This window comes from Ammospiza nelsoni, chromosome 2 (assembly GCF_027579445.1).
Source record: "Ammospiza nelsoni isolate bAmmNel1 chromosome 2, bAmmNel1.pri, whole genome shotgun sequence".
Classification (NCBI taxonomy): domain Eukaryota; kingdom Metazoa; phylum Chordata; class Aves; order Passeriformes; family Passerellidae; genus Ammospiza; species Ammospiza nelsoni.
In genome coordinates, this window is record NC_080634.1 from 86,310,552 (window position 1) to 86,413,922 (window position 103,371).

Sequence of the window (103,371 nt, forward strand, 5' to 3'; positions counted from 1 at the left end):
CCTTTACAAGTTCTGGGATCATCCAAATTCCCAAGATGAGAATGAGTGGTTTCGCTGGATTATCTTGGCAGCTCGCAGAGGCAGGCTTTGGTTGCCTCCCAGGTATCACATCCACACCATAAGTCTGCAGTACAGCCTGCACATCCAGGCCAGGTCATCAGAGCAACCACATCAAATTCAAGGGAATGTTCCAGGCTTACATTGAATAGCCAAAGACATTTGTCAATTTCTCCCCCAGTCGTTTGGGATTTATGGTGCAAAGAAAACATTCCACAAGTGATATACACAAGTTATAACTGAGAAACATTTCTTTTAGGGCAGAAACATAAATGCAGAGATGATGGTGCTCAGAACTACCGTGCAGCCCCTTTAGCCCTTGGACCACGTTACTATCAACAAAAAAGCACACTTAGTTATTTGATAAGACTCTACAAACAGTAGATGTTTCCTAATTAATGGGGACACCAATCTCCTTCCTTGGCCCTGTCTTTCCCTCATCCCAGCCACAAGCAGACTATATGTGGAGAGGGAATTAGAACCACCAGTCAGAAAGTCACAACAAGGAAGTCTGTTGCTGGTATCTGTTGCCAGATGCCTTTAGGGAAGAAGAAATCCTGGTCCTGAATAACAACAACCAGTCCAACACTTACTGCTTCTTCCTAGTGCTGGCTTTTCTTCCCTTCTGTCTCACTTTTACTGCCTTTTCCCCTTGTTTTACCTCCTGCTTGCTTTTCAGCTGAGGGATTTGGGCTCCATTTCACCCAAGCTTTCTTTAGCTACAGTTCAAGCCTGCCTGGGGCCACCTGCTCAGTCACTCCAGCCCTTAAGCCAGCCCACAGTGGTGTTGTTGGCTGCTCAGCTTTGACTCTGCTGCTGCCGGGGCCATTGCAGGCAGGAGGGTCACTGCTGCCTGCAACAGCCACACTGCAATGCCATCTTTCTTGAAGGCTGCCAGCTGCAGAGCCAGTCAGAGCAGGAGGGACACCACGGGATCAGCTGTGCAGCTAGCACAGCGCCTCTCCCTCCACCTTCTCATTCTTCCTTCCTCCCTGCTGTAGCCCAGGGAGCAGCTGCCCTGCGCCAGCGAGGCACCTCACAGCACCGGCCTGTGGGAGCAGGGGGAACTACAGCAGAAGGTCAGGAAAACCCACGTGAAGGGGACACGAGCCCAGGAACGCAGCGCTGGCCCCGCTCTGTCCTTTGCAGGCCAGTGGGAGTTCAGCTGCCACGTCTGCGGGTACAAGAACGGGATCAGACGGGAGGCCTGGCTACGGCCCTTCCTCTGTCACTCACTCTGTCCCACCAGGGACAACCAGCCATACTACAGCATAAGCAAATACATTGAAAAGGGAGGCCAGGGCAGCACATGGTCTGTTACATTTGCTCAGCTAGGCAGAAACAAAAGCCAGGCTTGCACTATTTCCTATACAGAGCAAATTAGTGCTCAGCGACTCTTTTTTGGGAGGCTGAAGGGGAAGGGTTTTCCTGGATACTTAACTTGTTAAAGTATTGCCAAATCGGCAGAAATAATTTACTCCTGATGGACACAGTACTGATGAGTTTTACAACCTGCCAGACACAGAGGGTAAAGCCCTGAATAAATCACAACAAATGAAAATATTGTTAGCAGTTTCATAATTTAATGAAAAAGTACTTGTAAAAAGGGGACATCTGAAAAAGACCGAGTCCATCTTGGAAAATTGAATATATATATATTTATATATATAAAACAAAATGCAAAAACACAACAAAAAATTGACAAATAAGGTTAAGAGGTAATACTTCAAACAGTTAGCCACCGAATGCACAATAAAAACTAGCAAATGCACTTTGGGGACAATACTTGAGAACTACATAACCAAGGGCTCCTTCATATGTCTATTAAAATCATGTAAAAATTAGCAAAACCATTGCCCAGACTGGAAACAACTGAATTGATAACGCCAGAAGAGCAGAAACGCTGAGTTTTGCTGAAGCACCATTTTCCCTCTCTTCTGTCATATGCTTCCAGCCACAAAATAACATGAACACTTTGCTGACCTCCCAGATAAGTGTTCCCAATAAAAGCTTCATAAAATTTCATGGCCAGTGAGAGAGGATTACTAATAAATATTGAAGGAGAACTAAGAGAATCAGAACCAGAATACAAATGAACAGACATTTGTTTACTTATTCTGAATGACCCATGGCTTAGAACACAAAGCATTTCCCATAAAAATAAAATATGTGGAAACCTAAATTGCTACTGCATATTTACACCAAAAGAAATAATTTTGAAGATACAGCTCTAGAAAGATCAATTACACAAATATACATAAAATCAAGAAGTAAAAAAAAAAAAAAAATTAAAAAAAAATAAGATGCATGAAGCAAACAGAGCAGATTGGCCAAGTATACTTTTTTAAAAATGATTTCACTTCTGAAGAGTCCTCCAGCCCCTGACCTGCTAGTCCTATTGCAACTAGGGAGATTTCAAAGTTAGTTTAAAACAAATCTGAAAATGTCGTTGCCATTTCCCAACCTAAAAGCAATAAATTAAAACTATGAAGCTAAACCGAGCTGCTGTTCAGATTCTGCATAGTCATCTTCACGCTGTGAGGGAACACCTTTTTGTTTATAGACAAAACTGAACCCTCAACAGAGCTGTACAACGTGCCCTACATAACCTGTGGGTTGTTTCAGCCAGTGATGTGGGGACAGAGGATGTGGAGGATGTGTTTATGAAATGTACAGCATTACAGACAAAAATAGTGCAGTAGCTTTGTTGATCAACACAACACCATCTGTAAAACAAGTTAGTTTGCATTCAAACAGAAATCCCCTGTCTTTGAAACAAACAGAAAGGGATTCATTCCCTTCCCTTCTCGACTCCTCAGTCAGTACTGGCTGAAATTTAATCACTATTTAATAACTGCTGATTTTAAAGGACATACAAAAAATGTGTTAGACTGGGAAACAGCAACTGATCCAGAGGTTGAAAAGCAGCATAATAAAAATAGTAGATTTTCAGGAATTAAAAAAAAACATCTTTAATTAAACCATCATACTCTAAATGATGACTGGCTAAAATTTTACAGACCTAGATGCCAGAAGACTCCTATGCCTGTGTTCAGGCAACTAGGGTTGAAAATTTGCACCTGAAAAAAAAAATTCAGCTAAAATTATTTCTAATTCAGCTGACTTTAAAAATACCAGGTAAAAACACCTCCGGATATGAAATCTCAGTTTCAAGAGGAACCTGGCATCACCGGTGATTGCCTAAATGTAAGTGTCAAATAGTATTTTTCTTTGAAGTAGTACATCTACTTTTGTAAACACTATCCACAAAATTAGCCATCTGTACTTGTTAGCTGGGTAAAATATTTACAAGTGCATCCCACAACAAGCATCTATGTACAGAGATTAAAAAAACTGAAGTACTAGAAGTTGTATATTTACAAAATAAGCGAATTATTGTGAAGAGAAACACAATCTTCAGCAAAAGCAGGGAATGGGGGGCACGTCTAGAGGTCAGCGAGTTTGGCAGCGAGGGCCAGCGACGCCTGCTTCCGCCCTCTGCAGGGAGCCTGCAAACGGCACTGCAGTTCCAAGCCTCCTGCAGAAGGGGACCAGCACTTAGTAGTCACTTTGGGCCTGATCCAGCAGAGCACACCGGCATGTGCTCGGATAGCTGAGCACAAACGTTCCCGGGGGAAACCAGCAGGGCTATCCACGTGCTTCACTTCCCAACACATCCGCAAGTGCGTTGCTGGATCAAAGCCACACTGCAGGTGCCATAATAACGCACTTTCAGTGTCTCCGTTTGCAGTCTCTTGCAAGACCTTAGAGCAATGCAAGGACTTCTTCTAAACCTGTCCACCACCACCAGACTGCCTCCACACGAACACAGTGCCTTGCACTTAAGCTGGCAAGGGAGAAGCAGTTTCCTGAATTTTTGCACAATTAACTGCTTTGTGCTCTCCCAGATGTTACCCTCTGACAAAACACACAATTTCCACAACTTTGTGGATAACTGAGCTAACCCTGAAAAGACTGCAAACCAATTCACAGTTGAACAAAACTACTCTGATTTCTCTTCCTCCCCCATCCCCTACTGCAGCTCTTCCTAAATAGGTCCTAGACTATTTTCTGGAACCTTCTGATGCTGAGCTTTGCACTGGTACACCGGAATACATAAAGGCTGAATTACCCCGTGGGGGCTTCTAATCACCTCTGTACCGAACTGTGAGATATCATATTCTTTTTGTTTCTATTGTGACAGTCTCTTCCAAAGTCCTTACTTGGGCTTTCTCGCTCTGAGCTACTTCGTCTTAACCTCACTTGTTCTTTGTTTTCATCACTTTCTGCTTCAGAGTCACTCAGCTCTAAGTCAGGACAGTACCCATCGTTGTCCTGGTATGGAGCACCTTCAAGTGTCTGCTTGCTCCACAAGCGATCTTTTGTTGCAAGTCTTCTCGTTGGCTTTTCACAGCACCGGAGATCCTCCGTGGTCCTCACCAGACTGTTGGTAGCCTCTTTAAAGGACCGGCTGAAATGTTCTATGGTGGATTTGCGGAATCCACTCTGGCTGGCCAAGTGAGCCGTGAGCACGGACTCCTGTTCGTAGGACGTCTGGCTGGAGCTGTCTCTCTGGCTCACATCTCCAGCCCTGCCCATCAGACCATTGGATTTGGACACCAGCCTTGAGTTCTCCTGCTGCAGCCGCCCGTTCCCGATGGAAGACTGTCCATGCAGAGCAGCCTGGAACGCTAAAGGCTTCCCGGAAGGCTGGCCCCGGTGAAACTCCATCAGCTGCGTGGGGCCAGAATCCTTCGCCTCGCTCCGCGGCTTGCCGATCCCTGCCAGCAGCCCATTGCTTCTGCTGTCATGCTGATACCTGGCATAAGATTTTGCTTTAATTTCAAACGATTCCTTTGACATTGGCACACTCCGTTTGCTGTAAACAGTGCTGTTGTTGTCAGGAGAAAGCAGTCTGTTGCCAGGCTTCAGCGAGTTATTTTTGCAGTCTCCCAATGCTGATTTGGGCATTTTTAACTTCAGGGTGATCCTGGGAGGTGGGTAGAACAGTGTGTTCTCTAGTGCACTTGTCAGGGTATGGCCTACAGGAGAAAGAGGTGAGGAAGCAGAAGAAAAAGAAAAAAGGCTTTTTTAAAAAGCATAATTTCTTTTGCCATCCATAACAAGTTTATTGTCCATTATATGCTCATGCAACAGTAGGAAGCATTTGCAAATAATTAGCGTGAAATTATTTTAGGACACAAAGGAGAAGTTGGGATAACCAAACTGTTCCAAATTATCCACCGCTTTGGAATTTAGGTAAGCATTTAAATATTCCATTAAAAACAACAATGTGCCCTTTTTACGGGGCTCTAAGCCAGTGAATTGAACCAGTTTTGAGATATGACTGAAGTTGTTCCAACAAAGCTGTAAAAAAGGTTCATATTCAGTTTTGGATGAAGAAAAAACAATGGTTCAAACTGAGTTTCAATTTGGACTTAGTTCAACTCTCTGCTTTGTATTATAAAATTCTCTAAGCTTTAAAAGTCTTTTTACTTCAACATACGAGTTGTTTGTGGTAATACATGCTTACAGCATCCACTGCAAGTATGAAGCTATTATAAAAGTATTAAAAAAACACTTGTACTTGTTAAGATATTAAATAAACTTAGTAGGCATTTCTAATAAAATGCATTTACACAAAAGCAAGGAGCTTCAGACTGCCACTGCTTCCATGAAGTACTAGTCTGATCTAGTTAAAAAAAAAACCCTTATCAGTACTAATGAAACCTATCCATGTTTCAGAGACAGAGAAAAAAAGCAGGAAGATTTCACCCTAAACCAGTGAAGTATGTATCTTGAAAGACCAGAGAGATCTTAATTTCACACAAAAAAAAGCTGCCTTTCCTATTTAAAAAAATCCCAGTAACTACACTGGAATGCATATGCTTTTCCTCTTTCCAAATGCTGTGTTCCTTATTTTAAAATAAGTTGCTGTAAATGCTAAGGGCAAAGTGGGGTTTGGCACCTCAGCATTCCCAAAAAGTTACTAGTCCCTATTAATACCCAGAGTACTTAAACTCTTTTGGCAGGAAGGAGAGCAAATGCAGATGGCATGCTAAGAAATCTGTGCTGCTCATGACGTGCACAAGGCACATGAGAACAGCAGCAATTCCCATCAGTCACTCTTTCTCTTGCCTGAAGGAACCAACTGGTGACAGCCAGCAAAAAAGCCTTCTCAGCTGGAGAAGCAACCAGCAGGGTGGAGCTTGCTGTGGGGAACCAGTGCCACACAGCAGCAGCCCAACAGTGCAAAAACCTAGAGATCACCAGCAGCTCATTTCTGCTATCTGGATGTCACAGTGATAAGCAATAGGCATATACCAGAAACAGCCATAAAATAAAGAAATATTCAAGTAAATACTTTAAGCAATTATGGAGTTCTGCGTTGCTACTTTGATTGACTGTGCACTTGAAGAAAATTCTTAAAGGCATTTTTACATGTTAAAAGCACTGACCAGGAACATAAAGAAAATACACTGCTTTAGTTTAAATACAGGCAGGATTTATAAATATTTTACATTTATATGATTACCTGCAGCAATTTCCTGATTAATGAGTTGGACTTGCAAGTTGAAGACCTGCTCATGTACTTTACTGTGGGACAACTTCAGTTTCTCTCTCCTGCTTACCATGTAGCAGAGATTTCTTACCTACGGAGGAATAACAGGAGACTTAAAAGGCAGTAAGAAAATAAATCCAGACATAGTTTACAAATTGTATCAACAACATTACTTGCAAAATCCCTTGGTAAAGTTCTTGTGAATATTACTGAATGTAGCTAACTATTAAAAAAATGTTCAGCCTGAAAAAGAGAAGGCTCTGGAGAGACCTCACTGCAGTTTTTCCTTATATGAAAAGGGATTGTAAGAAAGACAAAGAGACCAGAACCTCTAGAGACAGAAAAGAAGGCAATGTTTTTGAACTGAAGGAGGGTGAGTTTACACTAGGTGTAAGGAAGACATTGTTCACAGTGAGACACTGCAACAGGTTGCCCAGAGAAGTTGTGGAGGCCCCATCCCTGAAGTGTGGTTGGGGCTTTGAGCAACCTGGTCTCATGGAAGGTGTCCCTGTCCATGGCAAGTGTGTTGGAACTAGAGGCTCTTTAAGGTCCCTTCCAACCCAAACAATTCTGATTCAGTTCCACATAATTCTACTTGTTTGAGCTAATAGCAACATTTCCACCTAAGGTGAAAGATTTAGAAGAGACACTGTAAGTTCTTGATAAACACCTAAAAGTGCTTTCAAAACACAGAAACAGCATAGGGGCTGGATGAAAGGTATCTGCCAAATAAACTTTCCCTAGCACTCACTTCCATCAGTCCAGAACGGGAATTCCTTTACCTAGAAACTAAATTCCAAGATTCCCAAATTTATATTTATCCCAAGATAGAATAGAAAATGTTGTGACACAAGAAGTTCCGAAACTTGGAAACAGGCATTTCAAATTATGAATCCCCTCCACTCAGAATAAGTACATCCATTTCAACAACATTTGATGCAAACTAAACATTTATCAAACGAAAAGCTTGACATGGTCTCTTGAAAAATAAAAAAAAACACCCCCAAATACCAATCCTCCATATTATGGGGTTTATAATTTTTTCTTAAAGTATGCTTCCATATCTAAAGCAGTCCTGGAAAAGATCTGAGACTGATTATGACAGATTAAAGACAACAGTTACACTGACAAGTCCAAATCTTGGCTCCAACAATATTACTGTATGTTCATGTTGTTCTCTCCACAATATTTTTTCCCCTTTTCTCACCACACTATTACCTCTCTTCTGCTTTTACTTCCCCCCTCTCCTCATCACATCTATTTTATTTTATTACCTTTTTTACATTCACTACCTATTTCTAAGCACTTGGAAACTGCAGGTAACCACTACCCAACAGGCCAACCTAACAGGCAGCCTCCAAGTGGTAACAAGCCTTACTCTTCTTTTCTGTTTAATAAAAGTAACATTTTTTTCTAATTTAATCTGTATCACTAACTATTACTACAGTGGGCCAAATAAATGTCTTCATTTTTTTAAACATTTACTCAACTGAAGCTGAAGTCATAGAGTCAATTACCAAGTATGTCCATTGTGCATAGAAATATGCATCTTTAAACACATAAAGGAATAACCTTTAAGCAAGTCAGGAAGCACTGCTTTCACCTTGGATCTTTAATTGGACTGAGAGAGGCAGCTCCTGAAAGTCTCTGCAGCAGGCAGTGCAGCATATAAAAAATAGAGTTGAAGTCCGTACGTTTTTATTTTTTAAATTATTATTTTCAAAATCATCTCCCTTTGAATTCCCCATTTCTTTCATCCACAAAGAAAGACCTTGCTCAACTGCAAATAGTTTTTCAAAACTTTACAAGTTAATGCTTACCCTCTCTAGGTCCTGCCTTAAATGCATGAACATCCTCATGCGAGTATGAATGCTATCTTCTTTTGGCTGCACCAAGCCATTTTCTTCATCCTCCTTGGGAGGAAACAATGGTTTGTTAAAGTTACTTTTTCGCTTTAATTTCCAGTAATTGTAGATAAAGTCTACAGCAAGTTTAGGAAGGCCCAGCTCTGCTGCAACATCCTCCACTTTTACTAGTGAGTAAAACTCTTCTTCCAGCTCTCGGAGCTTTTGGGCTCGCAGGCTCGTTTTCTCACTCTCTGTTTGCTTCTGCTCTGGCACGCTCTTGGGGTGCTCCTCAACATCAGGCAGCGAATTCTGTTTGTTCTTGCTGTGCTTTAGACAGTACGACTTGAACTTGACTTCATCCCCATCATCCAGGATAGTCTTCATCTCCAAGCTATGCTCAAAGGCACAGGTGACATGAAAGGCAGTGATGCAGCTTTTCACGGAGCACTGCAGACAAAACAAAACAAAAAGCCTCAATTGCTAATTACTCAATTACTAACAGTAGCAGCAAACTAGAAAAAAAGGACATAACTACCTCAACCACATGAAAATCCATCCCTACCAAAACCAATTTCCTACATGTTCTTAAAAATATTGATCCCTTTGAAGTTGGTATTACCCAATATAGTATTTTCTTGTTTACAGAGTGTTCAGTAGAAGTTTTCTGTTAATCTTTGATAAACATAATAGTGGCTCTTAAACACCTCAGCCTTATTCAAAAGATAGCAAACCTGACTAATTCTTCTGTCTAGTCAACTAATTTGATAGCAAATGGCTATGAAGAAGCAGACATCTATCCAACAGTCATCTCCATTGTAAAGCATCTCTGAACACAGGAAGAACAAAATGCAAAACCAAAATTGCCCTTCTGACAAATTCATCCCTGCAGAGTCACTATGGGACAAGGACGTACCTGAATGCAAGCACCAGTTTTCAGTTTGCATAAACTACACACTAGAGCCCATCGACTTGGTGGAATGTGAGACACCTTTGTGATTGGCTCCATCCTTTCTGGGCAAGCAATACTAACCTGTAAAGAAAAAAAGCAGTGCAGAAACCAGTTATCAAAGAGAAAAACACCCAACCCAATCTCTCCATTTATATCAGAAGAAGAAAGCTATCCATTCATTTCTCTTCCAGCAAGATGTCCATGTACTCATACTTCTCAGAAAGGGACCCCAAAAGATCCCACATGCAGACAACAGTGTGGAATACTATCAGTTTAACCTGGTGACTCAAAGCTGCAATCATTCAAAACATTTGAGGCATCTACAGCATGCCTTTGTTATGAACCAATGTCCTGATTCCAGCCAGGACAGGGTTAATTTTTGCAGTAGCCAAGAGGAAGCATGGCTACGACCCAGAGGTTATTCTACCAGCTCACATCATTTTCTGAGAGTGGGGAGAAGGGCTCTCTTCTGCTCAGGTAAGTGTGGTGTGAAGCCAGTGGTCGGGTAGTGCTGGCTCTATTACTGATATTGTAGCTCTTACAGTCCATTCTTCTTTGTTTTTCTTATTTCACTTGCCGCTTCCAGTAAATTCTTCTTTCCTTGATGCATGATCCTTACCATTTGTGCCTCCAAATCCCCTCTCCAGCCTGGTGCAAGGGAGGGGGGAGTGGTGCATGGTTTGAAGTGCTTCAGTGGGAACACTAAATTGGGGAATACGATTCCTAAACTACCACCAGCTGAGAGACTCCAGCAAGTGTCACTCTAAGTTTATTTATATTCCCTTGTGGTTTTGTTTTTGGTTTTTTTTCCCCCTCTGTGCTGCTTTTACAGGTCTAACTTTAAAAAAATGCCAAAATACAAGCCCCTCAGAACAAAACAGGAACACTTTCCTGAAAAGTTCCTTCTATAAAATCCCTAGATCTGCTACGGTATCTACTTCTGTCAACTCAATATTTGGGACAGAATCAGATCTATCAGTCAGCAGCCAGGAAAAGCCTTGCTTCCCAGCTCTGCCTCTCCACTGAGCACTCCCACTGCAAGAGATAATCCTAATACATTTTCCTAACTATGGACTGTATCAAACATAATTTGAGGAAAAAAACCCAACAAACTTCTCTTATTACAAAGCAGGATATATCATCTTGTGCTAGTTTTCACAGACTTAGTCTCAAAGATAAATTTGTCTCTGGTAGACCAGATTATAGATATTACTAAAAGAAAAGAAAAAACCCCACCCATATATAGACAGAATAGTTCTTCCTATTCTTTGTTATATTAACTTCCTCATATCCATTGTGATAGAAGTTTCTGTTTTCTGTTGTCTACACAGGGAAATGAGGACTCTCCTCATGATGACTTAGAAACCAAAACAGATAAATCTATATCTGTAGACATCCCTAAGCCCATCCTGACAGGATTTATCCAAGCACAGAAACAAAAACTTGGCCAGCTCTGAATGACTAACATGCAGAACTGGGCCAGTATGAGAATGGCACATGGCAGAATATTTCAGTGGGATAACTGTCCCAAAAACATCAGTCTCCAAAAGCTTGGATTTTGACACTTCTCCAACACTTTTTGAATTCAGCAGTTGTGTGCCTTGCAGGGCTACCTGGCTGAACCAAAACCACAATGCTGATACAGTACACTTTCTAACAGCAATTCATCTGAATAGAGCAGGCCTCTATTTCCTGTGGTGGGAATATGAGCTTCTTCTCAAAGGGGTCAAGCCTAAGAATTCAAAGAAAGGAGGTTCCTAGGTCATGCTCTGTGGCACAGTGAGGCCAGAAGAAAGCTGATGGCTAAAAAAAGCAGTTAAGGGTGACATTTGAACAACAATTATTTTGTTTTTCTAGAAAATTACTACATTATAGTAATTTCCATAGATTAAATCTACAGTAAGAGACACCCAGGAAAATCTGGGTTGGATGAATTAGTTTAACATGTGATAATTAAACTGGCAACTTTACAAGAGCTGGTAGACAAAGCTGAATTTTTTAGCTTCCCTTTGGAGGTACATCATCAATCATTTGATGCACATATTCATTTTAAAACCTGTTTAATCCCTATGGATGAAAAGCTTTCCTTCAGCAGACCTCCTCAGTGAGGTAGACTTAGCCAAAGATAGCAGTGCTAAGTCACAGTTGCTATGCTCAGAATATTTTTGCTACTCTCTCCTTATCATGCATTGCTTTAAGGATCATTTAAGTAGGTGGAAAGAACAGCTTTGCAAGAGATTACTCAGTTCATCATTTCCACATTAGAAAAAAAAAAGATGACCAATAGCTCATGAATTAATTACATAAATGGACTCAAATAAGATAGTGTTTGTTACAGTACTTCCCTCTCTGATCTGCCAAGTGCAAGCCCACATCTTCTGGAATATATTGAGTGCATGGCATTTCCCAAAGTCCTCATTAGGAAGACACTGAGATGCTTCAGAAGGTTCAGGTTTTAAAGAAGAACAGTCAGGCAATACGTGATGTACTCACGAGACAGACGTGGATAACAATTTAACCTCCTGTGGCCTTCCTTAAATTGGTGGAAAAGTGACAAGACTGTCCCTGGAATGCCTGAGTAGCTCAACAAAATCATGGTCAGTGCTCTTCAGTATCATCAAATGTAGCTTTTTTGCTTCCAAAATGAAAGAAACGTTCATGAACCTGACTTGACCATGCTTAGAACAAGTTGCACAGATATTTCTGAAACAATATTGTACAAAGATTGATTGTTACCACTACACTGAGAGACAAGACTTCCCTTAAGAATCAAGGGATTTCATGAATGTGCCAGGCTGTCTATATTCTTTTCAAAAAGAAACCAGAACCTACAATGACTTTTTTTCTGGAGACTGAGTAATATCAGCTTTCCACTGGGCTTCCCAGCAGGAGCTGGGAATTGACACAGACCTTTTCCCTGCCCCTTTCTGCCCCCTTAAATATTCTCCCTGCTCCTTCCCCAGAGGAGACTCATAAGGTCAGGAAGCATTTATATTGGAAATACTGTTCATTCAGCTTGTAATGCTGACTGTTGATATTACCCCACTTTGTAAAAGCACAAAGAGGCACTTACAGAGTCAGGTGCAATTTATTTACACTGGCCTTGTGCCACCTGCATGTTTCTGCAGAGAGGAGTCAAGGCAAAGTCCGTTTGAACTTTGCTGCTCACAAGGGATCCAGAGAGCAGAAGCCAACCTTTTCATCCCCCAAGAACTCCCATTCCAAGGCAGAAATGATCCATCTGCCATAACATGTAGTCATTTTCTCCATTTCTTCACTTTGCATCAGGTTACATCTTGACTGCTATACTCTGAAGAAGTTCTAGGAGTGGGAGAGAGTGAAGACAGTGGGTTGTTGAAGCCTATTATCATGTTATGCACATGATCAATCACCCTGCTGTCCTCTGCTTCCCTGCTAACTGTGCCACCAGCAGCTGCTCCAGTACACAAGGATCAGGGGTTGGGAAGGGCAGCCCAGTGGCTTGAGCACAGCCACTCACTACAGCTGCTCAGGACAGTAAATTTTATCTTTGCTCTACAGCCAGGGAGGTGTTATCACTTTCTGCTTCAGCTAACACCACAACGACTGGCAGAGGACATATCTATAATAGGTTATTTAAGGCAGAGAAACACCTTGAATTTCAAAACACTCAGTACAGGTTTTCTGGTATCAATGTTTCCTTTTTTGATTTTTTTTTTATTTAGAAGAACACCTTTTAAAAAAACATGAAATAGACCACATATTTACACTAAAGGAAAGTAAAGGCAGAAGAAAAAGAGGATATAAACCCATGAGCACTCTTTGGAAAGTAAAAACCTTCAACTGTCCCAATCAGTCAAGGGAGTGAAAAGAAAGCCTTTAAACAGCATTAACTCCCAAGGAAGGCAGGGAAGAAGAAAGATTTTAAGACAGTGCTGAATGAATTAATGCAGGAGAATACCTGGCACAATTGACTGCCACAATGCTAGACTACACTTGGTGACTCATGGAGCGTCTCTGAACCTTTTGCCACAAGACACAAATGTTTATAGCCCCTTCCTCCCTGCTTTCTGCCTTGATTCACTTTGTTAGGACCTCAAGAGGAAATTCCAGTGACTTATAATTAATGTTTCTTAAAGGGAGTTCCAGCATGCTAGTACCTTGGAAGAAAAAAATAATAGATACATGAGAATGCACACTCTCCCCTAAAGCATCCATGCCTGGGTCTTCAAACTCTTTCTTGCCCCCTGCAGCACATAAGGCCCCTCCAAACAGGAACTGAGCTACTGGGCTTGTGTGTAGTCACAGGTAAAGCAATTCAGTTAGCAGAGAAGCCAGGAAAACTCTTTGTAAATCTCTACTAAATCTCTACTAAAATGGTAGCTCAGCTCCTGTTTGGAGGGGCCTTATGTGCTGCAGGGGGCAAGAAAGAGTTTGAAGACCCAGGCATGGATGCTTTAGGGGAGAATGTGTATTCACCTGTACACAAGCCCAAGAGAATGGATCCAAGAGGCATTTCCCATGCCTAGAGACATGTACCATCTCTTCACAATGCCTGACACACTTGGCATTGGTGCAGAGAGGAGGTGTCCAAAACCTGGAATCACTGAATGGGCTGTGGAAACAGCTGGATTCAAGCTCTCCCACCCTGGGTGTCCCCCAGTAGCTTCACTTCCTCAGCCAGAGGAGCAGAGCCTGGACAGGCAAAAAGCCAGGGTGTGCTTCCTGCTCAGCCATCACCACCTTCCCAAACCTCACTGTTCCTTTTCTGCAGATGAGAACAGCAAGGCAACCACATGTAGAATGGACCTCTTAGAAGAAACAGTCAGCTCAGAGCCAGGAGAGGTTCCAGGCAAGACACTTCATAAGCACAAGAGGAGAATTGATTTAAAAAAAAAAAAAAAAATTTTGGTTTTTTTCTCAACTGCTTACTCCTTGAAAGTGAAAGCAATGACAGAAACTACAAATAGGCCTGAAAGGACAAGTGCAGCTGCAAAGATCATCTCCTTAAGAAGCAGATATATGTGCCTGAGACAACTAAGAATTACACACTATATCCAGTTGCTAAGTCAAAATAAACCAAACCAAAATCTTAACATCTTCCTCAAAGTTGTGCACACATCAGACCTGTCTGCACAGAAAATACTGTATGCTTGATTTTATGGTGCTGACAGATCTGGCTACTGTCTCACATTAAACCACCCACCATAATAGATTTGTGAATCTTACCAGAAATAAAACATAAATATCCCAAGTGCAAAATTAAACACAAACTCCATCTATACCTAAGTGAACTTTCTGTTTTACAGAACTACACTGTGATGCTAAAGTTGATTCAAAATGGAGGAGGAAGCATAAAACTTCATTATGAAACTCTCCATATATGTTATGCACAGATATATCAAAAAAGCCTTTATAAATAAAGTGTATATAACATGGAGATAAAAATTCTCATCTCCCTACCATTCAGAAAAATTCTAATTCAAAGAAACTTTAAATACAAACTGCAGCATACATCCTATACAAATAATGCAGTGCAGGCGACCTTTAAGCAAACAAACATAACTCTGAAAAAAGTGGAGGTACTCATGCAAATTACACATGAATCCAAGCACACAAATTCACAAAAAAATATGAGACAGTGAAGCTGCAGTTGAAGATACAGCTTATATAAGTTGCCCTTTCTAGCAGGTCACAGATACCATAATGACACCAAGAAGTGATTGCTGAGTAAATGCAGGTGACAAAGTGACTCATTAGTAGAACATAATCTGGACTCTTTCCCACACTTCACAAACTGAGCAGCCCTATCAAAATAAAGTCCAGTATTATGCCAAAGACCTTAAATCATGAGAATGCAAGAAGGCAGAGGATGGAAGAGGAAGACAGGAGAGAACTTAGGGTTTTACCTCTGGAATCCAAAGAGCACAGCTCACATGTGCCCACTTGGTCCCTGTCCTGGTAGCTTTCATGGCACCTCCTCTTTTAGGACAGAGGAGGCACTGAGGATGTATTCCCAGGACACAGGTACGACACAGCCAGCTCCCTTCAGGTACTTTTAAGATTCCATAGCAAGCCTTGGAGAAAAACAGATATTGGAATCATTGTGCTGAAATTATTTCACACACAAGCATTCATATTCACACAGAGCAAAGCTTTCAAAAAGTAAAGGCACTACCAGCCTTCACTTAATCTGTGATTTCTTTACCTTAAAATGAGTCAATTAATCCAAGAGAGAAACAGCCTCAAAAGCAAGTTTTTACATCTGTTTATAAAACATATCCACTGGGACTGCACAACAGCACTGGTGTTACAAACCTTTACCTTTGACTTTAGTGACTTTTAAACACTTACTTTTTAAACACTTACTTACTTTTAAACACTTTACTTCTGAAGTAAACAACATGGATATTCCTTTAAATTAGCTTCTGTACCTAATACTTTCTAAAATTACCACTTCCTTCTGCTAAAAATGTAATACTCTAACATAATTCTATTTAGGGATAGGGATATGAGCACTGCATTTTCTGCAATGTTTGTGTTTACAGTTCTGTGAACTTTTTTTCTTTAAATATTTATATAACATTGCAACAAAAATTACTGCATACACTGGAAGTATAAGATGCTGGGTTTTAGAGTTATTTCCCAAGTACTGCGCTTAACCACATGGAAAATTAAAAATTTCTAAAGTTTTGCTAGGTTTGAGAATTAAAATAAAAAAGGAAAATAGTTTAGTTTCCAATTCAAACTCCTCGTGGTTCTTAATGGAGCCAATGGTGGATCCTGACGTATATATACAACCCTCCTACCTCCATGGAGCTGAGTTATCTGAAATCACTGGCTGCCACCAAGGCCTAATTTCACTCAACCACTCCAAATAAAAGTTTTATCAAAAGGGTGGATATCACAGGAAATCTCATAATTTCTAACACTATCTCTAGTAATGATAACATTAAAAGACTCAACAGGATCAGTAGTTGCAACCATTCTTTCAGATTAAATCTAGTATAAAATTCCCATACTTGCCTTCCCAAACTTTTGCTTGTAAGATTTCAGTATTTAATATTAAACAATATCATAAAACACTGCACATTTATGTCAAGCTTGTAGGGAGGGGGACTTCGCTGAATTAAATGCAGCAAGACTGACTAACCTAAATTTTTTTTTTATGTTACAACTCCCGTAAAAGCCCAACAGGGGGAGCTGCAATCCAAATTTTACAAGTGTTCTTTTCCTCCTCTGTGGCATATTTCCACCTGAATTCTTTCTGTTACTATAGCAGAAGTGGCATTAAATCTAAGATCATATCTAGGGTGTTGGAAATGGACTGAAACTATTTGCTAATTTTAACTGATCAGCAAAGGATGCCTAGACTACTAAAACAGTAATTTCACTACATGTCTGAGCCAGCACAACTGGGGTACCACGAAGGAAGAATTTTCTCACACTCTTCCTCCCCTCCACCTCCAAACTTGTGATGACAAACTGACCTGAGGCTATTTGTTGAACCAAAGTTGATCCAGATTAAAAATGAAACAAGTTGTTGCTATATTTAGGATTCACTCTAGCCCAGACACACTCTCCAGTTTGTTTCAAGCAGATCCAGCACAGGGAAGTGTGAGGGGCAAGGAGGCAGGAGACCATCAACTCAAGCTCAGGTGTCAGGAGACAACCATGAGCCCTTTACTGCAAATCCATCATTACTTCTTAACAGGCACAAGCAAGGACTGAAGCAGGCAGCCCAGCTGCCAGCCATATTCCTGTCACTGCCACCTTACTGCCAGCTCAGGCTCACAGGCTGCTTCACAGGGGGACTCAGGTCAGGAAAGCAGCCAGGCTGGAAGCCAGCCCACTGTGAGCAGGGAGGTGACAGGTCTTTTTTCAGACAGATATGTTTTCCAAATATTACTTGTAGCCAGTACAAAAATGCATTTAAAAAAAAAAAACGAACTTTCTTGGTCTCTTTTCAATTTGTAGCAAAATTCCCTTCCAGAATAGGATGCACAGAACCACAGGATTCATACCCCTTTTCTGATTATAAGGATACCTTTACCTGACTATGCTGAGCTCAGGCAGTGTAAAGTCTTGACTACATCTGAAACACTATAAACATGAGCACCATTCAGACTGAGACCATGGTTTTTGCAGGTGCTGATGGCTCCTGAAAAAGCTCACTCTATTAACTTTCTACATATGGTTCCAGATGGCTAAATTTGGACAGTCTATGTCTGACTACATAAGTAGTCAGTAAAAGAAAAAAAAAAACTCTGAAACAAATGATCTTCAGATTTCTCCTAAACAGGCAAGCCAGTATTTCCTGTCCTGTTTATCTTCAAAAGCAGATTTAGTAATAGGGGGAACAATTATTTACAGTCACAGAGGAAATACTTGCATGTCCCAAAAACATACTTTGCATTCCTGCTAGACTGTAGCTGTCCACTTATTAACTTTGCTAGGCCACTTAATCTACTGTAATTGTTTTAGTCCAAAATTTCACCTCAGTATTGCACCATCCTTCGTATGTAGAAAACCACCAAGCCCTCCACTTAGCATTTAACATCCATTCAAATTCCACATTTGCCTGGGTAAACAAACCACAGGAGAGTGTCACCGTTTCTGCAGGCACTAACCTGATGGACACAGATGTTACATTTGTCACAGAACACCATGTCATTGCCATCCTCGCTGTCCGGGGACCGGCACACGTCGCAGATGACGTCCTCGTCGTACTCGATGCCCAGCCCCTCTTCGGTCTCGATGGCGTGATTCATGTTCTCATGGCAGTGCCGCTCCAGCACTTCAATTGTCTTCTCCATCGTGTTCTCATCCAGGAGCCCACAGCCTGCAACACACAAAGGGAAGGGCAATTAGAGGACAGTCAGATGCCTCTGAGTCAGAGATGCAGGAAGAGAAAAAACACAACTTCTAGCAACTAATGCAGTAGACACGGCATCTAAAAATAAAATAAAAAACACAAGATTTTTCACTCACAGACTAATTATAACATTGTTTTATAAATACAAGCAGAACTACTACTTGAGTAAAAATTTTACACAAACCACAAGGCTGCACCTGGAAGAAAACACTGCATCATAAAAGACGGCAGTTGCTGTAACTGCTGGCTGCTCTCACACAACCCTTCCTGCATCTCCATAATTTTACTAAACACTAATGAAATCCAAAAATCACACACTGTGTTCTTCTGAAGACTAATGCTCTAGGAAACAAAACTTATCAAGAATACTTCATATCTTATAATGAAAGTTGCACCACCCAGTACCTCTAAGTCCATTGTGATGGATGACATGATCAAAATATGATGATTATGAAAAATGGTTTTATGTTTCTGATATTTTTTTTAAAACAAATAAAATAGTAGATAAATATACTGTTGCAATCCATACTATCTGTTCATGTGAACACTACACACACTATATGTACTCACCACTAATCAAACTTAGCATAAGCGGGATCACTTTATAAGTATTTGCTATGAGATTGGCCCTCAGCTTGCAGCTTCAGGACATGCACTGCATTAGAAACCCCATGATGTTCACAGCTACAAGACATCTCCACATTGCATCTCATCAAAATCCTTGCTCAAAAATGATCACAATGTTCACAGCTTTTGATTTACTCACGCCTTCAAATGTTGGGATACTCACATAACATTAATTGCAGAGGCTAATATTTTAACTAAGGCTACTTAGGTTAAAATATTGTGATTTCTTGTTACAAACAATAAACAGGGAGAGTTAAAGTGTTCTCTCCCATGCTCTAATACTTTCTCATTGCCTGAATTAAATGAATTACCAAATCATGCAGGTAGGAAGGGTCCTACAGAGGGCTTCAGCCTCTGCCTGGCTTCAAGCAGAGTCAACAGGAAATCCAAAAAGGCTGCTGCTTAAGAGATGCATGTAGTCACATCTTGAAAATCTCCATGGATGGAGGAGATCTGCCCCCTTGAAAAGCTAACAGCTTTTGCTCACAGCATTCCTGCATGCCTGGGAAGTTTTTGTCCTTGCTTCTACTTACATGCATCCTTTGGCACTGGAGCTCAGTCATGAGCTCCCTACTTCACCAAAGCAGTCTCCCAGCACATCTACTCATTTTCCTGAAAGCATAGTTGGAACTTTCTTGTGCTTAGAGGACAGTGCTCTTGAAGTTCTGCTAGCTCTTTTCAGTAATTCCACCCTTCAGAGCTGCCTCCCAGATCCCACCCAGTTACCTAAGTAGAAACATGCTGTCCTGAAGCCCAGGACCAGAAAAACTACTTCCCCTCCTCAGTTCTCTCTGGATCTCAGTCACCACTATTTCATTGCTGTTACAGAAAATGCTGCCGTTGATTAGCACTTCTCTATTGGTACTTCTTATTTTGTTAGCAGCCAATTCAGGAGATGCTAACCCGTCCTTGCTAAAGGACCTACAATCACACATGGAAGAATACCAGCCACACAGGCTATTCCACCACAATTCAGTTATTCCAATGATAATTCCAGTATTATTTTCCATAGCTCACTCCTGCTCATAGACCTCTATACCCACAACTTACATGGCAAAAGAAAGTTTACTTAGCTGATTTTGAATGGGCTAACGTGTGAAACTTAGTTACACTGTTGAGAACCCAGCATGCAAGTTCCTCAAAACTCTGAATTTGTAGATATGTTCCAAGTTCAAGAAATGGAAACATCTGCTTTCCCTACATAAAATCTTTAACTTTTGAAGTCCTAGAATTAATTCCACCTGGTGTAGGCTTTTTCTCTCCTGGCTCAGTCTGCAGAAGTTGCTGATGATTTTGGACATCAAGAAAATTTTAGGTACAACAGATAAAAAATAAAACATTAACAGATCAAGAAACTAATTACTTTTTTAGCTCCTGTTTCTCTTAGTATTTCCATTCAATTCTCATTCAGCAATCTTTCAGAGACCTTACACAGAAATACTAGTCAACAGCAAAAAACCTAAACAGCAAAAATTAAGCACAGCTTTTAAAATGAGAACATGTTGTGGAATTACCCATTTCTGTAAGCTCTTCATTTAGCTCCTGGAGCCAAAAGATGTCCATGTCATCCAAGTCATAGCGACACATAGATTCTGCTAGCTCCAAAATGTTGATGTAACCTGGCTCTGTGGGCTCTTGGCTGGAACAGTGGATGTATTTCCTGGGTCGTGTATACAGTACTTCTTTTACCTTTTCTGCTACAACCCTGTGAGTGAAAAGAAAAAAAAAATACTTACAGCTTTCTAAGACCCATCCTTGAAAGACATAAAATATTTGCTGTAAGTGCAAAGAAAGCTGGGGTTTCACAGATTTTAAACCAGCCAGTAAGTATAGTCAGCCTAGGGAGACAGGATTCTCAAAATGTCATTTTTTCACCCAAAACGTTCCAAGGTTTACTACACATACAGAACCCTATTTAAAATGTAAGCCTGTCCATATGACTTCAATTTAACAAATGCTACTGCTATGACAAAGCAACTGTTTCTCAAAACCACAGAAAGTATTATGCACAAAACCAATACAATCTTTGTCCTATATTCTTCCTAAATGACATAAGGAAATCTTGCCAACTGATGTCCTCAAAACACCAGCTTTTTCATGAAAGCTTACTGTAGTAATTCTACTGTAGTGTGTATGTGTGTGTGGGAAAAATCCTTGCTCTTCATTTGGGATACTCAGTCAACCCTTTTTTTGTAAATGACAACTTATCCACATTACAAATATATTACTTTTGTTATGCAATAAACATTATGATGCCAAGCAAAAATGTAAAGGGGAAAAGTCATCCAAGAAGCAACAGAGAAAAAGATTTGTGTTCCTTCTGTTGTTTCTTTCAAATATTTTCAGAGATAAAACTCTGTATTTAATTGGTTTGATTTTGGAATGGAAAGAATAATCTGAACTAGATAAAGTTCAATCTTTCTCTGAATTCAATGCAAAAAGCCCTACATGTGGAAGGAAGCCAGAGAGATACAGAATGGAACAGTGCCATGCATGAGCAGCTCTACATGCTTTCTGGAGCTCACCCTCCACAGGACAAGGAAAAAATAAAAACTCTAGAAAACAAGGCAGCAAAAAAGGAGGAGGCAGCGGTCAAGCTGTATCCCACATAATTCTAACTGGACAATGTGGATTATCAATGTCAGCACAAACAATGTCCTTCTGCCATTCTTCATCCCCCTTTACCCTGCTCACTTTTTCCTCTAATTCCCTTGTGAGCTTTTCTTTTTTCTGGTCCAATATTTTCCTCTAATATAATACTGCTGGTATGAGCTGCAATATACTTATTTTTAATAACTTAGTAGTGACAATAGCATCAGTAGAAATTAAATTATGCTGACACAGCACTTTCACCAGACAATTAATTTATCTTCATCTTGAAGAGCATGCTGGCATTAACCTTTCTTTGTTGAAACATGCTTTGTTTCCACCAGGAAGGGCTGCAGGACTACAGTGCTATGTTTCCCTAGCCTAAACACAGTGTGAGAGAACAGAAGATTCTTTATCTATCTTCAGAATCTGAGATCACTGAAGTTCTATAATGTTAATAGCCAACTGTGGTGAGAGAAGGCAGAAAAGGTTAAAACATTGAGAATAACCAAAATTAGATTATGTAAACAAATGAATAATTTTATCAGGTATCAGTGATTACTGCATGCCTAGTGCTCTATATCACCATGCAGTGTAGGGAAACCCTTCAAGTAAAATGCATGAAGTATGGGCTTATTTTTAATTTATTCAACTCCCCATGCTGAAATAAAAAACAGCTTTTAATCCATAGCACCATGTGACTGAGCAAAAAAGAGCTCTTTACACTCACAATGTAGATACTGTAACAGCGTGCAGACAGAATGAGATCTGGACTGAAGCACCACAGAAATGCTTTCCAAATTGGCACTTGTGTGGTTTAAGAACATGTCTGAAGGCTGCTACACTGAAGATTTAAACATACCAACAGAGAAAATCTGACTGCACTTAGACAACTCAGTTTTGAGAGACCATCTTCTCTGAGTTGCCATTTTGTAGACATGATCCACGTCTGACCAGCAATACCTGAGAGAAGGCTGCGGAATAGTTTCTGGACTGGCTGGAACCTGAACCCCTTTCTCCCATTCTTGTTTCCACGTGTCTGCAAAGACGTAATACTCATCAGGGTTGACATGGTGAGAGTCTGGCAGTTTCATGGCACTAATGAGATCCTTGCGGAACACCTGCAGGAAACAGAGTGCAAACATGGATTTGAGAGAGAGCATTGTGTTAAACAATGTGGCAGGTATTTTTCTTAGTTACACTGAAACAGTGCATAAGCATTGATAATTTTTTTAAGAGTATCAACACAAATCAATTTGAAACTACCTAGATTATTAATTTTTACTGTATTAGGTACAGTAGGATAAGAAGTTTACACTAATTCAAAACCATGCTGCTGCCCAAAGGCTAACCTTTGGAGTTAGAAGAAGGAAGAAGTTTTTTACAGGCAACCAGAGAGAGGAGAAAGGAAGCCCGCATCTGATTCAAGGCTCCTCACCGTATTTTCAATCAGCTTATTGTCAGCCTGTAGGTTGTACCCCAACTTAGACACAAGGTAGGATATCCTTTTCTTTCACTCAGTTCAGCTACTTTAAACTGTCATAATCATCATGGGTTACAAACAGTTGCCATGGCAAAACTGATGGATAGGCACTTGCTAATTTATTAAAACCACTTTAAGTTTTATTGGTTGGGATCTCTGAGATCGAAGATGAACAGCAGCCTTTGCTGGAAGACAAGACCTGTGTTGCTCTGTGGGTAAGCAGTGATGGACAAAATCCAGCCTCAGCATCTTTCAGCAAACCTATACCATGAAACATCACCCTCAGAGTAAACCATAGCAGCAGATCTTCAGCCATAACACTTGGCTCCAGAGAGTTATGTTTTTTCAAGCATGTAAACATTATTATCAGTCATCTCAAAGCTTACTTAATGTCAATATCTGTCAACTACAGGTGTGGACAATTTAAATAAAGGGCACATTTATCCTCTTTTTTTCCTCCACTGCTACACTGCACCAGCTTAATGATCAGTAAAGCAAAACAGCAACCGTGACTTGGTTTTAGGGAGACATTGCAACTAATTAACTGTATTATTGTAATAAGAAATCTAATCCTCAAAGGGCCATAAAATGAAATGGAAAATATCCCTGCAGTAAGTTGTGACAGGTTGAATTCTCTTCTTACCAATTCAGTTTTATAAACAGAGAGTAATAAACAATCTCAGAGCCCAATATCTCCATGTACCCTTTTCAATTTCACAGTACCAGACTGGTTATGCCTACTGCAAAAATTCTCAGCTGTTCTTGGAAATCATCCAGTAAATATTACTTAAAAGTCTCTGTGCTAAACAGGTATTGAAATAGCTGCTGGTGACTTGGAACATCAGTGTTACTTCATTATGTTCTACAACTGCATCTCATACAGGTGGCCAGGAGAGCAAGCTGACCGAGGGTACTCAAACCCACAGACTCAAGGGTCTTGTATCTGCTAATCATGTGCTACCTGCCTTGGTTCAGAACAGGCTGTTCACTGCTGCCTTCTGTACATAACTCCTCAGGTACATAACAGGCTCCTATTAAAATCTGAATGTCAAGAGTGAAACATTGAGACTGCAAGCATCCTTTTCTTTTCCCCAAGCACTATATGTACACACCAAAATAAAATGTAAAATTATTTATGTTGCTTAAAAGGCATTTTAGTTTTCTGTGCTACAGGTACAGAGCCAGAATTATTAGTAACACTAACAGGGTACAATTCCAAAGAACGCCGGAATGGAAAAGTATGATACAGGAGAAGTGCAATGACTGCTTTAATTACCAGAAAAGATATTTCTCAAATCTTATCTGAGGTAAGTGCTTTACAAACTACCTTTTAAGCCAGTGACAGAATATAAAAGTGAAGTATTTCCTATCAAACTCACTATTTCTTAACCACTAGATGAAAAATGATATTAAAGGCATCCGTATTCTAACTACATTGCTTAGCAGCAAATCTTCTGATCATCCATTATGTATGCAAACTGTACCTCTATTTTTAGAGCACAAACCCCCTGGAGCATGAACTTTTTCTGGGTTTCTTTTGACTGTTGTGAGTACTGACCACACCGTCACCATGCCACAACATTAAGTTCTCTGCTTCAGATTTCTACAGTTTACAGGTACCACTGAAAGTCAATAATTTAATCAATAAAAAGATAACTGTTGAAACCTTAAGAGACTCCAAAACTCAGCTAAGACTTCCTAAGAATTGCCTGTTCATACTTGTGATTAACAGTGCAGTTGAGGATTTCTTGCAGACACTTGGAATCATTACAATCTAGCTCTAGTCATTCTACATTTCTTCACGTGTGGCAAAGCAGGATCTTCCAACAGTAAAATACTCTCAGAGGGCAACGTATGAGAATACTCAATCTGTATTTCTTCCATTGTGGAAGTAAACCAAAACACTCAGGGGACCCAAAGAGAGTTTTCTGACAAATGAAGTAAATTCTACTTCAGCAGTCAGCCTCAAGGCTATGAACTAAGCCATCCGCACAAAGAGCAGCACACATGCCTCCAGGATTTAGACAGCCAGCTTCTCCTCATGTTGAAAAACAAATAAATGCTGCTCCTTTACTAACTGTGTCCACAGAACAACAGCTAGCCTGCTCTACAGCACACACTCTCCCCTCCTGGCAAGAACCACCTGCATTTCCAGTTAGCCCATGAAGCTCAGCTCACCTTTCAATCACCCCAAAGCAGTTCTACTTCTTACCTTATATAAAGCACAACCCCTCACCTTTATTTTAACATCACCTGTGGTATCATATATATTGAAAATACCTGAAATGAGCACACCAAGGCTAGGCTTATAAAACATTCCCATTCAGAAACACCATTCCTCACAACCAGACTCAGCTGGTGCCGAGTGTCTTTAGCACACAACAGAACAAGGCCCTGCAGAGCTGAGCTATAACCAAGTGCAGCTCCCAGAGCCACACAGAAGTGGGAAACTCCCCACCACTCTGAGCATTCCACAGTAGTTACTGTGTGACAGTGGGATTTATTAAAAATAATTTTTAGTAAAGAGAGCGTGAAAGTACAAACGAGTTTTAGCCTTACCATGCAAGACTGCTTAGTCTGAACTTAAAATTTCATTTTGCTGCCAGGAATTTTTGGCTTCAACCACAAGCAGTACAGCACTTTGAGTAAATTACATCAATGAAATGTGTCTGCTTATGTCATCATTGTCTCATAATCTAATCGTTACCATTTCATTGAGAACTTCTATTACATATTTCATGCTTTAGAACTGGGGCCTAAATCTGGAACAAAAGACTTTGTTCTTTACTCATGTTGTGGTTTTAAGCCCAGCTGGAAATTAACTACTCAGCCACTTGATCCCCTGTCTTCCCGCCCAAACCCGGTGGAATAGGGAGTAGAATCAAAGTAAACTTACATGTTGAGATAAGAACAGTTCAATAATTGAAAATTAAGTAAAACACAATAATAATGGTAAATAATACTAACAACAATGATAATAAAAAGGAAAAACTCAAACAAGTGGTGCACAATACAGTTGCTCACTACCCACTGACCAGTGCCACACCCCGCTTCCCAAACCCAGATCAGCTCCCCTTCTGGGTAACTCCCCTAGTTTATGTAACAATTCTAAGATGTGGAATATCCCTTTGGTCAGTTTGGGTCACCTGTCTCAGTTATGCTCTCTCCCAGTCTTTTTGGTTTCATGGTTTATTTTTTATTGCATACCTCCTCCCTGACAGAGCATGAGACACATAAAAGAAGTCCTTGAATTGGGATAAACATAAATTACCAAATAAACAAAGCATCACTGTGTTATCAACACCATATTAATTCCCAATCCAAAACACAGCACTGCAACAGCTACTGAGAAGAAATTAGCTTTACCCTTACTGAAACCAGGACAGGTCAACATTAGTGGCTTGTTCTGCAGTAAAGTCTGCCTGCTTTTGCTGAGGAAATGAGAACCTTCCAGTCAGCTCTGCAGACACACTGCCATCTATAAAGCCTTTAAAAGCTAGATTCTACAAAAAGCCTTGAGAAATATGGACACACTGCTCCTCCAAAGCACTAATGCACGAAGAAACAACAATATCAAAGATATAGTTTGCACATTGTATTTGTTTTTCAGACTTCTGAGTCCTATTTGGAAATTATGTTAGAAGAGTACGTCTGAGAAAAATTAACTTCTCAGAATTTATTTTAAAATGCTTCACCAAAAGCCATCTCTAATTTGAACCCAAACTCATTCTGGAAGCACTCTATGGAAATGCAATATATAATCTTCCTCACTGGACCCTGTTTTGCTTACTCTGAATAAATCAGGCTCTGAAACAAAGAATATGATTTCGCATGAAGTATCCTTATCCATTAAAGATATCAGGGAGAATACAAGTAATGCTGTAGAGAATTACAGTAAAACACTAGCACTGAATACAGAATGGTCTTAACAATAAAATGGCCTTCTACAACCCCCATCTTTGATGAACAATTCAAATATCAGATCTGCACAGACTGCCAGGCACCTTCTGTTCATGACCACTGCAAACTTAAAACCACATTAAGAAAAGAAAAAAATTAGTGAAATACCTTTTCCAATACCCCTTGTAAGCTACTACTGAAGCTGACTGATGCCACTGCTCATTCACCATGTCTTGCCCAAATGCATGTGTGAGGAAAAATAAATGGATTGTGTCATCTCTTAAAAATTAAATGTAAGCCAGTACTACTTCTTGTGACGCTCTCTGCGCCTTCAGGTACTTTGATCAACTGCTTACAGACTCCCAGCACGGGTAAGTCACTTGTCACAGGCACCTAGGCCATGACTGGGAGCCACACCTCCAAGGCCTAAGCACATTATGGGTTAACTGCTCTTGTTACAATCGAAGCCCACTTTATGCTGGATTGCATGGAACTGCTTCAGGCTTCCCCTGCACCCAGCAGAACTCAGCAACTCAGGCTTTTCATCACCTGGGGAGTCAGGAGATGCACTGCTCACAAGCACAGACCTAGGATTTTTTTAAAAAGCAGGAGGGAACTACTATGTCCTGTCTTCCCTGCAGAAGCATATTAGATCTTTTACAGCAAACAGCATGGAATGAGGGCCAGCATCCTTTCTACCAGACAACAGCTAGCATTTTCCTAGATTTTTGGTGTCCCTCCCAACCCATCTTGAAGGCCAAGTTTGAAATTCTTTTGTCAAACACGTGAGTTTATATGAAATGTAAATTACACAAGAGTTTTTCCATCATGTTGAGAGTAAAATAATCTTTCTTTATTCTCCTTGGAAAGCATCTAGTAACTTTTATTCCCATAAGCACTCCCAAGCATTAAGGCTTACTCTACTATTGTAGCTCTCAAATACAGGCCCTTAGCAAACAGACTTCTGAAGCAGCAGATTTACACCTAAAATCACCTCAAAAATAATAAACAAAATTTAAATTCTAATATGACTTATTACAAGTCACACAGTATGTAAGCATACTTTATCTTTGTATGGATGTTTGACAGTATGCACAAAAGACTGCCCATTTATAGGGGATGAAGCACCAAGAACAGAACTTAGTGAGCTTATCCTGGAAAGGGAGAATTCTTCTTTTAATATATTGCTACCTGTGCAGGAAGTTTCTGAACTAAGAAATTTACCTTCTAGAGAAGTGTAGAAACTTAAGGCAGGTTTGCTTTGGGTTTTGGTTGGTTGAGCAATTTTTGGCAGCAAAGAAAATAAAAGGCAACATAAATTTCAAATGGAAATGAAGCTACAATTCCAGGCACATATACCAACTAGACTGAGAAACTTAAAATGTTAAAAATGCTGTGATAGTCAGGAATATGTGTAGAATTAAATTTGTAGTTCCCAAACATCCACACAATTGGGCAAGTAAGGCAGTAAATCCTAATATTAAAACCCCTTACTCTCTAAAACTATCTTAATTATCCAGGGCTTAAGTAAATTAAATATTGTACTTTTCATTTAAGTAGCCATGATTCCTCCAAGCCTCCTTTTACAAGCATGTAAGCATGTATAGGAAATGCCAGGAAATTGGATACTTAATCAATGCTACCTAACATCATGTCTCTGACAGTATCTCATGAGCCAGAAGAATGTGCAAGAACATGTCAAGTTTCCTTCTGGTTGCTAATCAGACATAAGCTTTGGATTTTGGGGTTAATCCTAACAATCAATTTTTAAAGTGGTATTAATTTATACAGATATTTTTAAAAATCTGTACTTGCTATCATCTGTCCAATTCCTTTTTTAATCTTGTTTAATTCTCAGTCTCAACCACTTCCTGTAGCAGATGAGCTTCCCAGCCTAATTGCATGAAAAGGATATCCTTTTAATTGCTACAGATTTTTCAAATTTTGGCCTCATTTTTCAATGCTCATAGCTGCTTTTTCTGTCCAGTTCTTCCATCACAAGGACAGGCAGGACTGAAGCACTCTAGCTCTGCTGTTTCCAACCCGTTCACACTTTACTGTTATGCCTGCTCATTCACTTCAAAGGTAAAACAGCTCAGCTTTTTCACAAGCAAGCTCTTCCACACCTTTCTGCATTTGGGTCACCTCTTCGTAAAGAGTTCAAATAGCCTGAGACAGTATCTCACAGGGGGAAAAAACATCATAGAAGTAACTGATGAGTTTGCATCTCCAGCCTTACGTATTTTTTTTAAAAAAAACAACTAACCCAAGCAGGCTAAAAAGTAGCTCATGGATAGCACATGCTTCCCAGAGGTCTTGAGAAGCCTGTACACATCCCAGATAATTCAGAATTTTTTGAAGTGAGCATGCACATAAAAGTGGCAGTCTCTTATTACACATGGTGCATGCAAAGCAATATAGTTTAACCACATTGCCCATTCAGTCACAGAACAAAATAAAGCACTTTCAAACTGCAAAAAGAGTCCATTTGCTGCCAAGAGTCTAGTCTTACGGGCTGCTTCTCAGGATCAAGACTGCAATTTATGTGGCAGTTAAATGCACTAAAAAGAGTTTCACGTACCCAAGTAATGAATGCAGACCATTTACTTTTGGAAGATAAGCTGCATTTCACATGATAATACAGCTGTCACAATCAGCAATGAGGGATTAAAAATTACTCCTGCTGCGAGATTCAAAACCCTATTTGCAAAGAGCAGTAAAATATTACCATGTTATATGGAAAAGGTTTAAAAAAAAGCACAACGCTAACTTAACCTCTTTGCACTTTCAAGGAGGAGACAGGATTGAAAAAAGATATAGATAAATTTGAGTGTCATAAAGATCTCTTGGGCTTTTTTTTGACCCCACAAGCATAAGGGAAAAGACATGGTCAGTCATACAGGCCAGTCCAGCTAATGCATTTTCCCTGCAAAAATTACTCCCACTACTCTGCCATCATTTTCTGCCTCAGCTTTCATGGAGACAGGAAACTGCCAAGTACAGGCTTCATGCTGAGCCAGACATCCAAATGTCTCCTACCCTGCTGCTCCCACACAGCCTACTGCAGAAGGCTGTGAGTCCCTCCTGCCTATGTTTAAATCCACTGAGGGGCAACACCACAAATGGTATGCAGCCAACATCATCATAAAAGTCTCCAAACCAGTTATGACTTTGAATTACTGGTGTGCCTCTAACCTCAACACAGTTTATTTATTCACAGTAAATGCTAAACTAATTGAGTAACAGAATTTTGAAGTCACCATTGCAGTCGTTTGTGATAGACTGTAATCCAGAAGGTGAGCAGTGAGAAAGAGACACAGCCCTGCTTTTGACGCTACCTACAGAAGCACCATGGCCTGAAGAAGCATCATTACAGGCTTCCCTTGTTCTCACCTTCTTTTCCAAGGAGCAAACTGGAGTAAGTTGAAACCAGGTCCAACCCACTAACATCAATCAATCAATCAATCTCTTCTGGATTGATACAGGCTCTGGAAATGGGCTTTGACATTTGCACTGTAACAAACACCTCTTGGCCTAGCATTAACACCAGACAACCTCGCTCCATTGAGGCCATTCCCAAACCCACCTGGATTCCAAAGCACCTGGAAGGCAACTCAAGCAGTCCTGAGATGCAGCCACTCATCACTTTTTACAGGCAAACTCAGAGGACACCAGCATATTCAGATAAGTCCTGAACTGGACATATACTCACTACTTGCTTATTGGAGAACCAAACCCAAGCTTTTCTTTGGAGAGAACCCAGGTACTCAGGTTGGGCTGGTGATGGTACAGGAAGGGGAAGAAAGCATATATACTCACATGCAATTTATTTGAAAAACCAAGGCTTACTGGCATGAAAAAAAAATTTAATGTATGAAGACCATGAACAAAAACATTCCCAAACAACTATTTATAGCTTTGACCTTCTAGATTTTCTGCATCACTAACTCAAGAAACAGCCTGCTGTCTGGCAAGCAGAGGTGAATGAAAGGAGAGCAATGCCAACTTGTTACAGAGAGGCCTTGCTAAAGAGATACTGTCAGCCTGAAAATTTAAATTTCTATCTAATAAATATTAGATGTGTAGTGAGGTCCCTTTTCAGTATTTGCTTTGCTCCCCTGTCACCACTTGATGCATAAATAACCAATTTCAATGCTCTGCTGGCAAAAGCATTTTGTATACTACACTTCCCAGCATATGCTTTTCAAGGGGTTGGAGGGAGTGCTTGCTTTTAGTGGAATAAAAGCAAAACATAAACAATAGCCAGAAGTCTTATGTACAAGAGGTACAGTACTACTGTCACCTTCCCTTCCATGCCTTTCCAGGAGAACTCAATTAATTTCAGGGATCTTTTAAATGTTGCACTCAGAACACTCTTTCCAAAGAGGGTATGTTCTAAAGTTTGGGATTTCTTTCCTTTTCTTTTCTTCTTTTTTTCCCCCCAGGATTAGAATCTTAAATCAAATATGACAAAGAAATTCCAGAATTACTAGAAGGATTACATTATGAAATAGACTTTGAAATTTCAAGTGTATATTCCAGGTTTTGTTCTTCAAAGTTTCATATTTTAAGCATTAAAGGAATCAACATTTCGCCTTGGAACTGGTAAAAGGCAGCAAAGATTATCTGAAAAGGAGGAACTGAAAATACTGCTCATTTTAATTCCTAGAGGTTATGTAAACAGAAAACTTTTATGCTACATAGCTGGACCACATCTTCATAATTCTTGTTTTAACGTACATGTGCACATAGAGAAAGAATAGAGCAAACTCAGAGAAGGCTGTAATAGGGCAATCCCTATGATGAAGAGATACAAGAATAAAACTGGATGGCTGGGCAGAAAGAAGGGACTAGCACCAACATGTATCTGAAACAGCAACAAGCCTGGCAAAACATGTGCTTCAGCTCCCATTTGCACAGCTTGACTGGTAACAAAGTTAGGCACATATGAGCAACACTTACAAGACCTCAGTAGCCACAAGCTGCTTTAAGATTTAAATTCTTACAGAACCATAATCCTCATAACATCTTAAAGGCAAAAAGCTTAGAGGGTTTTTCTTAACCTTCTTGGTGGCTGCAAATAAAACACTAGGTAGCTAGCTAGTTCTAGCCAATTTTATTTTTTTAACATTTTTGCATTTTCTTTTAGAATTGAGTTTTCTTGAATTGACTTGCAATGAGAATTAAGCTTCCAAAGAAATGACACATGCTGTATCATTTACCTTGTTCTTACCACAGCAAAACCAGAATACAGAAAAGAAGCACAAAGCATACAGAAAAGACAAAGCACAAAGCATACAGAAGCAGCATACAGAAAAGAAGCACAAAGCATATTTGCTGAATAGCTTAAGCTATAGGAGCATGATCTACATATTTCACACAACCTTGCACAGCAGTAACCACTCAGGTAAAAAGCTGCTGGTATAGTAAATTACCTTAAATTCTATAGAAATAAAGTGGGGTTTGCCAGTCTTTTTTCAGCACTCATACTAAAATTCTGAAGGACTCATTCAGAGGCAATATGATAACAAGTAAGGGGAATTAACTACAAGAAATATTTCTCAAATTTGTAGTTGGCATCTGACTTCAGCCCTTAAGAAAGCAAGCATAAAATCTGGAGGAGGCAGCCAACAAATCTTCCACTAGGAGGGTCTACCAATGGAATGGTCGACAGGAGGGTTTTGGGCACTGGATTGTGCAAAAATGTCAATTTATTAAATAGGTCAGTACAGGTCCAGCGACAGTGGTAAGTGTTGAGGTTCTAACAGGTGGAGATGGCAGAGTACACAAAAAAGCTACATCGACAGTAAAAGGCAAGAGTAACAAAGTAGCAAACACTGCATGTACATATCCTACCCACTTGAGTGTCCCACTGTTTCATCCTGAAGCAGACATCCTTCCCAAACACATACATATTAGCCACTTTTCTACTCCTAAAACCATAACAGCTTTTCCCAATTTCAAAATGATATTAAAATTCCAGGGAAAGAACAAAGTACATATTACCATCTGCAAATGCCATAAGTCATTTTGGACCATCACACATCAGAGCTCCTATAATAATCACACAGTGAGGAAAATGAGGGTTCACAAAGAATTTGACAGGTGACAAAAGGACTCACCAGCAATAGATCCAGAGCTCACTTCCTTCAAGGCTTAGAAACATGAAAACTGCATGAAAGAAAACTACCAGTGACCAACCCAGTTCTTACCTCAGCAGGCTTCTTTTGTTCATTTGCTGGTGTTTTTGACTTGCTCCTGTATTTTGAACAAGAAGAAAAGGAAGTGGAAGGACCTGTTAAAAAAAAAAAGAAGAAATAAAAAAGGATCATTATAGCTCGGTTCAATTCATTTATTTTCCCATGAAACACAAGGCTCCCATGAAACTCCAATCTCTTGAATTATAATTTTTGACAAGATGTGGGCAAAAAAAAACCTGTTAGGCAGTCTGTAGGCTTAATTTCAGCTCTTCCTGTTCCACTCGTTCTTTATAAAACCACAGCACACCAAGTTTATGGGTACACTCTGCTCTGCCCAACACAAGCATGAGTAAACAGAAACAAGCAGACAGACTGCTTTCTTTCATTTAGTTCCCTTCAAACAAAGTGGAAGGAAGAGTAAAACAGAGCTTGAAAATGCTCAAAAAAAAAAAACCCTAAAGAAAAAAACAATGATACTAAAATGTGCCAACAAGAGATGCAAAAAACCCATAGTGCGATATCTGAGATGTTTCTGGGAAAATGTTATTTTAGCAGAGGATACATCAATGACTTGCAGTGAACATGACAATGAATCATTATTATGTACAGAGCTACTAGATAGGCACAGATTTATAAGCTACAAACAAGACCCTGTCACACAGGGTTGTTCTGTTTTGGGTTTCTGGCAGATAAAATGGGAAGATATTCAGGTAGATGTCTGCCAAGGAACACTTAAAGTGTAACTTTACTAAATTGTTGAACAGAGAAAAATGGAATAGATCAAGAACCAGTATGAGATAACATAGCAATCAATGTACTGATTATACTTCTAACACATTAATGCTCAAGAAGCTTGCCACCCCCAACTATTTTAATGTTGAAGCTCTGCATACCATGAGACAATAGGGTTATTTTTAGAAAAATAATCACAGAATAGAACCCTGGGCAGTAAAATTTCTTTTGATTTACAGATTTCTTCTTGCCAACTATAAATGAGAAAGATATACAAGTTTCTCTTGGAATTCTAAGTATACTCAGAACTCCCCTTATAAGATCCTTTGCCTTATTCTCCTCCTATAACATGATTCAGAAGACCAAAGACCACAAATGCAAAAAAGAAACCCACCAAGAAACATTTTTTTTGAAATTTTAAGAGGTTAAACAGTTTGCCTTCAAACCACAGAGGGAAACCACAAGGGGGTGATAGACCAAAGAAAAAACTAGCAGGTATTACTTACTCTCATTGTCTGAACTGTCACTGGTGCTTAGATGCCTGTGGCGTTTCATCCTGACGCATCCTAAAGAGAAAAAAAAAACAAGTTGATGGCAATTGTTCTACCAGAAAATCACTGGCTGCTGGCTGATGCCAAGTTCTTCTAACTAAAGGCAAAGCTCCTCTGAAGAGGCCTTAGGCAGAGAAACAATCCCAGTCCAGTCACTATGTTTTATTTCTGCAAGCAACTAATAGATCACAGTGCTATTTGTGAAACTGAGCACCCTCAAAACCAGCATGCCTCTGCTGGGCAGAGCCTGCTTTTAATTTTGCAGAAAGAAGTGCAAGCCGCCAGCTGATTCCCGGCAGGGCATGAGCCTGCACTGCTCCACTCAATGTCCCATCTGTTCAGCTGGAGCAAGAGTTGCCATGGCGGCAGGAGCTAGCTGAGAGACAGTGGAGGCCAGGAAATAAGGTGGATGCACAGCAAGGCAGGGATTTAGAAATATAACACACCTTAAAAAAACCTAAACAAACAAACAAAACACAAGGAAACCTTAAGGCATCGATGCAAAGCAAAAGGCAGATTTTAAATAGTGACAATCATAGAAAGCAGTGACTGATGCCATTTAGGTCATCTGATCACCCTTTATTTCACAAGCAACGTGGTTTTCAGAAGTTTGAGAAGTGATCAAGAGTATCACTGAGAAATACTTCAGTGGCACTGCACCAGTTACATAAAAAAAAAAGGTTTTGAACTTTTCGAAATTCAATTTTGAACATGTAATGCTACAGAGAGAGGGGAAGAACTTTCTGCACTTCTACTTAATAAAAGAAAAATCAAAACAGTTATCAGCCATATACTCTAAACAAGTGCCAAGAAAAATCTATCTATATTCTTATTAGTCCTGCCACTCTATAACATTCAATGTTACGTTTGTTAACTAAGGTTCAATAACAGTTTACAATTAATAGCAGTAAATAAAAATCACCCCTATGTTTGTAATGGATTGAATGAGAAAATCAATAAAGAAGTAAAAAGTAATTCTAAAGGAATATACAAGAACTGTTTTTTTTTTTTTTTGCTTCTTTTTAAGCAGAAGATATGCTCAAGTAGGTTGCAGATAGCTGAACCTGAAATGTCTGCAGTACTCTAAGTGCCAGCTTGGCTACACCTGAAGTGTAAACAGCTTCATTGCTTAAACATAACCACATGCCATTAAAAAAAGCAATACAGCTGAATATCCCATTTGATAAGTACTCCACATTAGTTACTGTACAATGGCTCTTGAGATTATCTAAATACCACGGGATAAACAAGATCTCCAGATAAGAGAAGCCTGCCCAAAGGCTTTGAAGAGATTGAAATTGAATTGTTTGCAGCACAAGTGTTTAATTCAGTGGAAAATTTCAGCACTCTTTGTATTTAAGAGAGTGAGTTTACTGAATCTAAATGCAGTGATCACTCCAAGTTTAAATCAATCCTTTCAACCTGTTATACAAAAAGACATTGTCCACACTCCTGAAAGGTGACAAAGGAAGCAATGCTTCCAGTTATCAAGAAAGCAGATACAGAATTTCTGAGTCAGGTATTTACCCTGGGGGAGGAAGAAAAAAAGACACAGGACAAATGTCATTTGCATCATCACTTAAGCAAGGTATAAAGTTCCATTACATAACAAACAATTTCACATTAATTCACCTTCTCACAGCTCAAGCAACATAGGGGAGACAAGGCAGCCATGCTACATGCGCAGACCAGTGTCCAAGAAAACAGCAACATCAAATATTAAATAGTCAAAAGACCACAGGGCTTTGCTTCCAGCAAGCAACATAAGGTAGCTTGTACAGATGAAGAAACTTCCATGAAGCTCTTGGACAAAAGTTGTTTGACATGTAGAAGGCACTTGGGTCAGAAGGACTTGTCTTTTTATATGTTTTGGGGGACACCAGACTTGAAGTTTGCTGCAGAGTACTGAAGGCAGGTGTACAGGACTACTTTCATATTGTCAACTTGTGAAATTAAAAGGCATGGATTTTAATCAAGAGCAAATAAAACTTACTCTCATTTTAGCAAGAAATGGAAGTGCTTGCTACTTGCTTTGGTTTTATGTCCAGGTGAATTTTTGAGCAATTGTTAAAAGGTGTTGCAAGCCTATGGCAGGTGATTCCCATCTCTTACAGGCTATATAAACATGCAGCAATAAAACTTTTTCACTCTGTACTAAGGGCAGCTATCTACAAAGTATAACATGAGCATTCAATTAAAGTAGGTTCAAACATGAGGCCGAGAGAGACAACTACAGGACAGAACACCCAGGAAGCCTGGACTCCTGCCTGGGCAGCTAGGAAGGAAGAGCAGAGATGCCTACACTCCAAAGACAGCTTACATAGAAATGGCAAGTGTAACAAAACCTTTAGAACAGAAAGCTCACCTCTGCCAAAAACTCCATGAGAGTAGAAAAACAAACAAACACACACTAAACAAAAGTAACAAGCTGTTATTTGAGAACTGGGTTTGTAGCAGCTCAGGGAAGAGATTTACACCTCCATGATAACAGACAGAAACAGAAGTAGTAGTCATTGAGGGCAAAAAGCCCAAAATAATAATAGTACCGGATTCCTCATTTTTTCAGCAATATTAACCACATTAACAGTGTATAAAAATCCACAGTTACAACAAATTACAGGTGGGGTGTGTTTGGTAACTCAGGTTATTTAAGTGCCTAATGGGCTACAAGTTCACCCTATGTCCCCACATGATGCAGGAGGACCCAGAGCCTGAGCAGCATTCAGCAGAGACCACCTCTACAGGGGATTTCACTTTTCTGTCTAACAGAGAACTGCTTTGCTGTCCCCTTGTGCACACTGGGACTGCCACACAACTTCCAGCTCACTTCCACCCAAGGCATGAGGGCTCATCAGAAAGGCTCCCTGATAGACGCTTCTATTCCCTAGACACTAGAGAGGGATCCCAAAACATCCATTCCGTGGGAAAGCTCCTGCCTCACTTCACCTGCCTCTGAAGAATGGAGAAGAATCAGAAGCTGCTCAGTTCAGAAATTCAGGGGACACCCCTTCCTCCCCCATAAAAATTGATGTCAACCCTTCCCAGCTTCAGTCCAAAAGCCCCAAAGCAGACTGGCATCCTTCAGTTTGTCCAGGCATTTTGCAAATGGACACGATGAACTTCTTGATTCAACAGACTTAAGTTTTAACATTAACACTTTTTTGCAGTTTCAATGTACAAGCTCAGGGAGTATAAAGCAACTCAAGACTGAAACGTTGTTGCAGAGCAGATGAGACACAGCTCTACCCCCCTCCCCCCAAAATGCCTGGAGAAAATCCTCCTTTCTCAGTCACTAGGTCATGACTCTCACTACCTTACAAAGTCAGTAGGGGTGCTTTGGCTATGGACTTCAAGAGTGCACAGACATTATAGGCAAGCACAGACTACCTCAAAAACGACCATTAAAAATACAAACACAATATATTAAGTGCTTTTGCCCCCTTTTTTTTCGCTTTTAGTCCACAGAGAGACTAACATCTTATTAATCACTTGTATGACAACATATACAAATTCTAAAGATGTCCACCTTCAGGGATCTTCTAAATGAAAACTGAAAAACAGAAGCAGCAGTAAGAAATCATCATGTCACAAGGAAAAAGATGTTCAACTCTCCAGGCAATTACTGCAATGAAACATTTGCTGGCATAATTTTTAACATGAATAACTACTTATTCCTAAACTTGAACCATATTTTACACCTGTTGCACTTCTAACTTGCCAAGCCATGGCTGCACATTTATGCCCAATCTGTTTGAAACAGCTTAAGACATGAACTGCAACTTTAAAAAAGAGAAATCAGCATCACTGCCTGCTGTCACCTTAACAACTGAACACAGGTCAAGATGCCCTGAACCTCTCTGTGTGTTTAAGCAGAAAACAACCCCAGGAAAACCTCAGCCACAGACAGCAGCACTATGCTGCCAGCTTTTCCTGGCTTCCACAAGGCTGCTGTACATATTGGGAATTTTGCCCTGGAGACAGAATCGATGCTTGTATCCATCCAACACATCACTGCACTTTCAAGGAAAGCCAGGAAAAAGCCACCCTGCACACGCCTGGCTGAAATTAAAACATGAATCCCAAGCTAAGAGGAATCAACACCTCAGCCAGCACATGCAACAATCTTAAGACAGTAACACTGGCATTTCCAAAAATCTAAGGGATATGTTTTGTAATTAATGATTTCTAAGTTTTATTTGCTCCTTTTTGCTTATTCACAAGTACTTGCACTGCTAAAGTGAACAAGAAGCAGCCACTTGCCTCCACCACCATTCTCTCCTGCCCCTGAGGAAAATCAATGTAGCACTGACTTAAGGCACTTCCCACTTTTCAAAAGCTAGTTACCACGGATTACTCAAAAAAAAAAAAAAAAATCACTCAAGTAGCACATGTAAGTAGCAGACAGGTAACAAAATTTCAGAGCCTTATCCAAAACAAAAACCCATTTCAAATATCTGTAGAAACAAGACAAACAAATATTTTTTCATTTTCAATTTGCATCAGCATAAACAACTAAATTTACCAAATAAACTATTACCTTTAGCTACTTTTCCTAATGCATTCCTCTGCATAGTTCATCAGTAACAGCAGACAAGGATGAGATATCACAGTCTGCATTTGTACAGCATATTAGGCAAGACATCAGTGACAAGCACACAAAATGAATCCTTACAGAGAGCCAAGATTTCTGAACAAAACAGTATCTCCAAGGAATAGCCGTGCTTCCAGGCTTCAGTTTGCTGCAGACAAAGATTAAACACATCCATACACTACTCAGTACCTGTTCGGACCTATAAAGATGGAAAAGACAGAACCAGAAAATTCAAGAAACTGTAAAGCAAATATATCCTAGACCTGTGAGATTTTACTTCTTCACATCTTAAAATAGCCTGACAAAAATGGAATTGGCCACAACACTATGGAAATTTTCAAGTGGGACAAAAAGTAACCTACTTCATTTTATTAAAAAGAAAAACAGCATCTATGTATGAAAACCAAATGACAGGCTACATGCAAATTTCAGATTAAAATTCTGTACTTACATTTTTACAATATGGCTTGTCTACAAAAAAAAAGGAAAAAAAAAGGCAGTAGGTAGCAATTTCCAAGTCTCCAAAATGTGGTTTATGTAACTGTTAAATTTAGATTAGGAAGCAAATTATCTTGAAAGGTCTCCAGGAAATGTAGTACAGTAAAACCATTTAAATAGGTCAGATTTCATAGTCAACTGCCAGGGAAATTACAAAATATGAATAGAGTTAATGCAATTAATTTGTTAATTTCAAATAACTAGAGGAAGAGAGATCGCTCGTGTTTGGGTTTTTTATTATTATTTTTTAATATCCTATCCAATCTCACAAAAAGGCTATATAAACTGGAAAAAATACTCACTTAGAACCTGATGTAGCAATATTTGCTACACTGAAAAGGTTTGAAAGGTTAAACAAGTCACAGAGGAGGATGATCAGCAAACTAAGTAGCAACCTTAACAATTCTGTGATTGCTTTTTTATTTCACTCTAACCAGAAAATTCTTAAAAATTTGTAGTATACTCCTACTGTACTCAAGAAGTCCATAATAGAGTGACCACATCTACTCTAGTCTCCCCTAACTCTCAAAATAAAATAAGGAATTGTTTTGTGAAGATTGTTCTGGGCTCACCACAAAGTAAAATTTTTCTTGCTACTATTCCATACTAAGTCTCAATTAACATAATAATCTGTAATTCAACAAAGGAGGAATGCACCAGTTTTTAGAAGCAGCAGTACCAGCAACAGCCAATTCCTTTGTCATTAGGCAGTAAGTAATTGTAGCAAGCAAGGAAGTGCCCATTACAGGAATCTGGCTAATAACTTGGGTCTATATGAAATGCAGTAGCAACAAGACAGTCTCAAACTCTGTCTTCCTTGGATGTTGCATCTTTATATAAAGCAATTCGGCAGCTGCCTCAAAGGTACTGAAGGTTTAAAAAGGAAAAGAAAAGAAGTAGTCCAAAATGTCATATTCCAACATGACTTACCCCTTGAAATTGTTAAATTCTGAACTGGACTGAAGTAATCTGATAGACCATAAAACTAGGACAAAGAAACCCCAAATATAATCACATACACACATTCATTGTGGATTATGTGCCAAAAGGGAGCCCTGATATCACTTCACGTGCCCTTCTACCACGATGATCCATCATTCAGTCTAGTGCAAAGTACTTAATGACCATCACTTTGCCTTCCAAGTATAAAAAGAGGGTAAATTATGCTACTTCACATTAATAATGTGCTTTGACAACATGATAAAACACAGCACGCCCCATTACCTTTCCTACCTTGAAAACAGAAGTACAGTTTTTAATTTCTGGTACCACATCCATGCATTGACCCACTGCAAGGGCAGGGGAGCAGATTTACACCAGAGGCCTTCTAAATTGCCTCACACCAAGCAGCTTGTTAAAAACCAGAAATCCTCAGAAGAACAAATCACCAGCAACACGTGCAGTGCCGCCATTACCTCAGCAGAAACTCTCCAAGAGGCTATAAAGATATTACACTGCACCGTCTTCCCAGTGCTTTCCTGACACCCAGCACTGACTGAGCAGCCTTATTTTCATCTTTGAAAATACGTGTTGGCCTGTATACAGAACAGCCAGGTGGGCCAGGCTGACATGGAAATACTTCTGTCAATTAAACATGCAGTTCTAGCATTAGCATCCTTAAGACAATACTGATCTGGGCAGTCCATTAAAAAAAAATAAACCACATCAGACTGTCATTAATTCAATCAAATACACCACTCTGTATGTGGTTCTGAGCTACTCTCTGCTTCAGACCTCATTATCAGTTTTCTACTCCTGAACACAACACTGGTTTTATACAAGCTGTTTATTAAAAGGACTATCATTTTCCTAAAACAGCATCAGAGATTTGGACACACAAAATCATTTCCTTCAAAACATCATACTGCATTTGAATACAAGTCTGCTTTTAATATAAAAGAAAACAACCCCAAATCCCTTCCTTCCCTAGAACCACAACCAGTCTGGTGCTGCCTGGCATCGCCACGCTTACACGCCTGAAGTGTGTCTGTGTGGCTGCAGCCCCATGAACACTTCTCACACCCACCTCCCAGCTCCTCTCACCCTCCTCCTGGCACCGCTCCCAGGCAGAGAAAAGGCAAAAAGAAGGGTCCATCCCTCAGAAAAGGGAGTCACAGCCCTCAGCAGGGTACTCTGCCTGCCCACCCCAGCCAGGTCCATCTCAGGGCTGTAGGTCCCTCCCTGGGGGAGCAAGGAAGTCTCCAGCATGATGCAATGAGGAACAAGTTCCCAAGGGGAAAGTCACAATGGGAAGTGGTGGTGCTTGTTTGATACTGAACAAACAAGCACCACCACCTGCTGAGGTGACCAGCAGGACACTGTAAACAGAAGGATGCCACTACAGCTCTCACTTCCTCTGCTCAGCATCACATAAACTGTCTCTTGTCAGGCTGTTGGAAACAACAGAGCAGCAAATTGATCCCTGAAGGAAATGCCCAGGAGGCAGGGCCAGCTCACATACAGCCCTCTAACTGCACCTGCACCAAGGGCCACGGAAAAGCACCTACCCCAGTTCCTCCAGCTCTGGAAGCTCACCTGCTCGGAAGAGCCCTCATCTGGAGAGACACAGTTTTTGAACATGTTTTATCTGTTTTACAGGGCTTCCTCAGAAGAAACCTCATACCTGACTAAACACTAACATTCAAGAACCAAGGGACAAAAGACGAAAAGTCCACTTACTACACAAAGCTAAGGACAACATTGGCTTTGAAGAAAGACTGATGTGGTGCACTGCTACTAAAATGGACCAGGAGAGGTCATCACGCCCTATGCTAAGCCAGGCAAACAAGGGGCTGGCTGCCCAGGGGGCTCAGTACCCAAAGGCAGCCACGTTCCCTGTATCCATCTGCAAGGAGACTGCAGCCACAGGCACGCCAGGCACTGGTGAGAAACAGGAGCAGCACACGCTTCACCAATATGACTGAGCAGAAAAACCTCCGAGCGCTTAGCTGGGCTTTCTATTTTAAGAACTGGTATGATTCACGTTACCTTGGCTCTAAGTGTTTTTCAGTCTTCACCATATCTACCCTCATGATAAGCTCATATTAAGCAAGCACTAAAAGCCCTGACATTTCAGAGCTGCAGCGCAGAGCAGCCACACATCACGCTGGAGCCTCCAGCATCAGCAAGCAGCTGCATCCAGGTCTCCCAAGTGCGTATTCTGTGACCTTGTCACTCACTGCCCTTCCTGTGCTGATGCACATGTGGAAAAAAACAGAAGAAAAATCCCTGTGATACACTAAGTAATGTTCTGCTGTTGCACAATGATGAAACTGCAGGGACACGGGAGATGGGGACAAAAGAAAGCCCACAGAAGTATCCCCACTTAATTGAAAATTAAGCAATAACCAGTATTAGACTAGTTCAAGTGAAGCTCCACTTTGCCCCATCTGCCTGATGCTGCCAGCAGTTGCCCACTTGTATATTTTTCTTTTAGCTGTACTAATGTATGCTTTCATGACAAAATAGAGTACTAGTATTGCAGCTAGGATCACAGGCAGGAAATACTATCAAAGAAGGAAGGATCTAGAAATGTTTGTGCTATTTGGGATTATGAAAAACAACTTTTCTATTAATAGCATAGGAAACAGTTCTTATATCCTACAAAACACTTGCTTAAAATAATAAGTTAATTTTTTTGTACTTGCTAATAAATATATTAAAGTAGGTTTCACTGTTCTTGCTTTGTTCTTTTCAAATATCCAATAAAAGAATCAACAACAGCAGCCTGCATTAACTATTTTATCGGTTTCAACTAATTTTTTTCTTAGTTATAATGCTTCCAAGAGGCTAACCACTTCACTGCAAAATTTTCCATCACCAACAAAACCTGACAGATTGTAAAAGGCAGAAAACATCAATATGCATCTTTATACCCTACACAAAGAAAGTAAGAACACAAATATTTTCCTGCAGGAAACATTAGGTTGATAATTTCTTTCCTTATCTGACAAGAAATGGTTGTCATTTAAAAGTTGAAATAAATCTGGATGCTAAAGGTTTCCTCAAGTAAAAAGAGTGCATTAAGGGGATCATTGGATAGGAACAATTAAAGGGAATGTTCTGTCACAGCCAGAACTCTAAACAGTATTTGGAGTATTTCAAATCTCTGGTTGAATACTTACATTCTTCTACATTTTCCTTTCACACAACATGCATATATGCAATTGTATTGTTATTTTGGTTCTCCATGTCAAAATATCACAGCATGAGAAAACATTAACTATAAGGTTTTTAAAAATATTTTTTAGATTAGGTTAGTATTTTTTAAAAAATCTTTTGAAGAGATAAAAAAATCTGTCTTAATAACTAATGATTTAAAATTAATTTTAATGTCTGGTTAATTTAATTAATGTTATTGTACTATCTGTAATATACAACACATTAGAGGACACAGAGGGTCTTTTAGTCAAAGACTTAAAATAGATTTATAAAAATAAATACTATTCCAGGTTTCTCTATATCACCAAACTGACATGGGGAAAAAAACATAATGAAAGATGTACTGTGGCCAAATGATGTTTGTCCATTTTTGTGTACAAAGTAGAGGCAGAAACAAGTATTTCTCTCTGCCATAACACGAGCTGCAGCAATGACTAAATAAGTAACAGACTTGTTCACTGGGGCTGATACTACCCCTGAAAAGAGGAAAGGACCATTCTATTTGCCCAAGGTTTCAAAAATGCCACATCTTGTTTGGGGAAGCAGTCAAGAGATGCATCCTGAAAACCATGTAAGGTTCAATTTCTCATCAAATGGTCAAATTGAAGCCAAAGTACTTTCATATTTTTAATGAAGGGACACACTGATTAGGACTGACCATTAACAGTCCTCTAAATGCCTCCTTCCTCTTCTATTCTGTGGAAATAAACAAGATTTAAATAACTAATTCTACAGCTCCTAGCAGAAAACATGTCCTTCTCAGGCTGTGCCGATGCAGGTGGCTTTTCTGGCACAGGAGAAAAGGTGCCAACCCACAAGGTGGATCACAAAGAACATGGGGACTTGAACAGGCGGACTCAAAGCAGAGGAGAACACTCTCCATCTCCTGAGGATAAGGAACTATCCACAGCTGACCTTCCAAAGCTGCCAAGGTGTGAGGAAATGAGTCTGCCCCCAAAGCAGGTCTCTTGTCTGCACTCCTGTACTGGCAAGAATGGAAATGCCTACAAGCCATGGAAGTAGGAAGGTGTTTCACTACATGTTTACTCATATGGTAAGAGCTACAAGATGTTGCAGCTGCTGCAATTGAATCCCATGCTGTGAAGAGCAGTACTAAAATCTCTGCTGAGAAACAGGAAAAGAGGTTCCAACTGAAAGTACAACTATGAAACTGAACAAAACAAACAAAACCACCCTTACAGCAGCATCACTCTTAAGACTCCATGATGTAAGGCAAAACCTGCAGCTGATATGTTTTGTACATGCAACTCCACCTGGTCAGAGAGGTTTTCACAGGCCTGTAAAGAAGCTGCCATCTCTGCAGGCCCTTACCTCACCCAGCTGCAGGACATGGGGCACACTGCAGCTGTACCAGTTACCAGGGGCTCTGCAAAGGAGAGAAGGCACAATCAAGCCTGCACTTGGACTGGGGCAGAATAAAACCATGCCAGACTCTGGCCATCCACCTCCCCAGCTCTGCAACACCACAAGTGACTGGCTGTTCACAGAGAAGCTGTGATATGGCAGCAGATCACAGATGAGGCACATGCAGCTGCTCCCTCAGCCATCCTGCCAGTGAGGCAGAGTGCTGTGGGCCTATCCCAATATTGACTATGGTTTCTGGTTAATACATACACAGCCACAGAACCTGTGAGACACTTCTAGGTCTGAAGAAGATGAAAACACATTAATTGAACGCCTTTAAAAATACAGCACTTGGACATTCCCAAATCACCTGTAGCAAACTACTGTAGGAGGAGAACATCACATTGATGCAAGAGAGGCATCCTTCTGGGAAGGCCCAGGAGCAGCAGCAATAAGCACCAACACAAACCTGTCTGGTTTCATTTGCTACACCCACTCAGTGACACAGAGAAAGCTTTATGGATGAGCAACTCATTGAGGCTAAGTGCAAGGCAGTATCTTCTAGCTCCCTCAACACCATTGGAAAAGTATTTGTAAAATGTGAATCCCCACCTACAGCTCTGAGGAAAGTTTACCATGGCTTTAGGGTAAGAGATGAAACAGACTCTCTGTGGAAGGAGGATACAGAAGAGGGGAGATCTATTTTAAGTGGCAAAGAGAAGCAACAGAATGAAGAGACTACTCACAGCTTCTCATGGCCCAGGAGACAAGGAAAACAAAGTTACAGAAGAAACTTCAAGGGAAAGTAATTAACTGAAGGGAAAAAAATATCATTATGTACAAAATGACCTTGAGAAACTCCATGCTATGGCATATTGCAGAGGTTGAGAAACAAACAGATTGAAGGAAATTAAGCAAAATGGAGAATAAGGACTATTAAACACAATGTCATGTCAATCTGCTGGAAATTCCAAAATCAAAATTTTACAAGAAACAGAGTCAATAGAACTTTATAATGTTGTCTTTCCCGAGGTGTCCACTGCAGATTATTATCAGAGACAGCAACTGGCCTAATTGAGTAAGGTAAATCATCTGAAACCACACATACTCATGATCCATTAAATCCTCTTGTGCTATGGATTTCATTGGTTTTTAATTCACTGCTTCCTAACCTGACCTCTGTGGACTACAGATCAGAGGGGTGTCTATAAGGCCATGATAAATATTGAAATGACTCTGTTTATCAGATAAGATTTTGATTATGATGAGCACAATCACCAGAGATTCTGACACTTGACATACTGTTGCCCTTAAAATTTGTTGATTGCTGTTCACAGAACGATCCTGATCAAAATTATTAAGTAAAAGATTAGATCATTCCCAGTGTGCTTGAGTTGTTGATTTTTAGTTTTTCTTTTTAAAGGAGAAATCAAATAAACAGTTGTACAAATACAGCCTACATCCACCTTAGGGCCCTATCCACTTGGGATTTTCTTTGGGTTCTGCAGAGATTCAATCCCCTTAATAACTACACTTCCAATTCCATGTCTCAAGTTTAAGAATCCACTACGCTTTCATTTTCTTACATTTTTCCAAATCTGGATAACTAACAGGGTTCTCATGTGATTCTTACAGGTTTATTATCTCAAACCTTTCCAAGATACACATCTGAAGTTATTCTGCCTCTCTCCTCCCTCATAGAGAAATAACCCAAAACCTCCAGCCAGCACTGTATTGCTGCACACTTGAATTTTGCAAGCTAAACACTGAAAAACCTACCTAAACTACTTAGAAAAATGTAATCTGCTTAAACCTTTGCCTGTAGAGCCTAAACATGATAGTGATCCATCTCATCTGAGCCATCAATTTCACTGGTGAAATCTATCTGAGGTCATCTTTTCCAACTGCAATGGCAAAGCACAATGCATCACAGCCCTGCTAACAGTACAGAATCAGGTGGGAGGAGAGGCTGATGCTGGTTTTGTGTAGAAAAGAATTGCTAAGCCCTGACCCCTCGAAGACAAAGCGATGGTGCAAGAGTAGTCAAGGCCAAAGCTCTATTTGCAGAAAATCAATGGGTTATGCACAATAGCAGCTGCACTCAGATGTTCACAGCTCAGCTGGAGTCTGTAGAACTGGTCTCTAAATTCAGAGTATTTGACGTTGAAAACTATGAAAAAACTGCCAAAAACAGTCCTGCCCTCCCCCCATTAAAAAAAAAATAAATAAATGGTCATAACAGAAGCAAGCTTTGATCTAAAATTCTTGAAATTGAGATGAGTGAATCCCTTCTCTTTGCCACTCCTTATGATCTTTGGTAGCCAGCCAAATGGCTCAGCTTAGCTTTACTTTCCACATCAGTCCAAAAGTTGAATAAGTAATAAAACTTGCATGAGGAGAGGGCTTTATAATCACATTAGAGACATGCAAGGGAGGCCGGTTACCTCGGTTCACCGGACAGCTTGAACAAGGCTTCATAATGAGGGACAGGTGTTGGCACCAATTAGCAACACTCAGCTCACTGCTGACATTGGCCCCTCAAAGCACTGACTGCACTTTAATCCTCTAAGCCACATAAAAGAAAAGCAGAGTGGGCAGACAAAAAAAAAATTTAAAAATGCCTCTGCAGAGGATTGGAATATTTTTGCTTACTTAAGGGAATAAAATAGAAGAGCCACAAAGCTGCAGAAAGTTCACTATGAAGTATCTTGAGTATAACAAGAATATAAATCTTCTGCACAAGCAGAGTATTTAATTTTAGGAAGGGTATCACCATGTATAGTGTGCATTCATCACAACTATCAGAATTTACATCCAGAAAAGAATCACAGAATAAAAAGGAGTAGAAGCAGCATATGTAAATACTGAGGTAAGATAAAATTATTCCATCTACGCCTACGAGCATTTCAAACATTACGGGATACATAAGACAGATTTTAACTGAGATTATTATGGAGTCCCGCAGGTTGAAATGTTACTGTTAACAGCTTCTTTTATGACTTCCTCCCCTTTAAAAGACTTTATATTCCTTTAAAATTCAGAAAGCTTTCATTCAAAAGGTGATATCTGAAAGTTGAAGGTATATAGATTCAATTTACACATTGTAAACACCAACACACATTTATTTATTTATTTATTTTTAAGTATCAGTTCCTCCCTCACTTACATGCCAGGTCATGAGGTAGATGTTTTCGCTTCAGCTGATGACATCACAAGCTCCTAAAAAAACGAAAGGAGTGCTTTTAGGTAGTAGGAATGACATCAAGCATTTAATGTTTGAGCTACAATTTAATTTTTGGCAAGTAAGTGAAGGTTGTATTAAATTTTTATTGCAGCTTTCCCAAGCAAATGATATGCCCAGAATATAAAGCCTTAAATTCCACAATTCTCTTTTGATATGAGGGAAACTGATATATATCAGTTACATGTGCACCTACTATGATAGAAATGCAATAAGTACAACAGCTAAAAACAAATTTATAAGAATATTTTCAAAGTTGATTTTACCATCCTCTTAATATGAATGAACTTTACTAATACCAACAAAATGAAATTTTGATTAGTATTTTCTCTATCCTGTTTTGGCAATAAAACCACTTCAACAAACACATTCAAATAGATGAAAACTTATTCAGCTGGCTTAAGGTGTTGATTTCTCCTTATACACAGATGCTTTCTTCATTCAAGAGGGTCTTCCATGAACCACGCATGCTTACAAATTCACAGGAGGGCAAACAAAATAAGCATAGAGGGAAAGCTCCATGTGGCTCCTGATTTAATTCCCCACGACATTCCTCCAGACCTCTCCTTGACAATCCCGAATAGCTTAACTTCCCTGGCAGGAATTCTGCTTACTCGCCCTTTTTAATCTAGTCCTGAGCCTTGAGCAATATTAAATATGGGAATAGAAGGCATTTTTCCCTCTACCAACTGCCCACATTCCCCTGCTGCAGGATCATGCACATGTATGTTTTGTGCTCTATTGTAATGCACATGGCAAAGGCATTACAGCTGTCACACCCAACAGATGAGTTGCAGCACTCCTCAGAGATGTCAGCAGCCCGACCAAGGGCTGTCCTGGCACGCAGTCTGCCCCATGCCTCGGAGCAAAAAGTTAACAAAAACAGGACAGCTATGAGCTGTGGAACAAAGTATTACAGAGCAAAAATGCAAGTAAAAACCAAGGAAGCGATAACTGCATAGCCTGTCAGAAGAAAAAGAATTCAAAATGGGGATATGACATGGTTTTTCTAACTGAAATAAGGCTGTTTCTGGCCGAAGTGTCAGCACCATGCTTTAACATCTGCGCTCCTCCACCCATCTGGAGTACAAGAAAAAGATACAACCACCCATCCACTAAGGAGTGGCACAGATCCCATTACTTATTACAACTATTGTTGCTCAACTTAGGCTGTGGCATCAAAAGAAAACATTTCTTTACAATGTGAGGGGGGCAGGGGGGTGGGGAAGAGAGAAGGAACACAATATATTACAGCTCCTGTATGCTGGCTATGCAAGATTTTGAAATTTTGGCTCTACTAATTCTATTTGATTTAAAGTTTCACTTTTGGGCGTTTTTTTTTGTGTTTCTGTGTTTGGTGTTTTGTTGGTTTTTTTTTTAGGGGTTTTCTTTTGTGAGGGGAGGGGGGTGGGCAGCAGAGGTGCTTAGTTGGTTTGGGGGTTTGTTTCTTTTTATTAAATCTTCCTAAGTTCCTCTTCCCATCTTCCTGACATTCTCTGGCTATACCCCACATTAAGCAATTAACTTTGAGCAACACAAGATCTGTAGATCAAAGCAGTACCAGAGCCAAGGTTGTTGAAACATGAATCACACTGTGTGGGTCGGGTTTTTACCTCAGGATAAGCAGACACACTCGGCCACCACTGCCACCACACACACAGCCCAAAGCAATCCACAGGGTCCATGCAGAGGAACCCAGCTCAGGGGCAGCAGGAACACCTGGCACACAGGGAGTGGGGGTCACCAGAGGGGCTCGCTTAAACAGCTGCTCTGCTGGTCCTACCCTGCCTGGTACTCTGCCTCTACCCTCCAGCTAAGGAATGCCAACAGCCTCACCCACAAAACACACTGGAGGAGGGAGGGCAAGTGAAGAAAATATGTAAATAATTATTAAATGGCCGGCTAAGTTTCCAAACATGACTTTGAATGAATTTTTCTTAGGACTTATTTCATTATGGGATAATTCTTTAATGTCCCGATTGAACCCATTTAATCTAAGTTTTCCATAGAAACACAAGCAAAGCCCCGGTTGTGGCAGCTCAAATGGCATCATTAAAATGCAACACAGCCTACAACTTTTAAGTGTGAACAAAACCACAGCTTTTGCCTCTCAGCTGAACCACAAAACTAATATATTTTTGAACTCTTCATTAAAAACACATTTATTTGCTCAGTCAAATGCCAAGACGAACTCTGAAATACTGGAAGGTTCAACTAAAAATTGTTTTCTTTCTCTAATCCTTACAGTATAGTCATAATCTTCAGTCCCAACTTTACTTATTTCATAACCATGAACAAATATACACAATGGGATGAAAAATACAGTTGCCCCCACAAAATACTATTTGCCCCTTCCTTGTTTTAAAAGCTTTAAAAGCTGTCTCAACATATTGATTGAGAAACTCTAAATTAAGTAACCTCAAATTAATGATCAGGGGGTTCTTCCTCAACAGATTATAAAAAATGGAAGAATACCAACCTCCCTGTGAGCAGCAAGTTCAGGAGCAAAGTAAAGAATACACAGAAGATGCTCACCCTCCCTTCCACACAGACTGCCAACATACTGAACTCCTACTCTCCAGATGCATTTGAAAAAGCAATGGGCCAGCAACAGAAACTGTGGCATGAAGAAACAAAAAAAAAAATTATAGGAGCTAAAGGACAGTGTAGACACAGAAAACAAACTTAGAAATGCACAGTAGCTTTTCATAAATACTGCCTGGAAACTAAGCGTCACCAGGGAAAAAAGCATCAGCAAGATTTATTTCTTAAAATACAACTTATAACAACAGAAGGCCACTTGGAACACAGATCTATTTTTGTAGTTATCACTACTGCTATACTATCACTCTCTCTGTAATTTACCACAGTGCTTACCAACAGCCAAGCCACCAAAACAAGAACTGGACCGGTTGAAAATAGAGCTTCGTGCTTTTCTCATCAACCATCCCACACACTGTGCTGCCATTTGCAAAAACAGAGATGGTCACAGAATAAAGATCTGCCAGGGTCCTGAAAAAGGACAGGCAGGTAGGACTGAGAACTCAGACTCTGCATTACAGAGGCTCCTGGGCCTCTCCAGGGGAGCTCCTTCCACGCAGTGTGACCCTTACTGCCAGCAAGTTTGTCCCAGCACTTTAAGCACACCTTTCCCCATGCTGCTCGAGCCTTTACCAGGTCTCTCCTAGCACTGGACCCTGATGATCTCACCTCTTTTTTGTTGACACAGTTTGAACACCAACCTAACTCTCTTTTCAGTAGGTCCTTGTCTTTTCTCCAGACTAAATGAAACCCAGTTTTCTCACCCTCTGTTTATAGCACATGTCTTCTACATTTCTGATGCTTCTAGTTGCTGCTGCCCACCACCCTTTCCCAGGCTGGCACACAAAACCAGTATGAAGTTGTGATATCCTCAACAAAGTTCCCCATCTGAATCCTTCCCTACACAAAAAAAGGCTATTCTCTTTTTACAGAAAAATATCCTTTACGGTCACCTGAGCTGCAGATAACAATCCTACATATAAACTCCAGTGCATTTGCTTTTGCAGCAGCACGACTGTTGTCTCAAGTCTTGGCTGTGAGCAATTATTGCTGCTGGGGCCCACTGCCCCCAGCCTGCAGGCATGCAGCCAAACCTTTATGTCACAGAGCTGCCCCTCCATGCCCTGCTCAGCCCCATCCAACCCCTCCTTCCAGACTCCATCTCCAATCAGTCAAAGTAACTTGGAGTTCAAAGCATCTTCTCAAGTAGACATGCAGCTCCACCCAGCTTGATTCAGGTATTGAATGAACAGAGGCCTCATTCCTTCACCCACATCATTAATTGCAAATATTAATTCACCTGTCTTGTTTGAAACTAATTAGCAATTATCCTCTCAGTTTCTCTCAGCAGCTACAAACATTCCAGTGAGCATTTCTGCTAATCCATGCTTCCTTAGCTAGCTTCTGATGATATGGATTGCCTGATAACTTGCATCATCTACTGTGCAATTCCTACCTCACAAATTACTTTTAAAACTGAATTAGAAAGCTGGTCTTGTGATGTTTCACATCTCCTCCATAAATAATCCCAGGGATATAATACTACTTAGGTGGGAAAGGTATTAGAAAAATTTGTAATTTCCTGGTTTTTTACAGATTGTTTCAGATATCTAGCACATACAGACAGCTCCCCACAGACTACCAGTAAATATCACACAGACCTCTTACAAAAGGCAGGTCAAAAAATTAATACTACCAAGACAGCAAAAGAAATAAAACCAGTAGTCTTTAAGATTATAAATATAGTTTTTAAGGTAATGGTACTCCTTCGCTTATAGTTCTGAAAAAATCATAACAGAACAAGTATCCAAACACCAAAACAGTTCCCATCATATTTAACTGAAGAGCTATTTCCAGGCAATACTTATCCTACAGTGATTAGAGGTAGCAAAGAAAAAGACAGTAAGCTTTAAGAAAAGTCTTGTAAAATCCCTACAAAGTCTTTGAAGCAAACAGTGCTGGATTTCTGCTTGTAATAAACTGATTTGTTGTTTATTCTTCCTCTTCTTCACAAGCTTCTAAACAGTACTGACTACAGTAAGTACTCTTGATTTTAATCCCTCTTCCACATTGGCTTAGCCAACAAAGTAATTCAGTATAAATTTACAATTTCATTGTAAAAATCTAAAGACAGTCCATCTCACCTTAAGGTAGATAGAGACGCTGAAAGCATTTAGTAAAGCCTGCAACTTTCTGGCACCTTCAGTTCTTCCCACTGTCACAAAACTATTTTGTGACACCTTTATGCAGCAACAAGCCTATTCTTAATAACAGCCAGTGATTTAGTAATTCCCAGCAACCAATTAAACTTGCTGGGAAAAAAATTTCCCACAGCAGCTTACCCCACCTTCAGACAAACAATGCAGCAGGATGTCTAGAAGGATAGGTTTCATAAGGCAACTAACAAGTAACATCAAGACATTTTATGAAATGCTCTGAAGTCCTGGGCCCCAGGCAATCAGATGGTGATCCAACACAGCAGCTATTTAGCCTGTGTGCAGTGCCAATCACTCTGCAAAACACTCAAAACATCTTATCGATTACTTGAAAATCATTGTTACACAACATAAGGTACATACACATGCAAAAAACTGAGTCAGGCTGAAAAAACTGCCCTTACAGGGAAAAGCTACTAACAGCAACATAAACAAACACCTACTTTAAGATGCAAAGTTGTTTACATTCTTCATATACAGATTGAAAATTATAATTAGTCAAACAAAAGCCTGCATCTTATGAAGAGATGAAATGAAATGGGATACACTTAAGACAAAACCCAAAAGGTTTAAGCTTGGCATTAAGGAAACATCCTGAGAGTGAGAACTGCTGACCCATGTCCCCAGGGGGAGGATTGGAGGCTGCAGCTCTTGACGTTTAAACAAAGATTGGACAAGAGTCCCGGTTGCTGCGCTGCCAACACAACATGCTCCGTGGAGCTTAGCTCTTCCCAACGCAGCCGGAGGGCAAGGCAACAATACATGGGACTTGGGTAGAAAGAGCTCTGCACAAAGTGGTTTGTGGGGACTGTCTGTGCTGAGGGCTGCACCTCACCATGAGACATGCAGAGCAGCAAGTACTGTGCATCAGGCAGCCACAGAACTCATGTGTACGCTGCGTGCTGGGGAGAGCAAAGCAATCCCAGGCAGCTATTCCACCATTCCATCTCTTCCCTACACCAGAGACTGAGGGATCTATCTATCTATCTATCTATCTATCTATCTATCTATCTATCTATCTATCTATCTATCTATCTATCTATCGGTATCCCTGACAGATGCTGCAGTGTACAGCTGCATGCAAGGACAGCTAGTGCACAGCAGCTCAGATCCCTGCTCCTCTTTTTGGGATGAAATGTTAAGGCAATGTGCTACTTCAGCCTGGTGCAGGATGCATCTCTCAGAAGAAGAGGTATTCCCTGCAGCAGGATGCACCTCAAGGCAGAGGAATGTAGAAGAAAGAATACAAATGCATGAGGCAGAAGGCTGCAGAACAAGATCCATACTGAGATAAAAACATAGGAAACTGGCAGGAGGCCTCCTGATCCACAAAGCCTGGAATGGGGTACAGGCAGAAACAACGGAAGTATTTTGGCACTACCCGCTACCAGAAACTTGAAAACAGGTCTGTGAGCCACAGAGCAGCAAAAACAAGCTATTTATGAGGATCTGGAGCAAAACAAAATGGATGCAGTTCTTGAGGAAGGAGATCATTACATGTCCTGCTGCTAGCCACAGCCACATGCTGGCCAGTTGGATTTCAAGTATCAACCCACCTCATTTGACTTCTACCTCCTGTACTAAACAGATGTGCTCGTGTGCATTTCCTGTAGCCGAGTGATGGCAGTACTGTTCCATGCTATTTTCTGAAGGGTGGTTCAAACAAACATTTCAGAAGCAATAAAATCTAGATGACCTAGAAGCATCTTTTTCCATAGCCAAATTCTATTATTTAATGCAACTATATTTGTACACAGACCTTTAGTGGAAATCTTAAAATAAAAAATAAAACTATTTATGTGCGAGAACTTACAAAGTATGGTAAGATAACAGATGTTATGTTTCTGATGCCACAGCTATGCCACTTCCACACTCTCCACAGCAAGTTCCATGACCCCACCACACACAAAAGAGAGTTACAAATGCTAAAAGCAGTATATGGATCCTCCACACAATGACAATATAAAATATGAAGGGACATATTTAACCTTTGGACTAAAGTAATACCAAACTGTGTACTTCAATGTACTTAAGCTACAGCTCTGGAACAAGAAACAGCAAACACTACAAGGTTTTAACTACCCACCCAGCAAATGGAAAGGTCTTTACAGTGAGATTCAAAGTGCCCAGCATGTTCAGGACAGCCAGTTCACACACCAAATAGGGAATGATGCCAGAACTCTCTCTTCTTACACATTCAACTACTGATTTGCAGTTCTGTAAAGGATACCTTCAGGAATCAGACTTTTCTTCCTCCTCTCCTCATATGTACTCTTCAGCATGCAAGGACAGTTAGTGCACAGCAGCTCAAACCCCTGCTCCTCTTTTGTGGGACGAAATGTTAAGGAGATATGTTACTTCAGCCTGGCACAGGATGCATCTCTCTCTGAAGAGCAGCTATTCCCTGCAGCAGGATGCACCTCAAGACACAAAGTGTCAGCAGTTGCCAAACCTTCAAAAGCTGTCCTTAGTTTTCACCCCATCTTCCCAATCCTCCTCTCCGGTCAACCAAGAGTCTACCCCAGCACTTTCTGCCTTTTGCTCAAAGCCTTTTCCATTGCACAACTCTGCTGCTGCCTACCTACAGCACTCAAGCATCTATGATCATTCCCATCACTTCACCAGAAGACCTCTCTGTACAAGCATTTCTTATCTATGCTGTGATATTTTGCTTCAACCATTTACTTGCAGGATGACCAACCACTAGCTGCTGGGGAGTGTCAGGAGGAACTCGTAGCTCAAACCATCACCCACTTTTACACAACAAATGAGCCTCTGTTCCTATTTTAGTCAATGCAAATAGAAAAAAAAGGAAACTACAAGCAAAAAGATTGAGAATAATTTATGCCTGGATTACAGGAGGAAAGTTATCTCACAACTGGATGACAGCAAGAAAAGATTCTGTCTCCTTTTCTGGATACACTAAGTTGTGATGCTCACCAGTGTACAACATAGGGCTTCAGAAATGCTACAGAGCACACTCTTCTGAGTTTCTTCAAATACTCCAGCTATGTAGAAATTGAGTAAAGAGCAGTGTAGATACTGAATATTCCTGGCCCTTAAGGGGGTCTCAGTGGCCACAGAAAAATAACCCTCATAAACAGCTCACCTCACATAAAACAATTTAGTCAGTATTTAACTGAATGGCAGCTCCCAGAGGAAAAAAAAAAAAGGAGGCAAGAAAAAGGTAACAGTGTTAACTTCACTTGATTATCAAAATGATTTAAAGTACTTTTGACATCCTTTATTAAACCTGGCACATTGGTATTTGTGATTTTTCATAAGGAAAGCCTCTCTGTTCCTTCATGGTCAGACATCAAACCAGCACTTAAACTGTGACCTTCCCCTGCAAAGAAACTGCATAAATAAATAAAGCACCCAAGTTTTGCCCTTAGACCGCAAAAACACAAGGCTGGGAGCACAATCAAATGACAATTAATGAAGCAGCAGACACTAAAACACAGTAAATAAGACTTCATCACCTTCATCCTCTGTGGCTGCAAATCCCATGGCAGCAACCAAATATGCCTCCTTCATTGAAGATGATATTTAATGGTTGGAAAGGGTTGTGTTGGTTTTTTTTTTTTACTGCTATGAAGGAGAAACTTGTGTCAATCCTTTTCCAAAGTCATTCCTACTCAGTTATACAAAACACATGACAAACTCTGAGAAACAAGCAGGGAAACTTAGATCTTGGTGGAGTCAATGGGAATGAAAGCCACTGCCAAAACAAAGCCAGAAATTAGCAAAACATTTATCTGATGAATTTGTGATCCGAATTCCTAAATTACAAAACTGAGCTTATTTCTTTTTAAAATCTTCTGATGCGAATATATTGGGGAAGGGTGGGGGATTGCAAGACCAAGTTGCAAAGCACGAAAACTATTCTTTTTAAAAGCACCCACTGTTAGAACAACTTACTGTCAGAAGGAAAAACCTTTACCAGAATTGTCTAAAATATTTAGACCTTTCTGTTTTCTTGTAGTTTATTAATGTAGGACTTCCACTACACAAATCTGTTGCCTTTACAGAGGCAAAACTTCTGATATTGCTTAGCAAGGGATAAAACTAGATTTGGATAGTTTCCCAGCCACGTCATTATGGATAGGCTTCCACCAGTTCCAAGAAGGACAGCAGGTAACACTGCCCTTCACAATACACTGGCATTAAAAATAAAAAGAGAGAAAACTGGCCTTAATAGATTTGCTCCCTTAGGAGTTTGACATTACTTCTGCTTACCTGAAGCACAAAAACGTCAATAATCCTGCCAGACCCAGAAAGCTCAAAAGCAGAAGTAAACAAAGGAGCTGAGCTTTGTCTCCTTTGAGAATTGCCATCATGCAGTTAAATCCACAATTCTGACTGATTAAATCCCTGTGAACCTATAAGGCACCACAAACAGGCAGAGGTGACATAGAGCACCCTAATGTGACATTAAATCCTCTAAAAGATAGATCTAAAGATGCTTTGTTATGGCCAAAGGAATCTGATACAGGAGTGAAGGTGGCTCAACTTGTCCAGCCCTTGTGCAAAGGCTGACACTAATGCCACTTCAGAATTAGGTGTACATGACCAGTCAGATCATTGTAACAGAGTTACACCAGAGTAACACCTTCAAGCTGTTATGAAAGCTAACTTCTTTGATAGAATGAGCTTAGGATAGATTCCCTGAAATTATTTAAAGGGAGAAAAGAAAAACAGCATTTTGACAAAAAAATTATCTTAGAGTAGCAAATGGTTAAAAAAGGGCTTGATACAAGTAACCAGGATGCATTAAAATGTTTTAAAAGTTACTCCACTAAACCAATGCTTTGCCACTGTCTCACTTTTTCTAGCAGTTCCTCCCAATATAAAAGCAACTTTGTTTTGAAACACTCTCACTATCTGTACCAAAATAAATACAATTGTTGATGTGTGTCTAAGTTCAACATACAGACTTAACTTCCTTAACCAAGCAAAATTTACCTATGTACAGGCATAACACAGAAGGGTTTCTTGTTAAACACTAGCTAAATAGTCATCACACCAATATCAGCATTCACCAGGAAAAAAGTTTAATATCACAAATCCTTCTATTAATGAATTTTTAAAAATACAACTTAAATTTGCAGTGCATGACGCTTTTATACATACACATATGTAAACTCCCACAAATGTACCAGCCACAAAAAAAAAAAAAAAAAAAAAAAAAAACCAAAAAACAAAAAAACTTACAAAAAAACACTGATGAAGGAAAATGCCCCCTTTATCAGACTGAGCAAACTTACACCAAAAAAATCCCCAAACCAACAAGTCTGCCAAAATACTTTCAGGTTGACTGCTAACAATCTGCAAGTCCATACTGTCTGTAGTCTGGTAGAGGAGACAGATTTAATTTTACCTAGATGATTTATAGGGTCTCAAGAAGACTGTGAGACATTCACTGGAAACACTGATTTCTCCAATAATAAGGAAAAAGTTGGAAAGTTAAGTCAAAAAGGAGAGGGCCAAAGGGAGACTACAAAGCCATCAAAGACATGGATGGCTGAGAGAGATAAGAACTACAAATCACATTCAAGTTCTCATCTGCAATTGAGGCTTTAGTTTTTCCCTTAAGTTTCTTCAGACTTTTTTTTCCAATTCTTATCCCATTCATACTTCAAAAATTGACTGATTCAGATGTAGAAGTCAAGCACACAGAAGTGAACACAGAAAAAAAAGTAGTTCAATAATCTTAGAGAATGAAATGGCACCTGCAAAAGCTACTAGATTTCAGTAAATTCATGCACATCCCTGTTTGGTGTTACATATAGAGGCTTCTGCAAATCTAAAACAAGTACAAGAAGATGCCAAACAAAGGATCTAAGACAGCACTTAAGCCAGTTTAATCCATGTAATGGGAGTCACAGGGCTCTGACTGATACTGAGCTGATTGGCAGGAGTGTAAGCTTTCTAAGAACTTATGTCCCACCTTCTCAAGTCTTATGGCATTTACAGAGGAAGAAAAATGAAAGTATCATGCATCAGATCCATATGTATTCAGTTTTAAGCAACAGAGGAAAGACTACTAAGAATATTAAGTACTGAAACAAAGTTTAACATACTCTTTCTTGGAGCTCAGAGCAGAGTCCCATTTTCTACAGTATTATACCACAGCTATTCTGTCCCTGTATAGGTATGCAACCAAAGAAGGCAAGTCAGATCTCCATCAAAACTGCAGAAACACACATGAATGTAACCTGGCCAGTCACCAGCAAAATCTCATTCAGTTGCAAAATCTCATTCATTTTAAGTAAACGCTTTGTACACTAGCTATCTATGTAAGTATTTGGATCAAAAATATGTTTACTACTAACTGCAGCAAACTTAGGCATCTGAAAAATACCTGAATAAAGAACAGATTTCACAATTTTCATAAAATATTACTCGAAATTATAGTATGAATCATTAAAATGTACAAAACTACAAGAATCAAAATGAAACCACTTGAATTTATGGATACCAGTTGCAAAGGGCATACAAAACCATTTTGCATCATTTCTATTTATATAAAAATATGGAATTATTTCTTCCCATGGGCTTTTTCATCTTTTTCTTCTTTGGCCCAAAAAAGTGAAGAAGCACTAACCAAACAAAGTGAAGAAAATTGGTGTCTGTTATACAGACATAATATTTTGAAAAAATATCTTCCTTCCAAGAATCAGTACCATAAGAAGAAGTGAATTTTACTTCCTAGGTATGCCAACAGCCATTACAATACTGTTGTTCATAAACATGTACCTTACATTAGGATCAACTTTTTGGTTCCTCCCTCACTCCTAGCACATTCTGTTGCAGAGCTGCAAGCTCAAATTTGTCAAGCAAAATGCTTCACTTACTTCTTAGGATTGCTCATTTCATGCTACAATGGAAATTATTACATTGTTAACATAAGGAAGACTGCAACTTCATTATCAGGTTTAAGTATCTCTCTTTCAGTTACTTAAATGACAAGCAATTTGATTTTTGTAAAAGAACACAACTGCTCTTGAATTAGGCCCAAGCTGAGGAGATGCTGGAACTCCCCCAAACAAGGTTAAGGATGTCAAAGCATAGCAACAACGCTGACAAGCAGCACCCCTTCCTTTTCCAGTGCTCTGGTCAGCAGTTCTTGAAAAAAAAAAAAGCTACCATAAAAAGCTGTTATGTGCTTGAAATGAGCGTTTTTATCCTCTCTCCTATCAAACAACATCTAACAAGTTTACATTGCACTGCAGAGTAATCACTCGTTATCACTATTTCAGTCACTATTTTCCTGCTGGGAAAAGAGTCTATTAGTATGAAAGCAGGAAGAAGAGCACCACTTTACTACTGCTCTTTCTATCCAAGTATTAATAAAAGTGGGAGAGGTATTAGTCCTACCTCTCTGCTGAGGCTCCTCCTGGCCAGATAATTGCTGAGCCTTACACTTTCCTGTGTGTCCCCAATACACTCACACACTGACTATTTCAGCTCCACAAGGTCCTCGGTTGGCTTGCTTTTCATTAAAGCCAAAGCCTGTACAGGACACAGACACTATTTCCTATGATGAGTCCTCTACAGCCACTTTCATATCAAAGCTTGCAAATTAACACTGAAAAAAATATTTAATAAGTACAAGCAGTTAAAAGCAGAACAAATAAAGAGAATTAAACACAAGGAATCCCACTAGGGACATTTGTTTCCTCCCTTGACAGGGTAGACATTTCTCCTATACACTTTTGTATCCAGCAGCTCAAGATGTCAGGTTTTCTGACTTGTCAGCAGATAGAAAATACTACCTTGTTATTATGCTATACTTGATATGTAGGGGAGGATTTAAACATTTGCACACTATAAGAAATTTTCTCAATACCACCACAGTCTATAGAGGAATCATTATTTAAAAACTGTCTGGTCTGTTAAACCAAGACTTAGATTTTTAAGTATGAACGAAAGCTCATAGTTTAGTTATGGTTTTCAAGGGCTTGTGAATAGCCACGTTACCGTAGCTCTTGTCTAGAACTTGTAGTAAATCCATCATTTATCTACAGATTTAAAGAATTTCAGTCATTCAATATTACATAATAAACTATATAGCATAATTAAAAGACAACACCCAGGCAGAACTTCTATGCAGTTCTCCTCTCATTATTTTGTCATCAACCCAACAGCATATTCCAAAACAAGAACTACCTGAAAATAAAAATCAGCTTGGAGAACTCTTCATAACACAGTCAAACAAAATTACCTAGTTACAATAAATATTCCTGGTCAGTTGTTTCACTTTGCAGCTCCTGGTGTGTGGGGTATCACCCCTCCCTTTGGAGGATCTCAGGCATCCCAGCCTTGACTCACCCACTGCACTACGCTAACTCTCGGAGGCTGTTGGACTTGCTGTGCACCAAAACCACTTGTGCAGGCATGAAACTGCTCTTTAAGACATGAGCAAGAGCCTGAGCCTTTCACCAGCAAAGGCTATCAACAGTCAGGAGCTTTAAGCAGGTAAGACAAACTCTCAGAAAATATTCAGGAGTAACTTTTTAGAGCGAGGTAGGAAAAAAGGAAGAAGGAAGGAAAGTTCTGAGCTGGAGGAAGCTCAGAACAGTAGACTAGCAAAATAATACATAATTCCCCCAAGACTGTGTGACAAGCATATTCAGTTTAGCAACCAGTCAGGCATGTGGCATAAACCTGTTTTTTTAACATCTCCTAGAGCTCTAATTAAAACACAAAGAGACATTAACGACACAATTTGTTATGTTCACCATTCAATTCAATGATGAGGAAGCACAGCTCTTTAAGCTAATGCTGTAACAGGTGTACTTTGAAGAAGAAAAGCACTCCAAAGTTTTCAAACAAAGTTTAACAAGCTAAGGCAAGCATTCCAGTATTTAATCCAGGAGAAAGTTATAACAAATAGCATCAGCAGTCACGAGCTTATCCTCCCACCTTCTCCTGCTTCTCTGAAGAGGGCGACTAAGCAAGTGCCAGTGGAGCCTCCGCAGTCATGCTCACAGCTCAGGGTCCCTTCTATTCCTTTAAATCCAAGCAAAGCCTGCATTATTGCTCTACAAATGCAGGAGCATTCCTTAGCTCCAAGATCACGCATCCCATACTGCTCTAATCCCTAAATTCTTGGTCTCCTATACACTGAAATAAGATATTAAATGTTGGAAGAGTTCAGATGTCATCTAGAAAAGGCTAACTTGGAAGCAAATTAATAAGAAAGAGTGAACAGCCCAGGGAAACAGGGAGGCGCTTGTTAATTACATCAGCATCTTTCCACAGAAAGCAACACCCAGTTTGTCACATTACATTTCTGAAACTTATTTACTAGATACTTTCGTGTAGTCAAAATAAGTTGAAGTATCAATAAAAATAGTACCTATAGACAAAATTTTTAGGGGTTTATCAGACATGCAGCTGTAGCTGAAAAATAGCATTAAAAAAAGTACTTTTAAAGTGACAGGTGTAATTGATCATTTAACATGAATAAATATAAAAGGAATCAATTCTCAAATCAAAACACTATCCTTTTTATTAGCAGCATTAGATTAAAATAAGCTATGTGTTAAAACGTAAAATTTCATACAGTTATCTCACTTTTCAGAGGTGCCATCAAGCCCTCCAGATCTCCAGCATCTCCCACTCCTTTCTGACCCAGCCTCCACCAGCATAAAAACTGCCAGGGCCTTGACATAACATTTTGTACATCAGCTCTTCAAGATGCAAATAGCATCTGTTGGCTTCCATTACATAAATACCCCCGATAAGAGCTATTATTAACTTGTTAGTTTCCATTTTAAGTAAAGTATGTAAAAATTGTATTTATGTCTCCAATTACAAGAAGCCTTGAGCGTTACAGGCACTTCAAATCTTCAGAAAAGAGAAACACCACACAATGTCAGAGGCTCCCCTCTCTGTAGAATTCAAAAGCCCCCGAGCCCCCTTAGCTATAGCTCCCACAAAAATTGTGGGAGTGGAGAGATTAAGCAACATGCGCAAATAGCGAGTTTTGGCTCGGCCCATTTCTGTCCATAATGAAAGAAGTCACCAACTAAAACACAACACTACCATTGATCTAGACAAAACAGTAAATTTTTGGTTATAAATGCACTGAGAGAATTATACCTATACTTAACCAAATGTTAACTTTTACATTTTGGTTGAATACAACATTCTTTGCTATCAAATTACCTGGTATTTTCTGAAGAGTGGTCATAACACTACACCATCAGACCCATTCGAGTAATAGCCCCCCAAAGCACATACTAACTTTTGAAGGAGACTTCTAGGGACTAAAGGAGGAAGATAAACCACAGAAACAGGTGTTTACATGACATTTCCATCCATGGATGATAAAAGATGCACAACAGAAATGGGTGCACATTCCTTCTCCAGATGCATCCCATGTCTTGCCAAGCTAACCAAAAATATGCAGGCACCATGCCCTGCTTCTCACCCACTGGGGCATGATAGTCAGAAATTAATTACAAAGATTAAAATAAGCTACCTAAATAGACCACAAGGAACACTGCAGGAGTGTTTCAAACTCAAGTCAGCTTGTGTAGGGTTTAGTTTCACTTCTCCCCATCAGATCTACCAAATCCAGCCATTTTCACCATGGCCTTGGACACTTGCCAACACACTAGCCAGGAGCTGAGGTCACCAGTCAAGCCATCCCCCAGGCCAGCTGCAGCAAGCTCTTGGGGAAAATGCTCTACAGCATTCACCATGTGGGAGCTACTACAGTGACCACACACACGTCTCTGCCCGTGTGTATATACATATAGAAATGTACAGGTAAAAATAATACTCAATTGTAGCTAAGAAGGCGTCATATAAATTCTTCTCCATAAGTGAATTATCCAGGTCTATTAAAAGTATGTACATATTTTAAAAGTCAAAATTAAAGCCCACAACAATCCCAGGTATCCCAATAAATCCTTAACACAAACTTCCTGATTTTCTGCTGCTGAGAGGAAGTGCACAGAACCACAGAGAAGAAAACAGCTGGGTTTATTCTAAAACGACACTGAGATCTATCTATCCCAGGCTCTTACATCCACAGTGGATTTTCATGGTTTTAATGAGATCCCAAATGAACACGCATCCTTGCCAATAAATGCCACTGCATATGTTCCTACATCAATTCTCTAGCAAACCCTTGTGGGTATCTGCTACGTGTACATAACACAAATATAACAAAAAAAGACCTACAGTCAGACCCAATTCAGAGGAATTTTTGCCACTGGGGGAGGGCGGCTTGCTCTGTAAGAGGAACCTAGAAAGAGGAAACATCAAAGGAGGGACAGGTAACAGAAACAGTTCTGCTATTTTGATTACTTTTACTGCATCTAAAGTCCAACTTTTGCAAATAAACCTTTCGAGTTCTCCTCCTCTCTGCAATAAAACCAGGGCATGTCATGTCTAGTCTGAAAAGAGGTCAGACGTTCAATTAAAAAAGAAAAACAAAACAACACAAACTTTAGATCCTAAAAGTACTAATTTGCTTTTACTTTGAAAAGGTCAGAGACTTCTAATTGCATTTTCTCCCATTGGTAAGTGCAGGTAAAGACTTTTCTGATGTCACCTTAAGGAACTCTGTGGCAAGCTGGAATGTTATACAAACGTGCCTTCATCCAGGTCGACCTTTCCGGCCTAAGGCTCTCACACTTTTCAAGCCAGCTCTCTAACCATCACTAAGATGCAGTCTCACTGTGAAGAGATGAGCAGGTGTGCTCAAGATCCCCTACAGAACAGCCCATAACAAGCACCAACCTGATGTAAAAAGTCAGCTGCTGACCAAGCATCTTGCAAGCATCAGGACAAAATACATTTTTCTTAATCTTTCAGTTTTAGGGCAAAGGCTCTTTTATATTAACAGAGAAGCACAACAGCTTTCAAGTATCTAGTGTGTAGTAATTGAAGGCTTTCTAATCATACATGGATGTTGTCTTCAGCATCCCTTTTCTCCTGAACATGAAAAAAAAACATTGGGCTTTGAAGCACAGTGCAAATTGAGTGATATTTTAATAAAAATACATAGCTGCTCATTATAACAATTGCAAACAATAGCTGAACTCCTCAAGTAACTACAAGTACTTTTTATAAAATAACTCTAATTAAAAGACAGAAAAAAGTGGTGTTTATTTGCCTGGTAACACACATTTTAGGGTGTCCTGTACCAAATTCTCCCATTAATCATCTCATTATTATTTGCAAGTATAAATACTTTTACTACATCCCCAGCCGCTAACCATACCGGTCGCGGTACATCCGTAGAACGAAGCCATGCCTTTGCAGAAACATGAACAGCATTAAAGCGAACAGCATTGAAGGGAGGAAGGTTTGATCTGGAGAAGTGAAGCCGGGACCTTCCCGCTCCTCTGCCTGCAGGCACAGGGGGCACCGGGGGGCCACCCGCCCCCGCCGCTCGGGAAAAAACTTACCTTGGCGGCGCGGCCGGGCGGGCTGCGCTAGCGCTTCATTGTCAAACTCAGTTCTAGCAAGTTCCTCGACATACCGGCGGAGCGGTGCTCGGCGGCGGACAAGCGCCCGGCTGTCTGTCTGTCTGTCTGCCCGCCAGCCACGCCCAGCCGCGCTCCGCAGGGCCCCGCCGGCTCGGGCACCGCCGGGTCGCCGCCTCTCCGGGCTGCTGCGAACAAAAGGGCGCTTGGCCGGAGGTCGCCCGGCCCTTGCCGCCCCCCGCGGGTGCAGCGCCCGCCCGCTCCGGAGCCGCCGTAACTTTTCCCTCCGGACGCGGCCGGGGCCGCAGCGCCCACACCGGACGGGCTGCCCGCCGCGCCATGCCGCCCGCCCGCCCGCCGCCCCCGGCGCGGCAACGCGCGCTCTCCGCCGCTGCCCCACGTACCCGCAGCGCCCGCCGCCTCTCCGCGCTCGCCGCCGCTTCTCCTCCTCCTCCCTCCTGCCCGGCCTTGGCGCCAAACGCCGCCGCCGCAGGCCCGGCGCCTCCCCCGCACAGGCCCGGCGCGGCGGCCCCGGCGCCCGCCCCCCGCCCCGCCTCCATGCGGGCAGCCCGGGCCGCGCTCACCTCCCGCCGCCGGCCCGGCCCGGCGCGCCGCCGTCTCCTCCTCCTGCTCCTGCCCTGCTCGCTGCCGTGGGCGGCCGCGGCCGTCAGGGCTGGCGCTCCCGCCGCGGCGGCGGCTCCTGCTGCGGGTGCTGCTGGTGCCGTCCCGCGCCGGCGCGCATCGCCCCCGCCCGCCCGGGCCCGCGGCCGGCGGCGGCTCCCGCCCTGCGTGCCGGCTGCTCGGCGCGCCCGCAGCCCGGCCCGCTCCTCCTCCGGCGGCGGCGGCCGCACAAGAGCCCTATTGTATTATTGACACTGCTGGGCTCCAGGCCCCGCCTCTTCCCCTTCCCTCCCTGCCCGCGCCGGGCCTTCCTGCCAGCTGCGCCGGCAGAGCCGCCCCCAGCCCGGAGAGCGAGCGGGAAGCACACGGCAGGGAAGGAAGAAGGGCAGCGTGTCTGGTGAAGGTGTGGAGCGCATGTCCTGCGAGGAGCGGCTGAGGGAGCTGGGGGTGTTCAGCCTGCAGAAGAGGAGGCTCAGGGGTGACCTTATCACTTTCTACAACCACGAAAGGAGGCTGTAGCCAGGTGGGGGTCAACATCTTCTCCCAGGCAACCAGCGACAGGACAAGAGGTCATAGTCTAAAACTATGGGCGGGAGTTTTAGGTCGGACATGAGGAAGAATTTTTCCACAGAAAGGGCGATTAGATATTGGAATGGGCTGCCCAGGGAGATAGTGCAGTCACCGTCCCTGGAGATGTTTAAGAAAAGACTGGATGTGGCACTCAGTGTCATGGTCTAGTTGACATGGCAGTGTTTGGTCATGGGTTGGACTCGATGCTCCCAGGGGTCTTTCCAACCTAATTCATTCTGTGGTTCTGTGAAGGGGCTGGAAGGGAAGGTCACAGTCTCAGCCCTTCCAGTGGGTGTCAGGGTCTGAGGGGAGAGAACCATACCTGAAATCAGATGAGAGACAGGAGCTGGCTCCTGCCACTCCCGCGTGTTACTTTGCCAGTTCAGAAGATGAGCCAAGGCACAATGCCTGGTCTGCATCCCTGAAGCCACTGGCTACCAAGACTCAGCTTTGGACTGGGCAGCTGGTGGCAGCGATGGAGGTGGCTAGGCACCTCGCCACATCCCTTTTACCTTCCAGCAACTTCTGAGGGCACAATGCACCCATCTCAGCCCAGTCCAGCATTAAACTGAGATCTCAGTGGCACAATTTGTAAAATAAGGAGCATAAAGTTTATCTTAAGGCAGCTTTTAGCCAGTTATCAGTGTTAATCATTCAGCCTTTGGCATTGAAACAACATTGGATAGAAAGCACAGTAGGAAGCATCAGAATAAAGGAAACAGTGGCAAAAATTCAGCAAACCTCCTCCGTTGTTACACCCCACACCCACACTCATTTCCCATACTGCTATTACCAAGTATCACTTGCGTCAAACCCTCTGGAAACCCCTTTTGCCTTCCTTAGCAGAAGGACTGTTGCAAAGAGTCTTAGCTGGAGATCATCCTTCAGCTGCTGCAGCCCCATTTCTCCATGCACACAGTAACTGAGGCATGGAAGGGCTATGGAAACTCAGCAGAGAAAGAAATGGAACCTGGGGACTCAGATCTGGGGTACAGGCCTTCTCTTGAGGCCAGGCACAGAAAAGAAACAGCAAGATTATAATAAGGAGTACAAAGGAGAAAAAGGAAGAGATAAGCAGCAAGCATGGAAAGGATAGTTTGGCATGCCTGAGCTGCATTTCTACAATGTTTTCTGACAGCAGCTGAAAGATGAAGAGAAACAGATCATAAGAAGAGAGGCACTGTTTCAGCCAAATGTTCCATCTCGCTCAGCCTAGCCTCCCACCTGCTCTACCGAGTCACAGGCACCTCGCACTGACTTCCTCTTGGCCCATGTGGGCATCCACAGTAAGATACTTCCCCTGAGTACTCTCCAAGTACTTAATCACATTTCCCAAGCAGTATGTTGAGCGTTGTTTAGTAACCCTCAGCAAATCACTTCTCCAATACTTGTCCAAGTCAGCTCTCACTGAATTCTTGTGGGCTTCTGACTGTAAATCACTGCTGGCAAGGGCTTCCATGCATCTACTACCTGCTTCAAAATAAAAAAAAAAGTCTTTTTTCTTTGAAATAACTGGTTCATATTCCTGAGTGTAATGTGAGGCATAGCTTTCTACAAATGCAGTTAGACCACAACTAAACAGCAATGCTGACATGTATGACTTCCTTCACACACCAGCAATCACCTCATTTGCCTTCAGTTCATTTACCTGCCAGAAAAGCACTGTGAGCATCTTCAGAAAACCACAATATTGAGTAAAACACCAAGAATGCTGCCCCTACCACTGCCACTTGTGGAATCCTTTATATCAAACCAGGTGGAGCAGGCAGCAGGGCAAGCAATATTAAATTCAAGACAAGAGATTTGAAAACCCAAATGAAGGGAATTCAGAGTGATAAAACCAAGTTCATGTACTAAAGACCTGTTTTCTTATCATAAAAGAAATAAAGTCTGATTGAGTTAAACTGAACAAAAACCATTTTCAAATACCAATATCTTCCATTAGGATTTCAGAGCAATTTATATTTTTTCTGTGTCCATGAAACCTGCTTAGTAGAGTATACTCACACCGCACACACACCCACACATAGTGTTTAAAGTATCCATCATTCTGAAGGACAATAAAGAATGTATATTCCCATCAGTGAAGGAAACATCCCTACAAGAAGTTTCCTGGCAGATTACTTTATATATGAGCGACCTTATCAGGAGCAGATGCATCCCAACCCAGGAAAGGTGTTTAACAGCTATCTTCATTTCCCATGTCTGCAATCACACACACCTCCCTACACTGGCTGTCACATGTCAAGAGAAAATGGCATCCAAGCTTCTAATTCTGTAATAAATCTACAACTGTACATGGTGGGCTCATAGCCAAAAGATAAGTGACATAGGAAAACCCATATCAGAAAGTCTGTGGGGCTACAAATTTCAATAAATGCTTTACATTCATTGTGTATTTCTATAGGAACATCAAGCAAGATGAATAAATAGGAAGCAGATTGTACACTTTTGTTCTTTTTGAAGATGTATGCAACACAATTTCTACATTTGCTCACGAAAGGATGAACTACAGATGCTCTTATGCACCTAGAGAATATAAGGAATTTACAAAGCCAGATGTTAACATGTTGATAAAATGTAGCACAAACAGGAAGTCTTCCCAAAGGAAGGATGATCTGGAAACTAGAAGAGCTATGATCAGGGTAAAATAATGTATGCACATATACCATACCCAAGTTGAACCAAGTCCTAACTCAGCTGTACAAAAGCTGCCTGTGGTATATTAGGATATTAAGAAAGTTACACTGAAGTAGTATTTAACATTTGAGAAGATGGTCACACAGTTTGACATGGATCTGAGCCACAAAAGAAGCACCTCTAACTGAAATACCTAGAAGCACTCCAGTAAATTTGAATAACAAGTATTTTTTTATACTTTATCTGCTATCACTGTTTAGATGCCAGAGAAGAAAAAGACAACAAGTATGTCACAGAGGAGTAGTTGGGGGAAATAAGCATTACAAAGACCTGGGAAGTTAAATCAAACCCCTTACCTCCAAGTCTTTGTGGCATTCCCAGCCTGTACATAGAAGCCTCCCTGGCCAGTGATTCTAGTTGTCTTCTGATAAAAGAAATACACAGATACCAAAGGCTGATAATACCACTTTTCTTTGAAATGCATAGATGCTGCATAAAACTCTCTACATCAGCAGAGCAGATACCATTGATGAAACCTTGACACAATGTCCTTGAAACCAGAGCAAGCATTGGCAGTTACTGGCAAGAGACAGAAAAGCTTAACTTCTTTATTTTCCTTTCACAGTGAGCAAAATTATTGAACTGTTACCATAAAGCACAAACATGCACCTGCAAATGAGAGCATTAATAATGACTGCGGAGAAACTTTCATTCTTCTGTGTAAAAAAATGCAAAGCAGAATCTCAAATAAGGATGGCTAGCCATCTCTAAACCCTTGTGACTAAAAATGTTTCTGATACTCACTAGCAGAAATAGAAGCAAAGAACACTCAGAGCTTCAAAAGATAGTCTTTAAACACTGAATCCAATCCTTTCGCACTTGTTGGGGCAGCTATCAAAAGATGCCCTCAGGTCATAGTACAGCCCTTCCATTTTATCTCCAGGACTCTACAAAAAAAGGCCCCTGAAGTGGTTTTTTTTTGTTGTTTTGTTTTGTGAAGGGACTTCAGAAATGGAGGGGAAGATCTCCCTTCATAAAAAGATCAGGACATTCAGACAAAAAAAAAAAAGTACTTTCACAATCATGAACCATTTATGCTCTTAAGAGCAAAATGTCCCAGCTTCACTTCTCAGGGTCTGACAAGTTCAAAGTTCTGTGCTTAGGGAGATCTTTGATTTATCTTTCTCCTTCTAAGACAGTAGCACAGAATGGAGAGGGCTGCCAGTAGCTTTCAAAACCAATTAGTATTATAGTTCTGTACCTTAAATTCATGGAAGTAAGTACCTAAAAAAAAAAAAACATCAAAGAATACATGTTATGCTTGTATTAGTGAGGAAATAAAATTACCTAAAAAATAAAGAAAGTAAATTGACTAAAAAGTCTGCAAAGTTAGCTGCCTCTCTGGTGATGTACATCAGTTTGGGGGAAATCTCACCACAGCAGACAGCATCCAGGTAAGTAGGGGACAGTAAGGCTGCTGCTCCCTTCAGTGCTCAGAAATCACAGCTCTGTGGTCACCCCACCTTTCCATATCCCTCAAAAGGTTTAATTATTTTCCCTTTTATTTTTGAGACACGATTTTAATGGCTTAAACAGGAAAATAAAAAGACATACCAAAATAAAGAAACAAACCCAAGCTTTCCAAGTTTTCTTCCCTATGACAGAAGGTTCTTAAAAATCAAAGTGTAGATTCTCACTTCACTCTATGAACTGTGACTTCAGTACCACAGTACTTGTGCTAAAATGAAGTTGAAAAAGCAGAGAGATCCATACCACTGTCATCTAGACACAGAGTCCTTTGAGCTCCCAGTGCTGCAGAGGTGCTTTGCCTTAAATTTAGCCTCATCATTTGGGCAGAACTTATTATAACACATTTTTTTCAGCCTTTGCAGTTTGGGAACATCAGACAAACACTCATTTAAACACTGTTCAAGAGCCTTTTAACATCACTGTAATTTCCTAGCTATGAACTTTACCTGTTGTTTGAAGGAAAAACTTCCTACATCTTTTTTAGCAAAAGGATACAAGTAAAATCCACACATATTTGAATGATCTCGTGGGCCCTTGCAGCACTGGCAATTTTAAAGCCTTGAGTAATTGGAAAGAGGATGACTTGTACTTGATAGATGCTGGCCACATTGCTTAATATACATTCTGGGAAAATACTCAAATACTCTGGTCATTAAATTGTCATAGCTGGGGATTATCACTAAATGCATCAAAAAAAAAAAAAAAAAGAATGAGCAGTTGTACATTTTTCTTTATGTACTCAGAAAACTTCAGAGCTTTTTTAAAAGCTTCTCTCACTTCCCCCTCTTTTTCTTCTCTCTTACTCAGAAGCAGTGATGACTACATGTGCCTCAGGAAGGCTCTGACCACAAACATCACCAGCAACAGTCTTATGGCAGCTGGGCCCTCTGAAGAGATGAAAGCAGTAAAAAGCATTTTTCTATCAAACTGGACACCAAGATATCAATGTCTGGACTGTTAATGCTCCGTGACTCCCAGGCATTCAGTTAGTCCTCCTGCACATCTTGTTTCTAGCAGGTTTGATATTTGCAAGGCTTTGCCATATGTAGATGGTTGTGTTGAGAGACAGAGCTCAGAATAGACAGCTTTAAGAAAAACCTCCAGGATGGCAATACAGCAAATTATTACTTTTCAGAACTTCTTGTCCTCAGCAAATTACTATAGCTCATGCTGCAAACTCTGCAGTCAATGCCCAAGGAACAGGGTGGACTCCCAGAACTAGCTGCCTTCCAACATATAATGCAGCAAAATGCAGCACTACAGCTTCAGGAAGTGCTACAGCCAGTTGCACCATCCCACTCAAATCCATAGATGCTAGAGACAATACTTGCAACTGGCACTTACAGCTTCTGAGACTGTTGGAGTAGAATTTACATGGTTTAGATCAGATTTAAACATGCCTTGGAAGAGCTGTTTCTGCAGACCTCCTAAGACCTACATCACCCTTGTGGACTCAGGAGGCTTACTCATTCATTCCAAAAATAAATGGCACAAAGGTCCCAATGAGTCAACAAGGAACTTGATAGAAAAAGACCTAGAGTTTAGGAACTAATCAGGCAGACAACTGGGCTACTCCTAGGTGTTAAAAGATTTATTTCTCTATGTCCTGCATTGAATTTTTATGAACAGCCTTTGAAGTCAACATCTTTTAGAAGATACTATTGTCAATGCTGATTTAAATTTGTGCAGAACACTGAATTCTGTATTAATAAAACCTAAATACTTAGAAACCAGCATTTAAATAAGAAAATATTCAGCTACATGAGTTTTACTCATGCTTAAGTTAATAAAACTTTTTTCCCCCTTATTAGTCAGAATGACTTAAGCAAGTATTTTGTAATAAAAGGTTAAGGCTGCTTTATGGAATTGAAAATAAAACTGTCCAAGTTATATAAGTGCAGCCTGGTATGTGGATTAAAGTCATGCAAAAGAAGGCATGTATAGTAGATATGACAAAAGAAATTGGGTGATCTTCTAGCAACTAGGGCACAGATACTTCTTCATGTTCATATTTGAAGATGCAATTGTTAAAAATGGTGAAAATACTTAAGGGCAGCTTTGGTATGACTCAGATACATAAAAGAAAAGATTATTAGGCAACTTGCCTCCAACTGGGGTAACAAGATGGTTTCCAAACTGTAAATTTGTACAATAATAGCTAAAGGTAAACCAAAAGCTCTGATACTTTAAAGCTTCACAATTTTACTCAATATATTCAAAAGACAATTGCATTGATACAGTACTTCATGTTCTTTCCAAACACTTATACCTAGTGAGAGTTACCCTGGACCATCTCTTCTTGGAAGAGTCACATTTCTGATGAGTTTAAAGCCACATTTGGAAATGTATTAAATGCTTGCCTATTTTCAGGAGGATTTTACTGGTTGTCAGATATTAAATGGACCTGCTTTCTAAATTTACAATTTTACTACTATAAACACCACAATCTCTGACTGAGGAAAAATCCCTGCTGTCAAAAAAATCACATTTTTCAGAAGCTGAATCCCTAGAGAGTTAAAGCTTATTTTCAATTAACTATGAGTATCTATTTCAAGATATATTCCTGTTTAATATCCCAGTTTTTATACCTAATATTATGTAATTATGTTTTTCAATCTACCATAATTTTAAGAAGTCTTCAGAATCCAGAGTTCAAATATTTCAAATGTTTATTATGAATCACATTCACAGTGCAATACAAATTACATTAAAAGCTACACAAGAAATGTACAAAGAATACATTAAACACGTACCATTCTGTAATGCAAAGAATTCCTGACTCTTAAGCTAGAAGTGTTCTTAACACCTGTTAGCAAGAAATGGAAATCAAAAGATAGATAAATAATTGGATTGAGAAACTCCTTCATTATTTAGGGATATTTTATTAAAAATTCTTGATGTCGGTAAACAGACCATCATTGTTAAAAATAAAAAAGCAACACTGCTCTTTCCCAGCATGTAGAAAAGTTATTCTACTTTTTCAAGCCTAGAAGAATTTTCAATTAATCTTCCCGTCCTCCAGCAAACAGAGTCACAAAAGTCCATTTAGCACTTTGTTTCCAGGACAGGTTAATGATACAAAAAATAAGCTATAAACATACACGTAATCATGTGTCAGCATGTAACTTTGGAAATATTATATGTTAAAGTTTAGAGACCAAGATAGTCTGGTATATGTACTGCTAATACAAATCACACAACACCAGCTCTGAAGTACATTATACAATTTCAATGTACTGTCCATACCAAAATAATATTTACTGTACATATCTAGATTAATTCCTGTAAATGTTGACTGATTAGTTGTGCTAGTACTTTGGAGAGCAAGATAAAATTTTTAGCTGTTTTTACAGACCTCGCCTCACACTTACCAAAACAAAAAAGAAAACAACAAATTTCTGGCAATCTAAATGCAAGTAAGCGGTAATTTCTGCTACCAGTTTAATTGTGGTGGTGGCTTGACTTTGTCAAATAAAAACATTTCAAAGAAGTGGCAATTTTCCTACCTCCAGTACACCAATGGTTTGGTTTATTCAGGACATATTCTTCCTTATTTAATCTATGGATAACTATAACAAGAAGTCCTAAGGACATATTCTTGAATTTAAACTAATGGCAAGCATTTGCCCAGTAGCAACAAAATAACAGTTCAGAACCTCTCTTGGGCATTACAGAATTATGAATTTCAGGAGAAGAGATTCTTTCATGTGCTAATTCAAAAAAAGATTAGAGATGTTTTTAGCCACCCACTTTGGAGCTCCAGAGCTGTGAAACTGATGAGTCAAGACTCATCTTCAGTTAAAATTTGCAAGATCTTCCCTTTTGATGGATGACCATAATGAGGAAATGGCTTTAGCACCTCAACACAGCCCCAATCCTTTCAATGAATTGTAAAGGCTAAGCAAACTGGCAAGCCATGTTTTAATTATGAAATTTGGTTTTGTGTGCCTGCATGCACAATTGGTTCAAGTATTACAGAGAGCTTGTAAACCTGGACTGAAGCTTTAAGTTCATGTAGAAAAATCAGTAAGGATGTAATACGCAAAAACAGATCAATCATGTATATAATACCATATAGATTTGCATTCTAATATGCATTATTTAGCAATAAGCATTATTTCTGCACACTAATCAAATGCATCTCCCAAAATGCTTGTGGTACCTCTTCAGTCTGTCTTTAGAATTAATACAAAATAAATCCTATGGCAGTGTGTAGCATTTTACAGCACTTTCTATATTACTTCTGCAAGCTAAAGCCTTCTTCTGGGGTCTAGCAAGGAAGAAGGGGTTTTTAATGCCATCAGAATCCTTCTCTGACTATTGGCTATGTCCCTTCTAGCAAACAACAATATGCCAGAGGTTTTATTGCTCAAGTGCAAAGAAACCTCAAATATACCCCACGTGTGAGCTGGCAATGCCAGAGGCAGGTGTATCACCAAAGAACCTGAGCAGACCTTAGAGCAGCTTCTGCAGGGCACTCATGCTCAGGATTCACCCTAAAGCAGAAAAGCCTGGCAAGTGCTCACTCACCAGAATGCTGTAGTGACACCTCTCACCACAAATGCTGCTGGCAAACAACTTTATTCAAAAAGCATGCTTGAAGGAGAGTTAGCCAAAGTCACAAACTGCTTTTGAAAGCATGCTACAAGGAAAATTAATTTCAGACTAAGCTTTCAGAAAAAGTAAATGACTACAGCTTCCTTCCTGGACCCCCAGTAAAGACAAATTTGCATGTGGGAAAATTTTGAAGGGCAAATTTCACATAAATACACTTTCTAAACAATGTGTCTGAGTGAGAGATAACAATTACTACTGCATCAAACTTGGATCAGCATTGCACTTATAAAATATGTATAATCATTAGATGTTGTCAAGAAACATTCAAGTGTCGATAGAGGTTCAGAAATCACTGTTAAAAAGTTAGTAGAAAAGTTCAATTGTTTTTGAAGTTAAGCTTAAGTTTCAAATACAATACACATGGCTAGCTATGCAGTTTACTCCAGTTCAGATAATATTGTATTAAAAACCACCAGTGGCTTTATAAAAGGGATATATGAGAAATACAAAACTAAATGACAAAACTACTGCGATATTCAAGCCAAGTGACGTCCAAGTCTAAGACAAACCGTATGTGAGCACCTTCATGCTAAACTTCACATTCCCATCTGCATGTCAGCAAAATTGTAGAAATTGTCTACATCTTGAGATGCTGATGCTCTGCTTTCTGATACAAAAACCTGTTTTGTTAAACAAGAAAATAGTTATACATCAGTAAAATCAGTCATGCTCATTTGGAACCAGTAAGGCTTATTTTTAGTTTTGCATTTCATGAGAGACACAACTCTGCTGGTTCCCACTGCGTGATAGAACAAATCCTAGTATTCTCTCAGCATTGATGCCTCCACCATTTGTTATTGTCACCCTTTCCTAGCACACATGCTGGCTGCATTAACTCTTGCCTTCAGGATCAGGAGCTTGGGGCTTCATTATTCAGGGGTCACAGCTTCAGTTAGTGTCTATTTAGATGTATTTTGATTGGTAAAGTCAACTCTCGCCAGGAGAGAGGGGGAAAAATAAATACACAAAATCCTTAGACTACTACTTTCCTTTAACAGAAAGGGAGAGTTTGTAAGAAAGACTTCCTTGTGCTACATTACTCTCAAAAAATCTTCATTGCTTCTCCAGCAGATGACTATTTTTTAAAAAGTAACTTCAATTACTTTTTCATTTTTCAAAATTTATGAATGTATGTGAAAGTCCAAGCTCCATCGACAAGATGACGGTTTTCCAGAAATTGGGCAGCCTAGTTCCAAGTAAGTCTTTTAAAAGGAACTGAAAGACAGCAAGGTGCTGCCTGGATGGCAGATGTCTAAAAGATATTCAAGTCTTCTTGGAACAACTGCCTGAAAGCAAAGGGTCTGTCACTCTCTTGTTATCAGGAGTGTTCTAAATGTTTCCATAAACTTTCTCAAAACCATCACCATTTAGAGAAAGGGAACAGCAAGGAAAGATGAGGTATGGTGTAAGGAAGCTAAAGTGAAAGAAGCTGACAGAAGAAAAAAGAACACTGTCTTTGAAGGAAGGCATTCTGTGGTATCCTACATAGCAAAAGTAAACATGGAAAAAAGTTGAAATCCCATCATATTATCTTTGTCAGGGTTTAATAGACAGGCCACCACAGTTAAGTGACTAAATCCAGGACTTAAGTGGAACTTTTTTGTACTACAGTTATAGAACTTGATTTTGTGTTATGTGAAATAACAGTTCTAAGTGGAAATCTTGTATTCTTCAGTGGAAATGGGGATTCAGAACTTCCTTTCCTAGGACAATTTTCTTGTCAGCAAAAAGTAACTCATGTTTTGAGTACAAAAAACCAAAACAACAACAAAAGGATATTCCAATTTTACTACCCCTGAACTGAAAAAATTGTGTAGTATCTAAATACTCTCTCTTGACCATGAAATAGCTCAAACATTCTGTAATATTTTCTTTGAATAAAGCAATACACCAGCCTACCTTGGTGCCACTAAAAACTTCATTTACGGTGCTTCGACATTGTTCCACAGCACCATCTCCATTGAATTCCAAAGCAACCACTGGACCTAGAAAATAGGTTCATCTGAAATCAATAATACTTTTAAGCTTGGCATTAAACAGTAGATTTCTCAGCCCATAGTCTCAACCCATAGGGAATTGTGAAGCTTGCAAGAAGCATTTTATTTTTTTTGCTTGAGCAGCCCCATAACAGAAGATAAAGAATTGAAAAGACTTAAACATGTTACAAAAAAAAGTACAGTGTTATCTGCAATTTCATGCCTTTTTCTTTTTTTCAGAGATTTGGACAGGATTCCAGTTTTACTTCTTGAAAGGCAGCAATAGCACAAAAATGCTAAGGAGTCAAGGCATCATGGAAGTGAGTCAGACTACACTGCTCAAATAGTGAGCCATTTCACAGACATCTGGAGTGGGACTGAGTCATTCAAGCATTTTTGCTTCAGTCCCAAGATATGAATTGCCTGATTTTTAGACTGGTTCTCACCCACTATTTGCAGATCTGCTTTCTCTGGTTTCATTCTGAACATGGTGTTTCTTCCCACATGACTGCAATATTGCCCATAAGCTGGACTACCATCTTACAAATGCAATGACTTTTGTCCTATTCTTACAATGAGCATCACAGACCTCCCATGTCACCATGAAAAAATCTGCATGTTGCTACCCAGTTTTGGAGTGTGCTGTGAGCTTTTACATGTAACACATAACAAGATGTCAGTACTTCTGAAAGAAGAAACAAAACCCAACTTCAGTCATATCAATAAAAAAGGCATTTGAAACACTCAGACAGCACACCCAGTTAAAAACACACACAGTTACAAATAAGAATTTTAAACACTTATCTGCTTTATGTACACCTATATCGATTTGCTTAAATAATTTATGCAGAAACACTGAACAGCTCAGTGGTTGAGCAGCACTTGTGACAAGTCAGAAAATAGTCTAAAAGCATGAATTTTTTTTTGATCTGCACTCCAGGCAGATCTGCATGTGCCACTGCTCCTGAACTATGCAGTTGGACCACTAGAGGGGGAGCAGAAACAAAAAATAAATGTGAAATAACTCATTTCTGATGCCTTGAGGAGTTTGGCTGGTTTAGGGCCTCACTGAGGCTTCCAAAACTCATCTCAAAAGGTTTTACAGTATGGGCTTGAAATACAAATTTGTCCTTCATTCCTCTTTCTTCTCCAGAACTCTCAAGTGACAGATTTCTATATCAAGAAGAGAAAGAAAACACAAACTCACCTTTTTCCAGCAGTGGAATGAATTCTGATGCACTCTGCTGGAAAACTCGGTGAGCATCCTCTGCCTTCATTAAAACTTCTTTAGTCTGTACCAGCTGAAAGCCTTTGCTAGTCATCTGTTAACAGAGGAAGAATTCATGTTAAAAATGCTTCTAAGACAGAGTTCAACTTGAGTATCCAGATTACACTGTAATAGACTCATTTTTCCCATACACATTAGGTCTCAGAGCAAATGGACCCTTTTTTCTCTTTTCAGAGATCATTTGCTTTTTCTACACTTCTGTTTATTTTCATTCCATTCATCCAGATTTTCTCCTCTGCCCTAGTGCACCTAGAGGAATAAATGTGAATGTTTTTGTTTTATATATTAGGTCCCAGGGTTATGTGTTTTTCCCCACAATCCCCCACAAGCAGAAACTAATGGGATTTAAAGGCATTCAGCATCTGGAAACAAGCAGTCAGTTCTCTTCAGTCTGCAATAGTTCAGTCAAGCATTAGCTGAAACTCTCATCTATCCACTGCTAATTTTCAGTTTTGGAACAAGAGCTAACAACATTTGAAAACACATATACACGTCCCACCCCCTCATTTTTACTCCAAATCTAATATGAAACTAAAAGCACGTGAGAAAGGAGCAAATACATTTTTACTTCCAAAACATCCATTAATCTGCAGAGCAGTTAGATTTCCACAGAAACTCACTAACTAGTCCTTTAACATCTTCTTAACTCTAACTTCTAAATAACTACTAACAGAGGAGAACACATCTATTACCCTCCTCCTGTAGCTACTCCTTCGTCAGAAAAGAAACCACCCATAAGTATCATTATCTCCTTTCACTCAAGTAACTCAGTAGCTCAGTCCCACAAAAGTCCAGCTGGGCAGTGGGGAGGCAAGGAGACACCCTACAGCTTTCTTTCCTTGCAGACAAAAACCCAAGGGAAAGAGCTCCACCAGATGTTTAGTTGATCATACAACACTGTGATCAGCAGCTTTTGCAGATACCACTCTCAGATGCTGTAGCCCATAGTTACTGGCTCTGCTCTGTGACATCCTTGGCACTTGAGGCTGGTGAAAGCAGCCAGCCACTCCCAGGTTTTAGCCCCAGGAAAGTACAAACTCAGCCAAGATTGGAAGCTGCTGTCTCACAGGGGAAAAAAAAATCAAAAAAAGAAAGAAAAATTTTAAAAAGCTATTTAAGTCATTAAAGACAGCTGACCACCCTTGACAAACACCCACTGCCCCCCCTTTCAGAAAAAAAGTTCCAGCACTGGACAACATGGGGGATACATTTTAACACTTTTTTTTTTTTTTTCTTTTAAGACTCCCTGTTAGTACTGGAAAAACTTTCAGGACAGACTTTAGTTAGCTGAGACTTTCAGGACAATAAGCTAACAAGCTGATCAGTTACATCCCTTTCACAAGCATTATCAATCACTTACTCTATATTTGACCAAATTCATCAAATCAACTACATATTTTCTTCAGAGCATTGCTTTGCTGTGCCATGATGGAAAAGTACACCAGAACTGTTAGAAGATAGATGTGCCACCCACAGGATGCCAACTGTAAAGCAACTGACTGATGAAATGAGATTCAGTCTCTTACCTTGCTTTGAAGTTTTAAACAATGCAATTGATCAGTATGGTCAGTAGACAAACAGAGCCTCTATAGTCCCCCTTCAGGGAGAATCAGAGGCTGGCCACAGGAATGCTGAATTAGGAATTGAAAAGCCTGAATGAAGACAAATGTTGCTCACCTCATCAATTAACTTCCTGGCATTTGCAGTTGTGTAGTCACCAGCAAAAAACACGGCCAAACACGATTCATCGCTGTTTTTCTGCCTCCTCCCTCGAGTTATGGGTATTATACTCTTTGTGGCATCAGTAGAAACCCTGACAGCTTTCAGCTCCTCAGAGCTGGGCAGAGGAACGTAATCTTGGACTGCAGCAGTTTCAGGCAAAAGGTCCCAGTTATTTTCTCCAGACACAGGGGTAAAGTCATGGATGTTGCTCCACGTGTTATTGAAGATACTCAGACCAGCATCTTTAAATTGTAAAGCAAGCTCAGGATAATAGTACTGGAAACATCCAAATTTCATTCCTGTGGAGGACTCGATAATGGGCTGGGTGGCACAGCATAAGAACACCTCCAGCTTCCTGCAGTCCCGCGTGCGGAACTGCTGGCAGGCAACCACACACTTACAGTCTTTGCAGTCACGGAAGAACACGCTGCCTTTTATTGGTCCTAAAAAGATTTGGCAATTTACACAGTCGTCAATTGTGATTGTAGCAGAATGGTCAAATATGTAGATTTGACAGTTCTCACAGTCCTGAATGACAAACTGTTGCCCTGCTACCTTTCCAGGCAGTCGACCCACAGTTTCATTTTTAAGTCCGGAAAAGGTGTACTCTTTGGGGTCAATCTGAAGGAGGAATAAAAAAAAAAAAAAGGGTTAAAGTATTCAAATGCAGAGAATATTAAAATGCTAAATGCCCATTGATCTGCACTGATTGAAGTACCCCTGAATAGTACAGGATATACTGCCACAAGGGTCTTCAATGAGTGATGAAGGATCAGAAGCAACTCTTCCAGCTAAACTACTGGAATACACAGTATTGAGATACAATTAAGAACTGAAACTACACCTCTGAAGATCTCCAAAGGAATAAAGAAAAGCAACTCAGTTAGTCCTTTAATAAAGAAAGGGGCAAGGGGAGCTATTTTTAACTGTAGACTCTGAAATGTTTCAACAAGGATGATGGTTCTGTGTAGAGTAGGCATTATCTCGTGCTAACAATGACAAGACTTTTGTGCTAACAAAACACACAAGATTGTTTTAGCTATGTCCAAGAAGCAAAAGCTGGCAGTGGTGGTACAGGGGGCATGTTTGCAGATCACCTCCACACTCCAGCACCCCTCTGGCTGGGGCAGAACACTTGGGGGAGGCTGTGGCTTTCCCTGGCACTCTCCTTTAGAGAGCAGCAACTCACAAGCCACGCAGCACCTAGGATGGATGCGCTACAGTTGGAAAGCATGAAAAATACAGCCCATGCTGTGCTAAAACCAAAGGAATCTGAGCTGGCCCATTTCTACTTATAAGTCTCAAGCCATCCACAGTTCCTGGAGCAAATTCTACTCTGCCCTCTTGTGAAAGCTCATTAAAATAGCACTTAGAAGTGTATAAGTGAACAACTAACACAAGACCTCTTCACCAACCTACTCTCTGATTATCAGCCTTGAGGCTCCTAAAATTTGCTGCACCATAATCAGTTATCATATATTGCCACAGTTTTGGTGCAGATCAATTGCTAAAAATACCTCTTCCTAGCATGTCAAACATTGACACAATATTTGAGGCCAGCAAAAGGCATAAACCAGAATGGGCTAGCACCAGACATTCATTAAACCAGCCTTGGTAGCTTTTGACTGGAGCAGCCAAAGAAAGCTAAAAATCTCTACCAGCTGATAAAATGTATTTTGTTCTGTGCAACATATATGACCTTCAGACAGGAAAGGAGTTTTGCAGCTGATGAATCTTCCAAATAAAATACAAGCTGAGACAATGAAGATGGCTTCCTAGAATTCTCTCCTCAATCATACTTAATACCACTAGTACACATCCAGGAAAGCTAGCTGGAAGTGTTACAAATAAAACTGGGAGACTCCAAAGATAAGGGACACCTCCTGGAGACTCAGTCACACAGCATGCTTTGGATTCTAACTCTCCAAGATCCTTAGTCTCAAGTAGTGTTACATATTTCAATATACAAGTTACTTACCCTCATATTCCCCCTTACTTGAGAAAACAAACATTAAAATTGCTTTTGGACATATTCTTCCCAGGCATCTCCTAGAACATGTACGAATATTTGTGTATATCTGTATGTTGGTTTTTTTTTAATGGCCATGGGACACAGACTTACTGCTTTCAAAAGAGGCACAGAGGAACAGTTACTTATCTTAGGAATGAGAAGTTCAGTGTTTCCAGAACTCACGGCACTTTTGAAACTTGAAACACAAGCACATCTTTCTGATTTGCTCTGCTCTACAAAGCCTGTGAAGCAGCACTAGCTCATCCTACCCAGTGGCCTTTGCAAGGACGTGTGAAACTTCACTTTGCAATTTTATTTAGGCTTATGTGAAAAACACTGGTTAGTCAGCAAACTCACAGCTTATAGACAGTTTCAAATTAGAGTTTTTGAGTAGTCAAGTTAAAGACAAAAGTTCAGCTTATTACCAGATTCAGGATCTCCTCTTTATTTGCCTATTTTCCAGAACTAAGAGTTCCACCTTGACACAGCTTTTACCTCTCAGTTTGTTGACCATGCCAAGGAATTTGTACATTTCCTCTGATTTTGTTTGCAGTTATCCTTTTAAAGACTAAGAGTATTTCTTGATTAACACTGCAGTACAGACTGGAGGGACTGCATGGAACAGATTTGATATTCTCTCCCCCCACTGGGTTATTGCCCCTGAGAGGACAGGATATAAGACTATAGCAGATATAAATATTTCACTTCTCCTGGGTAAAAGAAACATGACAGAGAAACAGGTCTGAAGGCAGAACCATGACTGTGAGGATGCATCCAACAGCGCCTTATATGCCCATAGGATTATAGAATAGTTTAAATTGGAAAAGAGCTCTAAGTCCATCAAGCGCAACCATCAACCTGACACTGCCAAGTCCACCACTAAACCATGTCCCCAGCTGCCACATCTACACATATTTTACATACCTCCATGGATGGTGACTCACACACTTCTCTGGGATGCCTGTTCTAACTCTTGCTATGAAGAAATTTTTCCTAATACCCAATCTAAGCCTCCACTGGAGCAACTTGGGGCCTTTTATCTTATCCTATCACTTGGTACTTGGGAGAAGAGAGCAACCCTGACCACCTACAGCCTCCTTTCAGGTGGTTGTAGAGAGCAATAAGGTCTTCCCTGAGCCTCCTTTTCTTCCAACAACCACAGCTCCCTCATCTGCTTCTCATCAGATTTGTGCTCCAGAACCTTCACCAGCTCCATTGCCCTCCTCTGGACATGCTCCAGCACTTCTGTGTCTTTCTTGAAGTGAGGAATCCAGAACTGAACACAGCATTTGAGGTGCAACCTCAACAGTGCCAAGCACAGGTCATGGCCCTAGTCCTGCAGGCCACACTCCTTTTGATACAAGCCAGGATGCCATCAGCCTTCTTGGTACACATTCACCGTCCCTGAACTCTTCAGGTACCACCAACAGATTAATATTAAATCACTGCAATCACCTTCATTCCCCCTGAGAGTGAACACCAACTGCTTCTTAAGCTCTGTCTTGGCAACATAGAAAAAAAAAAAAGCAGGCTAGGAAAGCCAAAAGAAACAGAAGTAAAATCTTCAGTCTCATACAGCCATAACCAGGGCTATATACATTTCTCTGCCCATTCATTTGGTGCTCCACTGGCTATAAAATCTTAAGCATGTGTCAGGTCAGGAAAATTCAACTATTTGATAACTTATCTACTTGTCCTTTGTGTTTAGATTAAGTTTCAAAAATCTTTGTCCAAGTCCACCCATTTTACCCAGAGAGATGCTTTACTCTCCAGCCATTAACAGGTTTTTTAAACATCCTTTTTCCCCAGGCTGATATAAAATTCAAAAGGTGCCAGTATTCACAGCAGTAGCTTTTAATATTTTCAACTCAATTGAAACAGTTCTTAGAGTAGATAGGAGTTGCACATTAATATATATTGGCACAGCTCAGGAGTTGAAGCCTTCTAACTGAAGTGTCTATGCACAGGTTTAGGAATTACTCCATGGAATGACCTAACATAACCAGATGTGATGAAAAAGCCAGCCCTTTTTACAGGGCTAATATTTTTCCTTCTCATAACAGGCACAGAAGCCTAATTTTGGTTTCTTAGCAATTACACAATGGTGAGAAGTCTGTTACAAAGGGCTAGAGGATGAACTGTAAGGAGGAAGGATTTTAAAGAGCAAACAAAAGCAGAGAAGTGAAGGCAAACGAGTTTGTCACAGCTCCTTACAGCTCCAGGGCATCCTGTTACAAGTGCAAGGTGCATTAAGCAGCTTTGCTTCCTGCAGACACTTGTCTTGCAAGGTCAGAGGCTGTGTGAAAGCTGCACATGACATACATCTCTTCAGCCACCACCATCCAGTTTGCTGGCACCAAACTGGGCAGCTCCCATTTAGAAAACGGCTTGCAAGCACTAGACCTTCACAGCTGTTAGTGATGACTGTACCTAGAATCACAAAGGATCCCAACATCTTGAAGTGTTTCTGGTATGAGTTCATGTCTTAGCAAGACTTTTTCACAGGATCCATTAGGGAAGGAGTTTCAGTCAATAGTGATAGACCCCCAAAAATATGAAAAAGTACAGCTGTTCTTAACAGGTTACAGTTCTCCTCTAGTTACCCTTGTTCAGACTGCTGAGCAAACAGTTTGTAAAGTATTTCTAAACCACTTCCACCAAATTCTTCTCTTTTTAATATAATTCTCAAAAAATCATACCCTATCTCTCTAAGTCACTACAGATGGCAGTTCAAGAAAAGAACTTACAGCTGATAATATACAGAAGTTGGCTGCTGACCCAGTGACATTAAAAGCTGCACCTATAGGGTAGGCACATCAACTTAAGAAGCTTTAAGCACTATTTTTGTCAGCAGGGGAATTAACATTAGGGAAATAAGAAAACAAAATGTGCATTCCCAGGCCTAGACACTTCTGCATATTCATACTTGCATGGGTTTGGTGCCCTCAAGTAAGGAGTTGCAACATCCTCTGGAGATTGTTGAAGTTACTCACCCACTGGCAGATTTCAAGATTCTTGCACAACAAGAAAAGGTTTAAAGTGTAATGAAGATTCCTGTCTCCAGCAAACAGTTTTTCATTTTGGAGCATCTCCTGCACACCCTGACTTTAGAAGTGGCCAATACAACAGTCGGAATGCTCATTTCATTCTATTCCTGGGAATCTTCATGCTTTTCCATAATGCCCATAAGAGCATAAAACAGTCATTCACATTCAGCAAACCACTGCTAACCACTGCATACTGAAAAAGTGAAAGAAGAAAAGAAGCTACCACGGGCCTGTATTTGATCTAACTGGAAATACTGCTTAATATGAACCTTCTGACTGTTTCTCAGTTGATCTGACCACATTTTGAGAAAAACAGCAATAGCTCTTCTGGTGCAGCAGGAAGTATAAGGGAGATACAATGACTTAGTTTGTCCTTAAATCCAATGTTTAGAGAAAAAAAGTTATTTTATTAATATTCAAAACTAAAGTACAAAATGGCTACCTAAACAAGATCTAGACAATTTGAGATATTCAAGTCAGACCATTCATGAAGAATCCTCAAATGTAAAGTAACTAACAAAAGACTATGATTTGGCAAAAAGTGAAAGGTCTTGAGGTTTTTTAACTGTTTAAATGCAGCTACATAGCACAGTAACAATGATAGCTGCATGCTTCCTATCAACTAAACCAGTCAAGTTGCAAGTCAGTTGACATATAACAAAACTTTACTTGTTCCTCCTAAAAGTTAAAAAGTCATCTGGGAACAAAAGTTCCCCTAAGCTCTAAATGCTACTATGATCATAATTAATCTAATCCTACTTCTTTGAACATGAGACAACAGCAAAAAAGATGATGCAGCTGTTTGTGTTTCTCCTGTGGAGGTCATGAGTGTATCTTGTACCATCACAAGACACAAAAGCCCCAGTTCCTGTCTGTGCATACCCACATTCAGTTGCTGCTGTTAGTCATGCAGTGGGAAACAAAACCAACCCAGGTGGAAAGCTAGCTGAAGGAAGGGCTGAGCACCACCAAGTTCCTCTCCCACCCTTGGTCAGAAAGAGATTCATGACAGCCCAAAGACATCAAGAGACATAGTAAGTCCTCAGGATGCAATGCAGTACTAACAGACTCTGGAATAAACTGTGCTCTACTTCCACTCAAGGACTGAGAATCCCAGAGCAGCAAGAAACTGAGTGCTCATCGTTCTCCTTTCTGTTTTCAAAATAATCTGATCCTCTGGTTCTTCTACTGCACCATAAGTAATCTTCACCCACTTCTCTAAACCTAAGGCTCAGAAAGCATTACAGAGACCTCAGCAGATTTACAATGGAATCTGGATTTTATTAAATTTTGAATACCTTAAAACTTCTGCCCTCACTTAATACATAGAAATCTGAAAAGGCTCCTCAAAGTCATATACTTTCCTTAATTTCAATTCAACTCCCAGCATCTTATAATATTTTCTATTTAGAATTTCCTACCGCACGGTCCATTTTTGGACCGTAACAAGAGTTATATAGTCACTGGGATATCATCATGCTTCTCTTTGTCTAGGGCTACACTAGCAGCCAGACAGTGTCAATTCAATCAACCTTTGCCATTGAAACATCATTAAAATAGGCTCAACTAGCAATGATGCCCTTCAGAAGCAGAAGAGATAGTTTTGTTGGAGGAAACCCTCAGGTTCAGTCACCCCTCTACACATCCTAATCACACAACTATGCACACAAGTGTGCCTACATTATTCTGCCATGTCAGGGTGGCATTAGTTTACAAGAAGACAGCTGGAGTGTCTGAGCAGCAAGACATGCTCACCTGTAAAAACATACAGAGCACAGTTTACAAAAACTACAGACAACTTCCAAACCTGCTTGTGAACTGGAACTATATAACCACAGCTGCACCGCTGAGTAGGAGAGCCTAAAATTAGAAACACATCCCCAACCCAAATGGTGGAAATAAACATCAAAAGACAATTTAGCACATCTCTTGACAGAGTTGAGATTTTCAGGGTTTAGAATACAACTCAATGCACTGGATGGATAAAAAGGAGTTTTGGTGCCACAAGTTTTCCAACTGACTTCAAGTTAACTTTGTGTACAAATTTGTGAAATAAATAAGTATATGTGAAGCATCACAAATGAGAAAGCAATAGACAACAAGACAAACTATCACAGACAACATTTAAAGCTACTACATTAACAATGACAGGTATCACTTAATACAAACTGGGATCAACAAGTTTAGTGCAGCAAGTGCTCAGCACTCCTTCACCTAAGATAAGGTGACTCCAGATGCTTTCCTAGTTTAATGTGTTAATCTTACACCCAAAAAGCCCAATGAAAAGTAAGGCTGCAAAGAGCAAGAGAAATAAACTTAGACATTAAATAACCATTCTTAGGCTATACAGTATGAAATTAAGCACCTAACTTGAAGGCTTCCACAGTTCACTAGCACGGCCCAAACTCCCTGATTCTTCTGGTTTGTAAGAGTCTTTTATAGAAAAAGAGGAAGTTTTACACGCAATACATGATCACGTTTTTTTTACTCCACAGAGAGAGACTGTTGGTGCTGTAACATTTCATGTTAGCCTGAGCCTACTTCCAGCAAGTTAACAACAATCATCTCCTTAGCAACAAGGCCAGCTATTCTCTGAATCAAGTCTTTCTATATACTTTCTTTCTTGTTGTTTTCACAGTTAGCTATATAAAAGTAGATGGGGTAAAAAATTTCATACCTATTGAGCTTTAGCTGGTGAATTTGCTCTAAAATTAAACAATATTATTCCAAAGGCTGATTTAGTAATTTACTTTTAGACCAAGTTTTGTTCTGTCACTAAAATACGGCTTCAGTGCAGCCCCTCTGGCTGTGAGAATAGTCTCCGTAAAAGTGACAGGCTGCTCTCCTCTCTTTCTCTGTCTGCTCCCTAAATATCTGCTGGCCAGTCAAAGCAATAAGCCCAACACAGACTGCTCATCTTTATCCACAGGGAACCAATTCCTCCAGGCCACACGCACACACTCTCTAGCTCATCTCCATCTAAGCTTGCCTTAATCTACTTGGAAGACTTAAGGGACACCCTAGAGCACCTGGCCAAGTTTAAAAAACAAGCAAGCTAAACATTCAAATAAGTTCACACATTTTCTTTTCCATACTTGTAAAATACGGCCAGAAGGTTTGAGGATTTTTTTTTGTTGAAACCACATTAATTAGGTTTTTCGCCTGCCCAGTTTCTGCTTCCCCCACCCGAAGGCAGCTGGAGAGGAGAGGAGAGGAGAGGAGAGGAGAGGAGAGGAGAGGAGAGGAGAGGAGAGGAGAGGAGAGGAGAGGAGAGGAGAGGAGAGGAAGAGAAGCCTAGTAGGGCTACAATGTCATTACATGTTTAGGAAGTGATACTTGAAATGACGCTAGGAAGAAATACATTTTATCCAGCATTTAAATGCTTTCCCGCTTGAGTCTTCATGACTGCCTCCGGGAGCTCTGGAAACAGCACGGGAAAGGATTTGACTTCATGTGTCTTTTTAGGGGCTAATAAGATAGTTCTACTTCCTCAAAAAAAAAAAAAAAAAAAAAACCAAAAAAATCCCAAAAACAAACAAACAAACAAACCCAAACACCCAACCAAATCAACAGTGCAAACACCCAAGCAGGAAGAATCAATACCGACAGTGGTGAGGACACACGGCACGAGTGTTGTGCCTCCGCTCCAATGCCAGTGCGGGGCTCGCCCGGGCACGAGCAGCTCCCCAGCCATTAATCCCGGTTTTCTGGATGGAAGCACCCACCCGGGGGACTCCGCGCTGTCTCAGGAATCCCGAGGGCAGGCAGACACCTTGGGGACTGTCACAGCCAAGCCGCCTGTCCCCAGGGCGCTGTCCCACCGGGAGGCAGCGCCAGCCCCTCGGGAGCAGCCCCGCGCCGGGACCGATGCTGGCGCCGCCCTCCCCGCTTGCACAATTTGAGACTGCCTGGCAAAATCCTTCGGCTAAACACTTTTTAATTGTTCAAATAAACGCATTGAACTGCGCGGACCGAGCCGCAACAGCGGGACCGGGGAAGGCGTGCTCCCTGCCGGAGCACACATCAGGAGAGAGCGGGACGCTGCCCACTGAGAGAGGGGATAGCCCTAGCGCTAGCCCCAGTTCCAGCCCAAGCCCCAGCCCCAGCCCCATCCCGCAGCCGCCGGGGCGGTACCTTGGCTCGCAGGTCCCAGCTGTACTGCGGTGCCTTCTGCTCGCCGGTGGCCGCGTCCTGCCCGGCTCCCGCTGGCGGCTGCGGCGGCAGCTGGCCGCCCTGGGCCGGCTTCCTGCGGCGGGAGAAGAAGCAGCCCATGGCGCTGCTGCCGCCGCCGCCCGGCGGGGAGAGGCTGGCGGCGGGGAAGGGCTCGCCAGCGCCGCGCCGCCCCGCCCCGCCGGCTTCCGGTTTTCTCCCGTCTCCCGTAGCGACCGCGACATTTCCCCCCGCCTTTCCCTTCCCCTTGCCCGCCCCGGCCCGCTCCAGCCATCGCCTCCGGCCGGCGGGGCGGTGCCTGACGCAGGCCAGGGCCGCCGGAGGCAGCGCACCCGCGGGGCCGGGGGGGCGCGGGACAGCGCGGTTTGTCCATGATCAGCATCGCTCCCCCGCCCCGGGGAGGGCTCCCTCCCGCCCGTCCCGCGGGAGCGGCTCGGAAGGGGCGGCGGTGGCTGCCCGTGAACGCAGCGCTCCACCGAGGTGAAACCGGTGTCCCGCCCGGAGCCGTGTGTGGGTTCAACTGTGCATGTCGGAGGCAAGCAGCCCGGTTCGGGGTGTAAATACAAACCGACTAATCCTGCATCACATCATTTTGTCATTTCCCTCTGGATACACCGGCGCGGTCCCCTCGGGACAGCGCCACCGCCGCGCTCCCTCCCTGGAAGCGCTGCCCCAGACCCGGCTTCTTGCAACTGTTTCAGAGCAGCAGAAGCGGCCAGCGGCGGCATAAGAACCCCCAGCGTTCTGCTCTGTCCCTCCCTTTGCAAATAGTCGGGCTTCCTATGTTGGGTTGTGGTTTGCGAGTTTGTTGTTTGGCTTGCTTTTCTTTGGCTGTTTTTTTCCCCCAGAGTGAAAACTCACATTTTTAAAATCAGACTGACCAGTCAAAAACATTTTTCCCGAGATTTTACAGAGGATTTTTTCTGTGGTTGAGGTGAAATACTTCAAAGTTGTCTCTGACGCTTTGTTCAATTCCTTCAGAAAGTGTCCACCTGCTCTATTGTGGGGTCCCTCATGGGCTGCACTGCGGATATTTGCACCCACTGTGGTCCTTTACATGGGCTACAGGGAACTCCTTGCTCCAGCACTGCAGCACCTCCACCCCCTCTTTCTTTTTTGACCTTTCTATTCACAGTGGAATTCCCCACTTTTTTCTCCTCACTCCTCTTTCTCTTTCACTGGTATGTTGTGGTTTTGCCCTTCCTTAAATACGTTTTCCCAGGGGTGCCACTGGTGTTACTGGAGGGGCTCAGCCATTCCCCATGGTGGGTCTGTTGGAGCTGTCTGGAAGTGGCCGTGTCCAGCATGGGACAGCCCTGTTTCCTCACAGAGACCACCCGTGCTGCCAGTACCTGGCCACCTACACCGGCCCATACACACCAACAAAACCTCTGCGACATTCTGTGTAAAACAAAGGATGACATTCCGGAGCAGAGATGAGAAGCCAGGAGATGTGGCAGAGCAGGCTGAAAGGCTTGTCCAGCTCAGGGCCCCGAGGACAACAGAAAGGAGGAAGTGAAACCAATTGCTCATAAATGGTTGCTAAGGAGGAGGTGTGACTGACACTCCTTTTGGCGTCATCTTTACCTCAGAACCGTGTGCCTGGGCAGTAGTGAGGCCTGCTCTGAGCTTTTGAAGCTACAGTTCAGGTCAATAGCTACCCTCAACACCACCGAGCACAGCTTTACATCTCAGCAGAAAAGTGGATTTGCTCTGTGCCATTTTCTTGGGCACTGGTTTGCTGATCTTCATCTAATCCTCTGTGCACCAGCTTTTTCCTCCCAAATTTTGTCTCAACCCAGGACACAGAGTGTGTCCAGCTAGAACAGTTTGAGAGTGTTTGCTAATGCAGGAGTCTGATACACCTTCATCTCTTCTAGCTCACTCTCTGGAAGTCTAACAGCCCCCCCAGACATCCGTATTTCATACAGATTAACAAAGTTCTGCAGCCTTTACGCAACCAGGCTCCTCTTTCTGCTCATCCATTAAAAAAAAATAGAGGGAATAAAAAGCAACATTTGATACCTTTTGTTAAAAACTAAAATACCATTTAATTAGGCTAAAACCAACAAAACCTGAACCTATGTTACCAGAACATAGTTATCTCACATCAATTATTGGATTTCCTGTTGTAACAGAAAATAGTTTGTGTGTGTAGAGAGACTTCTTTCCCTGTTGAGATGCACTGAGCTCTCTAATGGAAATATCCCACCACTGCTGTAGTAATGTTTCTAAAAGGTATTCAAATGCAAGAAAAATAAAGTTACTTTACATCACTAATGAAGAGATGCAAGGCAAATGCAAGTTTTGGAGTTGAGATTTTCCCATGTGCTATGATCAATATACTTGTCCTGCAAAATTATCAGTCCCATAAAAATACAGGATTTTTTTTATGACAGCAGCCGATCAGGAAAGGCTGTAGGTTTTATTTCTCTGGCATAGCACAACCTCTCAAGCTCTAGGGTGTTTCCTGACACCAAAGCTCCAGAGTACTTATTCCTGACCAAATTAATATGACTTGTGATTTATAAGCTTGTAACTTAAGAAATCCCAAGTGCGTAGCTCAGTTCTTCATTCTCTATTTATCTGCCAGCCAGACCCAGCCCTCTCAGCTTCTGAGATTTGATACAATCATAGCCTGAAGTGTAGTAATACAAAATTGCAATGGTATCATAGTCACTACCAACCATGACTACACTCACCTTAATTTCAACAAACTGCTGTAATTAGTGATTTCCCTCATGGCGGTGTTGTGAAATATGTCTAATTACAGTCTAATACAGAGTTTTGTGATCTCCACGAGCGGTATCTCGGTAACTGAAAAGTAAAACATTTTCTTTGTAAAGGTTATATTCTAAGGTGTTTGGTGAAAGAGACTTGCTGGATTGGTAACTTCTGGGCACATGGAGCTTGCAAGGAGCTTTTCAGATCTCTGCTGTCCTTCCCAGGGGGGCAGTGATGCCATTCTCAGGCAGATGGGCAAAGCACCTGCCTGGGCTGTGTCTCTGTATGGAGTGGCTCTCATGCCCACACTGCTTGGAAGTGCTTGCATGCCCACAGACAAGATTCTAACTCCCTTTCCTCCTTTCATTTGACAGTCTTCTGCATTGCCCCAAAAGCACAGAAAAGGAGTTCTCAGTAAACATCAGGACCTGGAAACCTGCCCAGGTCCTGAACAGGTATCTTAGGGAAGCAAGAGCTCACTGTGTGCACATCTGCACTTCTCCTATCATGGGTTAGAATCTGCTTGTCTTGGTGGTGTTGGAAGCCTGACAAAATGCACAAAGCCAACTCTCACAGCCTTCTCCTTCATGAGATTCATTGTATTCTCTGTGTGTCTCTTAAAGCTCTTGTAATCATACCTTTATGACAAAATTGAAGTGTGTTTTGTTTAAAGCGGGTTTTTAATCCTGTTGGTTATAGAGAAGACCTTGAAAACATAATTTCTAAGACATGAAAATAAAGAAAACAAAAGAGCTTAAATACTTTCTAAAAGCTCCTTTTGCGTTTTCTATCAGGAAAGATTATAAATCCTGTGTTTGTGATCCTAGCAACTTAATACAATTGATATAAAGCTTTGGAAAGAATTCCTAGTTAAGATTGGGTTAACCTATAGTCATACAAAAATGTGAAATACAGATGAATCCTTCCACAGTATTCAGTTTTTTACACAGTATTCAACAGAAAGGAAGGGAAGGATACTTTATTGCTGGGTTCACTCTCTGTGGCTGTGTTTTCATGCACATTTAAGACAGAACTGTCACAGAAAACATCCATTGCCCAGCACAAATACTTGCACAGACTTGGTAAGTTGTGTTGGGAAACAGATGAATGTGTGAAACAACCATTTCAATAAGACATCTGTGTATTTCAGTCTCATATACTTTTTTTCCTTTTTTCCCCCTTTCTTTTATTTTTTTTCTTTTTCAGAAGCAGATGATGAATATACAGACTAGGATTTTCACACAGTCATTACGTACTATGACATCATATTAGCCTTCTTTGGTCTCTTTAGCAGATTCTCTACTGCTGGAGATTCTTGCCAGACTGAACACCAAGACAAGCTACTCTGCAACTTGAGAACAAGTAGGGTAGAACAAATAAAATGGCTAATTTTGTGATAAGATGTACTAGAATCTTCTTTTTAGCATTACTAATGGTTATTTTGGACTAATGTCCTCCCCATTTTCAAGCAATATATGGCTTTTCAGCACTTCCTTGCATACAGAATTAGCCCTGGTCACCAGTAACTGTGCTAAATCACATTACTGCTGCTCAACAAGGAAATGCACTCATTTTTTGGTAGTTGTCCCTAGCATAGAATCTGTCATATGCAACTTTAATGCTGGGGTTCTTTAAGTGGGAACAATGGATAGGTGTGCCTGTGCCCCAGGTTACTGTGAACTTACCTGATAGGACAAGGAACAAACAGCCAAACTGAATAGTTAATGTTTGCTAAGCTGCTTGTTCAAAAATTACCTTCCCTGTAAGAAATTAAAGCTTGTCTACAGACCTTTTCCTGTCACTGGTGTTCAGAACCAAAGTGAGCAGTGTTCTAAGCAGTACATGAGATGCAGAGAGACAGCACAGTATTTGAAATCATTGTTAAAAGGCACCACAGAGTACTACAAGTAATTTTAGAAGTGTTTTTTACTGAAGATACAAATAGTCAATTTTTAAGAGGCATAAATTAAATATTGTTGTCTGAAGAAATGAAATACTATATCCTAATATTAGCACAAAGGACAGCATAATGCACAATACAAACCCCACACTCCTTCTGAATTTTGTTTCAAGCCATCTCCGAGACAGAAATTCTGCAGTTGGAAAGGTCACAATTGGCTTAAGGGCAGCTAACGTAGTGGGTGCAGTTACCCAACAGAGCACAATTAAGTTTTCAGCTATAAAGCATATTCTTATGTAACACTTTCAGGGTGATACATCTCACACAAGAGTCTATATCCGAGATCCAGTTTTGTGATATGAAGAGAGCTGCCTTAATGAGGGCATTACCCAAAATTCGGGTTGCCAGAAAGCCTTATTTTCCATCTGAGACTTTAGCTGAAGCAGACAGATTTTCAGTTTACTGTTAAATGAAAATGCAATGTAGTTACATCAAAGTTTATGAATTATATGTCTTAATTATATGTCTTTAATTCATGCTTAATAGAGCAACAATTCAGAAAACAAGCTGCAGTGCTGATTCAGCAAGGCATGTGTTCACATTCTAAAACTTAGAGATTTCAATGGGATTTGAGGGAGCGCAAAGAGTTGGGCTCAGAGTTTAAATTAAGATATGTTTTAACAGCTTGCTGCATTATAGCCCAGTAGTCCTTAAATTTTTCCCAAGCTTAGAGTTATCTTTTTTTGTTGTTGTTGTTATAGAAGTGAGAGGTGCTCTGTTTCCCCATGTATCTGAGTTAAAATTGGCAAAATCATCTGCCAGCATCTGTCTGCAGTTACTCTGTCCAGGTCTCTAGCATCTGACATTGGGGTGCTCAGTGGAGCATTGTTGCAAAGGCAGGCTCATAGAAAGTTTCCCTCTGTCATAGTCCTAATGTAGAAAAGTCCATAAAACACTTGGGTAAAAGTGGCTTGCTCTTATCATTTGGCATTTTAGAGCCTTTTTGACTGTACATTCTGTTTCTTTGGGGGGTGTTTCTTGCTTAGTGTCTAACACAATACCAATCCTCTTTCACTGTTGGTTTCAGCTGCTGCTGTGGAAAAAGGACTGCTGAGACCTGGGGTAGAAGCTGTCCTCCTAGTTCTGGTGCAGCAGACCATGAAAAATGGGTAATTGGAAGTGGCCATGTGTTAATTTGCTATTGCACAATTCATCATAATTTGTCTATCTGAAGTTTCATTTACATTGTTGCACAGTTTATTGATGCTCTTCCAATCTGAAGCTCCTAACATTAGCTTTGTGGGGTGTCTTTATTTATGGCACCAACCTGCGATGTGTATTGTTCTTGTGGGTGTGAACAGTGGCTGCCTGATGCTCCAGTGAGACTGGAAAAAAGTGGGATCCTCAACAAAAATGTAGACAAAAAATCACTGATCTGAACCTTGTAATCCTGCCAAAATATACTGAAGGGCTGCAGTAAGGCAGTAGTCTGCCGACATTAACTTTAGGGAATTACACAGGAATCTATAAGCCTGAGCAGCTTGCACACAGGTTGAGGCTTTATAAAATTTCATCAGCATATAATGAGCCAGTGAATCAGATCTAAACTGCATATTTAAATATTCAGTGTTAACTGTGGAAAAAATCCTACTGTTAAAGTAAACAAACACACGACTCTATTTGTTTTCTATTCTATTTGCCTTTTCTTCCCTTTCTATCTTTCAGCAGAATGTGCAATTAACATTCTAGACGCCCTTTTTGGAAATAGTGCTACGTCACTGTAAGATTCTGAGGAATAAATTAGTTAAACTGTTGATAATACAAAATAGCAAGGGATACTGCAGAGATAGCAGATGGAAAGAAAATACTGAAGTAATTATTCTTGGGAAGAGATTAAACTCTAGAGCTTGCTTGGCTATTAGGAAGACTCACACTAGGACTGGTTTTCAAATAATGTGTTTTACACTGAAGGAGTGAAAATGTTCAGTACAGAAATCAGTAAATAAAATGTACAGACACAGAGGAACAGGAGTGGAATGAAAGATATCTTCTCTTGTAAAAAATACTTACTCACTAGAGTGAAGTATAAATTCTAATATTGTAATGTGAAATCCCAAAGGAGTCCTGTGATCACAAACAGGGTTAAGTACACTACACATGACCTGCATGTAGTTAGGCAAATTGGTCCAGAGTTGAAAGAATAAAGAGGGGAAGCACAGCCAAGTAATGAGAAACTGATGCAGAGCTGGCCACTGAGCAATGTGAAAATGGTGAATATCTTTGATTTAAAGCAAATTAAGTAATTTCTCATTCAACTTTCTGCTGTTTTGATGATTTTCAATCCTTTTCTTTTTAGGAGCTCAGGGGTTATTCAAACTGCAGTAACCTCTCTAAAAACTTTCATCCAGAGAGGCATCAGGACAAAGCCAAATTTTAAAAAAAGAACCAAAATCCAATAATAACTGAGTTGGGGACTCACACTTTACTCTGTTTCAGACCTATTGAGCAGGACATATGTACCCAGAAAACCAATCTAATAGTTGTCTCTGGTTTTAATTATACAAGGAAAAAATCTGTCTCTCCTGTACTTCTGTTAGTGGCTGAACAGTACAGAGTTCTGTAGTACAGAGAAGTGACCAAAAAGTTGGGTTTTTTCTTTTTCAGTTCACAGCTCACTGGAATCCATTGCTGCCAAACAAACTAGAGTCCTGGGTAGACTTCCTCATCCATAGTTTAGTAGGTCTACTAGTCAGATATGGAGCTCTAAGTTCATCATCCAAAGCAATCTTTTTTTGTAGGCTATGGAAAAAAATGTGGGGGAGGCAATTAATCTCTGATAAGAACTTTTGGATGGTAGCTAACCAGACCTATCTCAGCTTCTAAGTTTTTTTTTCTTTGTAAAGCAAACAAAGAATGATGAACACAGACATAGACACCAAAACTTTAGGCAAGGCTGGTTTAGGTTAATCACACTTCTTATGTTCAATTGTTTGTCATTGATTATTTCCAGGAGTTAATTTCATAAGTGAAATCACAGTCCATGCCAGAAATGGCTTACATCTGGAAAGCAGCTGAGTCAAATCAGATCATACACACAATAAAAGGTCAAATCAATTCACATATTAAAGAGGCGCCTGCTATAACAACTCAGCTTCAAACAACTGGTTAGAGTCTACTCACTTGTTATTTGTAAAGGCGACATATCTATTGAGATAAATACAGTAAGTAAATAATGCTGGATCATACCCTGAAACAAATCCATTTAAGATCTTATTCAGGCATACAAAAAGATATTAGAATTTAAATAACTTATGGTAAACACAATATTAATTTTCTGGATTAAACTGGCTTGAGTTAAATAATTTAAAATTATTTCTTTTTAAAATAATTTACTTTGAAGTCCCTCTATTTACACACCAAAGTACTCAAGAGTAAATAATAGAAAGCAACAGAAATATAATTAGAAAACTGTCGGCGATGGAGAGAGACAGGGAGACTGACCTGGTGATCAGAATCTGATTTTATTGTGGATACAAACACTTATATACGATTTCAGGGAGACTAGTAATGTGTACTACAATGATTGGGTTAAAATCATATACACAAACTCATGCATATAACACCACCTCTTGCTTACAGAGTTTAATGGGATTTTCTTTTTCCGGTAAACCCGTTTGATTTAATCTTCTTGTAATTTAGGTCTAATTTCCAATGTTCTCTTTGCTTTTGCCAAAGCATCCTGTTATCAAATCTCTTAAGTTAACCAGGTCCAAAGTCCATCAGCTGTCTTGTGTCCTCCAACATTCCAACAGAAAACACCAAAATAGACTGGTGCCATGAATGTAAAAGAAGTGAACTAGAGAAAACCCCAAATACCAGAATGGGAGCGAAACCAAATTTAAGAGCAAATGAAACAAAATATGCCTTCCATAATGAGCACTTTAGCAAAATGTGAGTGCATCTCTCTCAGTTGTAGCAGACCACTGAAATAATTTTGTTGGAGACTGACTCATTGCACACTCTGCATGTCTCAGGGGCCACAGGATATGATGTTTGAGAAGGGAAACCATGGGAACAGGCTCTATAGCTTTAAAGAACCTAACTTGCCTGTCTCAAGGTGTCCAGCAGTCTCCTGTTTGCTGCACCCAGAGGCTGCATCAGCAACTCATGAGAGAAGGCTTCCCCAGGCAGTCCTGTGGGAAAGCCTGGCTTCCTAACCACACAGCTGATTAGGTGTTCAATGTCTTCTGTTGCCACACTTGTTGCCATTTCCACCTCATCTTTCTGTCAATAGCTTCTTTCTGGCACGCCTGGTCCTGTCTTTCCCTGCTGCCAAAGTTGATATCCCAGGCACAACAGCAGATCATTTCTAGCTTCTTTTCCAAGCTGTGGGGATTGCAGACCCTCCAAGAGGATGGCAGCAATGACAGCTGCACCTCTTCAATGAAATAGAACCCTCAGAAACAGGGAACCAGAACATTATTCTTCTGCTGATGTTAACAGAAATCCTTACTCCTCTTTGACTTTCTGGGTCACTGCAGAGAAAGCACTGCCAATTTTACCTTCAGATTCTCATTTTTGTTGTCATTATAGGGCAAGAGTTCTATTATCATTACATTGCAAGGGTTTCATATTGCTAGAACTTCATACCTACTTGATGTTTCTTGCAGACACCTCCTCTAGGCACTGACTCTTCCTTGTCCTCGCAGCAGCCAACTGACTCCAATTCCCCTCAACCAACCAACCCACTCTTTTAAAACACTCTTCTGATTGGCTACAGCTGTGGCCTGTTAACATCAGGCCTGTTCCTAATCTCCAATAATTAACCCAGCTGCAACTCTTTGAAGAGTGAGATTACTTTCTATACTATCTATGTTTTCTTATATCATATCCCCTTACACATTGTCATTCCTTCTTGAACTGGTGCTTCCATGTTCCTTATTTCTCTACATGAAGATAATAGCAGGGGGGCTGGTTTTGGCCAGGAAAGAGTTAATTTTCTTTATGGTAGCTCGTGTGGGGCTGTGTTTCGCATTTGTGCTGGAAACAGTGTTGATAGCTCAGGGATATTTTCCTTACTGCTCTGCAGTGCTTGCACAGTCAGGGCCTTTTCTGCTCCTTGCCCCACCAGGGAGGAGGCTGGGGGTGCACAGGGAGTTGGGAGGGGTCACAGCTGGGACAGCTGGCCCCAGCTGGCCCCAGGGATGTGCCACACCACATGGTTTCATGCTTGGGATGTAAAGCTGGGCAGAACTAAAAAAAAGGGGGGGACACAGAGTGGGGGCATTTGTTGTCCAAAGTCACTGTTATGTGTGATGAAGCCCAGCTTCCCTAGAAATGACTTAACACCTGTCTCTCCATGGGAAGCAGTGAATTAACTCCTTGTTTTGTTTTGCATAGCCTTTGCTTTCCCTATTAAACTGTACTTGTTTCAACCCAAGAGTTTTTTCCCTTTTGCCCTTTTGATTTTCTTCTCCATCCCACTGTGGAAGGAGTGAGCAAGTGGCTGGGTCAGGCTGAGCTGCTGCCTGGGGTTAAACCATGACACCGGGAAAGATTAATGACAATGTGTTATTCGGTGACAGTGAAAACATTGCTGCAAAACATTCGCTCTGCTGAGTGTTTGGAATTTTTCTGAATTAAAAACTTCTCTCATTCTTACCTTGGCAATGGGCCAAAACTGGGGCTGGTATAAGCCTGGCAGTAGGGTGGGGTACAGCAGCACAGAGCTGTCACACATGTGGTAGTTCCTCTGCGACCTTGGCTTTTGCCCAGCAGCATGAAACTCCTACATGTGACTCTGACAGTGCCTCGGGCTTAATACCACTAGAGGTCATGAGATGTACTTATTATCTAAGCTGCTTTTGGAAAATGCTCTAATACCCACATCTAGTAGATGTATTTGTACTCACAGTATCTGCAGACACTGCTGTGGCCTCTAGATGTCCCAGTTTTGTATGCAGATAGCAACTACACCACAATAGATCACCCCACCTACTCTACTGCCCAAACCTGGAATATATCTTGACTAGCACACAACAGGGGAAGCATGAGGAACTGGGACTATATAAATAATATTAACATGAAAAACCTTCATGATAGAATGTAGTACTCTATTTACTAAAATAAGGAATAAACAGGTAAAGACAGTGCAGTATAGCATCAAACTCTTCCTTACAATACTCTAGGTGGCATCTGTTCCTACAATACCAATTATGTCTGACCTGACTATTGTGATGCTGATTCCACCAACACATCTGTCTTGGATATTTCCTATCTTGGGGTTACAGCCTGCAACTGTATTGATTGCTCCTCAAAGCAGCTGACAACTACTCTGTCTTTTGATTTCAGTCCTTTGTATCTTTCTCCTCTTTGACTTTGGCCAGCAGCCTAGCAATCAAGCAAACAAAAAACACCCCTGTCTGCATCATCCACATGAAAGTTTCATGTCCAGTGTTTTAGGGAGCTGTTAGACATCTCATTCTGACACAACTTGGCCCAGACTTATTATCATAATTTTTCCAGTAGATGCAGATCTGTGGCAAGAGGGTTCTACTATTGGAGCCAGCATGTTTCCCTTTAGAGCTTCCCATTGGTATTAGCCAGAGTCTACCAGAAGCTAAAACTTGCCCAACAGCACTGCCTGACCAGCCCAAACTTGATTATTCTTGGAAAGGAACAGCCAGCTCTCAGTACTGGCATCACCTAGTCTTGCTTTGGACTAATCCTCATCTTTCAGCTAGGCAGCCACCTCTGCTTCCCTGACTCAGGGCTCTCCCAAATGAAACTCAAAATGAACCAGTATTGGTCAATTGTAAATAAAGTTTTTAGTTTCCACAGTAATAGAAATTTACAATTTAAGTTTGGTTTTGAAACACCACTATCAGACTTTTGCCAGTATGGAAAGCTCTAGAGATGAATATTGTTGCTAAAATAGATAATTACATTCACAATCTCATAATTGATAACCTAATCTCATTTTATCACCTATTGATAATTTCATCAATTATAAATATCGTCTATAAATATCTGAAGGAAAATTGTAAAGAAGCTGGAGCCAGGCTATGCTCAGTAGCAAGACCAGAAGGTAAAACAGAGAAGGTTCCCTCTGACCATCAGCACATCTTTTACTCTGAAGGTGACTGACCACTGGCACAGGTTGCCCAGAGAGGTTGTGGAATCTCCATCCATGGAATTGTTTAGAGGCTGTATGGACATGGTCCTGGCCAACCAGCTCTAAGTGTCTCTACTGAAGCAGGGGTTTGGGCAAAATGGACTACAGGGATCTCTTCCAACCTCAGCCATCCTATGCTTTCTGGCCAGTTATCTGACGGTCTCTCTCCCTTAGTCATTTCTAATCTGTGCAGAAAATTGCTTTGATTATATGAATTGACTGTATTAGTACACTGCTAATAATTCAGCTCTTTCAGCAGAATTAGAGCCCATACTTCCTTACCTCTAGTTATTCCTCAAACCTCTAGGCTTCTTTTTAAACTGTAGAGCAGCTGTTGTCCAGCACAATGGGAGTAATTTATCCATGCATGTTTTAGGATCTCATATTTCTAGGAAAAATGGTTTTCGTGTAGGAGAAACCACAAGTTTCCTGTTTGATCACTTCTTTCCAGAACAAAAGCAAAAATAAGCACCATCAGACATAACTTCTCAGGACAGACCTAACCTTTTTCTGTCCAATGTCTCAGCATGCCTCTGGGCTGCCTAATTCAGATGAAGCCAGGATACTTAGCATGACTTTAGTGACTGAGATTAATTTTCTAGCCTGTGCAATGCCTACAGGCATACATATTGAACACAGCCAATATTGTTAACATATTGTTGTTATCACATTTCTAGAGTCCCATACCTTCTGAGTGGTTTACTCACAAGCAGCTCTTCACAGCAGTGTTGTTCCTGCTTCTTAGTCAGGGCTCCTCCGAGGCTCTCCCTGACTGGCCAACCCACCACCTTTTATCCCAGTTATCTTCATTAGCCACAGCTGCCACCCAATTAAGGGCATCACAGCTGCAGCCCATTTAGAACAACTAGGATCAGGGCAAGGCCACTTATACAACACATATATTTACTAGGACTCCTACTATATTCCCCCTTTTCTTTTACTTATAGATATTAAAACACAACATAGATATTCAAGTGCAGTACATACATTTCCCCATGACTCCAGGGCCATTCACAACACACACGGCTCCTTGCTCAAAGGCCATATTCTCACAGCTCCTGGCTGTCACAGCTCCTTGACTCAAAGGCCATGTTCTTCAACAGCTCTCAGCTGTCCTATCTTCTATCACATCTTATTGTTGTTATATTTCTAGAGTCCCAGCTCTCAGGCTGCCACAGTTCTTGGCTGTCCTATCTTCTATCATGTCAGGGTCACCACTTGTTGTTATCATATTTCTAGCATCCCATACCTTCAGGGTGGTTTTCTCACAAGCAGCTCCTCACAGCAGTGTTGTTCCTGCTTCTTAGTCAGGGCTTCTTCCAGGCTCTCCCTGACTGGCCAAGCCCAGCCCCTTTTATCCCAGTTATCTTCATTAGCCACAGCTGCTGCCAATTAAGGACATCACAGCTGCAGCTCATCAAGACCAACTGGGGCTTATCAGGGCAAGGCCTATATACAGATATTCAAATACAATACAGATATTTTACTAGGACTCCTACTACAGCCAAAGTTTAATGAAGCATAATTTTGACTTTCTGTTTCTCTATCAAGAAGAGAACAGGGGGCTTTGGAGGGTTTTTTTGGTGGTGTTTTTTTGTTTGGTTTTTTGTTTGGGGGTTTCTTTTGTTTTTGTTTTTTTTTTTGGTCATAGGTTTTTGTATAATTGTGTAAATATGGAATAGAAATATTTTCAACAATTTGAATGCCCACACTGTACCCACCCAATCTCTCCTGCTGTATGCATCTGAACAGCATTCAGGAAAACCTTTTGAAGACACTGTTTCTGGTAGTGGTCAACTGACAGCTGTCACTAATAGAGCATCCATGTGCATGTTTGCAGTTTCAAGTGATGTTCACATAGACCCTTCTTTTGTGCACAAGGTCATATCATAAATCACAAGCCTCAACTGAGGCTCACTTACTCTTTTCCAGAATGTTTGTTTCAGAATCTTCTGGCACAGGTTGAGT

General features: G+C 40.8%; 2 protein-coding genes across 2 annotated transcripts; both read right to left on the reverse strand.

Moving 5' to 3' along the window:
* Window positions 1-1,661: 1,661 nt before the first annotated feature.
* Window positions 1,662-65,537, reverse strand: JADE3 (jade family PHD finger 3). The gene is made up of 12 exons (XM_059466637.1): window positions 65,396-65,537; window positions 48,133-48,185; window positions 34,307-34,366; window positions 33,081-33,163; window positions 22,449-22,606; window positions 20,411-20,601; window positions 18,025-18,236; window positions 15,304-15,471; window positions 9,380-9,496; window positions 8,440-8,913; window positions 6,593-6,710; window positions 1,662-5,099 (listed from the first exon to the last, which is right to left on the reverse strand). The coding sequence occupies exons 3-12, from the start codon at window positions 34,353-34,355 to the stop codon at window positions 4,207-4,209; spliced, it is 2,463 nt and encodes an 820-aa protein (XP_059322620.1). The 5' UTR covers window positions 34,356-34,366; window positions 48,133-48,185; window positions 65,396-65,537; the 3' UTR covers window positions 1,662-4,206.
* A 7,888-nt stretch (window positions 65,538-73,425) lies between these two features.
* Window positions 73,426-89,737, reverse strand: RP2 (RP2 activator of ARL3 GTPase). The gene is made up of 5 exons (XM_059466122.1): window positions 89,570-89,737; window positions 80,333-80,998; window positions 78,575-78,689; window positions 77,291-77,376; window positions 73,426-76,011 (listed from the first exon to the last, which is right to left on the reverse strand). The coding sequence occupies exons 1-5, from the start codon at window positions 89,705-89,707 to the stop codon at window positions 75,928-75,930; spliced, it is 1,089 nt and encodes a 362-aa protein (XP_059322105.1). The 5' UTR covers window positions 89,708-89,737; the 3' UTR covers window positions 73,426-75,927.
* Window positions 89,738-103,371: the final 13,634 nt, after the last annotated feature.

Coding starts and splice junctions, on each gene's coding strand:
- RP2 (XM_059466122.1), bottom strand. CDS start 89,707: ATGGGCTGCTTCTTCTCCCGCCGCAGGAAGCCGGCCCAGGGCGGCCAG. Junction 80,999..89,569: donor GCTGGGACCTGCGAGCCAAG/GTACCGCCCCGG, acceptor TTCCTCCTTCAG/ATTGACCCCAAAGAGTACAC. Junction 76,012..77,290: donor AAGTTTTTAGTGGCACCAAG/GTAGGCTGGTGT, acceptor TTAACAAAACAG/GTTTTTGTATCAGAAAGCAG.
- JADE3 (XM_059466637.1), bottom strand. CDS start 34,355: ATGAAACGCCACAGGCATCTAAGCACCAGTGACAGTTCAGACAATGAG. Junction 20,602..22,448: donor ATTCCGCAGCCTTCTCTCAG/GTATTGCTGGTC, acceptor TTTCACTCACAG/GGTTGTAGCAGAAAAGGTAA. Junction 9,497..15,303: donor GTGCTCTTTGGATTCCAGAG/GTAAAACCCTAA, acceptor TTTTCTTTACAG/GTTAGTATTGCTTGCCCAGA.